General features: G+C 40.9%; 2 protein-coding genes across 5 annotated transcripts; one reads left to right on the forward strand and one right to left on the reverse strand.

Moving 5' to 3' along the window:
• The first annotated feature begins 1,884 nt into the window (after window positions 1–1,884).
• On the forward strand, window positions 1,885–2,577 carry CLDN2 (claudin 2). The gene has a single exon (XM_004064662.5). It carries the CDS (start codon window positions 1,885–1,887, stop codon window positions 2,575–2,577), a length of 693 nt encoding a protein of 230 aa, XP_004064710.1.
• Window positions 2,578–14,408: 11,831 nt separating this feature from the next.
• Window positions 14,409–74,124, reverse strand: MORC4 (MORC family CW-type zinc finger 4). Of its 4 annotated transcripts, none has more exons than XM_031006037.3 (17): window positions 73,754–74,124; window positions 73,563–73,635; window positions 67,168–67,300; window positions 59,910–60,127; window positions 59,026–59,173; window positions 54,970–55,102; window positions 54,516–54,644; window positions 51,692–51,811; window positions 50,194–50,294; window positions 35,616–35,714; window positions 31,969–32,097; window positions 30,567–30,635; window positions 30,109–30,163; window positions 28,548–28,723; window positions 16,194–16,884; window positions 15,655–15,900; window positions 14,409–15,311 (listed from the first exon to the last, which is right to left on the reverse strand). In XM_031006037.3, exons 1-17 carry the CDS (start codon window positions 73,853–73,855, stop codon window positions 15,231–15,233), a joined length of 2,703 nt encoding a protein of 900 aa, XP_030861897.1. In that variant the 5' UTR covers window positions 73,856–74,124; the 3' UTR covers window positions 14,409–15,230. The 4 variants fall into 4 exon arrangements, with proteins under 4 accessions (XP_030861897.1, XP_030861896.1, XP_055231468.1 ...); XM_031006036.3 differs by having other exon boundaries at window positions 15,617–15,900; XM_055375493.2 differs by lacking the exons at window positions 59,026–59,173; window positions 59,910–60,127.
• Window positions 74,125–110,016: the final 35,892 nt, after the last annotated feature.

The following is a 110,016-nucleotide window of genomic DNA, read 5'->3' on the forward strand; positions in this document are numbered from 1 at the left end:
CTCTGCCAGTCTTGAAGCTCAGAAGGGTCTATCCCGGAAATTCAGATTTGGGAGGGTCAGTGGATGGGTAGTAGATTAAGTTATGGGGGCAAGATGAGTTTGCTCAGGGACAGAGTGTTAATTGAGAAAAGGATGGACTTCTGAGGAATACTCACATTTAAGAGATGAGTAGGGAAAGAGAAATCTTGAAGAAGGCTAAAATGGAATAGCCAGATTGTGGTGGGTTGAAAAATTAGTGGGTTAGTTCGGGCACGGTGGCTCATGCCTGTAATCCTAGCACTTTGGGAGGCTGAGGCAGGTGGATCGCTTGAGCTCAGGAGTTCAAGACCAGTGTGGGCAACATGGCAAAACCTGGTCTCTACAAAAAATACACACACACACACACAACTAGCCAGGTGTGGTGATGCGCTCCTGTAGTCCCGGCTACTTGTGGGGCTGAGGCAGGAGGATCACACACACACACACACACACACACACACACACACACACACACACACACACAAACTAGCCAGGTGTGGTGATGCGCTCCTGTAGTCCCAGCTACTTGTGGGGCTGAGGCAGGAGGATCACACACACACACACAACTAGCCAGGTGTGGTGATGTGCTCCTGTAGTCCCAGCTACTTGTGGGGCTGAGGCAGGAGGATCACTTGAGCCCAGGAGGTCGAGGCTGCAATGAGCCGAGATCATGCCACTGCACTCCAGCCTGGGTGCCAAAGTGAGAACCTGTCTCAAAAAGAAAGAAAGAAAAATTAGTGGGTCAGAGGGTCTTGTAGAGAATGGGGAGGTGTGCCCTTGACCCTTAGTGTCCTGAATCTTGGCAACACCGGGGGCTCCTTGAACACGGCAAAATCTTATATGGCTCTGAGATTCCAAAGCATTGACTCAGACACCTGCCTCATGCAAAGCCCTATATTCTAGAGCAGTTTCCCTTTCCTCTGTGGCAGACTCTTGTCCCCCCTAACAGATGGCCCAGGGAATTTCAGGGCTCCCTCTCAGTCCTGGAACCCTTGTTCCAGAGTGCTCCCTCATCATCCAAGAGGCTGATGATGGGAGCATCTATTAGGAGACTGGACAGGAAATGTCTGGGCATGTTATACATGCAGGAGGCCTTAGACTAGGCTGCAGAGGGGGATTTGGGCATGCCTGGGAGGATCTGAACTCTCAGAGTATGGACAGAAGGCTTTGCTGCCCACCCCCATCTACCCTGGAGTAGATTTTCACCATGGGCAAAATGATCCAGGGCTAGGCCACTACTCTCTAGGCTCCTGGAGATTCAAGAGGCCTCTAACAAGCTGGAGTCCAAGACTACATTCTAGGATCTGTTCCTCCTGATGTAGTCTGCAGTTTGGCCTCAGTCTACAATTGAGGGGCCCTATGGCACTGTTGCTTGGCAATGTATTAAACAGCAGGCCTTGGAGACTAGCACTTGAGTTAACACAGCCACCACAACCACCACTGCCATCATCACCTTCCCGGAAAGCAGCCACCTGTCTGGCTCCTGGCTTTGTCCAGCTGCCAACCTAAGGCATGTGCCTACGCAGGAGGCGATGACATTTTGGCTCCACGTTCAAAGTTTTTTTTTTTTTTTTTTCCTTTCTCATGTGTTATTTCTAAAGATAACAAAGGTCAAAAGGCATCCAGCGTTTTCTGGTTTCTCATAAGCTTCTGGTCAATATTTAATCTGGTTTATGGATTTTTTTTAGGTCTTCTAGATGCCTTCTTGAGGCTGCTTGTGGCCACCCACAGACACTTGTAAGGAGGAGAGAAGTCAGCCTGGCAGAGAGACTCTGAAATGAGGGATTAGAGGTGTTCAAGGAGCAAGAGCTTCAGCCTGAAGACAAGGGAGCAGTCCCTGAAGACGCTTCTACTGAGAGGTCTGCCATGGCCTCTCTTGGCCTCCAACTTGTGGGCTACATCCTAGGCCTTCTGGGGCTTTTGGGCACGCTGGTTGCCATGCTGCTCCCCAGCTGGAAAACAAGTTCTTACGTTGGTGCCAGCATTGTGACAGCAGTTGGCTTCTCCAAGGGCCTCTGGATGGAATGTGCCACACACAGCACAGGCATCACCCAGTGTGACATCTATAGCACCCTTCTGGGCCTGCCCGCTGACATCCAGGCTGCCCAGGCCATGATGGTGACATCCAGTGCAATCTCCTCCCTGGCCTGCGTTATCTCTGTGGTGGGCATGAGATGCACAGTCTTCTGCCAGGAATCTCGAGCCAAAGACAGAGTGGCGGTAGCAGGTGGAGTCTTTTTCATCCTTGGAGGCCTCCTGGGATTCATTCCTGTTGCCTGGAATCTTCACGGGATCCTACGGGACTTCTACTCACCACTGGTGCCTGACAGCATGAAATTTGAGATTGGAGAGGCTCTTTACTTGGGCATTATTTCTTCCCTGTTCTCCCTGATAGCTGGAATCATCCTCTGCTTTTCCTGCTCATCCCAGAGAAATCGCTCCAACTACTACGATGCCTACCAAGCCCAACCTCTTGCCACAAGGAGCTCTCCAAGGCCTGGTCAACCTCCCAAAGTCAAGAGTGAGTTCAATTCCTACAGCCTGACAGGGTATGTGTGAAGAACCAGGGGCCAGAGCTGGGGGGTGGCTGGGTCTGTGAAAAACAGTGGACAGCACCCCGAGGGCCACAGGTGAGGGACATTACCACTGGATCGTGTCAGAAGGTGCTGCTGAGGATAGACTGACTTTGGCCATTGGATTGAGCAAAGGCAGAAATGGGGGCTAGTGTAACAGCATGCAGGTTGAATTGCCAAGGATGCTCGCCATGCCAGCCTTTCTGTTTTCCTCACCTTGCTGCTCCCCTGCCCTAAGTCCCCAACCCTCAACTTGAAACCCCATTCCCTTATCTTAAGCCAGGACTCAGAGGATCCCTTTGCCCTCTGGTTTACCTGGGACTCCATCCCCAAACCCACTAATCACATCCCACTGACTGACCCTCTGTGATCAAAGACCCTCTCTCTGGCTGAGGTTGGCTCTTAGCTCATTGCTGGGGATGGGAAGGAGAAGCAGTGGCTTTTGTGGGCATTGCTCTAACCTACTTCTCAAGCTTCCCTCCAAAGAAACTGATTGGCCCTGGAACCTCCATCCCACTCTTGTTATGACTCCACAGTGTCCAGACTAATTTGTGCATGAACTGAAATAAAACCATCCTACGGTATCCAGGGAACAGAAAGCAGGATGCAGGATGGGAGGACAGGAAGGCAGCCTGGGACATTTAAAAAAATAAAAATGAAAAAAAAAAACCAGAACCCATTTCTCAGGGCACTTTCCAGAATTCTCTCATATTTGTGGGCTGGGATCAAGCCTGCAGCTTGAGGAAAGCACAAGGAAAGGAAAGATCTGGTGGAAAGCTCAGGTGGCAGCGGACTCTGACTCCACTGAGGAACTGCCTCAGAAGCTGCGATCACAACTTTGGCTGAAGCCCCTGCCTCACTCTGGGGCACCTGACCTGGCCTCTTGCCTAAACCACAAGGCTAAGGGCTATAGACAATGGTTTCCTTAGGAACAGTAAACCAGTTTTTCTAGGGATGGCCCTTGGCTGGGGGATGACAGTGTGGGAGCTGTGGGCTACTGAGGAAGACACCATTCCTTGACGGTGGCCAAGAAGGAATAAGAACCTTGGTGTCTAAGAAGCCAGGTGGATGTCTGTGGTGGCTCCAGTGGGTGTTTCTACTCTGCCAGTGAGAGGCAGCCCCCTAGAAACTCTTCAGGCGTAACGGAAAATCAGCTCAAATGAGATCAGGCCCCCCCAGGGTCCACCCACAGAGCACTACAGAGCCTCTGAAAGACCACAGCACCAAGCGAGCCCCTTCAGATTCCCCCACTGTCCATCAGAAGATGCTCCCGAGTGGCTAGAGGGCATCTAAGGGCTCCAGCATGGCATATCCATGCCCACGGTGCTGTGTCCATGATCTGAGTGATAGCTGCACTGCTGCCTGGGATTGCAGCTGAGGTGGGAGTGGAGAATGGTTCCCAGGAAGACAGTTCCACCTCTAAGGTCCGAAAATGTTCCCTTTACCCTGGAGTGGGAGTGAGGGGTCATACACCAAAGGTATTTTCCCTCACCAGTCTAGGCATGACTGGCTTCTGAAAAATTCCAGCACACCTCCTCGAACCTCAGTGTCAGCAGAGAGGGCCCATCTGTTGTCTGTAACATGCCTTTCACATGTCCACCTTCTTGCCATGTTCCAGCTGCTCTCCCAACCTGGAAGGCCGTCTCCCCTTAGCCAAGTCCTCCTCAGGCTTGGAGAACTTCCTCAGCGTCACCTCCTTCATTGAGCCTTCTCTGATCACTCCATCCCTCTCCTACCCCTCCCTCCCCCAACCCTCAATGTATAAATTGCTTCTTGATGCTTAGCATTCACAATTTTTGATTGATCGTTATTTGTGTGTGTGTGTCCGATCTCACAAGTATATTGTAAACCCTTCGGTGGGTGGGGGCCATATCCTAGACCTCTCTGTATCCCCCAGACTATCTGTAACAGTGCCGGGCACACAGTAGGTGATCAATAAACACTTGTTGATTGAGTAACTGTCTTACTGATTAAAAGGGGCCCAGAATGGGCAAGTGAAACTCGAGGGATTTCGGCTAAGGGGAGGGGAGGGTGGAAACTGGCATTTCTTTCCACAGGGTAGATAAACAATTCTAGACCTTACTAGAAATAATTAGAAAGCATGACAATCTCCTCCCCAAGGCAACTCCAACCTCTTCAACTTTCCCAGGGCTCTTTCCTTTTCGTAACAATTGTTTTCAGTTATTTACTAAACGATGATGTATTTATTCCTTTCATTCTCTGAACCACTATCATGAGGAAGGTAAAATGGATCTGATCATCTGCATTTGGCAGATGGGGAAACTAAAGCCCACACAAGTAAATAGATTTTCCCAGGGACACAAAGATAGTATTAGTTCCCTCAGTCTCCTGACTCCCAAAATAGGACCCTGCTAATCCCACACTATTCACAGCCAATAGAAGAGCCTTCCAGAGGTCCCCAAGCTACCTGAGGAAAATAACTCACAGCCAGCCAGGTAACAAGGAGGGCACACAGGCTCTCCTGGTCGCCCATGAGGGCAATCTGGGAAATCATCAAGTGTACCACCTGGAACTGCCCTCTCCTTCTATGCTGGCCAGCCTGGGCCCAGCTAGCTGCTCTACCAGGGGGATGCCGGGCTTACATTGAGTAAAACACAATACCTCAGTTCCAATTCCCCTAACTCTGAAGGTGTGGCAGTTTGGGAGGCCAATGATTTGGCCCTGTTCTACACTCACTAGGAATTAACAAAGCCCCATTCATAAGGGTGTTCACTGTGGCAACACTGACAATAATGGGGCCCTACCTGATTCAGCTTAACCAGCCCCTGGATCTAGAGGGCCTCACCACATAGCCTGTTGTATCAGACACTACCCTTGCACTTCTGAAGTGAGCCTTCTTTGGTGCAGAGGCTAGAACGTCAGCATCCAAGTCCATTTAGAGGGAATGGCAGCAGGCAGGGATAAGGGGAGAGAAGCTCCCTGGATAAAAGCTTAACAAGAAGTCATGTCTCTGGTCTGGCACCAGGAACCCCAGAGCCCTTGATTGGGGGGCCACTGGAGGTTGGAAGATAAAACCACCTTGCTGGCTCTGCTATGCTGAGTGGGCAGCAGTCTGGTATGGGCTCTGATGAGCCACCATCTGGCTGCTAAAGCACTTGCAGATCCACTGATTTCACTGCATTCTCCACATACTCCAGTGAAGTGGGTCTTTTACAAGAGACAAAATGGAGGCCCAGAGATGTGAGTAATATCACTCAGGTCACAGTGTCAGAGTTTGAACATAAGCTTAGAAACTTCTCACAGCAACGTGAGCCCAGCATTCTGGTCTCAGAAGGTGTATGAGGACATATTGCTCTTCAAACTCTTGCAGGCTTCGTGTCCCTGTCTGCCACTGGAATACAAGGGCCTTTGTTGGATATAGAGCACAGAGCTTCCCTTCATCTTAGAAGGAGGCTGGCCTGAGGGGTCCTCCTACCTTTGTTAATCTGGGAAGTTTCAGTGGAAGGAGTCAGAAGTTCATCCTCAACTAGAAAAGCCAGGGAAGACCTAACAAAGAGCAACTGTTCCCTCCAGCTGGTTGAGCAAGAAAGGCTTTGCTCTAAGTAGTTTCCTAGAAATATTCCCGGCTCCTGGGTCCAGGGCAAACACTTTTCAGCTCACCCCATTGCCTTCCCTCATAAAGTAATTTAGATTAGCCACAGACCTAGGGGATAGTGAAGGCCACTATGTTTATGCTCCAGCCTCATGGCTCTGACCCTTGCACAAGGAGAGATGTTTCTGTCCTCTCTCATTCCTCTGATAATAACATGACTCATATTTTCTTCCCCTTGGAGCCCTAGTGACCCACTGCTATGTGATCATTAATGGGCGAAGAAGGACTGAAACTGGCTTCTTAGTGGAAAGGCAAGCTCCAACTTTCGGAAAGACCTTTGTCCAGCCATTCAAACAGCTATCTGCTGGCCAGCCCACACTCACTGAACTCTTACTCTGTGTCAGGAAATGTGCAAAGGGCTTTGAGGGCGATGAGAGTGAACAAGGTAAAGTTTGTACCCTGTAGGAACTGACAGCTCATCTAGAGGAGATAAGACATGGACACCTAACTGTGGTACGAGGCAGCATATGGGCTGTCCTGTGAAAGACGTGACAAAAGTGACATAAGATAGGGGTCAAGGGCTGATAAAAATAGTCTTGTAAGTCCCCTTAAATTCCAATCCATATGAAATGAGGGCCTGGCACTACATGAGCTTTTGGGGAAAGCATGATGAAAACTGCTTCTTGCAATGGAAGGACTCCGGGAAATTGAGCAATCGGGTGTAGAGGCGGTGCTAAGGAGGTAGCAGAGATATGCTGTGCAGCTAATCCGGAATCCTTCTGAGTTTGCCTCACAGGACCCTTATGTGACTCTAAAAGAAGGAGTGACCCTGACCCTGGGGCTCAGCTTCTGCTCCCTCATCTCCTTCCCTTGCACAAGACTTTGGAATTTGCTGGGGGCAGCACAAGCAGTGCCCATTCAGGTAGCCAGGGGCCTTTTGTCTCTGGACCAGAGGAGAAATGCAGGTGTGGGAGAAGGGAGACAGGCAAGAGAAGAGCCTAGTGCTAAAGGAAGGTGATGAGGCCTTGCAGGGCCAACTCTGTTCCCTCCCACTCAGCCCTGGGCCCACGGACAGGGGATTCTTTCGTGCCTGCAGCAGCCCACTCTGGGACACAGAGGCCCAGGCCAGGAAGTGCATGTGCTTCTCCTCAGCTGGCTGAAGCCTGGCTTTCACCCAGACTGGTCTCCCTGCTCAAGCGGCTCCCGGCTTTGATGAGAAATTCTGTTATCTCAAGAGGGAAAAGAACCTCAAACAGGAAGTCTAGCAGGTTATCTCTCTCTTCTGCCCTAAGTGGTGGCTCACTATATGCTGTGATGTGATCACTGATAAAATATTAACAGGCTGTTATCAGGCACAGTAATGCAGAGGCTATAATCTGACCGCTTCCTCCCACCCCACAGGCCACCACTTTCCTGGGAATTGCAGCTCAGGAATTTCTTAACTCACCGAAAATTCCCTGCTCTCAGCTTCATCACCCCCAAAGACAAGCAGCAGTCTTAGAGCTTGATAAAGCAGGAAGCCACCATGCAAGGGCACATCATCAGGTCCATTTTAGGAGAGAGCTGCTGCTTTCCTGTCCTCTCTGAAGTCCTATTCCTCCAGAATGGCAGCCTCACCACTTCACAGGTCACCTCCTCAGGAGTTTTGAAGAAGTTTCCATTTGAAAATTCTCATGACCTTGTGGAGATAACACTGAAAACGCTCACATGCTTTAAAAAAGATACTAGGCCGGGCGTGGTGGCTCACGCCTGTAATCCCAGCACTTTGGGAGGCCGAGGCAGGCAGATCATGAGGTCAGGAGATCGAGACCATCCTGGCTAACACGGTGAAACCCTGTCTCTACTAAAAATACAAAAAATTAGCCGGGCGAGGTGGCGGGCGCCTGTAGTCCCAGCTACTCGGGAGGCTGAGGCAGGAGAATGGCGTGAACCCGGGGGGCGGAGTCTGCAGTGAGCCGAGATCGCGCCACTGCATTCCAGCCTGGGCGACAGTGAGATTCCGTCTCAAAAAAAAAGATACTAGTGAGGTTAATGGGATATGAAATGAGACGCCAAACGAGTACGAATAGTGTGGCGGACAAGCCAGCATTTGAGTGGTAGCTCCTATTCTCCACCAGTGTTTTCAGAGTCTGTGATATTTGACCAAATTCTGTGTGGGCTGCTCAGGAGAAAAGCCAGTTAAACAAAAACTCATTTTTAGTAGAGATGGGGTTTCACATGTCCCCTTGTAGGGACATGGATGAAATTGGAAATCATCATTCTCAGTAAACTATCGCAAGAACAAAAAACCAAACACCGCATATTCTCACTCATAGGTGGGAATTGAACAATGAGAACACATGGACACAGGAAGGGGAACATCACACTCTGGGGACTGTTCTGGGGTGGGGGGATGGGGGAGGGATAGCATTGGGAGATATACCTAATGCTAGATGACGAGTTAGTGGGTGCAGCGCACCAGCATGGCACATGTATACATATGTAACTAACCTGCACAATGTGCACATGTACCCTAAAACTTAAAGTATAATAAAAAAAAATCAAGGAAAAGGCAGACAGGATGAGAAAGGTGGTGCCATCCTCCTGTTGGCAATTCCAGAGGTACCTTGTATGGTTAATTTTACTTCTCTGTGTGTAATAATAAACCAATATGTTCTTAAGTGTCACTTTCTCACTCCCCAAGAGACTTGTCCAACTCAGCACTGTCTGGAGAGGGGGATTCAAAGCAGCCAGTGAGAACACCCATGGGCAGAGGCCAGCAAGTCCAAGACCTCCCGGAGTGTAAGAATAGGATCTCTATAGCTGTTTGGATATCAGGAAAGCTGCCAAATGACAGTTGTGAGTGAAAAACCCAGTCAAGGGGAAATGAATTTCCACGTTGTTTGGAGGGATATTCGTTATATAAGTGAACAATTTCCTGATCATGAGGGCCGTTAAACATTGTGTGGGATTGTGAAACTGTCTTCCTTGGAAATTCCTGTTAGTGTGGGCTGGCTTTAGCATTTTCCTATTAAAAGGAAGAAGACAACACTAATCATTTTCAAGATAGGCAGTATGGTGTAATAGGCAGTGAGTCTGGGCTCTGGAGTCAGACGAATCTGGGTTTGAATTTTGCCTCTGCACTCTAGCTGGGTGGCCTTGGGAAAGCCACTTCAATTCTCTACAATTCAGTTTCCTCATCTATAAAATGTGGATGAGAGCTGCCTCTCAGTGTGGTCATGGTATACAGTAGGTACTAACAAATGGGTAATAAATAAGTAGATTGGTGACCTAAAGGTAGGGTCAAAGCCACACCAAAATGTGTCTTTGGGGAATGGGGGCAGACAACAAAGTGTATTTTCTGCCACAGATCTGAATCCATGTTATCAAAGGAATAGTCTTTCCCAGGCCAAAACTTCTCAAGATTCTTCCCCAAAGTTCAAATATCTTGAAGACCTTGGATGGGTTTCCACTCATAAAATGTGGGAGGCCAGGGGAAAGGCAGACCTGAGAAGTTGGAGAGGGAAGGGATAATGGTGGCTGTCATCCACATCTGTGACCATGTGGATTGGAACAAATCCATGATTAACCAGGTCTCACTGCTAGAGAAATGGTCAATCCAAGGTAACTACACACTGTGGTTAACATTCCAAATTTAAGGACAATTGGAGAGATTTCAACAGCTACTTCATCCTAATTCATTAAGCAGGTTTAGCACAGCCCCTCTTGCTGGCATTTCCCAGCCCTTGGTTGATTCTGTTCCTTATGCTTCACACTGGATAATCCACTCTCTCTAACCCTCTTCGGTATTTCTGTATTCACTCCCCACCCAGTCTTATGACTTTGCTTACTCTTCCCTATACCTGGAAAACCCTCCCCACACATCTTCAGCTTTCCAATCCTTCCAGGTTTCCAGGGCCTATCTGGAAGACCAGACCTTCTGGAACACTTTCCTGAGCCTCTGTCTAAAGTCATCTTGCCTGCCTGAGGGCACAATGGACAGATACATGGAAGGTGTTTGGTATGTTGAAAGCACCCAAAACATTCGCACGGTTTTATCTAAAATTGGGTTGGGAATTTCTGGTGAATCACATCAAAACCTTGGGCTTAGGGATGGGGGCAAGTAACAAAAAAGATTTCTTCCGAAAGATTTTATTTTCTATTAGAAAATGAATGCCATTTATGTCTCACTTGGTAACTAAAGCTTTCACATACATAAGACTAAGTCAGCTCTTCTTTCAATTATCTAATTTATTATCCAAACATGTGCTCTAAGTTTTGATTCAGAAAGTATAGTTCCTTAATGCCCCCCTTTGCCTAATAGAAGTCATGAGTTAGAGATGTCCATTTCACAAAGCGTAAGTCATTCTTTGAAGGAAATTACACTTGACTTAGCCTGAGCTCACACCTGGCATTCCTGAGCTTCACTCCAAATACAGAACTATAGAAAAGGGTTTGAATTCATATATAGAATTCTGAAAGACATTCTATCTGGAGTCTGCCTCTGGGAATGAAGAGCTTGCAATTAAGCCTCTGCCTCTGAATTGTTAGCCCAGATAATCTGCAATCACTAAACCTGGGCAAGCAAATTTTCTGTTCCCTGGGGCCACAAGGTACTTGGTCTAAGCCTCTACCTAAGCTGCCCATTAGTTCATCCAACAAGCATGCATCGACCTCCTAGTGCCCAGAACTTGTTTCCTACAGACTTGTTCTGTCTGTTCTTTGCTTGTGGATAGCTCCTTTCTTCTCTTGATACAAACTATCACCACTCTCAGAAAAAGTGAACAGAACTCCTCAGAATGTTTTCTTTCTCCTTTTAGTTCTCATTCTCAAGATCTGGTCTCTACAGACATCTCCTGGTTATGTTTTATAGTTCTCAGTATTTAAAAATTGCATGCCAGGGAGCCTCTTTTGATAAGATTCAGAATGTTTGTAGTAAAGAGTACCCACATTCCTGTTCTCCTTTGGTAGCCTTTCTACCTACCCATACCAAAGATCAGTTAAAGAGAAATACTAGGCCACTGCAGCTCGCGCTAATCGTCCCTTATAACCTATAGCACTTATTATCTCCGTCTTTCATTTTCCAACTTGAATGTACAGGATTGCCATCTACCTCACTCATACTGTATTTATCCAACCCCTTCTATGAACAAGGCACTGTTTTAGGCCCCTGAGGGAGATGAAGACATGAACAAAACACAGTTCCCATCATTAACTAATTACCTCCTAGATCCCTGGTACTAGGATAAGCTCTAGGATACAGTGGTTGGCAAAAACAGGCATGGCCCTTCCCCTCATGAAACTTACTAGTTAGGGAGGCAGACGGGGAGCATGTGTATTGTGTTCACTACTGTATATCACAAGGCACATAGTCAGTACTCAATAAATATTTGTTGAGTGAAAGCAAATGACCATATATATCATGATACATTGTGAGGTGCTATGAATTGAGGAAAACAGGAAACAGTGATAGCATAATAGGGTAGATAGAGACAAAAGGCTGCCAGGGAATGCCTGTCTGAGGAAGTGACACAAGAAGACCTGAAGGATGGGGACTAGCCAGCTATATGCTAACACTGGAGATGGGAGCATTCTAGCGGAGGGAGCAGTATGGGTAAAGCATGCTTGGGGAGAGGGAATAGCAGGGTAAAGTCTCTGAGGTAAGTAAGAGCTCGACATGCGTCCATAGGAAGACTACAGTGAGCCAGGGGGAAAGTGGTATATGAAGAGGGGTTGCAAGAGACAAAGTACAAGTAGGCAGGGGCCTTGCAGGATACTGTAAGCAGTTTGGATTTTATTCTAAGTGTCAATGAGAAGTCATTTAAGGGCTTCAAGCAGGGGGGTCACATGATCTATTACTTTAAAAAAAAATCAGTGTCTATAGACAACTGTAGGAACAAGAGCAGAAGCAAGGACTCCAGCTAGGAGTTATAATAACCCATGGGAGATCATGGCAGTTTGGACTAAGGTAGCTGTAGTAAAAGTGAGGAGAGTCAAGACACACTTCGGAAGTAGAACTGACAGACTTGTTGACAGACTGGATGTAGGGAGTGAGAGAAGAGGAAAATTAGGGATAACTTCCAGGTTTCTAGCTTAAACAACTGGATGGGTGGAGGTGCCATTATCTAAGATGAGGAAAACTGGGAGAAAGGGAACAGCCCCAGGGTGTATCACTGCTTATTTTTAATGAGGCATGTTAAGTGTACATGTCAAGTAGGCAGCTGAATATTTGAATCTAGAGCTTTCTAATAGGGAAGACAGGACAAGGATGTTTGTGATAAAAGCCTTGAAAACTTAAATGTTCACAGAGAAATTTTTTGTCTAGCTGGGTTAATCAGAGAAGTTTGCAGGAAAAAGTTGGCATTTGAGCCAAAGGAAAGATGATGAGGGAAAGCATTCCAGCTAAAGGGAATGAAATTGCAAAGATGGAGATGGGAGAAATCTTAAAAGCATGTTCAGAAACTGGAAAATTGTTCAGTTTAGATGGAATGTGGCTTGTATCCGGAATGTTTCAAGATGACTCTAGAAAGGATGACTGAAGCCAGATCACAAAGGGCTTTGAGCAACATCCTAGGGAATTTGTATTGTACTCGGTGGGCAATTGGGAACACTAGCAAGTCTTTAAGAAGAGGCATGACCTGACGAAGTTGTTGAAAAACAAAATTTGGTGACACTGAGTAGGGCGGATCGAGGAGGGAGAACAGGAGGCAAGGGAGGCCATCTAAGAATTTATTTAGATAATCAAGGCATGAGGTAACAAGTTATTTAGGTAATAACCTAAATGCTTATCATGGCAATAGGAAGTTAAAGGGCAAATGTGGGAGACATTTCAAAGGGGAATTATGATTATGTTAACCTAACAGGAGAGCCAGGAGGAGGCACCTGCTTTTTTCTTCTCAATGTCTTTTGCCTCCACACTAGATCATAACCTCTGGTAAGACTGGGAGATATTTTTCAATCTTTCCACAGTGGGATTTAACACTATCAAGGAGATCTCATGCTGGTATGGCTTCTTAGTAAATAGGAAACAAAGAGGTAGCTCTGGTATGAATGGACTCATACAGACAGTGGTGCTGGAAAAAGCAGTGTGGGGTCAGGTCCACAAACCAGGGAATGGGCTGAGAGTAAGCACTAGGAAAGACGAGTTCAAATTTCCTATCTTCTTCCCTTTAAAGCCTCATTGCCTGCCCTCCTTCCTACTCAGTCCCCTCATTCACCCAACAAACACTCACACAGGCAGAACCTTCAATGCTCTGAATTTTTCCTTCCAGCAGACTCCCATCCATCTGTGTGAAATCTCACTCGCTCACAGCCCCCATCTGATGAATAAGTCTCACTGAGAGAATGTCGGAATGTGCTACTCTTCCCTCAGTACTATTTACATTTAGACAACTGCGGCCTTGACTATCATAATCCAAATGTCTAACATGAAAATTAATCATATGGCAAGCTAGAGCTGGGGTGAGGTGGAAGGTAAGGGGGCAGGGGATATCTTTAAGTACTCATTCTAATGATGAAGCCTGGATTTGGCCTCCCCTCATTCCCTGCAGTCTCACTTGGGCTATGTACTATGAGCCCCCTTTCGAAGGAGTTAAAATTAATTTGGAAAAGTGTTCTGAAGTAACTCTGTGGAGGAGAAACAGAATGAATATCCAAGACATTTCCTCTGGACTAGCTAATCCTTTTGCCACTGCTTGATCTCACCTTCCTTTGATTGTTTCTCCTCTACTTCCTACTTTTTACTGTTGGTATATTTTTATGTGTTCATTATTCAATGTCTTTTGAAAAGTACCCTGAACTCTTTGGAGAGTATGTGCTATGTAAACACAATAAAGAAATGAATACAATGTCTCCTTTTACAAGAGAATAAGTTTTACTATTTCTGATAGTATGAGGTTTACCCCTCACTCAGCACTAGCCTGAAGAGTAAGTAGGTATATTCTGAGGGACATCAGATTCCACTCTAAAGTACTTCCCTAACTACCCGAAATCCCATTAATTTGATGACAAATATATTTTTTAATTCGAGCCTTATAGGTTTTTCAAGAATCCCTTATTAAAATGCGAATACCAAAGCAGGCGAACAGATCATGATATAACCTTAGTCCCCTTTATATTAACCCACCACTTCTATCGAACACATTTTTCACATTCCAAATTTTTCCATGCCTTTGTTTATGCTTTTCTTCTTCCAGAGGTAATGCTAAATTTAATATAAATTAGAAATATAACATTACCTTATATTTTCACATAATCTCTCATTTGATATTCAAATCCAAGCCTACTTGATCTTTTTAAAAACAATTTATTTTTTCCAATGTAAGAATAACAGGTTTAATATTGAAAATCTGAAAAAGGCAGGAAGATAGGAAGAAGAAAAATATCAACCATAGTCCTACCACCTAAAGAACACTCACTGACAGTGTAGCCATGCTCATTCTTTAAGCCTTAATTTAGGTCCCATTTCTGGTGTGGTGCCTTCCTTGAACTTCCTCCCCCAGATCTTCCATGTCATATCTGTACCACTCAGTTGTACATATCATACACTTTTGTGTATAATGTGATGTATGTCTTATGTTTCCAACGAGATTGTTACATCTTCGAAGGCTGCAAACATGAGTTGTACTTGTTAGCTTACCCCAAAATACCTGGTATACCGGACCCAATATCTGCTGATTGATTTAACCTAAATGAATACAAACCATTTCAGAAAAAGATATAAAATAGACCACATATCCAGGTCATGAAAATTAAAGCTTTCAGGTCACCTAGCTTAGTGACTATTGCTTTTCTGATCCTAGACTCTCGAAAGCCTATTTAAACTGGCCTCTTTCTCCACACCAAAACTGATAAAAAGGAGACTGATTATGAGCCAGGATTTACACAGAGATTCTCTATATAAGGCATAAAGGTGAGGGTGAGAGAGAGAGACAGACAGAGAAAGAGAGAGAGAGAGAAAGAGAGAGATGTGAGGGACGGAGAGAAAAAAGAACAGACAGAAGATAAGAGAAGAGAAGGGTATACAGTCTGGTGCTCAATCCAGTATGTGATTTGCCTCCAGCACCGTGTACAGGATCCCATCCACTTGTTCTGAGTCATACCCGATCTCACGAAGCTCCAAGTGAGGGAGGACAGAAGTAAGGAGATAGCTGACGTGGATACGTAGCCGCGTAAGCTTTGCCAAAGCCCTGTATGAAGGAGTGAGGGGGCAGGAGAAGAGATGACATGAAGTCATTAACCAACAGAATAAAATGAAGCCCCTTCAAAATGGAACCACATTTCTCAACAGTTATGTTTTCATTAGCTAGAAAGAAGAAAGCACAACGCCACCAAGCACAGGGAGACTGGCTGCAGCTTTCTAAGAAGTAATTACTCAATTCTTGGTGGCCTGTGAATTAAGGCTTCCTCCTTTGTCTATGGCCAGTAAGTGGGGGTCCTAAGGGATGCTTCCCATTAGCACTCACAAGCTGATAACTAAACCCTAGTAATTAACCTTTCTAGGTCATCTCCCTCTGGGGTCCGGTAGGAGACCTGAGCCTTCTGCAGCATTTCCAGGTGTGTCTCTGTTTCCTTCAGTTTCTCTTTTAACTCTTGCTTTTCCTCTTTGGTTCTTTCCAGCTCAGCTTTCAGAATCTGGAATTCAGCTTGGCGATAACCCATGTGTTTCTTGCTCCAGTACAAGCCTTCCGCCTCCTGGGTACTGTAGATCACCAATTCATGTTGGACTTTCTTGAATTCAGACTGCCAGTGATTCCTCTCCTGTTCCAGCTCCTCCACCTGCAGTCCAAGAAACAGAAATTCAATGACCCCACAAAAGAGCACGCCAAAAACCGTTCCTCATATGGTCATCCTGTGATTCCACTATACATATTCCTCTACTTATGGACCTTTTCAATACTCTAAAATGGGCAGGAAGCCTACTACAGTTACTCTATCTGAAACACACCACAGAATAGTTCAAGGGCGTATTTTGTTTAAAGGCCTCAGAACATTAAATAATCAGGGCACCAATGTCCCGCTCCCTTGGTTACTATGGTCTCTTATTCCTAGTGGTGAGGTATTACCCTAACCTTTTGCTGGAACAAATTCCTTTCAGCCAAAACACGTTCCAATTTTTCTGTGGTTCTCTTCAATTCTTCCAGCTCTCTCTGGTTCTTCATCTTTGGTGTATTATGACCTTCACTCTCCTCATAGCCTCTTCCTTTCTCCCCAATGGCTGCAGCAGGGATTGCAGCAGAGGCCACAGAATAAGGCACTGGGTTCCAGGATTCAACTGCTTTTCGTCTCTCAGCAAGCTCCTCTCTGTTAAAAGGGATCAGCTGAATGGGAGCTCCTGAATCTCTAACACCTTTGGCAACACCCACAACAGCTACAAAAGGTCCCTTGTTGACTTCTTCTTTGTTTATGGTTGTGCTACCTCTGTTAGATTCTTCTGCCACCAATCTTGGCATCTGATCTTCTAATTCTTCAGGAAGCAGGGACCCCTGGCGTTGGTCTTTGGCCCCTGGATACAGAATTGAAACCTCCCTATTCTGACCTGTATTCTTGCTTGCTTCTGGGTATTCTGGGAAAAGGTATGGTGGTGTACTTCTCTCAGAACTCGATTTATCATGGCTGTTCTCCCCTTCTGGGTAGGCAACAGGTGCCTCTACCCTCCTGTAAGGAGCAGGCATGGAATAATCTAGAGAAGGTGTTGTCATCTCATTCTGGAGCCTTCTTCGTTTCTCCACCGGTTCTTCACCTAGGATCCATTTGTACTTACTGCAAGAAGAGGAAATTAAATTGTAAGCTGTCACAGTACAAGTTAAGTATTTTCTGATCCTATGGAGCCCCAACTCAAACTTCCCATATTCAGACTGGCTCTAGATGTTACCCACAGACAAGTTCAGGTTAGGGATACAACTTTACCCACAAGCCTCAACCATTTCACTAGTGCGATTGGTATTAACGGAGAGGTGAAGTTGAAAGGTGTGACTGGCAGCATCTGGATATAATAGGACTAGGTTGACCTTGGTAAGAATTCTAAAAATAAGATTGCGACCAGCCTGACTTAGAAGTATCCTAAAGATGCAAGTCAAGAGGGAAGACAAAGAAAAAACACATACCCCAAATCCCCTAACACAAGAATGGAATAAAAAGGCCATAAAAAGCCTAGAAGAGTATGCAGAGAATAGTGCCAACTCATTAATTTTACAGTATCACAAATGCCTTCCCGTATCAAAGACTTATGCACATTTTTTTATATTGCAGCAGAACCACACAATTCTTTCACCAGCCCACTGGATTGTGGCTATTGCCCATAGTTCACTTGTAAAAGTTAATTGAATCACAGGGGCCTAGTCAGAAACAAAGAAAGTGAATCAGCCAATTCAAGTCATTTTCCCCTTGTGACAAAGAATTCCCGTGCTCAAGCACAAGCAGACACTCCCTGAGTTCTGCAGGAAAGCCCATGATGATGACCTTAAATCATCTTCCATGTCTGGCTGCTGTATGCACTAGGGGTTGAAGAACTAATGAAACAACTGGCACCAGAGAAATCCATAGGCAATTTTTAATCATGCAGCAGGGTGGGAACCCCATTTTTATCCTTACAACTATTCTGTCCTCCTTCTGGATAACCAAGGCATTTCAAGATAAAATCAACTTTCAAATTTTCAATGAGAAAGCATCAGACATATGATTTGCCACCTCATAGTACCTCAAGGTTGCCCATATTTCTCTGTATTTTTTGAGAACACCTGTAAGACAAACCAAACTGTAGTTTCTTATAATGCCCATATGTTCTTCAGAAATACAACTGATCTGCCATCTTAATAGATCTTGTCGTGTTAGCCTTAGGTAAAAGCAAAAGGACTTAGGAGCTATGTAAGAATAACTGTATCCATCTTTGAACATGTATAAGGTCTACTACTGATGGCCCAGTCAGCTGTGGTACTGAAGAAGACAGTAAAACAATCGGTTGGCATGTACAAAGGAAAAGTATATAATACTAAATAGCAACAACAAAGCCTTGTGAAAAGCAATTACAGTCATATTATTTGCCTTCTCTTCGTTTTCCCACCTCTAAGGGTTCTGTCCTTAACTATCTTCTCTTCTGACCCTGTATTTCCTCTCCTTTGTAATCTTATACAACCTCTTGGCTACAATCTCTGGGCAACAACTCCCATATTCTCCCAAACCCTGACCCCCAGTATTGAATTTCCAACTGCCTGTCACACATTTCTTCCTGGAGGTCCCACTGGTATCTCAAACTCAGTATGTATAAAACCAACCTTTCATTTTCACCTTCAAACCTGCTCCTTTTCCCTATGTTTCCTATTTGTGTTACAACAGCACCAAACTGTCAGTAATATTTATACGGTAGGTTTATACATTATCAATACTCAAGTTCAAGCTCCCACTACCTTTCCTGGACTACTGCAATGGCTTCTTCCTGTCTCCAATCTCCCCTTCTCTTACCTCCAGATCACTGTCCCAAGCTAATCTTCCTAAAGCATTGCTTTGATTATGCTACTCCTCTATTCAAAATCTTTATTTATTGCTCCCCACAACATAAAAGCTTAAATATCTTAGCTCACTATTGAAGCTTTTCCATGCCAAAACAGTAAACATTTACTGAGCACTTACTCTGTACCAGATCATGTAAGAAGTGCTTAACATGTATTGCCTCATCTAATTCTCCCAATAAACATGAGGCAGGTGGGATTATTATCTCCACTGTTTTAAGGGGATGCTCAGGAAGAAGTTAACTTTCGCAAGGTGGCTAGTAAGTATCAGAGCTGGGACAGAATTTGGCCCCAGCTTTATCTCTCATTACTCCCTTCACAAACATCAGTCAAACTGGATGCCTTTTGACTGGAGTGCCCTTCTTCTACCCAACATTGCATGCATAAATCCAACTCAAATGCTACTTCTGAATTCCTATAGCACTTCAAGCACTCTTATTAAAATGCATCACTTACTACTGTGTGTGTGTGTGTGTGTGTGTGTGTGTGTGTGTGTGTGTGTCCTAGGTACCTTACAAAAGCATAAAAGTATAAGTTCCTACACAGAAGGGAGCTTAATTAACCATGCTAGATGGGGAGGAGGGAACAAAACTTTCACATAAGAGGCAACCAAAAAAAGAACTATTATGTGAATGAGGGAAAATAACTAGATTTTACTTATTGGTTCTATATTTCTCCAGAAAGTCTGGCAAGTCCTTTTAGGAATCAATTCTCATACCAGACTTGTATTCACTCATTGAGTAGAGATTAATTATGGGTTTTATATACTAGAAATTCTCCAACTACACAGTTTCCTCTTATTTTCTTTCTGCCCTTTGTCATATTCCTCCATTGTCTGTCAATTCATGGTGTATTTTTGGTTTTCTCCTGTAAGTATTTTACATTTTCTGACATACACCATGATTCTGCTCCTTCAAAATGCTTTCTGAGAGGCTTCTGTAATTAACCACTATCAGTTTTGTATTATTTCACTAACCAAGATAGAGAATGATACATTCAAATTAATATATTTCATTTTTTTACTCACTCATTTCATAAATGTTTCCTACTATGTTTAAGGAACTATGATAGGCAAGAATAAGGACCAAAAATCACGGCCCTGTAATAGTGTATATATACTCCTTCCAGATGATGTATTTTTCAACATCTTTACTGGGATAGAAATCTATAAATTCACTTAAGGTATACAATTCAACAATTTTAGTATTCTCACAGAGTTGTGTAACCATCACCACAATCTAAGTTGTGAAAATATGCACCACTCTGCAAGAAACCTCCTACACATCAGCAGTTACTCCCCATACCCCCACTGGGACACTACTCTACTTTCTGTCTCTGTAGATTTGCCTATTCTAGGCATTTAATATAAATGGAATAATAAAACATATGGCTTTTTTAAACTCGCTTCTTTCACCTAAATGGAATAAAACATATGATTTTTAACTTGCTTCTTTCATTTAACACAATGTTTTCAAGTTTCATCCATGTTGCAGCACATAATCAGTATTTCATTCCTTTTCATAGCTAAATAATAGTCCATTGTATGAATAGGCCACATTTTATATCCATTCATCAGTTGATAGTTATTTAAATTGCATCCACTTTTTGGCTACCATAAATGATGCTGCTATGAACATTAGCATACAAGTTTTTATATAGATATGTTTTCTGTTTTCTTGGGTATAAACTTAGGGGTGGCATTACTGAGTCATATGGCATTCTGTTTAACATTTTGTGAAACTATTGGAATGTTTTCCAAAGCAGCTGTAACATTTTGCATTTATACCAGCAAGTGATCCTCCCACCTCAGCCTTCCAAGTAGCTGGAACTACAGGCATACACGCCCAGCTAATTTTTGTATTTTCTGTAGAGACAGGGTCTTCCTATGTTGCCCAGGCTGGTCTTGAACTGCTGGGCTCAAATGATCCTCCCGTCTCAGCCTCCCAAAGTGCTGGGATTACAGGTATGAGCCACCATGCCCAGCTTCTTTCTTCAATTTTAATATAAGCATCTAAAAATATAATTTTCCCTCTGAGTATTTCTTTAGCTTCAACCCATAGTTTCCATATGTTTTGCTTTAATTTTCATATTTTCAATATATTTTTACATTTCCAATGTGATTTTTTTTCTTCTACCCATTTATTTTGGAAATTAAGACATGTGTCATTTAATTTCCATATATTTGTGCATTTTTCCAAATTTCCTTAGGTTGTTGATTTCTAATTTAATTATATTGCGATTGGAGAACATCTTTTGTATGATTGTCAATATTTTTAAATTCACTGAGGTTTGTTTTACAACCTAACATACAGTCTGTCTATCCTGGAGAATATTTCACGTGCATTTGAGAAGAATACATACTATGTTGTTGTTGGGTGAAGTTTTCTGTATGTATGTCAGGTCTGGTTGGTTCAGAATGTTCTTCAAGTCTTCTAGTTCCTTGTTGATCTTCCTAGTTGTTGTATCTGTTATTGAAAGTAGGGCATTGAAGTCTCCAACTATTGTTGAATTGTCTATTTCTCTCTACAATTCTGTCTGTTTTTGCTTTGTGTATTTCTGGGGCTCTGTAGTTAGGTATATATATATATACACCTGTAGTTAATCTATATATATATATATTATATATATATAAAAAACACACTTTAGATGCAAAGATACAGATAGGTTGAAAGTAAAAGGATTGAAAAAGATTCAACATGCAAACATGGTTATACTAATGTCAGACAAGATAGACTTTTAAATAAAAAATGTTACTGGATATAAAGAGGGACATTTCATAATGATAAAGTCCATCAGGAAGATGTAATAAGTACACTCACATATGGACCTAACTACAGAGCCCCAGAAATACACAAAGCAAAAACAGACAGAACTGTAGAGAGAAATAGACAATTCAACAATAATAGTTGGAGACTTCAATGCCCTACTTTCAACAACGGATACAACAACTAGATATATATAAAATATGATATCTGTCTTTTGATTGGATTGCTTAATCCAGTCACATTTTATGTTACTGATAAGGTAAAATTTACATCTGCTATTTAGTTTTTTAATTTTCTACAAGTGTCATGCCTTCTTTGTTCCTTTGACCCACCTTTATTTTTCCTCTTTTTATATCATGTATTTTCTAGTATAACATTCACGAATCTAATAATACATTGTTATAATTATTACTTTATGCAATGTTACATCTTCCAAGGAAGCCAAGAGAAGAAAGCAGAGCAAGCACATATTTACAGAGTTTGTTTCATTAATCTTTTTATTTTCCATTTTTTAATTGTCATTTCAGACTGTAGATCTGAGTTACTATCTGGCATCATTTCCTTACTCCAATGTAACTTTATTCCCGTCCACCTCCTTTGTGCTTTTTGTCAAATATTTTACATTTGTATATGTTATAAGCACAACGATAAATCAATATATATATATGCAATTATATACAAATACATATTGCTTTATGTTATTTAAATTGGTTAAGAATAGAAAGAGGAAGAAATATTCTATTGTTTTGTGCTTTTTAATTAACTACACAGTTACTTTTATAAGCACTCTTTGCTTTTTCATGTGAATTCAGATTACTGTCTGATATTGCTTGCTTTCATCCTAAAAAAATCTCTCTAGTATTTCTTGTAAGGCAGGTCTGCTGGCAACAAATTCCTTCAGCTTTTGTTTATCTGGCAATGCATTTAGTTCACCTTTATTTCCTAAAGGTAATTTTATTGTATTTAAGATACTTGGTTGTCAGTCTTTCATTCGGTCCTTTGAATACGTCATCACGCTGCCTTCTTGTTCCCATTTTTTTCTCATGAGAAGTCATCAACTTTAATTTTCTTGGGATTCTCTTGTACATGATGAATCATTTTCTCTTTGCTTTTGGCTTTCAATATTTGCACTATGATGTGTCTGGCTATGAATCTCCATATTTATCCTATTTTGAGTTTGCTGAGCTTCCTAGATGTATACATTAATGTTTTTCATCAACTTTTGGGAAGTTTTTAGCCATGATTTCTTGAAATATTTTTTCTACTTCATTTTCTCTCTATTCTTCTATTATGCATATGTTGGTGCATTTCATGGCGTTCCACATTTCTCTGAAGCTCTGTTCATTTTTCTTTTCCACTGTTCTTCAAATTGCATAATCTATAACTGATCTATCTTCAAGTTTTTTTTATTCTTTATCCTTCCAACTCTAATGTGCTGTTGAGTCTCTTTAAAATTTTTTTCATATCAGTTATTATACCTTGCACCTTCAGAATTTCCATTTGATTCTTTTTATAAGTTCTGTCCATTATTAATATTCTCTACTTTAATTCTTTAGACATGGTCTCCTTTAGTTCTTTGAATGTATTTACAACAGCTGCATTGAAGTATTTGTCTGATAAATCCAATATCTGAATCTCTTCAAGAGCAGTTTCTATTGCTGTTCCTCCCCACCCTCTGCTCCCATGTAGAGGTCACACTTCCCTGTTTCTCTTCATGTTTCATAATTTTTGTTGACAACTGGACATTTTAGATAATATAGCAATTCTGGACACTGATCTCCCCTTCCCTATGACACTGATGTTGTCGTTTGCTTGGTTGTTTATTTAGTGACTTGGCTGAACTGACTCTATGCAGTCCATTTCCCCTGTATTATGCAGCCTCTGATGTACTTGTTCAGATTTTTTTTCTTGATTTTAATCTTTCACCTGGCAACCTAGTTCATACCTGGTTTGGCACAGGCCACTTATTAGTTAAAGGTTGTGCTTAAGTCCCTTCAGCTGGTTAGATTTTTACCCTTTTCCATTGGGTGTGTGCGAGACTTGGAGGTTACTACCAAAGTTCAAGCGTATGCTTCTGTCCCACATTCAGCCAGGTACTAATAGCTTAGATTTTCCCTCTTCAATCACCCTGGAGGTAGCATAGCATTGAACATGTACACAGTCTCCTAGATTGCCAAGGATGTATGTGATTTCATTTTTAAGCCTGGTTCCCAGGAGGTGCCCCTGGGTCAGAGTAACATCGTTCAGCCAGTGGTTGGTTAGAGGTTGTGCTTAAACCCCTAGTGCCAGTGAGGCTCCTCTTCTTTACTGTTTCATCTGTGTTCAGCTTGAGGACGGCTTTCAAGTCCACCTTAGGTCCTGCTCTGATTGCTTCTGAGTGGGTGTAGCCCTGTGCTTATACACAGCCTTTCTGACACCCAAGACTATGATCCGAAGAGGGCTCTTGACTGTATTTCCCTGATTCTCTCTGTTACCAAACTTATGATTGCTTGCACATTTTGCTTGCTGAAACTTGTCATGGAGTTATAACTGCCCTCATAATTGTTCTCCACCAAGATCTCCATTATTTTTGACAATGCCCCTTAGTCACAGAATTCTTCATGTTCTGCTCCACATAAAGTCAATTCCTTTAGGTAGAGCTGTGGTGTTCCTCATCCTTAAGGCCTGCCTCTCTCTTTAAGCAGAATCTCTGGCACAGTGTGCAAGAACTAGAGACAACAACAGTAACATACTTCTCCCAGAGTAAAATCCCTTCTTTATGAATGGGTACTGGGGTAATTTTTGGCTTACTTCTTCCAGCATAGACTTCTGACCTATGAGCAAGCTCGGGTAGGAACAACAGGGGCATGGTATTACTAACTTGCTGTTCCTTTGTGAGTGCTCCCACCCTATAAGTGAGGGCTTTGTTGGGGAAGAGAAGGCTGGGAGAAGAGAGACCCAGTCTTCGTGGATCTGCCTTGAATAGAGCTTCTACAAAACAGAACTGCAGAGGAGATGAGAAAAGCCAGAGGCCTGCTCCTCCCAGGTAAAACCATAGCTCTAGACAAGGAGCTAGGGGACGAGGGAGCCCCCATCTTCTAGACCACACCCACATGGATTAGAATTCCCTTGAGTAGTTTTCGTAAAACAGAGCTTGGAGTGGGACAGGTTGTGGTTCAAATGCCACTGACTCTTGCTGTTCTTCCTGAGATTTAGAAGATTTCTTGAATATTTCTCCCTTTGCTGTGTGCCCCTAGGACACTATCCAGAAACACTGATTTTTTTAAAATATATTTTTTCAAGTTAAACAGTTATTTATTGGTGACAGAGTCCACTATGCTCCTCATTTCTCCATTCTGGAAGTTGCTTCCCCAGATCATATTTTTAAATGTTAATACTGGCCCCTGAATCAATCTTATTCATTTGCAAAATTGTTCATCTATTTCTACCCCTTGTTTGTTATTTCAAGTATTCCTTTAGACACATTAGAATATCTCTACTTCTCTCCCTCCACTGTTACAGTGCAATTCAGAATTTGTTAACCTTTAAAAATATGAACTAATTAGCCTTTGACATATAGCTTACTCTAATCTAAATATCTAAATAAATTACAGCCACTAATTCTTGCCTTCATTCAAATGCTTACGGTTACTTTACATCTTTCTTTTTTTTTGAGACAGGGTCTTGCTCTGTTGCCCAGACTAGAGCACAGTTGCGCAATCACAGCTGGCTCACTGCAGCCTATGCTCAAGCGATCCTCCCACCTCAGCCTCCAGAGTAGCTGGGACCACAGGCGCACGTCACCACACCTGGCTAATTTTTTATTATTTGTAGAGAAGAGGTCTCACTGTGTTGCCCAGGCTAGTCTCGAACTCCTGGGCTCAAGCAACCCTCCTGTCTCGGCCTCCCAAGTGCTGGTATAAGAGGCGTGAGGTACTGCACCCGGCCACTTTAAATCTTATTTTGTATCACTCATAAGAGAACTATACGTATTTAGCCAGGCGCAGTGGCTCACGCCTGTAATCCCAGCACTTTGGGAGGCCGAGGCGGGTGGATCACGAGGTCAGGAGTTTGAGACCAGCCTGACCAACATGGTGAAACCCTGTCTCTACTAAAAATACAAAAATTAGCCGGGTGTGGTGGCATGCGCCTGTAATCCCAGCTACTCAGGAGGCTGAGGCAGGATAATCGCTTGAACTCGAGAGGTGGAGGTTGCAGTGAGCCGAGATTGCGCCACTGCACTCCAGCCTGGGTGACAGAGCAAGACTCTGTTGCAAAAAAAAAAAAAAAAGAAGGAAAGAAAACTATATGCACTTTATATGTAAATATTGGGGATACTTACATATCAAACTTTGACTACTCAAACCTCCTTCATCTTTGATCTTGTCACTACCCTAGAACAGGGCCTTTCATAAAGTAGGCACTCAAATACAGTCGTGCATTACTTAATGATGGGCATACGCTCTGAGAAATCCATTGTTAGACAATTTCCTCATTGTGCAAACATCATAGAGTATCCTTACACAAACCCAGATGGTATAGCCTACTATACACCTAGGCAATAGCCTATTGCTCCTAGGCTATAAACCTGTACAGCATGTGACTGTAGTGAATACTATAGGCAACTATAACAAAATGGTAAGTATTTTCATATCAAATATATCTAAATATACAAAAGGTACAGTAAAAATACAGTATTGTAAGTTTATGGGATAACTGTTGTGTATGTGTTCTGTTATTGACCAAGATGTCATTATGCGGCACGATTATACATGTAGGATGAACAAATAGAAAGGGATTATTTCCTTTAACAGAAATAAGCTGTCTTCCCCAAAAAGGTTATACCTGCTTACATACTGGTGGAACCTATTCTTTATTGCAGGTCCTCTCCTCCCCTTGCTAGATTTGTGGGACTCACAAAGCTGTTTCCAGTGACACCTGTGGCGCCCCTGCTAAACTACCCACTAGAACTTAAAAGTTTTCTTGGATACTGTAGGCTTTATTTTATCTGGAGTTAGTAAGCTGAACTACATGACCCAAGGACCCTTATCAGCTTCCTATGCTGATAATAACAGAAGACCTTTGTAACTCTTGATTAAACCTTAATGTTTTATCAGAAATCCTATATATTTTACTAGACTCTTGAGTAACTCCATTTTCCCCCATTAAAAGGTAGTCTCAGCCCAATCAATGTGATTCCCTCGAAAAGTGTAACTTGAAATGACACAATCATCATTTACTGATCTTATGTAACATATATGACATTAGCAACAGCAACTATCACATACCTCTTATGTTTCTCTTTCTCTTGAAATAATTTTATTCTCAATAAATTAAAATTACACATGAATGGTCAATGTACTTTACCTGTCCTCTACAGCCAAAACCTCACTCTCGATATAGCAATCCATAAAGACTCATACAAAAATTCCAATAGAGACTGATGAAGTATGCCACCCAATGGAAGTTCTATTGTACTGCATTCATAAAATAAGTATATAAATTAGCATTTGTAATCCCCTTGAGGTTACCAAAAACCACTACAGGGTTATAAAAGAAACACTAGAAAAAAAGGAAAAGTGGTCATAGTAAGGAAGGGACAGTCTTCAAAAGCAAAGACACCTGACACTTCGGCAGCAATGGTGATACATGAGCATCTCCAGGAGACCAGGGTAAAAAGGTAACAATGTGCTTCAAAAACACTTAGCATTTACAGTGCACCCCTCCCAACCTAAAATGGGAGTTGGAAAAGTATGCATGGAAACGGTGTAATTAGGCTCAAGCTCCTGAGACTAAGGCTAGATTCTATTTCTTATCCCGTTGCTACAAAATTCAATCTTAGAAATTGCTTCTTAAATATGACTCAGATTCAACCATTACTTATTGAGTACCTACTATATTCCAAGGCACCGTTCTATTGGTTTTTTGTTTAAGAGATGAGATTTCGCTGTGTTGTCCAGGCTGGTCTTGAACTCAGAAACACAGAGAAAAACCAACCAACCAACCAGGAGTCACTTTATCCTATTATGTATTCCACTGACTATTCTACAGTATGTTAAGAAGATATCCAAAGTGAAAATAGTCACTAAAAAGTTCCCTTCCCGGCTGGGTGTGGTGGCTCACTCCTGTAATCCTGGCACTTTGGGAGGCCGAGGTGGGTGAATCACCTGAGGTCGGGAGTTCAAGACCAGCCTGACCAACATGGAGAAACTCCGTCTCTACTAAAAATACAAAATTAGCCAGGTGTGGTGGTGCATGCCTGTAATCCTAGCTACTCGAGAGGCTGAGGCAAGAGAATCGCTTGAACCCGGGACGGGGAGGTTGCGGTGAGCCAAGATCGTGCCATTGGACTCCAGCCTGGGCAACAAGAGCGAAACATAATAGTCACATTACTGATGAACATAGACATTTCTACTATTAGAGAGCAACCTTGTCCCTGCCCTATATGGCTTGGCCCTGCAAGAGTGAGAAGCAGAATAGAGAAGAGAAAGCAAGGAGTCATAATTAGGAGTACTGAGTTCAGTCCCATGGGAGTAAAGGGGCAGTCATATCCTTCAGTGCTTCAAATACTCCTGATATCTAAGAAAAAGAACAGTTATGCTCCTTCTTGTTATGAAGACACAAAATAACACTGATGAGGTGCTAGAAGGTGAACAAGTAAAGTCCAATGCTAAACTTATACTAATAATTTATTCTAGGAAACAACAAATGATAAAGCTTACCTAATGGCACAAATATCTAATAGTTATTTTTACATGTGGTCAACATGTGCTAGGCCTATGAGGCCCCAGAGAACTTCAATATCCATATACTGAAGAAAAGGAACAATGCTTATCATTATAACATTACCTTATTTGTGTAGTATTTTACACTTCTCAAATTTTGTCTATTATTTCACTTGCACAATTCCCAATATAATGTGAATACATGATACATAAAAAGAGTATCAGCAAATGATCACCTCAAAATTATAGACCTGATACAGCAGTTATAATACTGAAAAATTGGAGGTACATGCAACACACAATTCTATCAACTTAAAATTGTGTTTCCACTTCCGAATTCCATGCTAGGCCTTAGAAAAAATAGAAACAAGGTAAAACATACCAACTTACTCTACAGGAAAACAGACTCTAAAGCTTACTATTGACAAGAGATCATGCTTTTTAGTCACCTGGAAAACTGTACAACACTGGAATCCAGAGGCTTAAGTTGAAGAGATGGTGATCTGCTTTCTTCTCCACCAGAAGGAAGCACACTAGGGCTATGAATTCCCTCATATCCAATTGTCTTGTTATTCAATCCAGCCATTTCTTGAACAGTAAGGATCTTTGGTGGATTACTGAATACCTATAAAAGACAGAAATGATTTGTAAAAGTCTCAAATTCAAACCAAATGCCAAAGGATGAGTCAATCCTTCTGATGCTAGGAAAGAATGCTTAGCCAAATAAAAAGAAACTGTTTCCTACACAAAACAAACAGTGCGCAGTAATGTACACTAGAACATTGAACCCAGGCATACTCAGTTATCAACCTTATCAGCAGGACACCAAACAGACCTCCCCCAACTTACTTAGTGGCTCCTAGAATTATCCCACCCCCAATATAAACCCAGGCCCCCTAATCACTGTCTAATTCTCTCTTGTGACCCAGTTTAAGGCTGAGTTTTCACTCCCCTGAGATGTATGATGAGGGTAGGGTGGTGGGAAAATGCACTGCAGCAAGTGTCTGTGCCAGTTTGGGAGAAATACATGCGACAGACTAACATATATTCATAGTATACACACACACACACAGACATGCATCTGGATCTTGTGGGAGAGCCAGCTCATGAAGATAGTATGAATGATTAAGGTGAGGGAAAATATAGGGGAGGTAAACTGAATGAGAACAGGGCAGTCCTAGGAAATCTACCAATCTCTACATCAGACAATTAAACCAAGGCATTAGGGTATGAAACCTGATTATTCATATGCTTGGGTCTTGGCAGGATATCAGAAGAAGAATTAGTATTAAATTGCCTCTATCCTCACCAGTCTGACCTACCCTGATTGAGTGAGTGGAAGGTGAGTCTAACATGCGACTAGCAGATCTCTCTTGGAAAGAGGGTCAAGAGGGAAATCATGCAGAAAGGCAAGGTTGGGAGGGAACGATATATGGGTGCTATGGTGGCTGTCAGGAAAGGAGTGTCCCTGAAAGGACGGCCAACCTTACTGCACCCTTCAGCGTCCGGAGCTGGGCAACCATGTCCGAGAGACAGTGCTCCTGAAAATTCAAAACAGCAGAATTTTTATAAAGCCAGCCAGCCTGAAAGCAGGGATCGGGGAGGAGTACAAACAACCACCCCTTCTTCCCAAGAGGAAGGAGGAAGGGATCACCCCTGAATCCTAGAAGAAAAGAGACAGGAAAAGCAGACACTTAACAGAAGAAGCCTGTATGAGGATGGAACACAACCCTGAATATTCTGTGACATTGAATGTGATATTCATACTGTCCAGAGTCAGTACTGAATCCAAATCTGGAAGATAAACGATTCGACTCTTCTACTTTTGGTGATCTAAACATCAGTGACAGCAGAGCAAAGCAAAACCAAAAGATTCAATGAAAAGAAGACCACCAGAAGAAATGGTTTGTTATTTCTATGCAGCTTTCAAGACTGCTGCTTCCTTCAACTTATATTTTCTGTTGGGGAAAATGTTGTGTGAGAACAATAAGGGTGTGCACTGCCTCTCACCTGGTGGTTCTCATTTTCCATAGGCATCTTCTTCTTCTCCTCAACAGTTTGTTCTCTAGGAGAAGATAAAAGTGCTATTTAGTTCACTCATGAAACTTCTCAGTTTGAAATGGACTGCCAATTGTAGATTTAGGTTATAATGTTCCTTCCAAATTACAAATACTGTGAGCCTCATTGAGTAACTGAGGGTGCCTTTCTGAACTAGGCTACTGAAGTGAGATTTCAAGTGCCCCACCAGAGAGAGAGAGAGAGAGGAGAGAGAAAGACTAAAGACAATCACTAGTTGAGACATTCAGGAGATGACTAGAAGGAATAAAGAACTGGGAGAGCAGAGAGGTGAGGAGGGAAATTATTTAAGAACCAAAAAAATTCTCTCTTCTCAAAACTCCCCTGTCCTGTAAGGAAGTGTCAGGCTACTCCACCCTATGGTAGAGAACCCCATCTCATGTATACTCAACTGTTTCTTAGCTTTGCTCAAGCACAGGTCTTCATCAATGAGTTCTTGTTCCTCTGGAACAGAGCATCTCCTGCAGTACAGAGAATAAATCATCCTTTGGAAAAAAAACTGGGTCCTTCACTTTTACCTTTTAATTTCCTTACAACTATGCAGGTTAACAACTCTCTAACATTACAGAGTTCAGATCCCATTCAAATTATAAAACCTTGTTATATGTAAAGCATGAGAAAGAGAATTTTAGGAGTAAAAACTGAAAGGAGTACTAGAAAATACATTCAGTGGTCAAAAGTAATCCTAGAAACAAACAAAATTTAACAATAATTGGCAGCTATATTATACCCAGTTTATAAAGGGGCAAAGTGGGCTGCAAGGTTATGTCTCCTGTACTAAAAGATAAAGTATTCAAAAATGAGACTTCTAAGTACTCAGTTCCATATTCTAATCACACAATCTCATTTACTCTCCATGGAAAGATACTTGGGCATATCTAGAGACTATGAGGAAATGCTTATATTTATAGACCTAATCTTTGTTCATTTAACTTCTTCAATTTTAGACATTTTTCCCCTAAAATGCATACCCATTTTAGCACCTTTCTATCAGTATTTATCCTGCCAGAAGAATTTTAAGAAAGTCACAGCTGAATTGAAGCACACTGACTTATTATTATGAACCTATATGACTACTGAGTCAAATTTTTAAAAAACTTTTAAAGTTAATGCCTAAAGATATGCCAGACACTATTTAGATGTTGGATGCTGCAAGAAACATATGGTATATTAGGAAGACAAACACACAAACAGCGCTGAATATACAATAGGTACAGGTACTACTGTATAACACTGATTCCAAATACGAAGCATATAAAGAACATCATCGACTTGACCTGGAATGTAAAGTCCTTTGTCTCGAAGAGTTTACGATCTCTTGAAGAGCCAAAGCTCTTCAAAGATACATATGTGAAAAACATCCAAAAAGGACAAAACAATATGTGAACAAATGTCAAGAATCAAATACCAGAGGAAATCAGAGTAAAATCACTGTAAACTATGGTCAACAGGAAAAGCATCACACAAAACACTTGCTGCCCAGATGGATGTGATTAGGATAGACAAATGGAATGCAGAAAGTCATTGCAAGCAAGAGGAATGACACTATCAAAGTCATGGACATGAGAGTAAGCATGGCATGTGTAGGGAATAGTGAAGCCACAGCCCTGGCTCAAGTACAAAGTTTGTGTTAAGATACCACGAAATGTAAGGCTAGATAGGTAAGCTGGGGTCAGTCAGCACAGGGCCTTGAATGCCAGGCTGAAGGGTGTGAACCTGAGATGAAAAATGTTTTAGACTATAGAGATAAATCAGGAGTTACCTCGAGCATAAGATTGAGTCCTGGAACCTTACCTGTACTTTGGATGGGAATTATAATAACAAAACCATCTTGCAGGTAACATGGATGGATCAATCTTCCCAGGAAGCTTTCTCCATTTGAGACACTCATCACACTGAACCCATGTCTGGTCAGGAACCTTCCTGAATGAAGGAAAATGGAAGTGTGACTGTGTATATCTTAGCTCTGTGCTTTGTCTTACATTAGAAAGGTGCAGCCGAAAAAAGAAAGAACCTAATTTCATATATGAAATGTGTTGGGAATGTTATCATCTTGGTGCCCAAATGTATATATTTTTAACTTCACAGATAAAATGATAGAACTATAGCAAATATGGATATGAAAAATAGTAACAAGTATTAACATAGTGAGCTACTTTTATAGAGGTCAATATTTATCTTGTAACCAAAAACCACTTGTACCCCAAAAGCTATTGAAACATTTTTTAAATAATACTTATCCTGGTAGCTCTTGTTCCAAGCAAACAATAGGGTAATTTTAACTCTAAAATTTATTAACTTGGAAAAATTCTGTTTATTACTATATTACCAAGAAATAAAACCCATAGAATCATTTTGTTTCCTTCTGTCCAATCATGTAACAGGCTTAAAATCCATTTATGGGAGCCATGGAAGCATTGCCATTAAAACATCTCCCTCATTTCCCTACAGAGACTCCTTATTCCTTTTCATTTCCCTCTCAAGAAAAACCCTTTGCTTATAATACTTCAATCAAAATTTTACTAGGTTGATATTCCCAAAGTTAATCTTAAAAAGTAATATAAATTTGATTAAATTTCATAACTAGAAATGGTGGCTCCAGACAACAATGGGGTTAAATTAAGATAAAACTCTTCCAGAGTTCAACTCTTAAAATGCATACCCACTCTGATTCCCCTCAGTTACCTACACTTTAGAGTGAATTTGTTTATCTGAGAAAGTGGCCCTTATATGACAGAAGTACTCAGTACCTAAGGTGTAAAAGACAGGCTAGAGTGAGAATGAAGGCGGCTGGAGAAAAGACACACAAAGCAAGAAGAGGGGCACCTCAGCCAATTTCACTAACATGTAATTTAGCCTAGGATGAGATTTATGCATGTTATATTTATACTTCTCTTATACTAGATATTTCAACAGAGTGGTGCGGTTCTTTTATGTCTTAGTTCAATAATTTTCTTAACATCTTAAATTGTGCTTTTTATTTTCTTCTTGTTGTTGTTGTTTTTTCCTTTTAGACAGGGTCTCACTCTGTCTCCCAGGCTGGAGTGCAGTGGCACAATTTCAGTTCACTACAACCTCTGCCTCCTGGGCTCAAGTAATCCTCCCACCCCAGCCTCCCAGGTAGCTATGGGACTACAGGCATGCGCCACCACACCCGGCTAATGTTTGTACTTTTGGTAGAGATGGGGTTTCACCATGTTGCCGAGGCTGGTCTCAAACTCCTGAGATCAAACAATCCACCTGCCTCGGCCTCTCAAAGTGCTGGGATTACAGGCGTGAGCCACCGTGCCTGGCTTTAAATTGTGCTTTTTTCTAAATATAAAAGTAATATAAGCTCATTATTAAAAACTAGAAAATAGAGAAATATATACAGAAAATAAAAGGCACTCATAATTCTACCACTGAAATACAATGCCCTCTTCTTTTTTGAAACTCTGTTTGAACAAAGAAAGTTTGTACACATTTTTGGATCTACAGCTTCCTATTCCCTAGCTCCAGGCTGTTCCAGCCTTGCAACCTCTAAGCTCTAAGCTCAGGCCTGACCTCTGGTGTCTATATATTTCTAGACAGCCACTGTTTTAGAGCCAGAGTCAGTAAAAAGCAGCTTCAGCAGTAGTGGGAGGGGAGAAGAAAGGTCCTATTAGCTTCGGTTCTACATGCATATGCATAGGAGAGTCTCTTGCAGAGTGCCAGTATTACTCTCTCAGGAATAGGCATGCTTAGAGGCAGCAACCCTCTGTTTCGGGTTCCATGCAGATCATGGTAGATCCTTCAATCCAGGCAGACAGGAGAGGCTTTTAGCCCATGCTTTCAGGAAATTGGTAGCTGAGGTGGCTTTACTACATTCCCTTCATTGCATCCCTCCAGAAGAGAGCAGCAGTTAAGAACTTAGGTTTAGGGGACCTGATTACCTATATTTGAACCTTAGTTCTACCACTTGCTGCTTGTCTAACCTTAGGCAAGTTACTTAAGTTCTTGGTGTATCAGTCTCTACATCTGTAAAGAAGTAATAATAATATCTAACAGGTAGGGTTGTTGTGATGATTAAATAAATCACTGCATGTAAAGAACTTAGAACAGTGCCTGACATATAAGTAAGCGTTCAATAATTACCATTATTACAGTTCTGCCTCCAGCACACACACTCTCTAGCAGTATGTGAACATCTGTTTCATTGCATTAATCACTGCTAATTTGAAAGGCAAAAAATGGCATCTCATCTTAGTTTGTACTTCTTTGAAAACTATGGAGGACAGCCATAAGCTGAGATCTTCAGAATAAGAAGAGGGTGATATACATACAGCCATTAGGTTGCATTAGAAATAAAATTTTATATCATACATTTGCCTAATAATTTCCATTAAAATAATAGGTACCTACTCCAAAAAGAACTTTTACCACTCTAATGTTTGTCTTGATGGTGGTGTAACTGACTGTGTATGTGTTGGTACACATTCGATCCTCTGTATTATGCTCCTTACCTGACTTGTCTGTCTTAGAGTCAATAAATTCTACCTTTTCTTTAACATACTGGGTTCTCTATTCCTACTCTCAAGTACTGGTACAATCCCAGCAATATTCACTAGGAATATAAAAAAAGGGTAAGTTTACTAACATGTCTGAACACCTACTATATGCCAGTCACTGTGCTAAAAATGTATGTCACCTAAGTTAATATATTCAGACAGGTGAAGTAACTTACTCACCCAAGCTCATCCAACTATTAAAAAGCAGATCCAGATTTTCAACCCAGGAACGTTTGATTTAAATAGCCATCGTCTTCTACTATATCACACTACCAGTACTAAACTCTTCACATTTATGATCCAGACCGTAAATGTGTTAAAGCAGAATGAAGAGGTTTAGAGAATGAAGCAATTAGTACCTGTGAGTTCCTATTTTTAGTCAATTAAACTTCCTGATGTGAAAAGCACCATCTTACTGAGAGGTGAGGCCAGTTGGACTTCCTGGGTCGAGTGGGGACTTGGGGAACTTTCCTGTCTTACAAGAGGATTGTAAAACACACCAATCAGTGCTCTGTAAAACGCACCTATCAGCAGGATTCTAAAAGTAGCCAATCGCAGAGAGGATTGAAAAAAGGGCACTCTGATAGGACAGAAATGGAACATGGGAGGGAACAATAAGGGAATAAAAGCTGTCCACCCCAGCAAGCAGAGGCAACCCACTCAGGTCCCCTTCCAAGCTGTGGAAGCTTTGTCCTTTCGCTGTTCACAATAAACCTTGCTACCACTCACTCTTTGGGTCGGTGCCATCTTTAAGAGCTGTAACACTCACCACGAAGGTCTGCAGCTTCATTCTTGAAGTCAGTGACACCACGAACCCACCAGCAGGAACCAAATCCAGACACATTACCCTTGTTCCTTCCATTTGATCTATGGATATTACCCCTAATACATTCATATTCTGTATCTATTACTTACGGTATTGGCCTGGCTACAGTTGAGGTCTCGAAATTATCTTGAGATGTTTTTTCCTTCCAGTAAGCATTGAGCTTCTGGGCAAGGGCATTTATTGTTAGCCTGAAAGAAAATGCAAGAAGTATGTCAAAGTTTAGCACTTGTTGAACAATTCTTTGATCTTTGAGAAGTTCCCATTTAACAGACACCAATAATTTAGAGTATCTGACATATTTTTGAACATCTACACTTTAAGAAACCAAGATGGGAATCCATTGCCTTTGCAAGCTACATGTCAAAATGAGAAAGTTGTAACACTGAACAGTCACTTTGGTTGAAAAGGTGAAATGGTCACAAGTGCTAAAAAGTAGAGTTCTATAAATTTTCAGGGCTTGTTGAATCATGGAGTGTGTGGGTAACTTGACATTAGAGACTATGACAGAGGACCAAACTGCAGAGATAGGATAGAGCCAAATATTGATAAGTTGATGGGGAGTTATTTGATTGTCAGATGACTACAGGTAGATAATTCAGAACAAGGTAAAAATCAGATGATCAAATACTGTACCCTATCTACTATAAATCAATCAAATATTAACTCTAATATGTCTATATAGTCTCTCTTCATCCAAATGCTGATCATAGTAGCATTATGGTGCCCATGAACAAGCACTCCAACATTCTACCACATAGCCGTTACTGGAGGCTGTATCTGAGTTCCAGCCCTTGCTCTTATTTCTCTCCCTAAAGGAACAACAGTAGACTCAGGGTCAACAAAAATGTAATTTGTAAAAATCAAAACCTGAATTTTACTTTTAAAAACTTCCAACTTTCGAATTACTAATTCCTATTTAATTCCATAACCCGAGATTACAACCTAATGTAGAGCTACACACAACTGGAAAACTGTACACTTAGAATTCAGAATTTTTTAAATATCTTGGCCCCCTGGATCATTCCCCAAGGTTTTTGCAGAGCTCTTCTCTTGTTAAGAGAAACTCTTCCTTATCTCTACCTTATTCATATTAAATTAGATTCTCACTAAACGGAAAAGATTAATCATATATGAGCTCCCCTATAAACTCTTATTCCCCTTCAACCTATTTATGTTCCTACTGTATGTCTATATCCTTCCCTCAAGTCACAGATGAAGAACTATTCCTCATTTCCTCTTAAAAATCTACTTAAAATCTACTTTAAAAAGAAGTAGATTAGATGGGCATATGGGAAGATGGCAGAATAAGAAGCATGTGGAAGCTGTCTCCTTACATATACAACAACTGCCGTAGCAAAAGCTGCATGATGTAACTATTTTGAAACTCTGGAGTCTATTGGAAAGTTTGCAACTTCCAGGGGAAGGCTTGGATGGTAAATTGTGGTTAATTTTGGTCAATTTCAGTTCTTAGCTCAGTAAAAGCTACCCATTCCCCACTCCCAGCCCTGTGGCAAGCAACCCTCCATGTGTTCCAAGAGCAACTTGTAGGAGCCAGTGTGGGCAAAAAGGACACTGTACTCCAAATATTGCAATTCTATCCTCTGGTCACTGCTTGCTGCTTCTGATCACAGATGTGAAGACAAAAAGGCAAGAGACCATTGTTGTTGAACCTCCTCCATTGTTTCAACCCTCTACTCCTCCAGTTGAAGTGACATCCAGAGGATTCAAAGTCCTGGCATCTCTTTTTCCTCCTCTATTTCTCTATTTTCCCCCTTTTGTGAGTCAGACATAAAGACAAGGACATTCAAAAGCAATTGCACATATGGGAAAAATTAGAATGCCACTGTGAATGCCCAGAAAAAAATGCAAGCTGAGAAAAGAAGTGAAAAGACTTTAAACTTACTTCTCAGGTCAATCCTTGGCACAGAGAAAGCCTACAACATAACAAAAACAACAACAACAACAACAACAACAACAAAAAACCCAGCAAACCCTAGGAAAGGAGAATTTTGTTTCCAGAGTTACCACATTATTAGATTCAAATGTTCAGTTTACAACAAAAAGTCACAAGGCATACAAACAAACAAGACAGGGTGGCCCACTCAAAGGAAAAAAATAGAAACCACCCCTGAAAAAGAACTGATAATAGATCAACTCGACAAAGATTTTAAAACAGTCTTAAAGATACTCAAAAAACTATATGAAGATGAGCAGAAAGTCAAGAAAACAATGCATAAGCAAAATAGAAAATCAACAAAGAGATAACAAACCTAAAAAGAAATCCAAAACAAAGTCTGGAGCTGAAAAGTCTAAAAACTGAAATGAAAAATCCACTGCAGGAATTCAAAGGCAGATCTGATCAGACAGAAAAAAGAATCAGTGAACTTGAAGATAAAAAATGGAAATTATCAAGTATTAAGAGCAGAAAGAATAGACTGAAGAAAAGTGAACAAAAACTAGGGGACCCATAGGACACCATAAGTGGTCCAACATATGCATTAGCAGAGTTCCAGAAAGAGAAGAGAGAAAGGAACAGAAAGAACACTTGAATAAATAATTGCCAAAAACTTCTCAAATTTGATGAAAGACACGAATATAAACATCCAACCTTAACTCCAAGTAGGATGAACTCAGAGAGACTCAGACCCAGACACATTGTAATCAAACCATGAAAGTCAAAGACAAAGAGAGAATCTTAAAAACACCAAGAGAGAAACAACATATTACATTCAAGGAATCCTTGAAGTTTGTAACTCCACTTTTTATTTTCTATATAATGTAAGAGAATACATTTAAAAGAAAAAAATTGGCCAGGTGCAGTGGCTCATGCCTGTAATCCCAGCACTTTGAGAGGCTGAGGCAGGTGGATCACCTGAGGTCAGGAGTTCGAGACTAGCCTGACCAACATGGTGAAACGCTGTCTCTACTAAAAATACAAAAGTAGCTGGGCATGGTGGTGCATGCCTGTAATCCCAGCTATGTGGGAGGCTGAGGCAGGAGAATAGCTTGAACCAGGAAGGGGAGGTTGTAGTGAGCCAAGATGGTGCCATTGCACTCCAGCCTGGGCAACAAGAGCAAAACTCCATGTCAAAAAAAAAAAAAAAGAAAAGAAAAGATAAAAATTTTGAGTCTGCAAGCCAGTATTGTTGTAATTCAGTTTGTAACTCCTCATTTTGTTTTCTACACAATTTAAAAGGCTAATCCACTACAAATTATTTATGATTTTGGACACACAATGTACAAAGATGTAATTCTGTGATATCAACAACTGAAAGGAATGGTGATGGAGCTGTTAAAGGAGCAGAACTTTTGTAACGAATTGAAGTTAAGGTAGTATAAATCCAAATTAGAGTGTCATAACTTAAAAGATATTAAATGTAATTCCCATGATAAGCACAAAGAAAATAGCTATAGAATATACACAAAAGGAAATGAGAAAGGAATTTAAATGTTTCACTATAAAAAAAATCACCTAAACACAAAAGACGGCAATGTAGGAAATGAGGGGCAAAGAAAGCTACAAGGGACACAGAAAACAAACAGCAAAATGACAGAAGTAAGTCTCTCCTTATCAGTAATTACTTTAATGTAAATGGATTAAATCCAGATTCACAAAGATATGATATAATGAAAAAGAATGTAGCGGATGCTACCTGGAAGAGGGGTACTACTATAACAAATACCTAAAAATATGGAAGTGGCTTTAGAATTGGCAATTGGCAGAGGTTGCAAAAATTTTTAGAAGCTTGACAGAAAAAAACCTACATTGCCTTCAACAGACGTTAGTAGAAATATATATGTTAATAAATGCTTTCACTAATGAGGGCTCAGAAAGAAGTGAAAAGTACGGTAGAGAAAACACAAATTACCTTAGAGAATACCCAAATCATTGTAAACAAGAGTATTGGTAGAAATATGGATGTTAAAGGTATTGCTAGTGAAGGCTCAGAAGGAAGTGACGAACATGTTATTGGAAAACTTGAGAGAAGATGATCTTTGTTACACAGTGGCAGAAAGCTTAGCAGAACTGTCCTACAGTTATGTGGAAAACAGAACTTGCAAATGATGAAATTGGAAATTTAGCTGAGGAGATCTTCAGGAAAAGTGTTAAAGGTGTGGCCTGGTGTCTTCTTGCTGCTTATGTAAAATGCAAGAGGAGAGAGACAAATTGACGAATGAACTGTTAAACAAAAAGAAACCAGGACTTGATTACTTGGGAAATTCTCAGCCCATCCAGATTGCAAAATATGCTAAAATTTAGAGATTCACTGTCAGGAAAGTATGCTCTAGAGAAAAAGCTGAGGCTGGGGCTGAACAATCTTTTGATAATATCTCAGAAAATCAAAAGGTCAGACCATTCAGTCACACAAAATACTCTTTGAAAAGATAAAGTGAGCGTTTCCAAGATGGCTGAATAGGAACAGCCCCAGTCTACAGCTCCCAGCGAGATCGACGCAGAAGACAGGTAATTTCTGCATTTCCAACTGAGGTACCTGGTTCATCTCATTGGGACTGGTTGAAGAGTGGGTGCAGCCCACAGAGGGCGAGCCAAAGCAGGGCGGGGCATCACCTCACGGGGAAACGCAAGAGGTCGGGGGATTTCCCTTTCCTAGCCAAGGGAAGCCGTGAGTGACTGTACCTGGAGGAGTGGTACACTTCTGCCCAAATACTGCACTTTTCCCTCGGTCTTTGCAACCAGCAGACCAGGAGGTCCCCTCCTGTGTCTGGCTTGGTGGATGCCACACCCACAGAGCCTTGCTCACTGCTAGCGCAGCAGTCTGAAATCGACCTGGAACACGGGAGCTTGGCAGAGGGAGGGGCATGCGCCATTGCTGAGGCTTGAGTAGGTGGTTCTATGTTCACAGTGTATACAAAGCAGCAGGGAAGCTCAAACTGGGCAGAGCTCACCACAGCTCAGCAAGGCCTACTGCCTCTCTAGATTCCACCTCTGGGGGCAGGGCATATCTGAACAAAAGGCAGCAGACAGCTTCTGCAGACAGAAATGTCCCTGCCTGACAGCTCTGAAGACAGAAGTGGTTCTCCAAGCACAGTGTTCAAGTTCCGATAACGGACAGACTGCCTCCTCAAGTAAGTCCCTGACCCCCGTGTAGCCTGACTGGGAGACACCTCCCAGTAGGGGCCAACAGACATCTCATACAGGCGGGTGCCCCTCTGGGACAAAGCTTCCAGAGGAAGGATCAGGCAGCAATATTTGCTGTTCTGCAGCCTCCACTCGTGAGATACCCAGGCAAACAGCGCCTGGAGTGGACCTCCAGCAAACTCCAACAGACCTGCAGCTGAGGAGCCTGTCTGTTAGAAGGAAAACTAACAAACAGAAAGGCATAGCATCAACATCAACAAAAAGGACATCCACACCAAAACCCCATCCGTAGGTAGGTCCCCAACATCAAAGACCAAAGGTAGATAAAACCACAAAGATGGGGAGAAACCAGAGCAGAAAGGCTGAAAATTCCAAAAACCAGAACACCTCTTCTCCTCCAAAGGAACACAACTCCTTGCCAGCAAGGGAACAAAACTGGATGGAGAATGAGTTTGACAAGTTGACAGAAGTAGGCTTCAGAAGGTGGGTAATAACAAACTACTCTGAGCTAAAGGAAATGTTCTAACCTATAGTAAGGAAGCTAAAAACCTAGAAAAAAGGTTAGACGAATGGCTAATTAGAATAACCAGTGTAGAGAAGAGCTTTAATGACCTGATAGAGCTAAAAACCACAGTATGAGAACTTCGTGAAGCATACACAAGCTTCAATAGCAGATTTGATGAAGCGGAAGAAAGGAAATCAGTGACTGAAGATAAAATTAATGAAATAAAGTGAGAAGACAAGATTAGAGAAAAAAGAGTGAAAAGAAACGAACAAAGCCTCCAAGAAATATGGGACTATGTGAAAAGACCAAATCCATGTTTGACTGGTGATCCTGAAAGTGACAGGAAAATGGAACCAAGTTAGAAAACACTCTTCAGGATATTATCCAGGAGAACTTCCCCAACCTAGAAAGACAGGCCAACATTCAAATTCAGGAAATACAGAGAACACCACAAAGATACTCCTCGAGAAGAGCAACCCCAAAACACACAATGGTCAGATTCACCAAGGTTGAAATGAAGGAAAAACTGTTAAGAGCAGCCAGAGAGAAAGGGCGGGATACCCACAAAGGGAAGCCCATCAGACTAACAGTGAATCTCTCTGCAGAAACCCTATAAGCCAGAAGAGAGTAGGGGCCAATATTCAACATTCTTAAAGAAAAGAATTTTCAAACGAGATTTTCATATACAGCCAAACTAAGCTTCATAAGTGAAGGAGAAATAAAATCCTTTACAGACAAGTGATGAGAGATTATGTCACCACCAGGCCTGCCTTACAAGAGCTCCTGAAGGAAGCACTAAACATGGATAGGAACAACTGGTACCAGCCACTGCAAAAACATGCCAAATTATAAACACCATTGACACTATGAAGAAACTGCATCAATTAACAGGTGAAATAACCAGCTAGCATCATAATGACAGGATCAAATTCACACATAACAATATTAACCTTAAATGTAAATGGGCTAAATGCCAAATTAAAAGACAAAGACTGGCAAACTGGATAAAGAGTCAAGACCCATTGGTGTGCTGTATTCAGGAGATCCATCTCACGTGCAAAGACACACACAGGCTCAAAATAGAGGGATGGAGGAAGATCTACCAAGGAAATGGAAAGCAAAAAAAAAAAAAAAAAAAAAAAGCAGGGGTTGCAATCTTGGTCTCTGATAAAACAGACCTTAAACCAACAAAGATCAAAAGAGACAAAGAAGGCCATTACATAATGGTAAAGGGATCAATTCAAGAAGAAGAGCTAACTATCCTAAATATATATGCACCCAATACAAGAACACCCAGATTCATAAAGCAAGTTCTTGGAGACCTACAAAGAGACTTAGACTCCCACACAATAATAATGGGAGACTTTAACACCCCTCCATTGTCAACATTAGACAGATCAACAAGACAGAAAATTAACAAGGATATCCAGGACTTGAACTCAGCTCTGGACCAAGCAGACCTAATAGACATCTACAGAACTCTCCACCACGAATCAACAGAATATACATTCTTCTCAGTACCACATAGCACTCATTCTAAAATTGACCACGTAATTGGAAATAAACACTCATCAAATGTAAAATAAAACACAAAAAACTCTCTCAGACCACAGTGCAATCAAATTATAACTCAGGATTAAGAATCCCACTCAAAATCGCACAACTACATGGAAACTGAACAACCTGCTCCTGAATGACTGGTGGGTAAATAATGAAATGAAAGCAGAAATAAAGATGGTCTTTGAAACCAATGAGAACAAAGACACAACATACCAGAATCTCTGGGACACATTTAAAGCTGTCTGTAGAGGGAAATTTATAGCACTAAATGCCCACAAGAGAAAACAGGAGAGATCTAAAATCAACACCTTAACATCACAATTAAAAGAACTAGAGAAGCAAGAGCAAACAAATTCAAAAGCTAGCAGAAGGCAAGAAATAACTAAGATCAGAGCAGAAATGAAGGAGATAGAGACACAAAAATCCCTTCAAAAATTCGATGAATCTCAGGAGCTGATTTTTCGAAAAGAGCAACCAAATAGACAGACTGCTAGCAAGATTAATAAAGAAGAAAAGAGAGAAGAATCAAATAGACACAATAAAAAATGATAAAGGGGATATCACCACCAATCCCACAGAAATACAAACTACCATCAGAGAATACTATAAACACCTCTACGCAAATAAACTAGAAAATCTAGAAGAAATGGATAAATTCCTCGACACATACACCCTCCTAAGTGTAAAGCAGGAAGAAGCTGAATCTCTGAATAGACCAATAACAGGCTCTGAAATTGAGGCAATAATTAATAGCCTACCAACCAAAAAAAGTCCAGGACCAGATGGATTCACAGCTGCATTCTACCAGAGATACAAAGAGAAGCTGGTACCATTCCTTCTGAAATTATTCCAATCAATAGAAAAAGAGGGAATCCTCCCTAACTCATTTTATGAGGCCAGCATCATCCTGATACCAAAGCCTGGCAGAGACACAACAAAAAAAGAAAATTTTAGGCCAATATCCCTGATGAACATCGATGTGAAAATCCTCAATAAAACACTGGCAAACCGAATCCAGCAGCACATCAAAAAGCTTATCCTCCACAATCAAGTTGGCTTCATCCCTGGGATGCAAGGCTGGTTCAACATACACAAATCAATAAACATAATCCATAACATAAACAGAACCAATGACAAAAACGACATGATTATCTCAATAGATGCAGAAAAAGCCTTCGACAAAATTGAACACCCCTTCATGCTAAAAACTCTCAATAAACTAGGTATTGATGGAACCTATCTCAAAATAATAGGAGCTATTTATGACAAACCCACAGCCAATATCATACCGAATGGGCAAAAACTGGAAGCATTCCCTTTGAAAACTGGCATAAGACAAGGATGCCCTCTCCCACCACTCCTATTCAACATGGTATTGGAAGCTCTGGCCAGGGCAATCAGGCAAGAGAAAGCAATAAACGGTATTCAAATAGGAAGAGAGGAAGTCAAATTGTCTCTGTTTACAGATGACATGACTGTATACTTAGAAAACCCCATTGTCTCAGCCCAAAATCTCCTTAAGCTGATAAGCAACTTCAGCAGTCTCAGAATACAAAATCAATGTGCAAAAATCACAAGCATTCCTATACACCAATAATAGACAAACAGAGCCAAATCATGAATGAACTGCCCTTCACAGTTGCTACTAAGAGAATAAAATACCTAGGAATATAACTTACAATGGATGTGAAGGACCTCTTCAAGAACTACAAACCACTGCTCAAGGAAATAAGAGAGGGCACAAACGAATGGAAAAACACTCCATGCTCATGGATAGGAAGAACAAATATTGTGAAAATGACCTTAGTGCCCAAAGTAATTTATAGATTCAATGCTATCCCCATCAAGCTACCACTGACTTTCTTCACAGAATTGGAAAAACCTACTTTAAACTTCATATGGAAGCAAAAAAGAGCCCGCATAGCCAAGACAGTCCTGGGCAAGAAGAACAAAGCTGGAGGCATCACACTACCTGACTTCAAACTTTACTACAAGGCTACAGTAACCAAAACAGCATGGTACTGGTACCAAAACAGATATACAGACTAAAGGAACAGAATGGAGGCCTCAGAAATAATACCACACATTTACCACCATCTGATCTTTGACAAACCTGACACACACAAGCAATAGGGAAAAGATTCGATATTTAATAAATGGTGTTAGGAAAACTGGCTAGCCATATGCAGAAAACTGAAACTGGACCACTTCCTTACACCTTATACAAAAATCAACTCAAAATGGATCAAAGACTTAAATGTAAGACCTAGGACCATAAAAATCCTAGAGGAAAACCTAGGCAATACCATTCAGGACATAGGCATGGGCAAAGACTTCATGTCTAAAACACCAAAAGCAATGGCAACAAAAGCCAACATTGACAAATGGGATGTAATTAAACTAAAGAACTTCTGCACAGCAAAAGAAACTATCATCAGAATGAACAAGCAACCTACAGAATGGGAGAAAAATTTTGTAAACTATCCATCTGACAAACGGCTAATATCCAGAATCTACAAAGAACTTAAACAAATTTACAATGAAAAAGCAAACAACCCCATCAAAAAATGGGCAAAGCATATGAACAGACACTTCTCAAAAGAAGACATTTATGCAGCCAACAGACATATGAAAAAAATGCTCATCATCACTGGTCATTAGAGAAATGCAAATCAAAACCACAATGAGATACCATCTCACGCCAGTTAGAATGGCGACCATTAAAAAGTCAGGAAACAACAGATGCTGGAGAGGTTATGGAAAAATAGGAACCCTTTGACACTGTTGGTGGGAGTGTAAATTAATTCAACCATTGTGGAAGACAGTGTGGCGATTCCTCAAGAATCTAGAACTAGAAATACCATTTGACCCAGCAATCCCATTACTGGGTATATACCCAAAGGATTATAAATCATTCTACTATAAAGACACATGCACACGTATGTTTATTGTGGCACTATTCACAATAGCAAAGACTTGGAACCAGCCCAAATGTCCAACAATGATAGACTGGATTAAGAAAATGTGGCACATATACACATGGAATACTATGCAGTCATAAAAAAGGATGAGTTCATGTCCTTTGCAGGGACATGGATGAAGCTGGAAACCATCATTCTCAGCAAACTATCACAAGATCAGAAAACCAAACACCACATGTTCTCACTCATAAGTGGGAGTTGAACAATGAGAACACATGGACACAAGGAGGGGAACATCACACACTGGGGCCTGTAGGGGGTGGGAAGCTAGGGGAGGGATAACATTAGGAGAAATACCTAATGTAGGTGAAGGGTTGATGGGTGCAGCAAACCACCATGGCACGTGTATACCTACGTAACAAAATTGCACGTTCTGCACATGTAACCCAGAATTTAAAGTATAATAATAAAAAAAAGATAAAGCCTGTGACTCACAGATCTCCATAGCCATCTCAGCTGGAGCCAAAAAATAGATATAGGATTCCCTAGGAAAGACCTGCCAAGAGCCTCTTGTTGGATGACATGAATATACATGACACGCATGGGAGACTCACAAGGTTCTTAAGAATGGCACACTAGCATGAAAGCTAGCTTGAGGCCGGGCACAGTAGCTCACACCTGAAATCCCAGCACTTTGGGAGACCGAGGCAGGCAGATCACCTGAGGTCGGGAGTTCAAGACCAGACTGACCAACATGGAGAAACCCCGTCTCTACTAAAAATACAAAATTAGCCAGGCGTGGTGGCACATGCCTGTAATCCCAGCTACTCAGGAGGCTGAGGCAGGACAATCGCTTGAACCCGGGATGGGGAGGTTGCGGTTGCCATTGCACTCCAGCCTGGGCAACAAGAGCAAAACTCCATCTCAAAAACAAACAAACAAACAAAAAATCAAAACAAAAAGCTAGCTTGAATTGAAAGGGATGGAGAGAATCCTGTTTGACCCTCAAAATTCTACAGTCAGGAAACAGGCTGATGAAACTCCTCAGCTGCCAACACATGCTACCCTTCAGGAAAAAGGAAAGACAGCTTTGAGGGTGGAGTGATAAGTCCAGAGGGCAAAGCCTCAAGACTAGAGGATGAAGGCCTTGACATTTAATGGAATGTGCCTGGCTAGATTTTGAAAATGCCTGTGACCTGGGACCCCTTTTTTCCTTTTAGTTTCTCCCCCATTCAAACAAGAATATATATAATTAGTATCCTATGCTTGACCCACCACTGTACTTTAACAGCAAAATACAAAAAAGAAAATACATATCCACAGATGTAGAGGAGTTTTGCCCTAAGATGTGCCATACTCAGAGTATTGCCCTTATGTGATTTAGATAATGAGTTTGAGACTTTTGAGCTGATGATATTTACATGAAATTTTTGACTCTGCATTGATGCTGTAATGGGTAGGGACTTTTGGAAACGTTGGGATGGGGTGAATATATTTTGCTTATGAGATGTAAGTGGAATCTGAGAGAACAAAGGGCAGACTGTGATAGACATAATAATGTTTACACAGCAAGTGGGAATTTAGGTTACTCATCAAGTTGACCTTAAGATAGGAAGAATATCCTGAATTATCCAATGTAATCACAAGGGACCTTAAAAGTAGAAGAGTGCAGCAGAAGAGTCAGAATCAGAGAAGATGTGATGACAAAAGCAAGGTCATCAGAGTGATGCAATATGAGGACTCAACCTGTCACTACTAGCTTTGAAGGTGATGGAAGAGGGCCATGGGCAAGAAATGCTGGCAGCCTCTATAAGCTGGAAAAGACAGGAAAATGGATTCTTCCCTAGAGCCTCCAGAAAGGAATGCAGCCCTGCCAACACCTCGATTATAGCCCAGTAAGATCTGTGTAGGACATCCAACCTACAGCACGCTACGACAGTAAATTAGTATTGTTTTCAGCCACTAAGTTATGTGGTAATTTGTTATGACAGCAATAGAAGACAATTTCTGTGGTTTATAGACAGAAGTTGAGTATCACTGTATTTCCCTCAAAGATGTAAAATACCTCATGGCTCTCCTATGAATTCATTATGTGTAGCTTAGCATGTAATTTAGGAATGATGGTTCTAGGACAGGGGTCAGCAAACTGGAGCCAAATCCAGCCCACTGCCTGTTTTTGTAAACAAAATTTTATTAGACATACCCATGCCAATTCCTTTACTTATTGTCTATGGCTGCTTTCATACTACAGCAAAATCAAGCAGTTGTGACCCTTTCTGGCCCTTTTCAGAAAAAGTTTACCAACTGCTGCTCTGGGGTATGGCTCTACTCTACTCATTTAACTTGATTTGCCTTCACTCTAGCTATATCCTGTTATCTCCTCTCTCCATATTCTTACCATTCTGAGTTCCTGTCACTACCTTAGCTCATGCTACAATTCCATCCTAGAATTCCCTTTCCTCTCTTCCACATCTTATATCATGTGAGGCACATCTCAAGTCATACTTTCTACCCAAAACCTTCCCCATCTCCTATATCAAGGCATTTTCCCCATAACATACTACTTAGGTTTTGATTGATTAAAGAACTTTTTTATTGCTCGCCAAATTACTTCATATATGTTACAATCTTTTTATACAAATGATTGTAAGCTCCACAACTGTTAAAAGTGGTATTACAGATGATTTATTTGTAGACATTCTAGCAGTATGATGGCTGGTATCTCTTTTATCATTTGCAGGTTTTGATATCTATAATACTCATAGGATGAGTTTGTTAAGAGTAGACAACCTTCTCTAATCCCTCTCTTAAATTCTTTTTTTTAATTTAAATACCTTTTCATTTTATATAAAATAAATTGAATAAAAAAGGGCAATGGTGCCAGAATTGGCATGAGTTATGCAAATTTATCCTCAAAAGACTGTACGCAGAATAGTATACTAGTTCCCTGTTTTTAATAAAGTGTGTAGCAGATGTTATGCTAAGTAAGTCAGAAATCCTGTGTGTTCAACTGAATAAATCTACTGTCTACAGACTATCTCTATCTGATCCACTGCAATCACCTCATCATACCAAAACTAGACATCAAAAAACAAAGATCTAATGCCTGTAAAATTTTAAAGGTAGACTTGGGGGGTTGGTGGCAAAGATGATATAGAAAGATGTTAAATAATTTTTAATATCTAACATTTGAATTTCACAAATCTTAATTATTTAGGTAGTCATCAGCAATTCACTATTCCTTTCACTCAATTGAAACATAATAACTTGACTCGGAGACTTCTGTCAAACTAATGTCATTCCTAAGCTTTCACTTAGAGTTAAGTCCTGGTCAAAGATTTCCATTATGGGCCAGATTTATATTTAAATGACCATTTTACTTAGACTGAGGGCAGGTAGTTGTCATAACCACTGAGTAGCCCAAGTAACCATGAACCAATTACCCTGAAATTAATTTGGAGTTGCCATTCAAATAGTTATCTCTCTCAAACACTAAACCTAAAATTCTTGTGGTTACAGACAAATTAAGGTACAAGACTTGACTTTATTACAGTTTGGGCACAAAACAAAAGAGATTTGGGAAATTTCTTTTCTCCCACTCTAAGAAAAATATTTGCTGCTGAGACTTCAAGGAAAATGACCGCAAATGTCCTCATGCCTTCTTTCTCCATACTCCCAGAATACCCCTTACCCTTTTTTGCCCTTACAGATACTTCCCTCTGCTTAGAATGTCCTTCCTCTATTGTCCACCTAGAAAACTTTTCCTTCATATTTAATATCAAATATAATCTGCTTTGTGAAGCCTTCCCTGACTCCCTTAAGCATATTTAAAGTTCTCCCCACTTTGCACATACCCCCTATTAAAGCAATTATTTTATAAGTATTTAAGTTTCTTATTTGCATACATATTTGTTCATAGGTATCAAAGAGTCTTATTTTTCATCCTTAGTACCTGGCACATAGAAGCTGTCTCATAATACTTAATGAAATAAAGACCCATCTCCCTCTCGACATTTTTTAAACAAACTATTCTAACCTGGCTTTAAAAACTCCTTTCGAAAAATATCCCACTGGTTCAGCCATAATGTCGAGTTCCTTTCAGATTCTTACCTGTTTTCCTGCCCTATTAAATCTAGATGCTTTAATGAAAGCACATGTCTTTCCTGCTGTTCCATCACTTTGCTCTAAATCTGTTCACTGGCTTCAAGAAAAATTTTTGGAACAAATTTCAAACTGCTTTTTTTTTATCCAATGTATTCCATAACTTCAGATCCATTCATCTGTTTCCATTAAGATCAATTCCAAAGCTTTTCATTTCCCCAGAAATCTTTTACCAAATTACTCCTATGCTCTTTGCATAATTTCTAAAGGTAAGGTTTATCTCAACGAGACTCCATATATCATTCAGCAAACTTTAATTTAAAAATGAAATCATTTTATCTCTAATCTTGGAAAACAAATTTGAAGTAATTCTCAGTTAACTTATTTAGCTGCTTTTTAGAGATGGTTTTAGAGGCTTTGGAGAACAGAATCATATCTGAACAAACTAACGGAAGCACCTCAGGTTGGGAGTGACTCACCGGTACTCCTTGGTATACTCAAAGTCTTGTTTGTTGTAGGCAGGTTTTAGGAAATTGCACTCAATGACTCCAATTACTCCTACACCTTCTCCACGAGTTGGCTTAGAAGAAAATATTAATTTCAACACTTACATTACTGTTGGCTGCCTGGAGGCATTTCCTTTTGATTCCAAACAACAATAGAAAGGTTACATAACCTTCATGGGCAAGAAAAGACCATCAAGATCTAGAGAAACACTTAGAATATACATCAACAGACCGCAAGCATTAAACTGAACTAGAAATTCTGACAAATTCTAGGGCAGAGATTTTCAAAATATGATCCATAGATCCCTAGGAGTCTTCTGCAATTAGTAGCCATCTCTACTTCACCCACACTACCTCCACTTTTATCTGCTTTATATTCCAGGACTGCCATAAGACTGCATTTGAATAAAGAATTACCATGCTAAAAAACCAAGGTTATATACTACTGTTCTAAGGAACTGAAACAAATATTCATCTGAAAACAATTTTAAGGGGTCTATGTGATCCTATATTAAAATAAACAATTTTCCCACATACATAGGCCACCAAACAACTACTAAAGAGAGTCACACTTACAGCAATTATTAATTACAAGTTGACGCAAGAGTTTTATAGATTTAAATCATATTCTAATTCTTTAATGGAAGAAACTGAGTAAAGGTGTAATTGGACTGGAACACAAACACGAGTTGTCTAAAGGTGCTATAACAAGGGAAAACAAAATAGGCTGAAAACGAGCTATCCTGGGCTTTATATAACTGTCTTACTATGTTGAAGCAGTTCATCATTTTTTGTGCTTTAGCAATCTTATCTGTAAAATAGGAATAAAAGGGATACTTGTAGACATTACTACTTTAAATAATCATTAAGACATTAAAGATGATGGTAAAATTTGTATAGAGTGGTTTAAAAAATATTTTCACATAATTTATCCCATTTAAATCTCTCAACCCTGTAAGCTGTGAGGCAGGCAAAGCAGGTATGCTTATTATTGTTGTTTCCACTTTACATAAAGGTCAGGAAATTGAGCTTCAGATAAATTAAACAAATTATCCAAGGTTACATAGCTTGTAAATGGAAAATTCAGGACCCAAATCCTGGTCTTCAACCACCATATTTTATACGCCTTCCACTATGCCTTATTGTCTCTCCAAGAAAATGGAGTTACCTAAAACACAAATAAGCTGACACACATGGTAAGCTTGCTGGTATTCTAATTCTGCCTCTTATTAACAGCTACTTAGAAAATGCATTCAGTAAAGTTGTTGGGTTGATTAACAGCTGAAGAATGAGAGTTAGAAAGAGATTTCAACACAAGACAGCTCACTGGTAACACAATTCCAGGATCAGAATTCAATAAGCATCATAAGATGGGAGTAAAAGCCATTAATGAGCCTATCCCCTTTGCAAATTTTAAATTCTCTTCCTACTCTTTTCAGTCTCCTACGACAAAGAAATATTAACTACTCACCTTCACCTGGCACCCCACCTTCTCAAAAGATTTTATGAGTCGGTTGTTATGATACATCATTATTCCAAACTGGTTACTATTCTTGCAAGAGAACCCAAAGGTGATTCTCACCTGCTTATTCTGAGAAGAACATCGTTAAGGAGACAAACATACCAGGGGCTTCAACGACAAAATTTTACACCATATTATAGCAAAAACCATCAAATACCAAGGGACATAAATTGGTACAACCTTTTTGAGGGCATTTAAACATCTGTTGCAATAGCTTTAAGAATATTCTTAATATTTGACCAAGTAATTCTCTTTTAAAGAATTTATCCCACAGAAAACAGTCAGGGAGGCCCACAAACGTTTAGGAATTACAGAGATTTTTCAATTTGTTATAAAAGCAGAAAAACAGAAATAATTTAAATGTTCAACAACAAAGAAATGATTAAATAAATGTTGATATAGCCACATGCATCTCTTTTAAAATTATGTCCTTGAAATATTTGAGAATATCAGGAAACGCTCAGATTATAAAAACATCACACACACACACACGCTCACACACACACACACACACACACACATATGCATAGAAAGACTGTAAGAAAAGATACCTAAATACCATCAGTGATTTAAAAATTGACAAATAATCATAAAACATTTCTTAGCCCTTGCTAGTTGCTCAGTTTGCTGCTAGGGCACATAGGTTCTGATAAGAGCTGTAAATGGTCCAATACAAATCTGTACAATTATATCCAATAAGGTAAATCCTTCTTACCATACCAAACACAATGAAAGCAAAAGCAAAGGTAAAGAACAATGAATAGTCCTGTAGTGATATATTTCATGGGAAGAAGTTAACAAGCTTGGATAAATGAAATGAAGACAACTGATTATTATAAGTAAAACATGAATAATGATGAGTTTTTAACAAGTCCTACTTAATTTAAAAACCAAGGTAAGTAAGTGAGAAAGATAAAGGGGAGATAGAGAAACTGAGATTTTCATTAAAACAAATACTAAGAAACCTTCATGTCTAAATGAGTTGAATGAAAATTTACTTTTGTTACTTATTCAAAAAATGATCTCCATGCCCCCTCTAAAAGACAAGCTACTTGCATCAAAACCCTATAACAAATGGGTCACATATGATACAAAGACATGACTCAAGTGGGTGCATAACACAGTAATGTTTGGCTCAGAATATATAACGTTCTGGGCTCTAGCAGTTCATATAAAACCTCAAATAAGACCTATTCTAATGCAAAAACAAAACAAGACAAAACTCCTGCAAGCAAACAAACCAAAATCCTATGCCATAAAATTATCTTTGTAAAGATAAAGACTGTCAAAGTTTTCTTTCTGTTGTGCACTTTTAAAATTCTAAATTATGGAGTGAGGGTACAGTGGGGTAGGAGACTCACCAAATTAGCGTAAGGAGAGAGAACAAAGATGAAAGAAGTGGCCTTTGATAATTGAGAAGTAAATAAGTTAGTATCAATGATCTTGTTCCTCAGTGACCTTGGGGGAAATTTGATTAGGACTTTGATTTTACCCATGTCTACAGTAAATCTGTTTAGTCCAAACTATAATATCGGAAGGTAATTTGGTTTAATGGGAAGGGAGTCTGAGAAGAGTCGAGGTAACATATAGAATGCATGCATAGAAGTTTCCCTGATAGAAACCCACAAAAGAAAAAAGCTAGAGACAGGTATGTGTTATATCCTAACACAGTAGTTGGCAAGCACTTCTTTAGACTGGCTCTGTTAAACCTATGGCACTAACATCCTAGTCTACATATGGTGAGATTATAACTAATTCACCTATAGAAACAAACAATGCTAGCTCTGGCTTTATTAAATTGATTTGTTTAGTGCTTTAAGAAAACATTCCTAGTGGACAAGATATGTGTTCTCAAAAAGGAGAAAAAAGAGACCAACGATTTCTCATTTTTGGTCAGGGAAAGACAAAGCACGCTAGATAATGCCTTTGATAAAGCAAATAGAGTGTAAACATGTTTCTCGGGCCAAGAGTGGTGCTTAGTTACTAGAAAATAAATTAAAAGGACAATTTTTCATAACCTTGCAAGTTTTCAGCCTTTCAAAGATGTTTTCTGCCCCAAAAGCCATCAACAAAGTTGTACCTAATTTCCATAGTTCATCTTAAGATTTTTTTCTAGTCTCTGAAATCCATTCTCAATGCAATGCAAGGGAGAGGTAGAAGTAAAAACAAGTAATGGCTCCTCTGAGCGGCTACCATTATGAAAAGTACCAGGAATTTATGTCAAACCTAAGAAGATTTATTTCACTCCAGAAAATCACCTTTTAATTTCCACCCTCCTAATTTCAATCAGTGTAAGTCTGGACCTGTTCCAACAAAAAATTGCAGTGCATCTACAAGATTAAGACGTTCTAGTCAGTATTTTGCTTATTTCAATCAATTTAATATATATCAAAATCCAGTACAAACCAAATAATGTGTATTATTCCTTATAGCAGAGGTTCTCAAACCTGGCTGCTCATTAGAATCAGCTGAGGATTTTAAAATAAATAAATATTTCTTATTTTTTTAAAAAAGGTTTCAGACACTACTGAACCAGAATCTCCAAAGTCTCAAGATTCTATTATTTCAACAGTTTCCAGGTGATTTCTGATAAAAATGGTACACAGATTGGCATTTAAGAAAGACTTCCTCAGAGTACACTGTAATAGAATGTGTACTATGACACACACTTTTTAATTTGAAAGGGAAAGTTTTTGTTTTTCTGTGTCAACCTGAAAACTTAATCCTGAAATAAAGAGGTCAACTTCATGTAGTGGTACACTTGTAAGGATACTGTGAAGGTAGGTTTATATGTATCATATTCTACATTGGCCAGGCTCTTAGCAATCATCTGGGTAGTCACCTTCTTTTGACGCAGAAAAATTTTCATGCGTGGCTTCATGTATAGAATACCACAAAATGCCTACGGAACAGAATGGTGAAGGGAAAGTTATTATGTGATATTGCCAATTCTGCTGACATCCCCATAAAACACTGCTACCAACTGATATCTATGCTGGGCAAAGATTTGGCTCAGTTTCTATACCTTATTACACTATGTAAACTACCACACTAAAGTACTGCTGACTATATTATCTAAACTGTCTCAATGGAGACAATAAAAAGGAATACTAGCACATGGCTGGAACGTTGTTATCTTTGTATAACTAAAAGAAGATCTTGTTCTATAATATTTTCAGGTTATAGGAAATCTTACCTCTCATTGTTGAAAAACCATTCTTACTTACCCTTAAAGAATATTCTGTTTCTGGTAGCTCAGAGGTAACACCGCCAGTCATTTTTTCTTCTGTGTCAAAGTCTGATACCAGGATGTCATATTGATCTGTATCAAAGTCCAACTCAGATTTTCCATTTTTATTTCTGGGGAAAAGAGACAAGTACCAATCTAACAAAAACTGGCTCCAGAGGACAAAAAATGCACTAGGGACCCAAAAGAAAAAAAAAACCAATATGAGCCAAAACTCAGGTATCTGTTTCTTTCCCTGACTACCAGTGCAAAGGAACTACAAACTACTTGGGTAGAGGATCAGACAATACTTAAGGGTATTCCCATTCTAAACAAATCTACTCTTTCATAGAGGTGATGATGCCACATTCATAAGGAAAAAAGAATGTGGAATGTCTATGATCTGATAAATCAAATGGATGTCAGCTATCCTCAAAGTGGGATCTTGAAATAGACACAAGCTTTCTGGGTATTGTTAGTAAGTCACTCAACATCATTTTCCCCAACTGAATGAACAGATGAATCAAAACCCACTTCTACCAACTTCAGACTAATAAGACACTAAGATCTCCCCAGATCTAATCTTATTTCTTAAAAGGAAAAAGATTGTTACAAAAGCAGCATATATTTACTAGTCCTCTAGGATACCATTTATAGAATTATCATTTAAACATAATGGTACTAACATTCCTTTCATAAGGACCTTTCTTGTTCCCATAATCTTTTTGGGCCACTTGGTTTTGATCCATTCCAAGACCCTGAGCTATATCACTAACCACTGCCAGAGAAAAAATGTTAAGACCCATCTTTATTCTTGGAAAAAACTCAAATGACAGGTTTTAGTAAAAATGTATATATCAGAACAGTACTTCCCAAAATTTGCTCTGTGGAACAGTAATCTCACAAGATACTCTTAAAAAGAAATAAATACATAAAAGTTCTATGATCAAATAAAATTGAGAAATAATTCTTAGCCCTCAGAGTCACCTCGAGCTCTAGTGATAACTCTGCTTCATACTTCAGGCTCCACAAGCTCAGAGCTGCTGTGTTGAAATTGTAGCTCCTTTTACAGGGCTGCACCAGAGCCATTATGGTCTGTTGTCTGCATCATGCCCATGTCAATGTATAATAGCATATTATGGATTTTCCAGGATAATTCTGATTCTCACTACCCCACCTGACCCCAATGCATATGCCCTGAGGAGATTCTCTATCCTCCTTGTCCCTCACATTCCCCATCTAAGGAAAAAAGGTCTGTAGAAACATTTTCTTAGAGACAGGGTCTTTCTCTGCTGCCCAGGCTAGAGTGCAGTGGCATGATCATAGCTCACTGTCACCTCCAACTTCTGGGCTCAAGCGATTCTCCCATCTCAGCCTCCCAAAGGGCTGGGATTAGAGGTGTGAGCCACCACCCAACCTGAAGAAATACTTTTTAAAAATTGATTGGGAAATACTGCATACTATATTGCTCTTTTACATATTTTCAACGCACATTAGTATATTAAAGGACTCCAGGACTCTCAGAAGTCCTACAATAAAGCAACACAGTAAACTTTAAGTCAGCTTTTCCCAAATTTATTTGACCATGTAATCCTTTATTTATACAGGTTGAATATCCCTTAGCTGAAATGCTTGGGACCAGAAGTGTTTTGGATCCTTTTGGATTTTGAAATATTTGCATTATACTTACTGGTTGAGCACCCCTAATCCAAAAATCCAAAATCCGAAATGCTCCAATGATCATTTCCTTTGAGTTGTCATGTCTGTGCTCAAAATGTTTTAGATTTTGTAGCACTTCAGATTTTAGATTTTTGGATTAGGGAAAGTCAACCTGTATACCACCTAGTACCATATACATAACTGGGAAACGACATACAAAGAAAAAGTTCTGTTTAAGATATGTAAATCACTGGAAATACCTCAAAAAATTCTTTGTAATACAAACTATATTACTTGAGGTTTTCTCAGTAGGACACAGGGAAGATCTAAATTACCAATGTGTGAGTCACACTTCTTTTAATTGTTAAGTACAGTACTCTCTATATAAACCAGCATTGTTTTTATTTGTTTTACCCAGGTAAATGAGACAAAATACTTCACCTAAGGAGAAAAGGAAGAATACATTTATCCGATAATCTTTTCTATTAAACATATCAGTAATACCTCTATTTTATATTAAAGGTTTTTAGGGTTATTTTTTAGTGTTTAGGTGTTAATCCATTCTTAAATGTATTCCATTAGACATGCTAAGATTAAACAAATGAAATAGCATAAAGTATTTCTAGATTGTTTTATTAGTTTTTTTTTTTTTTTTTTTTTTTGAGACAGAGTCTCGCTCTGTCGCCCAGGCTGGAGTGCCGTGGCGCAATCTCGGCTCACTGCAAGCTCCGCCTCCTGGCTTCACGCCATTCTCCTGCCTCAGCCTCCCAGTAGCTGGGATTACAGGCGCCCGCCACCACGCCCAGCTAATTTTTTGTGTTTTTAGTAGAGACGGGGTTTCACCGTGTTAGCCAGGATGGTCTTGATCTCCTGACCTCGTGATCCACCCGCCTCGGCCTCCCAAAGTGCTGGGATTACAGGCGTGAGCCACCGCGCCCGGCCGTTTTATTAGTTTTGAAGACATGATCTTAACCTAGTCTCATTATAGTTCATATTTATCCGCTTCAAAGATTTTTTCTACTTCTTTTTTTTTTTTTTTTTAAAGAGACAGGGTCTCATTTTGTTGCCCAGGCTGGTCTCAAATTCCTGGCCTCAAGTGATCCTCCTGCCTTGGCCTCCCAAAGTACTGGAATTACAGGTGTGAGCCACCACACCTGGCCAGATTTTTCTGCTTCTAACCCAGCTACTGTGAAAGCACTAACACAGAACTCCTTATTTTTTAAAGATCTTATTGTGCTTTGTTTACTCTAATTTTTTTCTCATACTTCATTGTCATTGTCTAATAGGTAAAATAACTATCAATTACCAAACTTAAAAAAATGCCTATTGGCCACGCACGGTGGCTCACGCCAGTAATAGAGGTTGGGGTGGGTGGATCACTTGAGGTCAGGAGTACAAGATCAGCCCGGCCAACATGGCAAAACCCCGTCTCTAGAAAAAAATATAAAAATTAGCCAGACGTGGTGGCGCACACCTGTAATCCCAGCTACTCGAGAGGCTGAAGCATGAGAATCACTTGAACCCAGGAGGTGAAGGTTACAGTGAACCAAGTTTGCACCACTGCACTCCAGCCTGGGCAAGAGAGACTCTGTCTCAAAAAAAAAAAATGTCCATGAATATGAAATAGATATTTATAAAGGATTCTGAGGAGCTTAGAATATGCTAAACTGTCTTAATTATCTGTGGCAATAGCCTCAGGATATGCGTGTTTCCACCTTAAACATGCCACATTTTACCAACAAAAACCACTATCTCAAACAACTCTGTTTTTTTTTTCTTTTTTTTTTTTTGAGACAGTCTCACTCTGTCACCAGGCTGGAGTGCAGAGGCGCGATCTCTGCTCACTGCAACCTCCACCTCCTGGGTTCAAGCGATTCTCCTGCCTCAGCCTCCCAAGTAGTTGGGACTACAGGCACACACCACCATGCCCAGCTAATTTTTGTATTTTTTTTTAATAGAGACGGGGTTTCACCATGTTGGCCAGGATGGTCTCGATCTCTCAACCTCATGATCTGCCCACCTCGGCCTCCCAAAGTGCTGGGATTACAAGCATGAGCCACCGCACCCGGCCAGAACTCTTGTTTTTCTAAGACAAAGTTACATAAAAGTATGCAATGAGATATAAATATATATTAAAATTTATCTACTTTGCTCTAAATTACTCTAAAAAGAGTTATTAAAATGCGCTAGGCCAAGCACAGTGGCTCACACTTGTAATCCCAATAATTTGGGAGGCTAAGGAGGGAATATCACTTGAAGCCAGGTGTTCGAGACCAGCCTGGGCAACATAATGAGACCCTGTCTTTTTATAAAAATTTTAAAAGTTAAAATTAAATAAAAATGTGTTTCATCATACTACCTTTGTTTATTAGAATCTATCATGCTTGGAATACTATACCTGCGGATGTTCCAAATGAGAACACGAGTGCCTTTTTTGCCTGGGATGGCATCAAACTGGGCCAGCAGGTCATTTTCACGGTTGAAAATGGAATAGTTCAAGATGGCTTCTAGGCTGGGCAATGAATCCTCGGTAATAATCATTTTTTGTAAAATCAAATATAGTCAAAGAAAAAATAATATCTTAGGATGCTATTGAGAAGGAAGATTTGCCCTTTGGATTGCATATTTAGACAAAACTATAGACATACAGCATGCATATTACTGCTATAGAAGGAGGAAAGGTGAAAAATGGAGAAAGGTTGTAGACACAAGCTCCAAAATCAGTTGCCCATGCAGAATATAGCTTCAAAGATATCATGTAAACAAAGTCTTATATTTAAAAGATCAAACGCTTAATTTTTTAACTTCTTTGGAAGCAATAAGTTAAAACCTTATTGCTATACTGTTCCAGTCAAGAGAACCAGGTGTCTAACAGAAGTAACAGCTGTGCAGATATAGGGAAATGAGATATTCTGCTATTATATAAGCTGATAAATAGTATGTTTCTAGGCCTATTAATGCAAATATAGCTATCCTTAGGAAAAAAAAAAAAGGAAGGCCTTCGGAGCTTTACCATGGGGTGGTGGTAGTGCAGAGATACACTATATAGATCAAACTGCCTAACAATGAAAATTTCAATATAGCAAAAACATTTCTAAGCTTATGTCAGTGTTCTACTTGTTTTTTAAATGTTTAATAGAGAAAAATCCCAGATAAATTTAAGACATTTGAATACCTCTTTTAAAACTTCTGACAGTTGGATTTGACCTGAAGTTGGAATCTAATCAAACACTCAGATTAGACTAATTTTTAACCAACATTCTCCATTTCCAGAAAGGATATTGTTTTGCTGGTTGAATGGAACAATTGGTACAATAACTGCCTGGGCCTGGACACATTCCAGATAGGTCTGTGATAGAAGTCCAACAGTAAGAGTACCCCCATTCTTGGTGAAGACAAGGGCGTCCTTTCCTAGCCGCATGGAGCCTGACTTGAAACCATTACCAAAGACCCCAATGGGACACTGGCTCTTCTTTATTACTTTATCTGTAAAGCCAAAGCTGCAATTACACAAGAAAAAACAAATCAGAAAAAAAGAAATCAGAAAGGTAAAAAGCATCCTAAGATAGGTGACAGGCAGAATATTTGGCCTACAAATAAATAACACTTGTAAAAAGTCCTTCCTTTTTTATTCCTTTTGGTATTTATGGGCAAAACTATTAGGTTAAAAACATAGGAAATTACTATGGGGTAATGGGACTAATTTTCCTGTGTGGTTCGTGTGTACATAAATAGTTCCACTATGTTAGAGTCACACTTTATAAATGTAAAAAAGGGCCCCTTTTCACCAGCTAACGTAGCTGGAGAAGGCCTTGGGCAGCTGCCTTTCTTGTCTAGATAAAACAGCCCTGATTGCTGTAGAAGTAAAGTTAGGGTAAGGTGAAAAATGTAGTTATCTAGAGAGGGTAACAAAAGTTCCAGATATTGTCATTGGTCAGAGGTACTAGATTAGGCATCTCCTAACCCGTTTATATCATCCTCTAGAAATCTGAAAGTCAGGGATCATATATCTTGACAATTTCAACTCTCCACTCAAAGGATAACCCTTCCAATTCTTAGTCTCTGTTCCATCTGCTGGGACAGTTCATTGGAATGTGGCCAAAGGATAAAAATAGGTAGTTCTGCCTCTGAATATCAGCAAACAGTTGCAGTATAAAGTCTCTCTTGCTCTATTAAGGACCTTTCACTTAGGTGCCTCAACAATCTCTGTAGCCCCTTTTGATCAGCTTAATCTGGAAGCCAGATCCCTTCCCTTCCTTGTATTTTCCATTCAGGTACACACCAAAATAACAGAACTTTAAAAATTAAAAATAAAATGATTATATATCTTCCCTCACCATCAATAAAACTAATTGTAAGGACTGTTTCTCAGGATGAGAAGGAGAAATGAATAGAGTTCGGCACATGAGTACAAACTTATAGTTAGATAGAAGAAAAAAGTTCTAATGTTCCATAGCAGACCAGGGTGACTATAATTAGCAATAATACATCATATATTTCAAAGTAGCTAGAAAAGAGGAGTTCCAATGTTACCAACATATAAATTATCAAGGTGATGTAAACCCCAAACACCCTCACTTGATCATTACACATTGTATGCATGTATAAAGTACTCACGTGTACCCCATAAATATGTAAAATATTAGGTATCAATAAAAGAAAAAAATCATACTAAAAAGGATTGTTTCTCTCCAGATTGACTAATTTTACAATGTTGTGCACTATCATTCATTCAATAAATATTTAAACTAAGCACCTACAATGTGCCAAGCATTGGGCTAAGCACTAGAGACCATTTTTAATAAGAGGCATGATTCTTGCCTTCAGAGTTTATAGTCTAAGGAAGGACTTCATATATTACAGATTAGGTGCTTCTCAACATCAATAAAATAGATACTCTGGTCAGACCATGACTGAGCAGGCTGATCTTTAACAATTTTACTCTCTTGAGCATGGAGAGCTGAGGTATCTGATTTCTACTTCCTGAAGGTTGTGGTTTTGTGTTTACTCACTAAGAAAGGGAACCACCTTTTAATTTTCTATTTCAAAGCATTATACAATAATACCATATGTCCTCCTAGAGTAGACACTTTATAGGAGCTGTGTGTATCCTACAAATAAATCTAGTGACAGAAAAAGGTAATTTCCATGGCAGCAGTCCTTTGGAAAAAAAAAAAAGAAAAAGAACTTCAGTTTGTGTTGCCTATGGGCCTTAGTATTCCAGGATGCAGACTTATAATAGTAAGATTCAGGCATTCCCATTTTTCTTGTGGAAGAATTGGCTTTTTAAAAAAATGGGTTTGTTATGAGGATTAAATTGTATACTGTATGCAAAATACATTAAGTATAAAGTAGTATTCAAACATTAATTTTAAACTAACTCTAGAAGTCATTCTGATAGTTGTCATGTGCTATCCCCTACTCCTACTTCAGACCTAAGGTCACACCTAAAATTCAGGGCTCTTCATAAATAGTAATCTTACACACCACTTCAAATGAATTTGTATCGTTAACCGGACTTTAACTTTCTCTTATACCACAAAAGCTTCAATTAGGTGATCAAGGGAAAGTGGTGAAAATAGGGAGATTACAACTCCCTTAATTCTTTAGCCTCTTCCACCACCTATCACCTTTTTTCCCCTTTGAAAGTATAAACCCTCACTGTGTTAATTTGAGGAGACCAAATTATGATACAAGGTTGGGAAGATAAGTAGTAGTGCCAGGCCAGAACCAGAATGGAAAAGGATAAGAATAACGAGAAGAGAGGAGCTATAAACTCTGGATTTTTGTTGTTGTTACTGTGTTTCACTTAACTCTTCCCATGTGCTCTTTTATTCCACCTAAGTTCTCATGTTCGGCATTCTATTTAAATGCAAACTGGCAGAATCAATGTCAGGTACCAATCAAATAACTACCTAACACAAAAGCCCTCACCACACATAATAACAGAATTGTAAGAATGAATTTGATAGTTTGCTATAGCTCAGTAATAATTTTCCACAGAGCTAACTTGGCTTAGGTGGTTTCTATTTGCTAAGTCAGTCCTGCTCTATCCTCTCGTGTGAGAGACAACACTGTTTACACATCAAGGTGGCTTGGATACCAGCACTTTTAGTGGAATCCAAAAATACAGCAGCTTGCTCTGGAGTATCTTAATACGTCAAGAATCCAGAATCCAGAGAGGTAAATTTAAATTGGGACTCTGCCGTGACACGTGTTTACCTACGTAACAAACCTTCACGTGTACCTCCAAACCAAAAATAGAAGTTAAGAAAAATAATAAATAAATAAAGACTCTGACCAATGAAACAAACCTTGGCAAAATCCATGGGTGCACAAAGGCAGGCACTGCTATTTCCTAGGTATACTTCTGATTTAATATGTAATATAAAAGAATGAAAGAGTGCTAAGCAGACTGTTATTCTCCAGCTATTGTTTTAGAAGAATACACCTGCTAGGAAGTGCACTTCTGAGCACAGGTAGCAAATACCTTCTGTGGTTCTGTGGCTGTTTTTAGTCTTTGAACTTTGAAAGAGGTTTTCCACCTTGCTGAAAAAGGCAACTGAATATACAGACTAACTGATCCACACACTAACCCCAGAAGCTAAAGATAATTAGTTGTGGACCTTAAAGGAATTTAATAATAGGTTTTTCCTTTTTAATCTGATTTTCATGAAATTCTATGTTTATGGAAGAAACTGTTGCTACAGTTACACAACTATTTTATCAGCCTGAAAAGAGAGTTGCATAAAGAGTTGGAAAGTGTGGACAGTGTAACAACAAATGTTAGAGGTCAAATAGAACTTCTGTAGGCTTAATAAATTTGCATAATTACTTCTATTATTTTTTCCAAATACAAAAGTAATATGCCTTCAAGTAGAAAACAGCACCAGGCACGGTGGCTCATGCCTGTAATCCCAGCACTTTGGGAGGCCGAGGCAGACGGATCACTTCAGTTAGGGAATTCAAGACCAGCTGACCAACATGGTGAAACCCCGTCTCTACTAAAAATACAAAATTAGCCGGGCATGGTGGTGCATGCCTGTAATCCCAGCTACTCGGGAGGCTGAGGCAGGAGAATCACTTGAATCCGGGAGGCGGAGGTTGCAGTGAGCCAAGATCACACCATTGCACTCCAGCCTGGGCAACAAGAGTGAAACTCCATCCAAAAAAAAAAAAAAAAAAAAAAAAAAAAACCAGAAAACATAGAATCCTTCGGGCCAGGCATGGTGGCTCATGCCTGTAATCCCAGCATTTTGGGAGCCTGAGGCAGGTGAATCACAAGGTCAAGGGATGGAGACCATCCTGACTGCCAACATGGTAAAACCCCGTCTCTACTAAAAATACAAAAATTAGCTGGGTATGGTGGCGCACACCTGTAGTCCCAGCTACTCGGGAGGCTGAGGCAGGAAAATTGCTTGAACCCAGGAGGCGGAGGTTGCAGTGAGCCGAGATCGCACCACTGCACTCCAGCCTGGCGACAGAGCAAAACTCCATCTAAAAAAAAAAAAAATAGAATCCTTTGCTAGAAGTTAGGATTGGACTAAAAAATCTCTTTTATTTTTATTTATTTATTTATTTATTTTTGAGACAAGGTCTCCCTCTGTTGCCCAAGCTGGATTACAATGGCACAATCTCGGCTCACTGCAACCTCCGCTTCCTGGGTTCAAGCGATCCTCCCACCTCAGCCTCCCGAGTAGCAGGGACTACAGGTGCATGCCAAAATGTTCAGCTAATTTTTGTATTTTTTTGTAAGGATGGGGTCACCCTGTGTTGCCCAGGCAGGCATCAAACTCCTGGAATCAGGCAATCTGACTGCCTTGGCCTTTGGAAGTGCTAGAATTGTAGGCATGAGCCACCATGCTTGGCCTTAAATGATCTCTTTTAAATAAATGGTATCTTCACTGGGCACGGTGGCTCATGCCTGTAATCTCAGCACTTTGGGAGGCCGAGGGAGGCTGATCACTTCGGGTCAGGAGTTCAAGACCAGCCTGGCCAACATGGTGAAACCCCGTCTCTACTAAAAATACAAAAATTAGCTGGGCGTGATTGTACCTGCCTGTAATCCCAGCTACTTGGGAGGCTGAGGCAGGAGAGTTGCGTGAACCTGGGAGGGGCAGGTTGCAATGAGCTGAGATCATGCCATTGCACTCCAGCCTGAGGGACAAGAGTGAAACTCCGTCTCAAAAAAAATTTTAATCAAAAAAAAAAAGGTATCTTCTAGCTGATTCAAGTTTGTTTCAAGATACAATCACAAATAAAATTCAGTACATATATTACATTAAGGACTCATTAAAATAATTTTCTAAAATTATTTTTTAAATAGGAGGAACAATTGCCCAGCTCAAATTAGTGGTAAACATATTTGGTATGATAGGGAAAATTCTATAGCTAAGAAAGTTTCTGCCTATTTTGCTCCTTGGGGAGGGAACAAAAAATTTGAATGGGTGATACTCATCCTTCATATTTCAATTTGAATGTCATTTCTTCAGGGGAGCCTTTTTTAATTCCCTAGACTAGATTAGATCCCTGTTATACGCTCTCAAAGAAACTGTGCTCTACCTTCATAGCACTTACCACTGGGTGGAATAGCCTATTTAGTTATATTACTAGTCAATTTTGCTCTTTCTCATTAAGCTGTCAGCCAAGAATCATGTCTATCTGGTTCACCACTTTATCTCCAGTGCCTTGCACACAGGTGCTCAATAAAAATTTGTTGAATGAATAAATGAATGAATCTGGAACAAAAATTGTGGCAATTATTTTGAAACCATTCTTCTCCTCCCTTCTACCTTATAACTCTAACCAAGTTTCACAGATGTAGTCCCACAGACAAAATGGAAGATCAGATGTGCTGGGCCCACTACTCAACACCCACGTCAATGGGATAAGGTATGATGGGAAGAAGTCATTAAGAAGATAAGCAATTTTGGATGGGTGTGGTGGTTTACACCTGTGATCCCAGCACTTTGGGAGGCTGAGGTGGGCGGATCACTTGAGGTCAGGAGTTCGAGACCAGCCTGGACAACATGGCAAAACCCTGTCTCTACTAAAAATACAAAAAAATTAGCCGGGCATGGTGGCACACCCCTATAATCCCAGCTACTCGGGAGGCTGAGGTACAAGAATCTTTTGAAACCAGGAGGCTGAGGTTGCAGTGAGCTGAGATCATGCCACTGCACTCCAGCCTGGGTGATGGAGTGAGACTCTGTCTCAAAAAATAAGAAGACAAGTAATTTTAGGGGGAAAACAACCAACTAGTACATACAGAATTGAACATATAAATGCTTTGGTTCCATCCCATCTAAAATTGTATTTTTCTTAATATATAATATTAACTTCAGGATATAAAACTGATGTTATAAGTTAAAGGATTGGGCCAACTTTCTACCTTCATTAACATACTGGTCACAATTCTTGTTTCACTTTTAGAGGTTTTCCTCAAATAGTCTTCTAATTAGGAGGGTCTGAGACACAAGGTATACAGACTGCTGAGTGGTAAAACGCAACCATTTACTTTGCCCAAATTTCATTTTTGTTTCTTTGATGAATCAAAGGGATTTCCCTACAAACAGAGTAATTGATTTAGAATACCTACAAGGGTAACTACAACCACATGAATTTGTTTTCCATTTTTATAGTTTGGAGCCCTTTCCCTCCTCCACAGCATTCCACCATTGTTACTCGTGCTTCACACACTCTAGTTCAGGAAGCCACAGGGAGAGTAATCAACCTCATCTGCTAAAAGGAAGAGAGAAGGAAGGAGTTGAAGGAATACTTATATTCCACTGAGTGATATGCGGAGATGATATAGTATAAATTTACGTTCTCAACTATAAATGTTTTAAAGTGATTAAATGAACTGACAGTGGCAATAGAAATCTAGCACAAGCTTCAACAGTTAGAAAGGAGAATTTCCTAAGTTTGTGATTCTACTGCAAAACCTTTAAAGAATACGTGTCTGAATGCCTTCTATTTATCTTGCATGGGGTTTGATTATACCCCGGTACCTTCATGGTTCTAATCAATAAATCATCCCAACTCCAATACTTCTGATTTAAGAGTGAGTTTAGGTTAATATAAATTGGAGGTCTCGGACCAGTGAAGGCCTCTGGGTCTTTATATTTACTGTTCTCTTTGTGTGAATTGTCATCCCTTGCTCCCTGCCCCTTTATTTAGCTGGTTAAACTGTACTCACCCTTAGATCTCAGCTTAAATATCATTTTGTCTAGGATACTTTTCCTAACCTCTGGGATCAGATTGGGCTCCCCTGATGACTTGTCTCAAACATTCTGTACCTTCTTATTATGCTTATAGCTTTTTATTACTTATTTAATTTGTCTGAGTTGCCAGCTAGGCTGAAAGCTCTGTGAGGGAAGGAACAGTATTTGTTTCATAACCAGTGCCCTGGCACATAAGAGATGCTTAATAAATATTTGTTGAATGAACAAAAGGAAAGCAAAATATTAATGAAAATTATGAAGCCTTAAATAGGGTTCATGAGCTTAAGACAAGAAAAAGACAATGAAGACATTTTTACCTGAGCATTCGGTGTAGTTTATGAGGTGTCATCCCACATCCATCATCGGTAAAGGTCAAACAAGATTTATTCTTGACCTCCTCAACATCTATAAAGACCGTCCTGGCAGATACATCTGGATCTACAGCATTATCTGCAAAAGGTAGAAATCTGCGATATTAGATCCCCTTTTCCAATATTGTATCAAAATCTCTAGTTCAGTGACGCCAAGACATAAGAAATGTCCTTTATTTCCTTCATTTGGATGTTTGAGAAGGTATCAGGGAGCATTAACAGTAGTGCACTTACTAAATTATAGAGAACAAAAGAGATGATGCCAGATTGAGTTCTAAAGCTGATTTCCAGATTTCATACGAGCAATATGCAATCTGCTTTTCCACCTTCGAACTTCAGGGTCTTTGGAAAAAAGTATTAATAACTACTCCCATATACAAAGCATTTTGCTCCATTTTTGTCTTATTACTTCTTGCCTTTTAGCCCCTTTACTGTTTGTATACACATACAGTAAAGAGTGGCTATGGAGAAAAGCTGAAGGAGCAACTTTGGTAAAAGATGATGCATATTACACACATTACAGTTTATTTGTGATCATTTTATTTTCTTCTTTCTTACATCACCTCCTCTGTTAAAGAACACAGAGAGTACTGCCATTCCTGTTTATAGCCTAAGAGGCACTGAAAGGGTTAGAGTTTAAAATCAAAAGACTTAATTGTCTGCCTAGATCTCAGTGATGGTAGCAAGCATACTTAGAGGGAGTGATTTTTGCTTAGGTATTTTGTAATAGTTTTAAAGGCAAGGCTGTCCATCCTTTCAGGAAATGGAGAACATAGAATTAAAGTAGAAAAAATACATAGGTTCATGATTCCTCCTGATTTATGTCTTCACAATGAGTTAATTATTTAAGACTCCAAAGACATCAAATATTGCCATAGTCTAACAATTGTGTCACGTCCCCAACCCCAGGGGGGTGCCACTGTCTAGTTGCCACATGTTTTTGCCACAGGCACCAGTTTACATAATTGTCAATCACTGACAAATGTGGCTCACTGGCCACAATTGAGGGGCAGTTTATACAATCTGTTGGATAGGTTCCTTAATCGTTCCTGTCTCTACTAAGCTCTTTGAGCAAGACAGAGTCCTTCCCTTCCACCCTCTTCCCTTTCCCTGGTATCCTATACTGCTTTAGTGATACCAAAAAGCTAAGCTAAGACAGCCAGGTCAGGTCCTGGCCATATACTTGTTCTATTACTACTGATCAAATTATATCATTTTTTCCCGGGAACACCCCTTACAATCCAGAGAAGTATTACAAATATGCAAAACACCCATTTTTTATAACACAATTAATGATATCAGTTACAGCCACTTGGGTATGTGGAATGTTCATCAAATAAAACAAAACACAGATTAATTTCAAGGGTCACAATGGTATTGCCAGAGTCATTGATAAAACTGTCACTGACTGTAAGCAGAAAAGGTCTTAACAGTAGTACAGCATCACCAATAGTCCCAGAAGCGGATTAAGAGGCCTGGTATAGTCAATCTTTTTTTTTTCTTTTTTTTTTCATTTAGAAGGCCCTAAGGGAAAGTTTATTTCATATGAGTGGCAGCCACTTTTTTGTGTTTTTATTTTTCTAATTCACATAATAGTTGTACATATTTATAGAATACAATGTGATGTTTTGATACACTTATACAATGTGTAATGATCAAATCAGGATAATTAGCATATTCATTACCTCAAACATTTATCATTTCTTTTGTTGGGAACATTCAAAATCTATTCTTCTAGCTATTTGAAAATATACAGTTAATTGTTATTAATTATAGCCATCCTACAGTGCTATAAAACATTAGAACTTATTTCTTTTATCTTAGTTGTAATTTTGTAGCCATTAACCCACCTCTAGCTATCCCCCCTCCCACCCTTCCCAGCCTTTAGTAACTACTATTCCACTCTCTACTCCTAACCTTATTGCAGTAACCTCCTAACTACTCTTATAAATCCGTATCTCTCTCTTTCAATTTTATACACTGCTGCAAGATTAACTTTCCTGAAGCACAGCTCTGATCATGACATTCCTCTGCTCAGAAAACTTCAGGCTAAAAAGCCAAACACTGGAGCCTCCCAGTCACACCCTGATCCCAGACGACCTTTTTAACCTCATTCCCTACTTGGTATTTCCAGTAAAAAGACCTGTGTTTGCATCCTGGATCTGCTACTTAGTACTTGTTTAGTTTCCACATAGAAGTTAGAACATTCCACATAGTTTGCCTTCTGTGCCTGGCTTATTTCATTTAACATAATGTCCTTCAAGTTTATCCATGTTGCTGCAAATGACAGTATTTCCTTCTCTTTATGGCTGAATAGTATTCCATTGTGTCTATATACCACATTTTCTTTATCCGTTCTTCTGCTGATGGATGATATAGTCAATCTTTAAGGACCAGGTTGGGGGCCTAGGGCCCATATAATGTGGCAAGACAAGTGGGCTAAGTTTTGGCAGGAGTTACAAGTCTGTCCTACAATGGCAGCTTTATCAGAAATGCAGTTCTTTACTTTGTAAGAGGCAGCAGTATTTTTCTTTAACTGACTAAAGGATTCAGCATTACACAGCTGCCTACACTGTTTCAAGAACCTTTACTCGCCAAGCAGGCCATGAATTGTGTTGGGACTGATCAGACACTCCTGCTGGCAGACAACCAAAGGCACTGTGACTGATGATACAACTTATCAACTGGACATCATTTATACACTGAAAACTTTGGACATAGAGGTATTTTTTTCTAACAATTTGTGAACATTCACGATTCAAACATGTAACACCTATCAATTGCAACTACATGTTTACCCAACGGTGCATTTAACGAATCAGCTCAAAGTCCTCTCACAAAATCATCTCAATTCTTTTCCTCTTTACTGCAAGTTTTGCCCAAACTTTACTAGGTACTTTTTTTTTTTTTACAGGAACACACCAAATAGTTTTAACACAGGCACTTCAGGAGTTACAATGTAGCTGCCAGGAGCAGCTCAACATTTTATCTCCTTGGCTGGAAGCTCATAGAATACAAGGGGGAGGGGGCATGCAAGAGGCCAGGGTCAGCTGGAGCAGTAGGGAAAGAGAGGTCAGTAGAGAGGCACCAGCAAGCACGGTTTTGTACTTACTTTCAGTTTTACATGGCCCTTCATTCGGTCTCAGCGAATGAAATTACAATAATAATAAGGCTGGCCTCAATAAATGAACTTATGATAACAAGGCACCGATCTGGAGGCTGGTTTCAGTCCTACCTCTTGCTGCTTAACCCTCCAAAAATTTACCAATACATGGCAAGTGCTATTGGATCCCAGAAAATCTATCTTCTCCCCTAACCCAGCCCATCCAGCCAATGAACAGGTAGCACAATGAAAGAACCCTTACTCCTCTCTCCCTGCCCACCACTTAGGTGAGAAGTGTGCTATCAGATGCTGGAGTGTCTTCATTCCCTAACCTGGCCACACAAGCCCACGTGCTACCGGATCACAAGGAGTTTTCTCTCTCCTAACTTGGCTCGTGCTATCCCTTCGTGGGAGGACCCCATCTCTACCTTCCCCCTGCTCTCGTATCTCATCAGAATCTAGGAGGCAATGAGAAACTATTCCATGACAGCCTCCCAGGAGAGATAAGATGGCAAATGGGAGATGGCTTTGAGGTAGTGCTTCACAAGCCTCTCATCCTTTTCTGTTTCATAGCATCATAAGGCTCCCATCCTCCCCTGTTCCAGAAGGATGGCCTATAGGTGGCTACATGAAAGATTGCCAAGGGTGGAGCTACTGTCCTACATAAATCCTAGAGGTATCTAAAAGTATTCCTGCCTAAAGGTAAGGTCATCACCTTTTGTCACAAGCCTATTCTTCCTTTGTTACAAACACACACAAGGTTAGCATTGAAGAGACCACAAATTTGAAATTTAAGTAATTTTCTTATCCCTCCCTCTCCTTTACCCTATGCATCCCTAGACGCTCTCATATCCTATTTACTCTATTTCCATTGTCAGTCTCTTACAGAGTTTATTTCCTCTCATCTGGATTATTGCAATAACCTCCTGTCATATAAATCCGTATCTCTCTCCTTCAATTTTATACACTGCTGCAAGATTGACTTTCCTGAAGCACAGCTCTGATCATGACATTCCCCTGCTCAGAAAACTTCAGGCTAAAAAGCCAGATATTGGAGCCTCCCAGTCACATCCTGATCCCAGATGACCTTTTTAACCTCATCCTTACTTAGTATCTGGAGTAAAAAGGCCTGTGTTTGAGTCCTGGATCTGCTACTTAGTATACATGTAACCTTGGAAAAGTCAACTAAATTTTCTGAACCTCCTTTTCTTCATCTGCAGGATGAAAATAAATGGTTACCTCAAATGGTAATGTTAAAAAGTTATTTGTGAAAGCTGTTTGTAAACTTTTTAAGTACCTATCGTTTTTACTATTTGTGAACCCCATGCTCTAATTAAACTCCACTCAATATTCTTCATGCCTTTGTTCAAGCAGTTGTTCCTTTTGCCTGGAATTCCTCCCCGCCCATATCCACATGTCCCAATCCTTCAAATCTCAGCTTAAATGTCACCTCCTCCACAAAGCCTTTCCTAACCTTCCTCTTCCTGATAAACTGGAAGCCATTCCTCCTTCCTCTGAACTCCCACAGCACTTGTTTTTATCTTTGTTTATATATCGATTTCCATTTTGTTGTTAGACAAAGCATAAACCTTCTGTACATGTTTTATCTCCCCTACTAGAAGAGTGAATCTGTGTTGTATTCATTTTTGTGCCTACCACAGTGGCCTTGCGCACAGTGGGTGCTCAATAAATATTTACCAAATGAATGATTCACTAGAAAATTAATACTTAAGTGGAGAAAATGATTGAAGGAAAACCTAAAATGAAAGCTTTGGATTGCCAGTTAACACTTTGCTCTCTCTTTTCCCTATTATTAATATTTTCACAAATAGTTGTTATTTGGTCTTAAAATCTATGTTTGTATACATGTATGCATGCATGTGTGTGCATAATACATACACATACTCGCGCTCATACTGGACGTCCTCACAAATATTCAAAATTACAAATTGGAAACTCATTAAATCACCTGGAAAGTACAGTAAGCACAGCACAGGTATATCACGTTCTGCACCGTGCCAACCACGAGAGAACAATACATTTCGGTTTCCCATCCCCCACTATGTAAATCATTACTTTTTGCTCCCTTGTAGTCTTTCTTGTAAATTACATACTTAACTTGGATTGTATTCCATTCTGCAGAGGTTCAGTGCACAGCCCCAAGGCACAGTACCAAACCTCAAAGATACAGTCCCTCTGCTCTAGGGTTCCAAACGTATCAATTCCACTTTTTGCCTTTCACCTTCTAATTAAATTACACATATTGTAAAGCATTCCGTGTTATGGTTAATCATCAAAGGTCTCTATCATTCTTATCACCCTTCCAAGTAAGTCCCCTGCTACCCATTGACTTCTTACCCAAGATAACTCTCATGGCATGGCCACAGCGACTGCTTAAGCAGAGACCGGGGTTCATTTGGGGAGCTTTGAAAACATTTTCAAGAGTTTGTTCTGTGCAACCTTGCCCATAAACACTTCTTCCTTCTTTCGATTTTCAAAGCATGTATAATGCTCCCTGTATGCTGCTGCGTTTTGTGCAGGACTGCGTTTCTTCTTTGCTTTCCACACAGTAGCACACTACTGCAAAAACTGGTGTAATTGGCTTGAAGGGATCAACTGAAAACACTTTAAAAGCAAACACCGGTGGAGCGAGAGGTTAAGTCCTCAATATTCATTCCAGCGGTGTGAGGGCGCTCGTGGACCACGGACCTAGCCCTCCGCAGTAGCAGGGAGCCAAATGCACTCGTGTCATCTCTTAAGAGATGTCCCATCATTCCTAACTTTCTTGTCTCAAAAGTTAAGGAACTCCGCTTTCCAGACCTTTCCCCAGGACCCGCTTCGGTCCTCTACAACGCCCCTTTGCTAGCTAGGCATCCTCCGTCGGTCGCCAGCCCCTGCGGAGCCCAGCTGCCTCGCGGCCCGAGGTTTTTATGCATCTCCTTTTGATTACTAACTAAGCTATCCTAAAGTGCCCGAACGTCACGAGCGCGAGAGAAAAACCACACTGGTGTCTTTAACGCCTCAGACACACCTCGTTTCCTCCGTTTTATGAGCGGAACCTAGTTCCTGACGAGAGAGCCATCCCCCTCCTCTGCCTGCGGAGCCGGGGCCGGTTCCGAGGCCCCCACCCCAGCCCCGGCCCGCCCCGCGCGGCTCTGCGCATTCCTCTCGCGTCCGCGGCACCACGCTGGCACCACTGCCTCGGGCGAACACGGCCGGGCCCGCCCTCGCCACTCACCTAGCAGCTCCGCGATGGCACTGAAGGGTCGCGTGTGGCTGCTGGAGTTGCTCTGGAGGTAGCGGGGGCTCATCTGGGGGCGAGAGAAGGTCCCGTCCCGCGTGAGGCCTCGGCCCGCCGGGCCCTCCCCGCGCGCCCCCCGCAGCCCAGGGGCCCGCGCGCGCGTCCGCCCCCTCGGGCCCCGGACCTACCGTGCTCAGGCGGATCCCGAAGGCCTGCGGGCCGCCGCCGGGCCGGGCCAGCCCGCAGCCCGGCGCGCCAGGGCCGGCGGGGGCCCCTCGGTACAGGAGCATTTTTTTGGCCGCCACGGTACCCGTCTGCTGCCGCCGGACCCCTGGCCCGGCGGTCCGGGACTAGCCCTCGCTCACTTCCACTCGCAGCTGGCGGCGACCGTCCGGGACCGGCCCTCCCTCGCTCCCACTCGCAGCTGGCGGAGGCGGAGCGCGCTCCAGCCACCTGTCCCGGGCGGGAGGGGTGAGGCCGGCTGAGGCAAGCGGCGGCTCCGCCCTGTCAGCACCTCTACCGACCCGGCGACTGCCCGGGCTGCCTCTGGGCCGTACAGAAATATGGCGACCTCCTGACAGCCGCTCCTTGATCCCCGCCCCTAATTAATTATTGGCGTATGCCATAGGCCAGGCCGCCGAGCGGGAAAGCGCGGGGGGCGGGGTGGGGGGGGCGGGGGGGGGGCGCGTGGGGAGGGGCGTGAATGAAGCAAGAGGAGGGAGAGCATGTATGGGATTTCTGGAACCTAGTCCCGCTTAGGCTGCATGACTAACAGGCAAGATAAGACAAGTCTTTCAAGTTCTAAAGACTACAGTGTTGCTATCTGGGAAGATAGCAAGCTCGCCTGATGGGAAAACATTCTACCTACTCTGCCTCAAATGCCTCCAGAAGCACCCAGAACTTTCTGGAAGGCAATTAGCAAACTATCTCCAGAGTCCTGCTAGCATGCAGGGACGGTGTTTCTAAAAGGAGAAATTGGATTCACTTAAATACCGCCAAGTAGGGGATTGGTCGAGTTATGAAGTATGCATAAAATGAAATACCATGCAGTTCATGAAGGCCATGTTTGTAGATAAGTATGTGTTGATGTAGAAAAATATTCATGAAGGAATGAAGAAAACAAGGAGTTACAACATATTGTGGAACGCATGATGCCTTTTCTATTGGAAAAACAAGTATATATGTATGCATATATACATATATACATATGCATGCATACACACATATACACACACACACACACATATATATATACACACACACACACAATGAAAACCACTTGATATACACCAAGATGATATCTCTGGGTCTGGAACTAGACACTTTTTCCTTTTTTCTTACCTGTGTTTTCTAATATACTATAAATATACACTGATAATAGAAAAACAGATTCATTAAAAATATATGTAATGTTCTATGGCATGAATGAACTATAATTTATTTGACCATTCCTTTATGGTAATTTAGGTTGTCCTCTTTTTTTAATTTTGACAATACAAAAAATGCTCCTTCACACACTCATGTACAGGTCATTAATTTCTGATACTGTTATCTCCACAGAATGAATTCCAAAAGATGAGACTGCTGCATCTAATAGCATGTGCATGGTTTAATCTCAATAAATACTGTAAGATAGGCAATTTGCCCTCCCAGCAACAATCAGTGCTATTTTGTCATGTTCATAGCACTAGATGGTCCCAATCTTTTAACTTTTTGATAGTCTTTTCAATAAAAAATGGTATCTCCTTATTGTTTTAATCTGCATTTTCCTGACTACCAGTAAGGCTGAATATCTTTTCAAATGTTTAGTATACATTTGCATCTCCTCTTCTACAAATGCCTGTTTATGTCCTTTGAGCATCATTTTTTACCCCCATTGGGTGCTTTACATTTGTCTGTTTTTTAGTTATCTTTTCTTCAATTTTTTAAAATACACAAAAGTACAGAAAACAATATAATGAATCCCATGTACTTATTACTCAGATGCAGTAATTATCAAGACTGCCACACCTGCTGCAATGGACTGAACATTTGTGCCCCCCCAAAATTTGTATGTTGAAATCCTAACTCCCAATATGATGGTATTAGGTATTGGGATTAGGAGTTGGGGCCTTTGCCAAGTAATTAGGTCATAAGGGTGGAACCCTCATGATGGGATTAGTGCCTCATAAAAAGGACCCCAGAAAGCTCTCTCATCCTCTTTCTTCCATGAGGACTCAAGAAAGGGTCTGAATTCTGCAACCCAGAAGAGAGACCGTACCAGAACCTGATCATCTGCTGTTAATACGCAACCTAGTCTATGGTACTTTGTTAACAGCAGCCAGATCTGACTAAGGCACTTGTTTTCTATATCCCTTTTCTTCTTTTTCTTTTCCTTTTTTTTTTCTTTTTTTCCATTTCTGTAAGCTGTGAGCATTTCAGGGCAAATCTCAAACATCATGCCATTTTATTTTACATACTTCAGTGTTCTTTAAAAACATGGACATTTTCTAACAAACATAACCACCATGCCACTTTTATACCAAACAAAATTTATACTAATTCTTTGTTGTCTTCTAATACCCAGACTTTTTTTTTTTTTTTTTTTTTTTGAGACAGGGTCTTGCTGTGTCACCCAGGCTTTAGTGCAGTGGTACGATCTTGGCTCACTGCAGCCTTGACCTCCTGAGACCAAGCAATCCTCCCAACTCAGCTTCCTGAGTAGCTGGGGCTACAGGCACATGCCATCACACCCAGGTCATTTTTTTACTTTTTATATTTTCTAGAGACGAGGTTTTGCCACGTTGCCCAGGCTGGTCTCAAGCTCCTGGGCTCATGCAATCCACCCGATTTGGCCTCCCAAAGTGCTGGGATTACAGGCGCAAGCCACTTTGCTTGGCCCAGTCCATATTCAGATTTCCCCCAATTGTCTCAGAAATGTCTGCTTACAGTTGGTTTGTTTAAATCTAGACTCCAAGTGCACACATTGCACGTAGTTATGTGTCTTAAATCCATTTCAATCTAAAAGTCTCCCCTCTCTTTTTTTTATTCATGTTATTGATTTTTTTTTTTTTTTTTGTAGAGATGGGTTCTCCCCATGTTGCCCAGGCTGCTCTTGGACTCCTGGGCTCAAGTGATCCTCCCACCTCGGCCTCCCAAAGTGCTGGGATTACACGTGTGAGCCATCGTGCCCAACCCCTTGAGTTGTTGAAGAAACCAAGACAGTTGGACTGTTGAATGCCCTACATTTTCATTTGTCTGTTTGCTTCTTCATGTTACTTAACTTGCTCCTCTTGTTACAGGAAAAAGCATAACTTAACTATAAACCATAAATTGTCTCTAGAGTCTTAGAGTCTAGTACAATGTTTTCTAAACAGGAATGCTCATAGATGGTGCTGTATAGTTCTCATTGCATCACATCAGGGAATACATACTGTGCAACACTTAGACATGTTCAGATTCATCGGTGACTTCAGGGAGAGGCAGCCTGAAGCTTCCACTATAAATTTCTCCACCAACCTTTCACTTTATGGTTTCATTGTCTGAAAAAAGTATGTTGTTAGGACTGCAAAATTATGATAGTCAATCTCATAATTTCTTCTAATTTATTAACTGGATCATTCTGTATAGAACTTACCCTCATCAACCATGGCTATTTGGCTAATCTGAAATACAATTTATATAGGAAGGACGTGATAAATGCTTAACTCTTTACTTTTAATTGGAAATTTTTAATGTAAAGAGATGATGCCTGTGATGGATACTGTGATGTGTCAGCCCACCTCTCATTTCAATAAAAGACTTGTTGGCTGAGCTGCTGGGAGAAATGTTGACAGACTGCCTTCAGCTGTTAGCCCTTCAGGGATTGCTTCAGGTAATCTCTGCCTTACCCAAGGTCACAGACTTTTCTGGGACAGCCTACAGTAACTGACCAAAGAGGGGGTATAAAGACCTGACTGTCTCAACCCAATTTGGGACAATTGGGAAGGGTCATTCTAACTCCACATCTCTCTGTGGGGTCGGCTCTCTGCTATTGAGCCTGCATTGTGGCTCAGTGTTCCCCTCTGCCCACACCTACTTCGTTGCACAGATCCTAATCTAAGAATACCTCTTAATAAGCACCCTGCACACAAAGCTCTTCCTTGGAATCTGCCTCCTGGGGAACTCAAACTGTAACACTTGAAATTGGGAGTGATCCAAGAAAGTCGGGACTATGATGATATTTGGTAAAAGGCGAAAGATTTATACGATCCGAAGAGAAACCAGAGCATTTGGATGATATTTGGGAGCTAAATCACTTACTGCCCAGTTGGCAATGAGGACCATACCACAGAGTGGATGGAGCACAGATAGCCCCCTGCCACAAGGCAGCAGTCCTATTATTGTTAAAACTTCCACCAGGTGTGAATTGGGATGGTAAAGGGGAACGTATAATCTTCTGTGATGTTTCAAGTGTTTGAAAAATATGGAGGAAGTAGTAGCTATAAGACCAATGGAAGGCCAAGGTAGGAGGATCACTTGAGCCCAGGAGTTCAAGGCTGCAGTGAGTTATGATCATGCCACTGTACTCCAGCCTGGGCAACAGAGCGAGCCCCTGACTCTGAAACAAAACAAAACGACAAGAAGAAGAACCAATGGAATTTAGTGGTTATTGAGGTCTAAAAAGGAGTAAATTCCCAATGGAGAAATAGAGACACATTTGCTATGTCAAAATCGGGATGCTGCCCAGGAAAGAATGAGACCCTGACACATGGTTTGGGGCTATCTAGATTGATGCTACCAAAATCTTGAATCCTTAGATTTCCCTGAACCAGCTGAGCCCATAGAACTGGTGCAATTTCCCTGTTGGTAGTACCCACGCCCGCCCCATCCTCTTGCTTGCAGACATGCAAAGCTTCACCCCAACAAGACAACATATGCTTTCCCCTCCCCTCCTTGCCATTAGGCCTATAACAAGGGCTAAGGCACAGCATGGACATATGAGGCCTGATCAGGGAGAAGAGCGATTATACGTCAAAAAGCTGCAAGATACCCAGCGTGGATTGGCAGGAACTGGAAGGGTTCACATGGAATTGAATTCTGAGACTGCTTGATCAAGAGAGCTAGTCTATAAGGTGGGATAACCGGCAGTTTATCAATTTTGGAGCACTACTCTGGAATATAGGATTTAACACTCTGGCAAGGACCACATGAGGTAGAACAGTCTCACAATTAGATGACTCCTTGAAGTACAGAAAAAGTGATGACCCATGCTAAGTGAGGTTGAAATGCCAGCATTGCTGTGACAATAGTAGAAGAAAGGATTAAAAGATTCAGAAGTGAGCCTACTGTCGTGGATAGATCAAACAAGCCTGGAAAACTCAAACAGAAAAACCCAGGATACACCATTTATCAAGGCGATAAGGAATGTGCTAGCAAGAGGGGCACCAGCACCACTGAGAAATTCACTGGTGGCTCTCCTCTGTAGGTTAGGCTTGATGGTGGAGAGACCCTTACAACTACCCTCATCATAGCAGGGCTCTGAAATGATAGAGACCCTATGGCTGAGTTCACTATCTAAAGTCAGGTAGGGGCGTGATCATAATGAGTGGCAAGATTGAAGGAGCAGCCAGAAAAGACTGAAGTACAGTTACGGAAATGGTAAATAGAACATGGCCTCCCTAGGGGAAAAACAGATAGGCAGGTATAGTAGGTGTCTATTCTGGAGAAGTTTAAACCAGAACTCTTATGTCTGGATCAAGCATTCATAGTCTTCCTTGCAGAGTGGCCCACTCTCATTTCTTCCTCCCTAAGCACAGCACAACATGAAAGCTTTGCTCAGCCCTCACTCTTGTTTGACTCAAGACTCTTCACCTCTAGAAATGCCCATTTACTGCCTTCGAAAAGATGTGCTTGCATGGCCTGTCTTGCTTGCTGTCGGGCATGGTTTATCGGCGTGTTTACTATTATACTTGTGCGATTTGGTGTTTAAACAAAAGCTTTGTACCCTCCTGATTGGCAAGTGAGGTCAGAGCCCCCCTCTCGGCTCCTCTCCAGCTCCCCACAACAGAGGCAATTCTGAGGGGCCAAGGCAGCTGCTGAAAGTCCAGGGTTTTGCCTTCCCAAGGCCCTGCTGCCACTGCCCAGCAATAAACAGAAGCAGCAAACAAATCCATACAAATCCCATTGCTGTGGCTCCACGGGGCCCTAAAAAGGCCATAATGCAAAGTTCCTCATGCTTCACTACCAAACAGGGCTTTAGCAGCAGCTGGCACATCTGTGAGGGAGGATCCAATGAACAGAACCTGGCAGTTGGTTCAGCATGGGGGCCCATGGTGAAAACCTGAGTTTTCTGCAAAATGAGGAGCAGGGAAATGCTTCAGCAGGGTGTGGTGGAGCCCTCTGAGAATCCTTAGCATGCTTCTGCCTTGGGGCAGAGCTTTGGACCTCTAGGCCAACCTCCACTCCCCCTGATCCAGGGCCTTGGGTCTGAAGCACTGAGCTGTCTGTATTACTGTTTTTATTTCAAGCTGTCCCTTCTCCTAGGCCAGACTGAGTTCCCTTAGCTACATTCCCATCACTTGTGGAGGAGCCCTGGAGTAGCTGCAGAGGCACTTGGAATTTCCTCCTGGTCAGTTAACCCTGTAACAAGTAGCTCCAATTGTTTGACACATGCATGTAATCGTTACCATGCAGACTGTTCCAGCATGTGTGTGTGTGGGGGGGCAGGGGTGGAGGGTGTTTCTCCTAACACCTTTTGACCCATTGTCTAAGGTCACTTGTCCCAAGTTCCTGGATGGGTGTGATGGAGAAAGAGCCTAAGACTTATCAGAGTGGGAGATCAGACAGGTGTGGTAGAAAAATTGAGTCACAAGGCATGGATTCCCGTCCAGACTCCTCCACTGGAATGGCCTGTGACCTTGGGGAAGTGTCACAGGCCACGTTCCCAGGGAAGCAGGCTCTGAGAGCTTCATGGGTAGGAGCTTTATTGGGGAGCACTGTCAGGATCAACACCTGTGAGGAATGCAGAAAGCGGAACTGGGCAGAGGAGGAAGTGGGACCGGGATGCAGCCACAACAAGGGCCTCAGGGGATCCCAGGAAAAGCTCAGAGTTCTCCAGAATTGTGGCAAGGGGCTAGGCATTTATGCTCCTCCATCAATCAGTCATGGGATGCAAGCCATCACCTGGGAAGGATACACGACCTTCAACATGGCGGCTCTCTTCAGTCAAGGGCCATTCCCAGAGACGGGCACAACTGTGCGCAGTTGGCCACCAGTGCACCCTACAGCTGGGAAATGATGCTTCAGTGCTAAAGGGGAGGGGTGGAGGTGGGTAGTGCCAGGCATTCAGTTCAGCACGTTGCATCCCCTCTCTGGGTCCCAGTTTGTCACCTGTAAGTTAAGTGACAAGGGTGAACTCTAGGATCCCTTCCAGTTCCAGGGCTCTATGAATCCACTAGCCATCCCCTCTGCTCCACTACCACCCCCTTCCTAATAAGCTATCCCCAGTTTGGCATCCCACCCCATCTTACATGTTTGCAGTGGCTTCTCATTGATTATGACACGGTCCAAATTCTTGAGGTGACTTGCAAATTCGTGAGGTGACCCTCTACAATCTAGCCCAACGCTTCCCTACAGCCTCCTTCCTCGTTACTTATTCTCCACCGTGAACATTGTGTTTCCATCACGCTCTCCTCTCCTTTTCTCTGCTCTTTCAATAAGGATGTGTCTTTTATGCATTCATGAACAGGGTATAATGGAAAGAGTTTGGAGCCAGACCTGGGCTGGAATCCAAGCCCAGCTCGCATAAGCTGTGTGAAATTAGGCAGGTCACTTAAGCTCTCTGAGCCTATTTCCTCCTCTTCTGATGATCGTTTCAAGAAGCAAATGAGATAATGTAGGTGAAGTGCTTAGCACAAACCTTAGTAGAGCTCAATAAATGTGAGTTCTCTTCCCTCCTCCCTTTGTTGAAATAGCTGAACCTAAACAACATCATCCAATGATTAGTTTCAAAAACATTTTAGAAGAATAAATGTTGTATGTAATTTGGTACCTTTCTTGCTAATCTTTCACTCAAGAAAAATCAAGTCACTCTGATTTCTTAGTCTGGCACCAGATAAATTCCCAGTCTATGCTCAAACTGCTCCCTGGACTGCAACTGTCAGTGTCCAAGGCCTCTCGGCCCTAGTCATAAGAACATGAGAACATAGACGCCTTTTTATTTCCTTTGCCAAGAAGCATCAGCCAGCATCACCTAGGAACTTGTTGAAAATGTACATTCTCAGCCACCATCACCCTAGACCTGTGATCACAAACTCTGGGGATGGGCCCAGTAATCTGCATGTTATTCTGGGTGATTGTGATGCTCACTGGGGTTTGAGAACCTCCACTGCTCTAGGGCTTGGGGCTCATCTTGGGCCACGTGCCCCAGGGTTCCCTCCACCACCCTCTCCCCACCCAAGAAGAGGGAGGCATGACAGCAGAAGCTGGAGAACTCCAGAAGTCGAGCTTTTGTCAGGAGGCCTTGGGGTAGCCAGTGCTCTTTGACAACTGTAGGAGCCTCAGGAACAGGTTGTGGAGCTCTACCCATAGCCCCGCCTTCCAGAACTAGACCCTCCTCCAGGTCACATGGTACAGTCCCCACCTCTGCACTAGGCCTCGCAAGACCAGAGACCCCTGATCTTTATGCCTATTCTGCACAGGCCCTAAAGCACTGGTTCTCAAAGTATGGGCCCTAGACCAACAGCTTCCCACCATCTTCCCACCTGGGAAGATGTTAGAAACACAAATTCTCAGGCCCCACCCCAGACCTACTATAGGTGATTCTGATAAAGGCTCAAGTTTGAGAACCACTGGCCTAGACTTTGCAAATGAGTTTAACTTAGTTTGCTTTTTAGGCCAGATGCTGTGGCTCTTGCCTGTAATCCCAGCACTTTGAGAGGCCAAGATGGGCGGATCACAAGGTCAGGAGATCGAGACCATCCTGGCTAACATGGTGAAACCCCATCTCTACTAAAAATACAAAAAAAAAATTAGCCAGGCATGGTGGCGGGCACCTGTGGTCCCAGCTACTCGGGAGGCTGAGGCAGGAGAATGGCATGAACCCAGGAGGTGGAGCTTGTAGTGAACCGAGATTGCGCCACTGCACTCCAGCCTGGGCAACAGAGTGAGACTCCATCTCAAAAAAAGAAAAGAAAAGAAAAGAAAAATACCCGAGTGTGGTGGCATGCACCTGTAGTCCCAGCTACTCCAGAGGTTGAGGTGGGAGGACTGCTTCAGCCCAGGAGGTCGAGGCTGCAGTGAGCCGTGATCACCACTGCACTCCAGCCTGAGCAACAGAGCGAGACTCTGTCTCTTAAAAAATGCTTTTAAAACCTTCCCATTCTCTGGCTACTTCTTTACTACACAGGAGATAAAAAGTAAGACAAAGGCTTGCTGATGAGAGGATCTAGAAAGCCATGCCTCCTAATTAGAAGAAACTCCCTTTCCACTCTTCTGTTTGGATTTGTCTGTTCTGTCCATTCATTTTAAACGGGACCTGTGGCTGGTCCCACTTGATTTGTACTTGATACTTATTTCTCCAATAGCTTGTTGCCACTGGTAAAAGCCTTGGCACACAACACAGAACACTTGGACTGTAATACAAACAAGCATTTCCAACAGAGATTTAAACCACTTTCATGACAGCCACTGACATGGCATGTTTTACAGCTGATATCAGTTCCAGTTGTGAAGACTCAGGGATTTCAGAAAATAAAGAAAATAAGGGGCAGAAGTGGGGAGGCCTATTCCCCAGCTGGCAGATAAATTAGAGATCGAAACAGATCCAGGGAGCTCAATTAGTCAGGCTTTTTTACAGTGAAGGGGACAAGGGACGGGGCTTGGGCATGATTCAGCTGAGGAGCCCTCGCTGAGGAAGGAGAGGAGTGGGACATGGCAGGGCTGGCTGAGGGCATGGATAGGGACACCGGGGCCTTAAGAGAGCTCTGTGGGTGAAGCCCGGGAGGGCAGAGCAGAGCCAGGGTCTCAGGACTAAAGTCTGAAAGTGTGGCCTGATAAAGGACTTCCCTCCCCAGCCAGAGCGATGGCTGCATGAGAGCCAAGTGGGCAAAGGTGTGTCCTGAAAACAGAAGCAAAGGCTTGCTGGGGGAGAGGTCAGAGCTCACCCTGTGTACCTGCCAGTCTGAGGGAGAGCAAAGTGCTAGAGTCTCCTTCACTTCCCTCTCAGCACCCTTACACCCCAACCAGGTCTGTGTGCACCCCTTCCCTTTTCCCACTTGGAAGGAAACTATCACAGAGGCCAAGATGAACCCCTGGGACTCCACACCACTGTCCAGCTCAATGCCAAGCATAAGGCCATCCTAAAGAAAGCCGCTCGCCTGCTTGAGTTTTGTTTGTTTAAAAGGAACTCTCCCTGTCTTTCTCTTCCTGGAGTCTCCTCAGGGGCTCGAGTGGACCTGCCATAGGACATGGGCCTTGGCTTGGCACAGAGCATGTCGGCTCAATGGTTTCCGTCTTCCCCTCTTGACAAATCTGGGCGGCCTGCTTCCTGGCTCTTACCTGAGAAAGATCTCAGAGCATCTCACGGGGAAGAAAAGGGAAGCCCCAGCTACCATGAGGGATGACGGGACAGGCAGGGGAGACCTATGATAGAGAGAAGGGAGCTGCAGACCAGGCAGGCATTCTGTTAGCTCACTACAAGCTGCTGTCCCTGGGAGTCCTTCCTCTTGGTGCCAGCTGGCCACAGGTGCCAGCCTTCTGCAGTGAGTCAAGGAGATATGTTCTCTGAGTGCACAGTGTTCAGAGGGAAGAAGGCACTTGTCTCACCTATGCACAAAGGACTAGATGAGTAGCTTGTTAGCTCATCCAGGTAGGGCTTATCCCAAGTGCAAGTGCGCGTGTGTTTTGGTGGGGTAGGGGACATTTAAATGGTATGATACATAGATTGTATGAATTTGCCAAAGTCATCAAATGGTATACTTAAAATTTATGCATTTCATTGTGTGAAAATTTTTACCTAAGAAATGTAAACAAACATTGATCTCCAATGATATGAAGACTAAAGTGTTTCAAGGGAAGTGTCCTCATGTCTGCAACTTACTTTGAAATGCATCAGAAAATTAGATGTGCAAATCAAAACCACAATGAGATACCATCTCACACCAGTTAGAATGGCGATCATTAAAAAGTCAGGAAACAACAGGTGCTGGAGAGGATGTGGAGAAATAAGAACACTTTTACACTGTTGGTGGGACTGTAAACTAGTTCAACCATTGTTGAACTATGAATTGTGGAAGACAGTGTGGTGATTCCTCAGGGATCTAGAACTAGAAATACCATTTGACCCAGCCATCCCATTACTGGGTATATACCCAAAGGATTATAAATCATGCTGCTATAAAGACACATGCACACGTATGTTTATTGCGGCCCTATTCACAATAGCAAAGACTTGGAACCAACCCGAATGTCCATCAATGATAGACTGGATTAAGAAAATGTGGCACATATACACCATGGAATACTATGCAGCCATAAAAAAGGATGAGTTCATGTCCTTTGTAGGGACATGGATGAAGCTGGAAACCATAATTCTCAGCAAACTATCACAAGGACAGAAAACCAAACACCACATGTTCTCACTCATAGGTGGGAATTGAACAGTGAGAACACTTGGACACAGGAAGGGGAACATCACACACTGGGGCCTGTCGTGGGGTGGAGGGAGAGGGGAGGGATAGCATTAGGAGATATACCTAATGTAAATGAAGGGTTAATGGGTGCAGCACACCAACATGGCACATGTATACATATGTAACAAACCTGCACGTTGTGCACGTGTACCCTGGAACTTAAAGTATAATAATAATAATAATAATAAAAGAAAATTAGATGAGCTGTTGGATGGATAGAAGAATAGATAAATTTGTAATAAAGCAAATACTGTAAATTTTAGCATCTAGTTGGTGTCTATATAAATGTTCGGTATATAGTTATTTCAACACTTTGTAAGTTTGAAAATTTTCCATAATGAAATATTGGCAAAAATAATATTGTATTTGTCAGGTAGGTGTGGAAATTAGTATCATTCTTAAAGAGCTAAGTATGCAGGGGTGTTAGATCTTATTATAGCTACTCTTAATTTACTAATCTGACCTCCAGAAAAAAAAACTTGGAAAATGACAGAGTACTGTAAACTCAACAAATAGTGGTCCTAATTTCTACCACTGTGCTAAATGTGGAATATTTTCTAGAGCAGATTGGCATAGCCTCTCGTATAAAGTATGTAGCCATTAATTCGGCGACTGTTGTTTTTCATACTATTTGAAAAAGAGGGTCAGAAAAAGTTCACATTCTTATGGGACAGACAAGAATATATATTAGTCATTTTGCTACATGGCTATGTTAACTCTGGTCCTCTGCCATAATACAGAAGAGATCTGAATATCTCAATATCCCACAGAACATCACCTGGATTCACTATATCACAGAAATCATGCTAATTAGACCAGATGAGCAAGAAGTAGCTTGCACATTGGTGGCCTTGGCAATGCACACTCACTCACAACATGGGAGATAAACCCTATGAAGATTGAGGGGCCTGGCATATAAACATATTTTTTTAGGTCGCCATTGTTTAGGGACATGCAGAGCAATCCCATCCATGATAAAAAAAAAAAAAATTATTGCACCTTGCACCTCTCACAACAAGGAAGGAAAGTGCAACATCTGGAAGGCCTCGTTGAGTTCTGGGAGCAGTATATTCCTTACTTGTTAATACTGCTCTGACCCATACACTGAATGATGTCAGACAGCATATACTGACTGACAGTTTTGAGTGGGAGTCAAAGACGTGCTCTGCAGCAGATTTATGCTACAGTGTAAGTAGCCATGCTTCTTGGGCCATATGACCAGAATACCCTATGGTATTAAAGGTAGTAGTGGTAAGGGAAGATGCTATGTGGAGTTTATTGCAAACTGCATGGGATAATCACAATGCAGTCTGCAAGGCCATGCCCTCTTCAGAGAAGTACATGCCTTTGAAAAAAATCCTCTGATATGTTTTTGGGTCATAGTATAAATGTGGCAAAGTGATGATATGACATTATGTAAACATGTGGCCACAACTACTCATCATGAGCTGGGTTTCATCAAACGCACCAAATCTGAAAGTGAAGTGGGCCTAGCAATAAGCTACTATAAGGAAGTGGTAAATTCAGCACAAGCAGGACCAAAGGACGCAAGCAGCCAAATGAGCAGGTGGCTGAGTCCCCCATGTCATCCATCACAATTTCACCAGTATCTCTTCCTAAGCTCATGCTTATGATATATGGGGGCATCCCTCATGACCAGCTGACAAAGGAGGAAAAGCCTGCATTTGGTTCATGGATAGATTTCCATGGTGCATGGCTGTAAGCCAAAAATGAATGACAGCCACATTACGGCCCCACTCATGATGACCTTGAAAGAAGATGATGACAGATAACTCTAAAGGCCACTCTAGCTGAGACTGTCCTTTGAGCTTGCATCACAGATTGAATTCTCCTTCCATCCACTCCTGCTTCCTTCCTCTCTCTTCAGTAGGTGTTGAACCAAAGGTTTCTTCTTAATGAATCATTATGTTCATTAACACCATCTCAGAGTGCTTCCTACTGCAATAGTGCCAGTTTTTCTTTTACTTCTCAATTTGTAAAATCTCTTTGTATATTAGGAATGTTATTAGATGTAGTAGAGATATTTTCTATTAGTCTTTTGACTCTTTGTTTATAGTTTCATTTGCAAAACAATTCATTTTTTTGTAATTGAATCTGTTAACCTTTCCCTATATCTACCAAAAGATAATGACTTTGGCCGAACATGGTGGCACATGCCCGTAATCCCAGCACTTTGGGAGGCCGAGGCTGGTGGAATACTTGGGCTCAGAAGTTCAAGACCAGCTTAGGTAACATGGTGAGACCCCCATCTCTACAAAAGATACAAAAAAAAAAGGATAATGACTTTGATGTATAGGCATTAACCTGAAAAGAACCATAGTATACTGTTAAAAGAAAGTTGCAGTATAATATATTTAGCAGCACTTATCAAACTCTTCTGGTTATAGGATTCACTCAATTTCTTCTTTGAAAACTCAGATTCAATAAGCATAGGGTGGGGCCCAGGAATCTATGTTTTTGTTGTTGTTGTTGTTGTTTTGTTTTGTTTTGTTTTTGAGATAGAGTTTCTCTCCTGTCGCCCAGGCTGGAGTGCAATGGCGCGATCTCGGCTCACTGCAACCTCCGCCTCTGGGCTCAAGTGATTCTCCTGCCTTAGCCTCCCAAGTAACTGGGATTACAGGTGCCTGCCACCACGCCCGGCTAGTTTTTGTATTTTTAGTAGAGACGGCATTTCACCATGTTGGCCAGACTGGTCGCGAACTGCTGACCTCAGGTGATCCACCTGCCTCGGCCTCCCAAGGTGCTGGGATTAGAGGCATGAGCCACTTCGCCCAGCCAGGAATCTATATTTTAACAACCACTCAAGACAATTATATGATCAGATAAATTCGACCACAAAATATCACTCCATTTTTGTAATTTAAAAAAGGGGAGAAGGAACTCTCTATTTGTGTGTGTGCATGTGTATTTGTACATACTACAGAGGAAAGTGTGTAAGAATACACATCAGATTAATATTGCTTTCTTTAGGTGGGTGGAACCAGAAGAAATTAAAAGATTATGTATTTTTATCCTTTTGTTATTTTTATTACAATGGGCATGAATTACTATAACTTTTTTTTAATCTAGTAAATTTTAAAAGCCATTTGAAGCTGTCTTTTTTTTCTTTTACAAGAATCAAATAAAGGCCAGGTGCGGTGGCTCACACCTGTAATCCCAAAACTTTTGGAGGCCAAGGCGGTTGAATCACCTGAGGTCAGGAGTTCGAGACCAGCCTGACCAACATGGAGAAACCCCGTCTCTACTAAAAATACAAAATTAGCCGGGCATGGTGGTGCATGCCTGTAATCCCAGCTACTTGGGAGGCTGAGGCAAGAGAATCGCTTGAACCTGGGAGGCGGAGGTTACAGTGAGCCGAGATCACGCCATTGCACTCCAGCCTGGGCAACAAGAGCAAAACCGCATCTCGAAATAATAATAATAATAATAAAACAAAAAAGAAAAAGAAGCTTTCAGGAGAACTGTCTTGATTCTTGGCTAAGCCTTCTCTACCAGCTCCACCACAGCATCAGGAATTCTCCCTATATCAAGGGAGCTACACCTGGCCAGTGGTCGATGAGTTTTACACCCATGTGACCGTGAAATAGTTAACAGAGTTTCTACGTTGTTAAAATTTTGGTTCACACCAAAAATAGTTTATACAGGTTGTGTAACAGCTGCTGTTGCAATTATGTCTAATGGAAGGTTTTGATTCACACCAAAAACACTTACATGTGTTTTGAGTGGCTAAAACTTCTGGTTTCCTAGGAACTAACTACACAAGTCTCCCCTAGGGACTCTGAAATCATCCTTCTTACTCTTGCCTGGTTCACTGCCTTGGAAACATTCAAAACAGATTGCTGATCTTCTAGGCACTGGGATTATAAGACTTGCTTGTACCTTTTATTTAGAAAAAAATGTTTTTCTGATTATACAAGTAATTACAAGCTCACTGTAGAAAATTGTAAAAATATAGAAAAGTATAAAAACAAACAGAAGAAGAATCACTCATAACCCTACCACTCAGAAGCAACCACTCTTATGCTTTTGACATATTACCTTCCAGTTTTGTTTCCATGCACTTTTTACATAGTTGAGCTCATCCTAGACATATAATTTAATATATCGCTTTTATCATGCAATGTAATAATATAAGCAAGTTTTTATAAACCATGCTTTTATTACATTCCACTTTATATAGATGCACTCTGATTTACTTTATTATTCCCCTTTTATTCACACTTAAGTTATTTCTTTGGTAAAAGAAACATTGACGCTTTTATCTTTGGGAATAAAACTATCTGAATTGGAAACCATCTCCCATTTCTAATGCTGGTGATAACGTTGCCTAACAGTTGTACTCCAAAAAGGTACTCACCAATTTTCACCTTGTAATCATCACAGTGAATTCCAGGATATCTTAAGCCCACCAACTAAGAGGTGGCTCTCCTGAAAATATAGAACAAGGAAACAAGTGAAATCATAGCTCCAGTGACAGGGAGGACAGTCATGTTATCCTAAAACCCCAATATACCAAACTTCCAGAACAGTGACAAAAATGGTAACCATTATATTTAGCCAAAACTCCTATGTATCTATTTCTATGTTGTGCTTTGTTCTTACCTGAAGTCAAAAACCTTTTCCACTTTGTTCTGGCAGAACTCTTTTAAAGGGAGAAGGGCCAGAAGACACCTTGTCTAGCAGAGCTGTGTGTTGCCATAAGAAAAATTACACTAAAACAGAAATGGTGTTTTTGAAAATCACACTGGCAATTTATTTAGGGCTAAAGACTCGTGAAGTTTAGAAGGACATATACTTTGTCATTCTAACTTTACACCACTTCAAACCTTTCTCCAAAATAAGACCATAGTTGCTTTAAAATACTCAAGAAAAAAAGATGTGGCTCTATGAAGAAGTAGGTGAGACAAAGATTAGTAAAATGTTGTAATTTTTGAAACTAGGTGATGGATATGGATTCTACTATTCTCTCTACCCTTGGGTATGCTGAAAATTTCCATAATAGAGAGAGAGAGAGAGAGAGAGAAATGTATAAGGCATCTAAAAATTAAAAGCAAAAAAAAAATGAGCATAAGACCCCATATGAATTGTAACATTTCACCTTGTTTGGGCCAGAATTTTCTTACCTGAAACTTACTTTCTAAAATAACTAGGAAACCACATAACAAGTTTTAAAGGACACATTTGGTTATGTCGTTTCTTGCTTATAATAATTTAGCTGTCTGTAACAAAATCCTATCGGTCCCTAAATAATTGATGAACTGATACTGCATTGGCTTAGAAGTTGTACTTCAATTAATGATTACTACCTTTCACATCTTCCCTAAGGAAAAGGTAGATGAACATGACTGACTTCACAGTTTTTGAGAAACCATCTCACCACCATCTATTGCACACAGAAAGGCAGATATTCCTGCAGCGTGGACAAAGCATGGCCTTTCTGTGGTCTGTGGTGCGTGGTCTCCATTTGATGCTGGCTCCCTCAGCAGAACCAGTTATTCTACCCAGTTTTCCCAAGTCTCTCTCCCAGCATCCGGCACATGATATTATGATATATCTCTCTACTGGTCTTTCTTCCCCTCTACAATGCCAATTATTTCAAAGTCAAGGCTATGTCTTATTCTATTTTTGTTTTTGTATTAGTTGGTACAGTCTCTGGAAAGTGCTAAGGAACATAAATGTATAATAAATGAACAAAGGAATAAATATACACAAGTACTGGAACTGGAGTATGCAAAAATAAGGTTAAGATCTGGCTTATATTTCTTAGTTGTTACAGTCTTAAGAAAGTTTCTTAACCTAAGTGACTCTCAGCTATGAAATGGGAATTACAACGCCAAACTTTCCTACTTCACAGTGTTATTTCAAGATTCAAAATCAACTTGAAATAGTGCATATGAAAATATTTTGGAGGCCGGATGAGGTGGCTCACGCCTGTAATCCCAGCACTTTGGGAGGCAGAGGCAGGGCGGATCACGAGGTCAGGAGTTCGAGACCAGCCTGGCCAATATGGTGGAACCCCATCTCTACTAAAAATACAAAAATTAGCCAGGCGTGGTGGCACGTGCCTGTAATCCCAGCTACTCAGGAGGCTGAGGCAGGAGAATCGCTTGAACCTGGGAGGCGGAGGTTGCAGTGAGCTGATATGGCACCACTGCACTCCAGCCTGGAGGACAGAACGAGACTCCATCTCAAAAAAAAAAAAAAGAAAGTATGAAACGAAAAGGAGGGAAGGTCACCTGTGTTGTGTTAAGGAGAAAGGCAGCATAGTGTGGTGTTTATGGCCCCTCTCATTGAGTTGCTGTGAGAATAAAATGAGGTGATATATGTAAAATACTTGGAAAAATACCTGGGACAAATTAACCTTTCCAAAATGGTAGTAGGCCTGATTATTCTCTTGTATGTGAAAGAGTTCAATTAGCTGGGGGTGATAGGATTATATGGGAGCCAGCAATATGGACCAGATGTCCTTTAAAATTTAAAATGACCAGTTGATCTCCATGATGTTTTGGTGGGCAATTTGGAATCCTTGTCTAAATAACATTAAACTCACACAGTCTGTGTGAGTCTATATGACTGGCTCATGCCCTCACTGGGCCTGAGAGTGGCCCATCCATGTATGTGTATGCATATGTGTGTATGTGTATATAAATAGATATGGATGTGTATATGTGTGTGTATATATGTGTGTGTGTGCAAGTATCTGTGTATATTTGTGTGTGTTTCTGTGAAGGCATTGTGCTGGGTCTGAGTATGTCCCCAATTGAAGTGCACATATCTCTGTGTTTGTCTCTGTATACATGTGTATCTTAGCCTGTTCAGGCTGCATTAACAAAATACTTTAGACTGGGTAATTTATAAACAACAGGAATTTATCTTTCACAGTTCTGTAGGCTGGGAAGTCTAAGATCAGGGCACTAGTAGATTGAGCGTCTGCTAACGACCTGTTCCTCATAGATGGCACCTTCTATGCGTCCTCACATGGTGGAAGGACAAAGTGACTAATAACCTCCCACAGGCCTCTTTTATAAGAGTACCAATCTAATTCATGAGCGCTCCACCCTCATGACCTAATCACCTCCCAAAGGCCCCACCACCTAATTCCATCACCTTGGTGATTAGGTTTTCTCTTAGCCTGTTCAGTGTTACTATAATAGAATACCTGAGACTAAGTAGTTTGTGAAGCAAAGAGGTTTATTTGCATCTGGTGAGGGCCTCAGGCTGCTTCAACTCATGAAGGAAAGAAGGGGAAGCTGGTTTATGCAAAGAGATCATATGGCAAGAGAGGAAGCAAGATGGAGGGGAGGTGTCAGTCTCTTTTTTTTTCTGAGACAGTCTTGCTGTGTCATCCAGGCTGAAGTGCAATGGCATGATCTTGCTGCAACCTCTGCCTTCTAGGTTCAAGCAATTATCTCACCTCAGGCTCCCCATTAGCTGGGATTACAGGTACCTGCCATCATGACCAGGTGCCAGGCTCTTTTTAACAAACAGCTCTTGAGGGAAGGAATAGACCCAGAACTTGGTCACTACCCCCATCCTAAGGCGTTCATCTATTCATGAGGCATCACTCCCATGGCCTAAACACCTCCTACCAGGTCCCATGATACGGTTTGGATCTGTGTCCCCCTCAAATCTCACTTTCAGTTGTAATTCTCAGTATTGGAGGTGGGGCCTGGGGAAAGTGATTGGATCTCCTTCTAATGGTTTAACACCATCCCCCTGGGTGCTGTTCTCACAATAATGAGTGACTTCTCACCAGATCTGGTCATTTAAAAGCATGTAGCACTTCCCCCTCTCTCCTGCCTGCTATGGCTGTGTAAGACATGTCTGCTTCCCTTTTATCTTCCACCATGATTGAAAGTTTCCTGAGGCCTCCTCAGAAGCCATCATGCTTCCGGTACAGCCTGTAGAACCATGAGCCAATTAAACCGCTTTTCTTTATAAATTACCCAGTGTTGTGTATTTCTTTATAGCAGTGTGAGAATGGACTAATACACTCCACCACTCAACATTGCCACATTGGGGATCAAATTTCAACATGAGGTTTAGAGAGGACAAACATCCAAAACATAGCATTCTTCCCCTGGCCCCACAAAACTCAAGTTCTTCTCACATGCAACATACAATCACTTTATCCAAGAATCCCAAAAGTCTTAACTAGTTTTAGCATAGACTCAAAAGTTCAAAGTCTTATCTGAGACTCAAGTTCCTTCCAGCTATGAGCCTGCAAAATAAAAAAACAAGTTATTTACTTCCAAGATTCAATGGTTTTAAGGGCATTGGGTAAACATGCTCATTTCCCACAGGGAGAAATTGGCCAAAAGAAAGGAGTAACAGGCCCCACACAATTTCAAAACCCAGCAAAGCAGACATTAAACCTTAAAGCTCCAAATAATCTCCTTTAACTCCATGTCCCACATCCTGCGCATGCTGGTGGGAGGGGTAGACTTCCAAGGCCTCAGGCTGCCCCCATCCCATGACTTTGCTGGACACAGCCCATGTGGCCACTCTCTTAGGGTTGGAATCTAATTTTCCAGGCTGAGGTGGTATGCTGCCAGTTGTTTTACCATTCTAGAGTCCAGACAGAAGCCCCACCCCTGCAGCTCCACAGGGCCTTTACCCAATGGGGACTCTTGGTGGTAGCTCCACTCCTGGGACAGGTTTCTGCCTGGGCACCCAGGTTTTCCAATACATCCTCTAAAATCTTGGTGGAGGGAGTCACATCTCCATAGCTCTTTCATTCTGTGGACCCGCAGAATTAACTCTATGTTGACATCACCAAGGCTTATGGCTTGTGCCCTCCATAATGGTAGCACAAGTATCTGGGGTCATTGGGGCCATCTGAGCCACGGCTGCTCCTGCCAGAGTGGCCCAGATTTTGGGGTCATTTTTTACATGCTCTTGACTATTAGCACCTGGATCCCTTTTAGTTTTGCTAATCTCTTTACTAAAGGGTGTCTCAGCTGCACCCTTCAGCTGTACCAAATGGCCACTGACTATCTTAAGTTCAGTCTCGCATATCCTCCTTTGAGTCTGCCTTATCATCATGCTGATTCCCTCAGTAATAATTTGAATAAATCTTTGTATATGCACACTACTTTTTTTTTTTTTAAGCATTGAGCTGGGCATGGTGGCTCACACCTGTAATCCCAGCACTTTGGGAGGCCAAGGTGGGTGGATCACCTGAGGTCAGGAGCTCGAGACTGGCCTGACCAACATGGTGAAACCCCTTCTCTACTAAAAATACAAAAAAATTAGCCGGGCATGGTGGCATGCCCCTGTAATCCCAGCTACTCAAGAGGCTGAGGCAGGAGAATCACTTGAACTCAGGAGGTGGAGATTGCAGTGAGCCGAGATTGCGCCACTGCACTCCAGCCTGGGCGACAGAGTGAGACTACGTCCAAAAGAAAAAATTGATTAGATAATCCTGGGTATGTAGATTAACTTGACCTGTCTGGAACATGAATATATGAACATCTGTTCTATAAGTACATGACTTTAGTAACTTATTATGACATGTTAAATGACAGAAAATAACTATAGATTTAGTAACTGGTCTCCATTGAAAAATTTGTAAGGTACTCAGTTTTATAATTTTTTTTTTAAGAGACAGGATCTTGCACTATTGCCCATACTGGGTGGTGCAATCATAGCTCACTCTAGCCTTGAACTCCTGGGCTCAAGCAATCCTTCTGCCTCAGCCTGCCCAGTAGCTGAGACTATAAGCACACACCACCATGCCTTGCTGATTTTTAAAATGTTTATGTTTTGTAGAGACAGAGGTTTCACTATGTTGCCCAGGCTGGTCTTGAACTCCTGGCTTCAAGAAATCCTCCCACCTGGGTTCCTAATTTATAGAGACAGAAAGTACATTATTGGGTGATTAGGAGTTGGTGGTCACATGGGAAGAAAAGTGAAGTGACTGCTAATGGATATAGGGTTACTTTTAGGGAGGATGAAAATTTTCTAAAATTACATTGTGGTGATAGTTTCTCAACCCAGTAAATATATTAAAAACATTGGCATGTACATTTTAAACGGGTTAATTTTTTAATGTGAAATACACCTCCAAAAACTTAAAAAACAAATTTGCATGACGTTGACATGATCCTGAGGCTAATGGAACAACTCATATCCAATATGATGTGACTACAGATATATCTGTTAAAATAAAATAAATATTCTCTTCTGGTTTATAAGAGAAGGCAACTTACTATATTAATTCAGTATTTGTCCTCCCATCTATGTGTAATTAGTATTTAAAAAATACAAAGCACAGCTAAACAGATAGTTAAGTGAAACAGACCCTATTTGGGTCCTGAAAGGTTGCTTGCCCTAATGAGCCGGGTGCTCCTTGGGAATAAATAGGCACTCGAATCTCCCCTATGCCATACTTTAAAGGGCATGTAAGTTCAAGTACAAATAGTCATCAGCAATTTTTCAGAGCTATTTTTGCTTTTTCCTACAGAGGGGGAAATGGAGCCCAATAATATATGCTATTTATAAGCACTCTTTTTTTCCTCTAATGGACATTGCTATGTTTTCTGCTTTTGTACTCTATGTTTCCCCCACTTCACTATCTTACTCTGTCACCTTTCTCTAATCTTTTCACAATCATGTTATGTTATAATAGCACCTTACAACAACCTTGGGCCCAGATTTGTGCCCCTTGGTTCCTCTTAGCTACTTTTCAAGCACACAGTGAACTGCTGCAATCAAGTGGTTTTGATTTATTTTTTCTACCTCCTTTGCCATATGTTTAATGCTAGTTTGTTTGTATCATTAATCTTGTAATTAAAATCTTCCTTGGCTGGGCACAGTGACTCACACCTATAATCCCAGCACTTTCGTAGGCCGAGGTGGGGAGATTGCTTGAGCCCAAGAGTTTGAGATCAGCCTGGGCAACAAAATGAGACCTCCATTTCTACATTTTTTTTTAAATTAGCCAGGCATGGAGTGTGAAATGTTACTGTCACGATAAGCCTTTTATATAGCCTATAGTCCCAGTTACTTGGTAGGCTGAGATGGGAGGATGGATTGAGCCCATGAGATCAAGGCTCCAGTGAGCCATGTTCGCACCACTGCACTTGAGCCTGGGCAACAAAGGGAGATTCTGTCAAAAGAAATAAATAAATAAAATAAACAAAATCCCCCAAAACCCTCCTTAGTTGAATTCACAGCCTCTGCACCTACCTGAGCAGTATGTTCTTTCTGATAACTTGAAAGTGATTTTCCTTGATCTGTAAGTCTTGTATCATTCCTAAACCTTGATCCTCAAAAATTGCTTTTAGGTCCACCAGCTGGCAGTTGGAAGGGCAGATACTGTGGTATCTTCCCAGGACAACTTAAAGGCTAGAGCCTGCAAGGGGAAGGGCCACTTTCAAGCTATATGTTCACTTCTTTTGATAGTAACTGGGTTATAATACTGGCTAAAATGTGTTCAGCATAATAACAATAGCCACCAATATGTGACAGGTTCCCCATGGGCAGCCCTTGTTCTTGCTACAGGTCCACCAGGGCATCCCCTAAATGAATGTAATCCAGGGAAAGAGTTTATATCATGCATCTTTATGAAATTTGATAGTTGTCAAACACCCTTGTTTTTTAATATTCTTCTCATCCGTTAGCAATCCTTCTTCTTCTTCATGCAAACTGTTTCTCAAGATTATCCCAATTATCCAGAGATACTCAACTTTTACCTTTATCTTGGCACCCCATTTAGCAAAAGAAAAGCCTAGTGATCAGCAAGGAAGCAACAATCTTAGAAGCCATGCCTCATGATAATTTTTCCCTCACCCTACTGGCTTTTCAAAGTACTTTATCCAAAAAAGATTATTCTCATATATCTTACACATCATTTTATTGAAATGTTAGTGATAAGCCTTTTATATACATTTAGAATATTCATATGTTCAGTTTTAGTAGAGACTGCCAAAAGTTTTTCCAAAGTGATTGTATCAATTTAAATTTTTACCAACAATATATGAGAGTTCCTTTTGCTCCATATCCTCATAATTTGCTAGTGTTAGTTTAATGTCCACATGGATGTGTAGTGGTTTATCATTGTGGCTTTAATTTGAACATACTAATGATTAATGACATGGCCCAGTTTTTAATATGTTTTTTGGCCATTTGTATATCTTTTTTTATTAAGTGCTTCTTCAAGTCTTTTGCCCTTTTTCTTTTTTTTTGAGACGGAGTCTCGCTCTGTCACGCTCTGTCATCCAGGCTGGAGTGCAATGGCAAGATCTCAGCTCATGGCAACCTCCGCTGCTCGGGTTCAAGCAATTCTCCTGTCTCAGCCTCCTGAGTAGCTGGGACTATAGGCGCCTGCCACGATGCCTGGCTAATTTTTGTATTTTTGGTAGAGACAGGGTTTCACCAAATTGGTCAGGCTGGCCTCGAACTCCTGACATCAGGTGATCTGCCTGCCTCGGCCTCCCAAAATGCTAGGATTACAAGCGTGAGCCACCACGCCTGGCTTCTGTCTTTTTCTTACTGATTTGTAGTACTTTACTTTGTATAGTATATGAGTACTTTGTCAGCAATATATTTTTCAAACATTTCCTACTCTGTGGCTTGCTTTTTCACTCTTTTTGTTGTTGTTGTTGTTGTTTTGTTTTTGTTGAGACAAAGTCTTGCTCTGTCGCCCAGGCTGGAGTGCAGTGGTACAATCTTGGGCCACTGCAAACTTCACCTCCTGGGTTCAAGTGATACTCCTGCCTCAGCCTCCCGTGTTGCTGGGATTACAGGCATGCGTCACCACGTCCAGCTAATTTTTGTATTTTTAGTAGAGACAAGGTTTCGCCATGTTGGCCAGGCTGGTCTCAAACTTCTGGCCTCAAGTGATCCGCCTGCCTTGGCCTCCCAAAGTGCTGGGATTACAGACGTGAGCCACTGCACCTGGCCAGCCTTTTCACTCTCTTAATGGTACAATTTGATGATCAGAAGTTCTTAATTTTAATATATTCCAATTTAATATTTCCCTTTAATGGTTAGTGTTGTTTTTGCCTCACATTTAAAAATATTTGTTATTCCAAAAATCGTGAATATGTTTTATTATGTTATGCTCTAGAAGCTTTACTGTTTTGCCTCTCACATTTAGATCTACAATCCACCTTGTAATCATTTTTGTATAGGTGTGAGGTTGTGGCTGAGATTCATTTCTTCCTTCATTCCTTCTATAGACCTAGAACAATTAATTTAAAAGAATTCCTTTTCCCACTGCTCTGCAGTGTTATCTTTGTCACAAATCAAATGTCATATGTGTGTGGACCTATTTCTGGACTGTGTTCTGTTCTATTAGTCTATTTGTCTGTCCTTTTGAAAAGGCCACAGTCTTTATTCATGTAGTTTTATAAGTATTGCTATCTGTGTTAATCTTCCCTTTGTTCTTCTACTTTAGGATTGTCTTGGCTATTCTTGGCTCTTTGCATCACTTTCTAAATTTTAGAGTGAGCGTGTCAATTTCCACTCCCTGAAGAAAGAATGTGCTGAGATTTTAATTGGACTATATTATGTTTATAAATCAATTTGGGCAGAACTCACATCTTTGCAATATCGAGTTATTCAAGAACTTAGTAAATTCCTCCATTTATTTACATCTGCTTCAATTTCTCTCACTAATATTTTGTAGGTTCTTGTGTAGAGGTCTTGTTAATCTAATTCCTAGGTATTTTATGTTATTCTAAATAGTATTTTTAAAACTTTTTCATTTACAATTACTGTTGCTAGTCTATTGAAATAAAATTGATCTTTTACATAATGACTTTCTATTTAGTAAAATGGCCAAATTCACTTATTATAGTTTTTATCTGTAGATTATTTTGTCTTTCTATATACATACTCATGCTGTCAATATAGTTTTCCATGAATATGTGTGCCTGTGTATATGTATGTAATACAAATGTCCACTGGGAGACTGCAGCAAAGAGATGTCTCTCATGTGACTATAAACTAATTTATCCACTGTAGTTATCACTGAGCAGTCACCCTGTTCTTTTCTCCTTTTCTGAATCCCATTTGTCTACAACTGCTGCCTGACGAGCTACTCAGAAAAGCATGACCACTGATACCACCTATAGTGTCAAGTAAACTGTCTCTGCATGCTTCAAAAATGCTCGCTCTTTAGGGTATCTAACCAGTACTGAGTCCCAAGAATAGGCAAAAAGGGCTTTTCCTATTCTGTATTACACTGTGTTGACTTAGATCTAAAGCTAACCCACTTACGCCCAGAATTTCAGAGCCTTTCTTGAATGTTCCCTGCCATTTCTGGTTTGTTCATCCTTCTCTAACCACAAGGGGTCACTCAGTACACAGGGCTGGGGACATATCCTATATTATCACCTCTGTTCTCTTTCTTCATCTCTTTTGGTTCTTCTCCCCAGAATAAACAAACAAACAAACAAACAAACACTTCTCATAGTTTATCAATGGCAACAAATGGATATTAGTATGTGGAGAGTGGAGGGTAGACAGGGAGCTCATTACACTAGCTGCAGCCAACACAAGAGTTCCCATTATACTTTAGCCATAGTAAAATATTTGCAGTCTTTTGATTTAATTGATCCTTCCTTAAAATGGTGTGTGTGTTGGGAGGGGTTGCAGTCGCAAATACAGACATACTTTGCAGATATTGTGGGTTCAGTGCCAGAGCACCACAGTAAAGTGAATGTTGCAATAAAGTAAGTGACACAAATTTTTTGGTTTCCTAGTGCATATAAAAGTTATGCTTACACTATACTGTAGTGCATTCAGTGTGCAATACCTTTATGTCTAAAAAAAACAATGTACATATCTGAATTAAAAACACTTTATTGGACCGGGCGTGGTGGCTCACACCTGTAATCCCAGCACTTTGAGAGGACGAGGCGGGCAGATCACCTGAGGTCAGGAGTTCAAGACCAGCCTAGCCAACATGGTGAAACCCCATCTCCACTAAAAATACAAAAATTAGGGCATGGTGGTGGGTGCCTGTAATCCCAGCTACTTGGGAGCCTGAAGCAGGAGAATTGCTTGAACCCGTGAGGTGGAGGTTGCAGTGAGCCAAGACTGTGCCATTGCACTCCAGCCTGGGCAGCAAGAGTGAAACTCCATCTCAAAAAAAAAAAAAAAACTTTATTGCTAAAAAATGCTAACAATCATCTGAGCCTTCAGCTAGTCATTATCTTTTTGCTGGTGGAGGGTCTTACCTCAATGTTGATGGCTGCTGACTGATCAAAGTGGTAGTTGCTGAAGGCTGGGATGGCTGTGGCAATTTCTTAACATAAGATAAGAAATGAGTTTGCCACATTGATCGACTCTTCCTATCATGAAAGATGTCTCTGTAGCACACAATGCCATTTGATATCATTTTACCTACAGTAAAACTTTCAAAATTGGAGTCAGTCCTTTCAAACCCTGCCACTGCTTTATCAAATAAGTTTATGTAATATTCTAAATCCATTGTTTTCTTTTCAACAATGTTCACAGCATCTTCACCAGAAGTAAATTCCATTTCAAAGAACTATTTTCTTTGCTCATCCATAAGAAACAACACTTTGTTTATTCAAATTTTACCATGAGATTGAAGCTATTCAGTCACATCTTCAGGCTCCACTTCTAATTCTAGTTCTCTTGCTATTTCCACCATATCAGCAGTTATTTCCTCCAGTGAAGTCATGAACTTCTCAAAGTTGTCCATGAGGGCTGGAATCAACTTCTTCCAAACTCCTGTTAATATTGATATTCTGACCTTGTTCCATAAATCACAAATGTTCTTAATGGCATCTAGAATGGTGAATCCTTTCCAGGTTTTCAACTTCCAGAAGGTTTTCAATTTTCAACTTTGCCCAGATCTATCAGAGGAATCACTGTCTATGGCAGCTATATCCTTATGAAATGTATTTCTTAAAAAAACAGAAATTGAAAGTCAAAATTACTCCTGCAGAATGGATGCTGTGTTAGCAGGCATGAAAACAACATTGATTTCCTTGTACATCTCCATCAGAGCTCTTAGGTGACCAGGTGCACTGTCAATGAGCAGTCATATTTTTAAAGGAATCTTTTTTCTGAGCAATAGGTCTCAATAGTAGGTTTAAAATATTCAGTAAACCATGCTATAAACAGATGTGCTGTCATCTAGGCTTTGTTGTCCCATTTATACAGCACAGGCAGAGATTTAACATAATTCTTGGGGCCCTAGGATTTTTAGAATGGTAAATGAGCATTGGTATCAACTTAAAGTCACCAGCTGCACTGGCCCCTAAGAAAAGAGTCAGTCTGTCTTTTGAAGCTTTGAAGCCAGGCATTGAATTCTCTCTAGCTATGAAAATGGTAGATGGCATTTTCTTCCAATAGAAGGCTTTTTTCCTGCTACATTGAAAATATGTTGTTTAGTCACTTTCATCAATGATTTTAGCAAGCTCTTCTGGAAAACTTGCTGCAGTTTTTACATCAGCACTTGCTACCTCACCTTACACTTTAATGTTATAGAGAAAGCCTTGTTTCTTAAACCTTATAAATGAACCTCTGCTAGTTTCAAACATTTCCTCCGATGCTTTCTACCTTTCTCAGACTTCATAGAATTAAAGAGAGTTAGGGCATTGCTCTGGATTAGGCTTTGGCTTAAGGGAATGTTGTGGCTGGTGTGATCTTCTATTCAGACAACTCAAACTTTCTCTATATTAGCAATAAAGCTGTTTAGCTTTCTTATCATTTGTGTGTTTACTGGAGTAGCACTTTTACTATTCTGTAAGAACTTTTCCTTTGCATTCACAGCTTGGCTAACTGTTTAGCATAAGAGGCCTAGCTTTCAGCCTATCTCAGCTTTTGACATACCTTCCTCACTAAGCTTAATCATTTCTAGCTTTTTATTTAAAGCAAGAGATATGTGACTCTTCCTTTCACTTGAATACTTAGAGGCCATTGTAGAGTTATTAGTTACCCTAATTTCAATATTGTTGTGTCTCAGGATATAGGGAAGCCCGAGGAGAGGGAGAGAGATGGAGGAACACCAGTCAGTGGAGCAGTCAGAACACACACATTTGTGGATTAAGTTTGCCATCTTATATGGGCATAGTTTGTGGTGCCCCAAAACAACTAAGATAGTAACATCAAAGATCACTGACCACAGATCACCATAACAGATATAATAATAATGAAAAAGTTTGAAATATTGTGAGAATTACCAAAATGTGACACGGAGACACAAAGTAAGCACATGCCATTGGGAAAATGGTACTGATAGACACTGGGTTGCCACAAACCTTCAATTTATAAAAAACAAAATATCTGCAAAGTGCAACAAAGTGAAGTGCAATGAAACAAGGTATGCCAGTATGTAGAAACTAGGGCCAGGCACCACAGCTCATGCCTGTAATCCCAGCACTTTGGGAGGCCGAAGCAGGCGGATTGCTTGATCCCAGGAGACCAGCCTGGGCAACATGGCAAAACCTCATCTCTACAAAAAATACAAAAATTACCTGGTTATGGTGGTGCATGCCTGTAGTCCCAGCTACTAGGGAGGCTGAGGTGGGAGGATCACCTGATCCTAGGAGGTTGAGGCTGCACTGCAGCTTGGGTGACAGAGCAAGACTCTGTCTCAAAACACACACACACACACACACACACACATACACACACACACACACACAACTAGGATAATAGAAGGAGGCTATTTGAATGTAACTGTAAACACAGATTGGGACTCCTAGCATAATGACTTACAGTTATTTTTGGATGCTAGAATGATGCGGGCTTTTCTTGATCCCATACTCCATCCACATGGATTTAAAGCCCTTCCCATCTTCAGTGAAAGAACTAAATGGAATAAATAGATAACAAACAATCTAGATGAGAGACTGAAGCAAAGAAAATGTAGGCGCTCAGAAGAAGAGAGAGGCTTAACAGCAGGAGAGGCCTGTAGAAAAATGAAGAGATGACTCCAAGAGGGAAGTGGTTCCCTAGGAGAAAGGTGACTACATGGATGGCTCCAGGAATTAATACAACGGTTCAACATGTAGGCCAGGTGCGGTGGCTCACACCTGTAGTCCCAACACTTTGCATTGCCAAGGCAGGAAGACTGCTTGAGCCCAGGAGTTTAAGACCAGCCTGGGCAACATAGCGAGAAAAAATTAGCTGGACATGGTGGCTCACACCTGTAGTCCCAACACTTTGCATTGCCAAGGCAGGAAGACTGCTTGAGCCCAGGAGTTTAAGACCAGCCTGGGCAACATAGCGAGAAAAAATTAGCTGGACATGGTGGCTCACAGCTGTAGTCCCAGCTACTCAGGAGGCTCAGGTGGAAGGATCACTTGAGCCTGGGAGGTCGAGACTGCAGTGAGCCATGATCGCGCCACTGCACTCCAGCCTGGGTGACAGAACAAGATTCTGTCTCAAAAAAAAAAAAAAAAAAAATTCAACACACATACATCTGTTAGCAGGATGAGCTACATAGTGTGGAAAAGCTACTTCCAGTTCTGAAAAGAGATCCCTTTCTTGCACATTTTTCTGGGCTCAGGGCAAGTGACTAATTGGCTAAGAGTAAGATTTATCTTTTTGGAAATGTATTTTATTGTGTTCCATTTGGGTATTCAAAACGGTAAAGAAGTTACACCTACCAACTCTGAGTGTTTGGCTTTGAATGGCTTCCAGGGAAGTTGCTGTGTTGGCAGTTTTCTTCATTGGATGCAGAGAATAGAAGTTTCACATTTTGATGCCCTTAGCCATCTTTAGCCCCAAATTAGGTCCTGTGTCTACAGTTATTTCCCTACCCAAATGGCTAATACCACATTGTAAAACTCTCAAAACCATGGGACTAGTATTTTTGAGGTATAATTAGTTGTTTCTATTGCCCTTACCCAGGTTATAATGTAACATACCTTTAATCAGTACTCATTCATGCTATTCTTCAAGCAAAATATATATTCCTCTGGAAATATCTTACAAAATTTATCCTAGGAGGCCCTGGGTCTTTCCATTAATCAGCTGCTTTAGCTTGCATTCTGTCCATTGTCCATTCCTCTGGGTCTCACTCCTAGTTGGAAGATTGACAGGTTGTTAGGACCAGAGTTGATCACCACCATAGACCCATTCCCTGGAGACCAGCCCCAATTTCTGCTATTTCTCATTCAGAAAAGTATACTATACTTTGGGAGCTAGATGGCCCTGAACCCTTCATCCAAGATACTTTCAACAGCCTTAGATATGCCTTGTGAAAAACAGCATCACTGTCTTAATCTTAAACCCAAGGCTGTAGAAAATATTGTACTGAATCATAAAATTAATATATGAGTGCTATTGCTAGTAGCACCTATCAGCATTGGTAAGTATACAGATAAGCAGTACATAAGAAAAGGCACACTATAAACATATTCTCTGTAAGAGCCCTTTTAAAGCCAAGAATGATATTTTGTGAATAGGATACTGAATCTCACCTGCGGACAGACTTATACTGGCAATAACTACATACATATATTCTCTCTTCTTAATTGTCCTGATAAACCACAATCCTAATGTAAAAAGAATGGTAAATACAAGTTTTGGGGAGGTCAAAAATGTTAGGATGGAAGCCTAAACAGGTCATCACTGCCTGAAATACCTATCTATAGGCTTTTTTTTTTTTTTTTTTTTTTTGAGATGGAGTCTCACTCTTGCCCAGGCTGGAGTGCAGTGGCGTAATCTCGGCTCACTTGCAACCTCCACCTCCCAGGTTCAAGTGATTCTCCTGTCTCAGCCTCCCAAATAGCTGGATTACAGGCACCCACCACCACGTCTGGCTAATTTTTTTTGTATTTTTAGTAGAGACAGGGTTTCACCATGTTGGCCAGGCTGGTCTTGAACTCCTGACCTCGAGTGTTGGGATTACAGGCATGAGCCACCATGTCTGGCCATACAGGCCTTTTCTGGCTAATCCCTAAAGGGGTATAATGACCTGGCTATCTGGTCATTGAAATACCCCATTTTAAATCTAGTAACTCCAAGTCAGTTCATAAAGGGGTTTCAGAAATCTGTAATGCCCATTGAACCTCAAGAACATCCTTAATTAATATAATTGCTGAACAGAGACAGTTGATAAGAACAAAAATCTTTTGAAAATCTGTGATCATCTCCAGTCGTGGCATAATATGCCCTATGTAATCCAGGACTGGTAGAATTGGCATTTGCCAATGAATACTTTCAGGGTTGCATTTTGCAAAGGGTTCCATATTAAGAGCAGTTATCATTAATTCTCCTCCAAATTCCTGGCAAATATAATTATACCATTTAAATAAACTAACATCACCAGGTAATTCCAATTACCAATCACTTTTTCCATCAACTGCTGGAATATAGTAGTTCCTTCACAAAGATAACTTGGAGCAGCCTTTCGGACTGATAAATTCCCACAAGACAGATGAAAGCTTCCTTTTAATTGCTCACTTCATCCATAGGAATTTAATAATATTTACATCTCCAGTCCAACAAATATTAACTCATTACAATATACATGGTAGTTGATATTTCCTTTTACAAATGAGGAAACTGAGACACGGAGAGATTAAATGACTAACCCAAGCACACACACTAGTTACTGGTGGAGCTGAGATGTGAACCCAAATATTGAGTCTTCACTCTTAATGTCTACTTTTCAATCTTACTAGATAGTTTCTTAAATGAGTAAAGATTCCTGCAACTGCATCTCATGCTTGTCGCCTTGAATACACCCACCCCACTGACAGAGGGAGAAAAGTTTACTCTTGGCTTAGAATTTTCTCCTCAATCTCACCATCCTCTCTTCAGGTGTTAGTGAGTTCTCCTAACTAAAACTCTCTGCATTTAACCTAGGGGACCAGGGAGTGTTCTCATCCAGGATAGAAATATGGGTTGGGGCAATGGGACAATGCCAAAAGAGAGTTGTAAAAAACCATCATTACACTCAAGCCAAAATAGGAAAGGGTAAAAATCTATACATCATTATCATAGCCATTGGCATATAGGCCCTGCCAAGTCCACCAATATTGGCCATCTGGTTTGCAAATACAGTGGAATTGATAAAAGAACCATTGAGAAGTTTGAGCAGGCAGTACCTGAGCTGGGAAAGAGATCCCTCAAATAAGCCTGGGCCTTGAATAAATCGTTAAGTTAAACATGAACGTGATGGCATCACCAATATCTTTCTATGGACATTCAACACCTTCAAATCCTATGTGCTCATCATTAATGTCTCAGGACACAAATGTTTTCTTCTAAAATATTTACACATACACTTAAGCCTGTTGGAATTGCCTAACATAAAATAATTGTTTGTTTTAAAAAATTGAATTCCACTGAGACACTCTACAACCAGGAAATATATGACAAAATTGTTAAAGAACCCAGCCCTTACTTTTCAAAAATTGGCTACAACCCAAACAGTAGTATTTGCTCTAATTTCTAATTGAAATGGGAAAAATATGCTGGAGTCAAGCTCTAAAATAACTTCATCAAATGGATGGGAATTAATATATAAGGATGACATTGCTTGAAATACACTGCATGAAGCTTTGGATTCCATCCTGAAGGAGGAAACATCTTAAAACTGTCTAATTTAGCTACAAAAGTTTAAGTGTAAGACTAGCTAATGATAACAATGCATCGTAAAAACTTTAGATGAAAAGAAATATTTTGTGGATCATTTATTTTGTGGAAATTTGTAACAGACTATGTCAGTTTCCTACCCAAAAATTACTAGTCCCATCCCTTGCTGGCAGAGGTATCATTAATTACATACAAGCCAAAATACCAAGCAATCCTTATTTATTTATTTATTTATTTTTTGAGATGGAGTTTCACTCTTCTCGTCCAGGCAGGAGTGCAGTAGCACGATCTCGGCTCACTGCAACTTCCACCTCCCAGGTTCAAGCGATTCTCATGCCTCAGCCTCCCGAGTAGCTGGGATTACAGGAGCCCACCACCGTACCCGGCTAACTAAATGTCAGCCATTCTGAATATTTTGTTGATGAACAATGGATTTTTAAAATGTCTTTAATTTGTTTTGAGTTTTGTCTAGGGGTGTTGTTAAATTATGTGAAGACACAGAGAGAAGACAGCCATCTACAAGCCAAGAAGAGAGGCCTCAGAAGAAAACAATCCTATGGACACCTTGATCTGACTGCTTGCCCAGGAATGTGAGAAAATAAATTTCTGTAATGTAAGCCACCCAGTCTGTGGTACTTTGTTACAGCAGCCCTAGCAAACTAATAAATTGCCCACTAAAGCATCATAACTGATAAAGAATGTAGTTATCAGTTTATAAGATTGACACTCTAAAAATGGAAACAACCTGACCAAAAGCTACCACAGATTTTTTGGAACAATTTAAACAAAGTTAATATAAAGCAAAACAAAACAAAAACAAATAAGACCAAGTGGTGGGGTTCCACCTTAAATGACTATAAAACAGGACAAAACATACAAAATAATTTTTTTCTTTTTTCTTTTTCTTTTTTTCTTTTTTTTAGATGGATTCTCGCTCTGTTGCCCAGTCTAGAGTACAGTGGCGTGATCTCTGCTCACTACAACCTCCGCCTCCCAGGTTCGAGTGATTCTCCAGCCTCAGCCTCCTGAGTAGCGAGGATTATGGGCATGTGCCACCACGCCCAAATAATTTTTTTATTTTTTAGTAGCGACAGGGATTTCACCATGTTGGCCTGGCTGGTCTTGAACTCCTGACCTCAGGTGATCTGCCCACCTCGGTCTCCCAGAGTGTTGGGATTATAGGCATGAGCCACGGTGCCTGGCCCAAAATAATGGTTTTCATACATTGAACAATAGGCAGTGCAGGACAGCTATCTTCAAGAAAAGGGAAAAAAAAAAAGAGGTTAAGTCCTAAAATTTCCCAGCTTACTGCCTGGTAATATCCCTGAATTGAGGGTACAGAAAATTCAAAGAGATGGAGACACCTAGAATTTGAAAGGCACAGTACTGGACATGAGAGAGTTGAAGTTTGGGGGTTGCGGGAGAAGGAAGGGAGAGAGAGAGAGAGAAAATGGAGGAGGGAGCGGCAAAGCATGAACACTGGAGATCTGTGGAAAGTTTCCTTAAATCTTTAGCTGAGTACTGATTATACATGTGAGGAAAATACCTGAGGCTGGGATGGAGAGGTGGTGGTGTACGATGGAAAGGAGTAGGAGGAGCAATCCTCAGAGCTCAGTTGGGGTGAGGAATAATTTGTACTCACACTAGCCAGAGTGGAAAACTCCATAATTCCAGGGCACCAGGAACCACAAAGGTATTACCTCAGTAGTGGGGACAAACTAGCTCCAGACTAAAAGCTGCTCTGATCTTACCCTAACGAAGTTTAAAAGCAAGCCTCAATAGTATCCCATGATTTTCCAAGTAATTTAACAACACCCCTAAACAAAACTCAAAATAAAATAAAATAACTTAAAAAATCCGTTTCTCATCAACGAAATATTCAGAATGGCTGGCACTTAATTAAAAAAATTACTTGGCATGCAAATAAGCATGAAAATGCAACCCATAATGAGGATAAAAGTGAATCAATAGAAAGACACACTAAGGAAACATATGATAGAATTACTGGGCACCGACATTGAAACAGCTATTATAACTATACTCCATATATTCAAAAAAGTAGGGGAAAGTGTGAACATGTTAAGAGACATGGAAGACCCAAAGTGCACTTTATCAGAAAAATACAATTTCTGAGATGAAAAATACCTTATATGGGAGTAACAGCAGATTAGATATTGCAGAAGAAAGATTGGTTAATTTGAAGACATAGCAAAGGAAAAAATCATAATACAGAGAAAAAAGACTAAAAAATTGATAGGGCATCATTAAGTTCTGTGGGACAACTTAAAGAAGTCTAATACATGTGTAAATAGAGTTCAAGAAAGGAAGAGAAAACTATTTGAAGAAACAATGGCAGAAACTATATGATAAAAATCTGTAAGGCCACAAATCCTAAAAGCTCAATGAATCTCAAGCACAAGAAATATAAAGAACAATACACCAAGGCATATCTTAAACTGCTTAAAACCAGTGATACAGGGAAAATATTAAAAGCAATCAGAGAATACATTACATTCAGAGACACATTACTTACACAAGAATAAAGATAAGAATGACAGTAGATTTCTCATTGAAAACAATGCATGCTAGAAGAGGGAGGATAAATATATTTAAAGTAGGGAGAAAAATACATTCTCAACTTATACTTAGGCAAAATATCTTTCAAAACCAGAATAAATTAAAAATGTTCACAGACATACAGGAGCTCAAAGAGTATGTCTTCAGTCAACCAAAAGTTCAAGAAAGATTTTGCTTCCATCAGATGGGAGCAAAATGGCAGAGTAGCCACCTCCCAATACCTGCCTATTCACAGAAACATTTAAAAAAAATGCAGAGCTGTCAGAATCAACTTTCCCAGAACTCTGGAAATCAGTCATATGTTTACAGCAACCAAACAAACACTGAATCAAGAAAAAGATAACTTTAAAATGCAAGGAAACACTTTAGGTGTTTTTAATTGCCCTTGTCCCGCTCCCTTCCCTACTCTACAGAGGTCTTGAAGACAGCAGCTTACGGTTCTATGCACATGCCAAAGACAGGACCATGCTCAGAAAAGACCTGACAAGACCTTGTTTTCAACACTGGCTGATCTATAGGCTCAGTGTAAGTGAAGTGAAGGCTGAGGCAGAATTATAAGTCGCCTAGCTAAGTTTTAAAGAGGGGTCCAGCACAGAACCAATCTATTATGACTGGGGAAGGTTTATTTTTGGTTTTTGATTTTTTTTTAATTCCTGGCAGTCAAGAAA

Source organism: Gorilla gorilla, chromosome X, assembly GCF_029281585.2.
Source record: "Gorilla gorilla gorilla isolate KB3781 chromosome X, NHGRI_mGorGor1-v2.1_pri, whole genome shotgun sequence".
Classification (NCBI taxonomy): Eukaryota; Metazoa; Chordata; class Mammalia; order Primates; family Hominidae; genus Gorilla; species Gorilla gorilla.

Bases quoted from the DNA above. Each gene is read 5' to 3' on its own strand.
- CLDN2 (XM_004064662.5), top strand. From the start codon at position 1,885: ATGGCCTCTCTTGGCCTCCAACTTGTGGGCTACATCCTAGGCCTTCTG.
- MORC4 (XM_031006036.3), bottom strand. From the start codon at position 73,855: ATGCTCCTGTACCGAGGGGCCCCCGCCGGCCCTGGCGCGCCGGGCTGC. The intron at 50,295-51,691 runs GTGAGTAGTTAA...TTTTCTTCTAAG, and splicing joins AGGTGGGGTGCCAGGTGAAG to CCAACTCGTGGAGAAGGTGT. The intron at 30,164-30,566 runs GTTGAGTATACA...ATCTTCTCCTAG, and splicing joins TTGAGCAAAGCTAAGAAACA to AGAACAAACTGTTGAGGAGA.